The sequence below is a fragment of the Chionomys nivalis genome, chromosome 12, assembly GCF_950005125.1.
Source record: "Chionomys nivalis chromosome 12, mChiNiv1.1, whole genome shotgun sequence".
NCBI lineage: Eukaryota > Metazoa > Chordata > Mammalia > Rodentia > Cricetidae > Chionomys > Chionomys nivalis.
This window is the reverse complement of record NC_080097.1, coordinates 66,886,357-67,030,535: the sequence shown is the minus strand read 5'-3', so window position 1 is coordinate 67,030,535 and position 144,179 is coordinate 66,886,357. Positions and strand designations below refer to the sequence as shown.

The 144,179-nt window shown below is 44.0% G+C and overlaps 1 protein-coding gene across 6 annotated transcripts; it reads right to left on the bottom strand.

Annotated features, from left to right (window-relative positions):
* Window positions 1-31,436: 31,436 nt before the first annotated feature.
* Window positions 31,437-107,037, bottom strand: Fermt2 (FERM domain containing kindlin 2). Of its 6 annotated transcripts, XM_057786168.1 has the most exons (18): window positions 106,733-107,037; window positions 106,259-106,424; window positions 82,251-82,484; window positions 57,414-57,548; window positions 48,117-48,149; window positions 47,590-47,815; window positions 47,216-47,318; window positions 44,909-45,016; window positions 39,865-39,999; window positions 39,130-39,179; window positions 38,115-38,239; window positions 37,076-37,182; window positions 36,730-36,951; window positions 34,946-34,969; window positions 34,417-34,437; window positions 33,774-33,898; window positions 33,390-33,531; window positions 31,437-31,708 (listed from the first exon to the last, which is right to left on the bottom strand). In XM_057786168.1, the coding sequence occupies exons 2-18, from the start codon at window positions 106,413-106,415 to the stop codon at window positions 31,535-31,537; spliced, it is 2,121 nt and encodes a 706-aa protein (XP_057642151.1). In that variant the 5' UTR covers window positions 106,416-106,424; window positions 106,733-107,037; the 3' UTR covers window positions 31,437-31,534. The 6 variants fall into 6 exon arrangements, with proteins under 6 accessions (XP_057642151.1, XP_057642152.1, XP_057642153.1 ...); XM_057786169.1 differs by lacking the exon at window positions 34,946-34,969; XM_057786170.1 differs by lacking the exon at window positions 48,117-48,149.
* Window positions 107,038-144,179: the final 37,142 nt, after the last annotated feature.

The following is a 144,179-nucleotide window of genomic DNA, read 5'->3' as shown; positions in this document are numbered from 1 at the left end:
CAAGATGCTCGTTCCTTTGAAGAGTTCCCAGTTCCATTAGAAAGCAAATCATGACGAAATTGAGAGACACAGAAAAACTTAGACATATAAACTAAAACAAAGCAATTCCAAAAGGGATCATGGGGAAAAAATCATCACACATGTGAGACAAAGCTCTCCTAATAAGCTGTGTGTTCACGGCAACTAGACATCCACAGATCTCATGTGTGTACACAATTCCTTTTCTTTTTTTCAGGTCTCAGTAGATTCAGAGCATCACAACTGCAATTTTCCGTTGCTCTTCTCCACATTCCTAATTCAAGCATTCTTTCTCTGCCGTGAAGGCTGGAACAACGGTGGATATTTAAGTGGGGGAGGGGGTGGCTGATGAGGCTGGAGAGAGGTTCAGGGTTAAAAGTGCTGCTTGTTCTGACAGAGAACTTGAGCTTCCTTCCCAGCCCACAAGTCTGGCTGCTCACAGCTGCCTGTAGCTCCAGAACCAGGGATCTAACGCCCTCTTCTGTCCTCTGTGGGTACCTGTACGGATGGGATGTGAGTGTGCGTGAACACAGACACACACATTCCGTGGGTACCTGTATGTATGTGATGTGAGTGTGCGTGAACACAGACACACAAATCACAGGCTGCCGTTTTATCATCCCACCCACAGACCTCTGGATAAAGAATGTGTCCCCGTACTGGGTAAGGGTGACCCCTATGGCACTCGGCGCCTTAGTTCCTGGTGCTCTTAAAGGAGGCTGAAGAAAATAGCATTTATTCTAGAGTTAAATATGGAAAAAACCCCACTGAGAGTCACATGGGAGTCAAGAGTTCTTGTAGCTGCTATAACCAATTCATTTTAAAAACTTTGTCCATAGCCAGGAGGTGACGGAGCACACCTTTAATCCCAGCACTCAGAAGGCAGAGGCAGGTGAGTATCTCTGAGTTAGAGGCCAGTGGTCAACAGAGGGAACTCCAGTTGACCTACATAGTGAGACCCTGTCTCAAGGGGTGGGGGCCGGGAGTTTTACCCTTGGCTCTCTCTGTGTGTAGTATCAGTACTTGAGAAAAAGAGACAATACAAATTCCAGCCTAGCTTGTTTTTCTAGCAAGTTTCAGGCTAGCCTCAGCTACATAGTAAGACTTTGTATCAAAAACAAAACAAAAGATACAGTCCGCAAGAGCTGGGGACACAGCCTGGTGGTCAAGCCCTTGCCTGGCATGCAGAAAGCCCTAAATTCAATCCCAGTACCACACATATCCACACCAAGTTTATCTCACACGACAGCTCTATGAAAACCATGACATTTTTACCCAGGTAGTTCTTTGTGAATCTTAAATATATTGACTTGACAATTTGGTTTTAAAACTAAAAACATTATTTTTTATATTTATTTATTGTGTGTGTGTCACACAGTTATAAGTGGTTGGGAGACACCTGATCAAGAACTGAGCTTGGGTTGTCTGGAAGAGCAGTACATGCTCTTAACCCCCAAGCCATCTCTTCACCCCTGAAATATCTTCTATTATTAATGTTTTTTGACAGAGCCTCATGTATCCCAGGCAATCATCACATTTGTATGTAAGTGAAGATAGTTTTGACGTTCTGATTCTTCAGTCTCTGCCTCTCAGGTGCTGGAGTACAGGTGTGTGCCAGGTGCTTGGTTCACGTGATGCTGGGCCTTGAACCCAGGGTTTCATGCATACTAAGCAAGCACTCTAACAACTGAGCTACATAATTAGTTATAAAAATTTTAATAAGTAAAAAATATAGAGAAGTGTTTTTTGTTACCTCTAGATGGCGCTATGTGTTTCTTTTTCTTTTTTTTTTTTTTTAATACACAGCTTTTGACAATATTTGAAGTAAAAACTTAGGTTTAGGAGCTGGGCATGACAAAGGCAGTAAGTAGGAGAGAGAAATGAATCTATATTTTTTAGTCTCTGTCTCAAAAAGCCAACAGAGGAAAAATTATGGCTTGGAGACAAAATATTAATATCAATATATTATTTATTTGGCAAAAGTTGGTGATTCTATATTTATTTAAATAGCAATTTTATTATTTTTAGTTATGTGTGTGCCTGCGTGTGTGCGTGCGTGCGCGTGCACCTAAGAGCAGGTCCTTTCACATAGTATTGAAATCCTCTAGCTGCTGGAGTCGCAGGTGTGAACTGCCTGATGTGGGTGCTGGGAAATGAGCCCAGGTTCCTACAGGAACAGTGCATGAACGTAACCGCTGAACCGTCCTCTCAGCCCCAAGCAGCATCGTTCTATTGTTCTATTAGGTTTAAGAATTCATTTTATTGATTCATAAAATTTTCCTCAGAAAACTCTAAAGGAGAACATTTCTTTTGACTGAGGACATTATTTCCTGGACACCTAAATTACTTTATTAGAAACCCCGAATGCATAAAGAACACAAAGAGGATTTACTAAAGGGGAAATACAATGCAGGTAGTTGCATGAAAACACATGCAAGCTCACTAGCAATCAAACCGACACTAAAGTGAGGGGTATCCTTTTTAGGAATAGGTCTTGTAAAGCAGTCCCTCCCAAGGAAGCTAAAGCATTGGGAGAACTTGACTATATAGTAAGACCCTATCTCAAGACAGAGAGATCTTAAAATGGCCAGACTTTAACCTAACACTACAACTTCTAATAACCTCTCTGAAGGAAATAATCAGAAGTATGGACATACTTATACAGAAAGAAATGAATTATAGTGTTAGATATGATTATTGCATAAATTAGTGTATGGTTTTGCTACTTGACAGCCAAAGGGAAAATTCACCAAGAGGATATTGCATTTCTAAACATTTATGCACCAAACAATTTGTAAAAGAAACACTACTGAAGTCACACATTGACCCTCATACAGTGATAGTAGGGACTTCAGTGCCCCGCTCTCACCGACAGACAGGTCAGTCAGACAACAACTCAACAGAGGAATGCTGGGGCTAGCTGACATCATAAACCAGATAGACTTAACAGACATCTACAGAACATTCCGTCCAGACACAAAAGAGTACACCTTCTTCTCAGCACTTCATGGAGTTTTCTCCAAAATTGACCACATACTTGAACACAAAGCAAATCTCAACAGATACAAGAAAGTTGAAATAACACCCTACATTCTATCTGATCATCATGGATTAAAGCTGGCTATCAACAACAACAGAAGCAACAGGAACTTTACAAATTTGTGGAAACTGGACTACTAATCACTGAATGAAAGCTGGGTCAAGACAGAAATTAAGAAGGAAGTTCAAGAGAGAAGGTGGTGGCGCACGCCTTTAATCTCAGCACTCAGGAGGCAGAGACAGGAGGATCTCTGTGAATTTGAGCCAGTCTAGTCTACAGATCAAGTTCCAGGACAGCCAGAGCTAAACAGCTAAACCTGTCACAAAAAAAAAAAAAAAGAAGGAAGTTGAAAACTTCTTAGAATTGACTGAAAATGAAAGCACAATACCCAAACTTCTGGAACACAATGGTGATGGCAAATCACAGCAGTAAGTGCCCACACCAAAATCTCGGAGAGAGCTCATACTTGAAAGACCTAGAACAAGCCAAGAGGTGGTAGTGCACCCCTTTAATCCCAGCACTCGGAAGGCAGAGGCAGGCATATTTCTGAGTTCAAGACCAGCCTGGTCTACAGAACAAGCTCCAGGACAGCCAGGGCTGCACAGAGAAACCACATTGCAAAAACAAAAACAAAAACAAAAACAAGGAATAAACTGCAAGAATAATCAAACTTGGGGCTGACATCAATAAAATAGGAACAAACAAATAACAATACAAGGAATGAAACAAAGAATTGAATTTTTGAGAAAATCAATATGATAAACTCAGCTAAATTAACTAAAAGAGAAGATGCAAATTAATAAAATTAGAGATGAAAAGGGGATAGCACAACAGACATCAAGGGAATCCAGAGAATCCTAAAGACCTACTTTAAAAATCCATACTCCATCAAAAATGGAAAAAAAATTAGTTTTCTCCAACGGAGTCTCACTGTGTACACAAACCACAATTAAGGGCTGGCCTTGTACAAAACGAACCCAATAACTGGGTGTGGTGGCGCATGCCTTTAATGCCAGCACTAGGGAGACAGAGGCAGGTGGATCTCTGTGAGTTCGAGGGCAGCCTGGTTTACAGACTGAGTTCCAGGACAGCCAGGGCTGTTACACAGAGAAAATCTGGTGACAGATATGGGTCTATTCTCATTCTTCTACATGTTGATATCCAGTTATGCCAGCACCACTTGTTAAATATGCTTTCTTTTTCCCTTTTGATATTTTTTTCTTCTTTCTCAAAAATCAGGTGTTCGAGGATGTGTGGATTGATATCTGGGTCTTCTATTTGGTTCCATTGGTCCTCCCGTCTGTTCTTATGCCAGTACCAGGCTGTTTTCAGTACTGTAGCTCTGTAGTAGAATTTGAAGTCAGGGATTGTGATGCCTTCAGAAGTTCTTTTATTGTACAGGATTGTTTTGGCTGTCCTGGGTTTTTTGCTTTTCCTATGAAGTTGAGTACCGTTCTTTCAAAGTTTATTCTTATTTTATTTTTGAGACAGGGTCTCATTATTCAGCCTTGGCTGGCCTGGGGCTTGCTGTGTAGTTGAGGCTGGCCTTGAACTCAGAGATCTGCTTGCTTCTGCCTCCCAAGTGCTGGAACTAAACGTAAGAGCCACACCACGCGGCCAAAGTTTACTTTCAACAGTAGGCAAATGCGAATGATCACATTTAAACTTCTGTTATTGAGTCTCTGCCATCCATTTTCTTCTTCATATTTCTCTTCGTTTTATTTGATGGCTTTTGTTGACCCTCTTAAAATTTAGTTCACATTTTTGTTTTGTTTTTTGAAACACTGTAAGTGACCGAGGCAACTCTCAAATTTATGATCCTCCTGCCTCAGTCCTTTTAGTGCTGGGGTTACAGACATGTGCCACATATAGCTTTGAACTTTACTTTTCTGCACTATAATCCACACCAAGTTTTCTTTCTTTCTTTCTTTTTTTTTTTTCAAAACAGGTTTTTTTTGTGTAGTCCTTGCTGTCCTGGAACTAGCTCTTGTAGACAAGGCTGGCCTTGGATTCACAGAGATCTGCCCGCCTCTGCCGCTGAGCACTGGGATTAAAGGCATGTGCCACTACCATACCTGGCATCACATCAAGTTTTCTTTTTTCTTTTTGGTTTTTCGAGACAAGGTTTCATTGTCGTTTTAGAGCCTGGCCTGGAACTAGCTCTTGTAGACTAAAGGTGTGCGCCACCACCGCCCAGCTCACACCAAGTTTTCTAATTACTAGAAATCCATGAACTAAGTTGCTCCTCAATTCATCATAAAATTAATTATTGAAAATGTTCTCAGTCTAAGCAAAGTTACTTCAAGCGGTTGCAAGCAGAAATGTTAGCAGAAATCTGAAGCTCCTTCTTTAATCCAGGTCATCTCTTTAGTGGTGCGACTCATAAACACAGTCAGTGTCTGGGCTAATGTCTGGAGCTAGGCTGCAGTAGTCCATGCCTAGTCTTAGGGACGGTCAGAAGGACAGTTAGGAATTAACAGGGTGGCATTCCATCTGGCAATGATTCGTGTGTGGTGTTTGGTAAATGATTTATCCTGTTTCTTTGCCTATAAAATTAGGTTGGTATCCCAGATGGCCTGTGACTCACACTGTGTTGACGAGAGACTGGCATGCAGGTCTGCCAGTGCTGTGAAGCTCAGGGCTTTCTCTAGCGCAGTGTCTACAGGACGCTCTTCCTGGGCCTCTCATTTCCAACTTTTCTCCCAGAACTGTGCTTTAGAGGCCGGTGTTGACTTCTCTTTCCTTAGTGCTATGGTCTGGATGCTTGTGTCCTGGTGCCCAACGTGGGGCCCAGTCCACAGGTTTTGAGATTGGTCAACCAGTCTTGTGACACATTGGGCACTGACTCTCCCACCTGTGGCTCTAGCTGGCCCTCAGATACAGCAGGCTTGTCTCAAACTCACAGAGTTCTGCCTGTCTCTGCTGGTATAGGAGGTCCTTCTGTATTTGTGTTGCTTTCATTGGTTGAATAAAGAAACTACCTTAGCCTTTTGATAGGGAAGAGCTTAGGTAGGCTTAGAAAAGAGAACTGAATTCTGGGAGGAAGACAGCAGTGTGGCAGACGCCATGGTTCTCCTGCTCGAGATGGACACTGGTTAGAATCTTTTCCGGTAAGCCACAACCTCGTGGTGTTACACAGATTGGTAGAAATGGGTTAGATCAGGATGTAAGAGTTGTCCAAGAAGAGGCTAAATATAATGGGCCAGGCAGTAATTTAATTAATACAATTTCTGTGTGGTTATTTTGGGGGTTAAGCTAGCCGGGCAGTGGGCCACAGCCCATTCCTTCCTGCTACACTCTGCCTCCCAAGTGATGGGATTAAAGACATGTGCCACCATGGCTTGAACTCACAGAGATCTTCCTGCCTCTGCCCACATGGACAGCTGTATCCACATAAAGCCCGAGAGAGCTTGGGAAGTAATTCTAGACAGAAAAGAATAGGGTTAAGCACAGTTTATTGATAGTAGCATTTTCTCAGGTGGGCTCTGTTTGGTAGAAGCAAATGTGTCTCATTTAAGAGAGGTTTCCTGACTCAGCTTTAGCTACAAAAACTTTGCAGCCCTTTAAAAAGACTCTGCCACAAAACACTTAAATGGTGTTTATAAATAGCCTATAGCATGCTTCTTGGTGGCTGCACAGACCTTGAAACGCCATAGAGTTTTGACAATCAATATAACTCTGGCCAGTACCTCTACCATGAAGCTAGATTCTCAGAAAGCTAAGGAATGGGGTGGATCCAGCCATCAAAGACACGGCTTTAATCCTAGCCATATTGTTTAGCATATTAAAGACTCATGTGGTTAGAAAAAGAGAGATATACAATAAAAATAGATTCAGATGAAGAAAACTTCTAAATGGTTTACAGTATGTTTAAAAATATATGTAGGCTTGGGAGAGAAAAGAAAAAAGGATAAAGTCCTTCTAAAAAAAGAAAGAAAGAGAGTAGTTGGGTGTGGTGGCACACCCTTTAATCCTAACACTTGGGAGACAGAGGCAGTTCAAGTACAGCCTAGTCTACAGAGTGAGTTCTAGGATAGCCAAAGATATACAGAGAAACCCTGTGTCAAAAAACCAAAAATTAAAAATAAAACTAAAACTGGAGTTTAAAATAAAGCCATATAAAGATAGAAAATACAGAGATAATCTGGATACTGCATGTTATTGTGTTGTCTTTGAATTATTTGATGACTGAGGAAAGCACAGCAGCTGTTAAAAGAAGTTTGGTTACAAATGCTGCTGGATTAATACAACATATATATTTTGAGCCAGGCGATGGTGGTGCATGTCTTTAATCCCAGCACTCAGGAGGCAGAGGTAAGTGAATCTCTGTGAGTTTGAGAAAGAATTAATTGATTACATCTGGGAAACCTTGTTCCCCTACTCTTCAGGGAAACCTTATCCTTAACTTTCGCCTCCTCCTTGTTTCCCAGGCCAGCTCTTTCCGGACTCTTTTCGCCTGCCGTGCCCCACTGGCGAGGAGGTTTCCATGCTGGCATTTTAGGTGGTTCCGCGGTGATTTCCTGGGTGCCTCACACAGGCTTTGTCTTGGGAGTTAGCTTTTCCTTAAGGCCAAATAAAAGGTTAGCTCCTTTTCCCACAATGCTTCACTACTGTCCTGTTTACAGGTCCCCCAATGGTTACTTTTTTTCCATCCATTCAGCTCTGCTAAGGTGTTCAACTGTTTGGTTAAACACTAGTCATTGGTCATGGTGTTGCTCTGAAGGTATTTTTAAGACGTAGCATTTAATTCAGTAGACACTAAGTAAAGCTTTTATGACAGGTGGGCCCCATCCAGCGAAAGCCACGACTGGAGAACTGAGCGTCTCCACTGTGGAAGGAATCCCACTTAAAACTGCAGCAGGGCACAGAGGAAAGAGGGGGGGGGAGAGGGGAGGGGAGAGATTGAGAGGATGGAAGAGAAGAGAGAGGGGAGGGGAGAGAAAGAAGAGAGAAAAGAGAGAGATTGTGTAGGTTTTGGCTGCGCTGGAGAACTGGCTAATAAAATTATAGAAAACCTACCCTAAGGAGAGAGCCAAGAGAGTATAGTATGCTGAGCTCCCTGGATGGGACCTTCGAGGAAGCTACCATGTAGTTAAATCTGTTGTGAACAGATTGAGGTGTGATGAGACACACCTGTTATTCCCAGAGCTGCAGAAACGGAAGGCTGGCTGGTGCAGGCTAGCAGGCACCATTGTAATCTCCGGTCTCAAAAAAAAAAAAAAAAAAAACCTCAAACAACCTCCCTAGAAGCAAGCAGGTACACCCTGCCTCCTCCAAAAGCTAAGAACTTGGCAGCTACCACCACTTTCTCCAAACCAGAATAAATGTAGGTGTCGCTGATTTTAGCTTTGTATTTGGTTGTGACTTCAAGCTTATGTAAAAGCTGCAAGAAAGTCTCCTCATTTACTTTATTATCTTTTTCTTACTTGCACACGCTCTTCTTCCCTCTTTTCTGTTTCTTATCTTTCCTTCTTTCTCCATTTGTTTTTCTGTGCTTTGGATTAACCTATGGCTTCACAAATACTACTCCAAGTGGAGACATTTCCCACACCCTTCTCTTCCCGTGGGGCTAGAGAATTAGCTCAGTGGTAGAGAGTTGGTCTACCATATACAAGCCCCTGGGTTTGATTCCTAGCACTGCAACACACACACACACACACACACACACACACGCTTTCTGAACCATTTGAAAGTCAACAGCATGCACTATAACCATTTCTCTTCAGATGCCACAGACTGTATTTCTCGAGGACGGAACTTAACATTGAACAAACTCATCTATTCCAGGAGCCATGTTCAATGGAATCTATTAGTGTGATCTTTTCTCTTAAAGTGTTTTATTTGTCCTTAATAAAGGATTAAGTTGCCCTGCCTTTCTAACCTGGAAATGTCATCTACGATATGTACTGTGAGTTATAATGAAAATTTAAATATATGGCTTATTAAATTAAATATATGGCTTCAAGCTTGTTTTCACAAACCTTAGGCTTGTAGATAAACCAGCCTAAGCTGTAGTTTTCCTCCTAGGCCCCCTTTGTCCACTCACAGTCCTGGGCGGGACACGTGCTCTTGGGAGGCTTTGATTAGCCAGCTCTCTGGCCCATCCTTGTCCTCATAGGCTCTTGACCTGAGCGGTCCTCTTTGCCCTGGGAACAGTCGGGAGGCACCTCAGCCTCTTGTCTAAGTTTCTGTGACGAATGGCTTATTTCGAATTAGAGATGGTCTTGGGAATTAGAACCAGATCTGGTTCTCTCTCTCCCAATGACTCCATAACACAAACTCTAAGAGCAGGGGTTAACAAATAGTTAATGAGAGAGCCCTGAAGTCGCTGGCACAGGCTTTCCCAACATATGCTCTCTTAGGATTTATTTAATATATTTTGTAGAAAAATAATGCAATTAGGGTAGATTTAGCCCATATCAAAGCTCTGGCTTTGTTTATCTAGAAAGGGGAGCGTTTGATTAAATTACTCTTCATCTGAACATAACACGGGGTGGGGACGTCCCATTAGGGGTATAAGGATGAACCACTGAGCAGTTAACTGGGACCAAAGACTCACATGATGTCACAGGCCTATGCAAGGAGAAAGTGTCTTCATTTGGAAATACTTTGCTACGCCTGTCAGAGAGTCTGGTTAAAATGACTCGTCAGGTAATTCTTATTTGGGGTCTAAAAATGGAAGTCACGCAGTGAGCATGGTCCTTTCGGCTGACTCACGTGGCATGGGTTTCCCGCAGATGAGACTGGAGAAGGTTCACCACACTGCGGAAATTAAGGGGATTCCTGAACTAGCTTTGTCTGTGTAGTGTATATGAGTGTGTGTGTGGTGTATGAGTGTGTGTGAGTATGTAGAGTGTGTGGATGTGTGTGTGTGTGACTACATGTGAGCATATGGTATGTGTATGTGCGTGAGTGTGAGAGTATGTATGTATGTGTGCATATATGAGTGTGTCTGAGTGTGGAGTATGTGGGAAAGTGTGGTATATGCGTGTTTGAGTGTGAGGGTATATGTGAGAGAAAGAGAGCGTGTGTGTGGGTGTGATTGTTGGGGATCAATCAAAGGTTTTTCTTAGTCTGAGTTACTGAGTACACCCCCAGCCCGAGTTACTTAAAAGCATTTTTGGGAACAATGAAAAGAAGTTAGCTCTTTAAAAAAGGAGTGAGTTTAAGTTAAAAATCTGAAAGGGAAGGGCACACACGTTTAGTGTTTACTAATCAGAAATCTCCAGAAGCCAGTCCCCACTTTGTGGAAAAAAAGACTTGTTTATTAGAGGAGGTGTTAGGAAACTTGATCCATAAATGAATTGCCTCTTAGAAGCTGGATGTGGTGGTCCCTGTCCATTCAGCACTTGGGAAAGAAACACCAGCATGAGCTCAAGGCTAGCCTCGTCTGTGGAAGACCCTGTCTCAGAAAACAAAACAAAATGAGGAAAACGCCACTTGAAAACTGAAGACCAATCTTACCTTAGAAACCAACTAATAGGGGCCTAAGCAAAGTCAGGAAGTTACTAATAAAGTTTATGAAGACAAATGGCAGAGTTACCCGATCTAATCCAATACCGCCTTGTTCTGGAACCCCAGATGGCTTTGAGTCCATGGGAGGCCTGCTGACTAAGTGTGACCATCCCTGATGAACCCTAGGACTCCGTGTACTTGCCCTTAGCCACCGCACTGGAGGTCAGGTCTAACGCCCACATCAGGCCGTTCATTTCCACTGGTGAGAGCCAGTGGCACTTCCTCAGACACCCCCTTTCTCAGGGCCTGAAGGAAACAGTGTTTCCTTTTGCATGAGCTTGTAGAAAGTAGTCGAGTACCTAGAGAGGTCCTGGATTTTTCTTCCTTCCTTCTGCAAGTGGTTTTCTGCTTCTTAGTTTCCCTGGAATCCAGAAAGACTGTTCCTCACTTCCTCCCACGGAGGCGGCCTCGGCAGTGAGCCATCCAGACACATGTTCCAATTGCCGGGCGTTTTCTCTGCTAAGAACAGAAGGGTTGTATATAGCACCCACATCGTGTGTCATCGGCAACATCAGCAGCGTCCTCTAGTTTCCCAGAGCAGTCTAGACTACACCCGGTGCCATGTCCCCACGAACCAAGGCACAGTGTCCTGCAGGTGGGAGGGAATGAGGATGATTGATGTGTTTATTTCACAAGAGCAGCAGGGTTGTGAGTGTGTGCTGCTGTTCAAGACTGTATGGCCAAACCAGCACTACCAAGCTTCTTTTTTGTTTGTTTGTTTTTTTGTTTTTCGAGACAGGGTTTCTCTGTGTGTTGCTTTGGAGCCTGTCCTGGAACTAATTCTTGTAGACCAGGCTGGTCTCGAACTCACAGAGATCCGCCTGCCTCTGCCTCCTGAGTGCTGGGATTAAAGGCCTGTGCCACCACCGCCCGGCTTTATCACTAAGCTTCGGATCTATGTTGCTTTCCTAAGAGTTTCAGAGTTAGCTCTCATATTGAAGTCTTCAATCCACTTTGAGTTCATATTTTACACATGGTATAAGGTCAGAGCCCAGTTTCATTCTACTGCATGCAGATACCCAGTTTTCCAGCACTGCTGGTGGAGATTATCTTTCTTGGTGTTGAATGGTCGATGGGCATTGTTTTATTTTACCTTGAGAAAAGGAAACTTGGTGAGTTAGAATTTATACCTCACCTTCTAGATTGCCATTTGCATTTCAGTAGATTTGTAAAATCTATTTATTCATAACTTTTTTTTTCTCAAGGGACGAGAGTAATAGGTTTATCTGTCATAAAGGTCCTGCAAGGGGTCTGCCAGACTCAGGCGTGCCTCCCACACATGCCCGTGCTAGAAGTCTGTCCAGACTCGGGCGTGTCTCCCATGCGTGCCCGTGCTGGAAGTGTGTCCAGACTCGGGTGTGCCTCCCACGCATGCCTGTGCTGGAGGTGAGTTCAGACTCGGGCGTGCCTCCCACACATGCCTGTGCTGGAGGTTGTCCTGAGTGCTGGGGTGTCCAAGAAGCAGGACATTTAAGAGGTGGAGTCTGGCGAGGGGCTGCTGTCTTTAGGGCCTGCCTGAGAATGGACCAATCAACGTAGTCTCCATAGAGAAGGGTTACTTTCAGAGAATTCGCCTGGCTCCCTGGCAGCCTCTTTGGCATCTCTCACACCCACATCGTCTCTCTGTCACCTGGACTCCCATTATTGTGATGCCACCCACCATGAGGACCTCACCGTAGCCAAGCTCAGCCTCCAGAAGTGGGAGTTCAATAAACCTCTTTTTAAATAACACTGCCCAGCCTCAGCTGTTCTCTTTTTCTTCTTAGTTCAGTATTCTACAGTTGGAGGTCTTCCCTCGTGAGGCACACATTCCAGTGTAAATAGGAGGAATAAGAAGCATTAGTTCCACTGGGCAGTGGTGGCGCACGCCTTTAATCCCAGCACTTGGGAGGCAGAGGCAGGTGGATCTCTGTGAGTTCAAGGCCAGCCTGGTCTACAAAGTGAGTTCCAGAGACAGCCAGGGCTACTATACAGAGAACCCCTGTCTTGGAAAACCAACCAAGCAAAGCAAACAAAATCTTGCAGTACACACTTGCAGAAGCAGATGCATTCCTGGAACTCACTGGCCAGCCATGTCTGCATCTCTAGCTGGGTTCAAACTTGTTACATATGCAACAGTGGCCTTGAACTTCTGGGCCCCTTGCCTCCACCTTCCAAGCATGGAAGCCACCAGACTGGCTGTTGAGGTAAGTGCCCTGGACTGCTCTGCACCCCACTTTCTTTTTATTTCTCAGAAAGGCTCTCACCATTGTTGCCCAGGCTGATTCATCTGGACTCTGTGCCTTGGCCTCTGCCTCTGTCCTGCCCCCTTTTGTCTTTACCTTTATTGAGTTCCGGGGAGAAGTGAAAAGATGGGAAAAAATTCTGCTTTAGGGACAAGTCCATATTCCACGGAGGGCGGGCCAGGGTATGGGGCCACCCTGGTCATCCTGAGGCAGCAAGTCCCTCTGACAGACCCGGGAGAGAGGACCAAGGCCCAGAAGGGGAAGCAGGGGAGTCTAAAGATAGACTGTGCCCAGCTGTACCAGGGAGAGGCCCTAGGATAAGTGGGATATCCCGAGAAGTGCTGGGCCCGCCCTTTCATGGTTATTTTTAAGCTGCTCAGGCATCAGTACGTGCTTGTCTATGCTAAGAAACACTGGTGTTTGTATCATCTAAGCAGGAAACACGAAAGACCAAAGTGCCAAAAACCTCTAACTTTTCCCTCCTGTGACTCTCGCATCCACCTCTAACACACGTGTGCACAAGACAATCCTGTTTTAGGGAAAGGGTGGCATGATTTTATGAATAATCGCAGAGCAAAAAAAAAGTGAGGAGTTGACCTAGGCTTTTGCTGTGTGGCCTATACTTGGGGCTTACCTTGCAGTCCAGGCTGACTCACAACTTACAGATAGATCTTCTGGTGAAGCCTGCCCAGTTCTGTCACTACATGTCACTATATGTAAATAGCATATCTTTTTTTGTTTACTTGATTTAATGTCTCTCTACATAGCCTTGGTTCTTCTGGAATTCCTTGTGTAGACCAGGCTAGCCTAGAACTCACAGAGATCCACCTGCCTCTGTCTCCTATGTGCTGGGATTAAAGGCACGGACCACCACGTCCAGCTAAACAGCAGATATTTAAATTGTAGATGAGTTACCCATATTTGGGCAAATACTTCAATCGTCTGTTTGTAGCTTTCAAGAACGGGATGTCCTTGGAGTGCCAGAGGCCGGGGGTTTGGCTTGGAAACATCTCTACTACATAAAAGAAATAGGTGGTTTTAAATTTGGCTTTGGAGCCCATTATGGTGGAACGAACCAGCAGGCCCAGCCTTGAGAAGCAGAGACAGATAGATCAGGAGTTCAAAGCCATCCTCAGCTATGCAGGGAATTCCAGGCCAGTCTTGGCTGTGCGAGACTGCCTAAAACAATATTAACACCAAACACAAACACAAAAACCAAAGAGCTGTCTTTATCTCTGAGACTCCTTTTATTTATGTTATATTTGGAATTTGTGTGTGATTAATATCTCATTAATCATGAATTTGGCCATGAGGAGCTCGGCTAGTGTTATACGTCAGTCTCCTACCACGGAGGCCAAAGGACCGCCGCCGTTCTTATCTTCCTGCTGAGAGCTCTCTCTGTAGCGCGTAGCTAGCCATGCCTCTCTTGTTGGTCTCCATGCTGTTACAAAAGTTGACTTGAGACCCGGGTACAAGACGCCAGCCAGAGCTGCTCTAGCTAACCCTTGTTCTCTTACACATCACATGACTGTTTCTGAAACCATGAGAGGCTTCTTCTGTTATCATTAGGAAGCTGGGGTTTCCCCTTTCCACTATTGCTCATTCAGTAGCTACTCTTTTTATGTTGTTCAGTGCTTCATGAACTTAAATCCTGTAAAACTGTCCTCCTCTGCGGACTGTGCGACCCTCCTTTTGACAAGATGGTTTTGAGAACACCTTGATCTGGGGAGATGGCTCCACGGTTAAAAGCACTTGCCATAAAAGTATGAGGACCAGAGTTTGGGTACACAGAAATTCCTGTAAATGCGGGGTGGGCACAGAGGTCTGCATGTAATTCCAGCCTTGGAAAGTGGAGTCATGGTAGCAAGCTGACTGCCAAGGTCTGTTACAAGGAGGGGCTGCTTATTTGTCCTGGCTGCACGACTAGCTTAGCCCCGAAATAACCGCACAGAAGTTGTATTAATTAAAACACTGCTTGGCCCATTAGCTCTAGCCTCTTACTGGCTAACTCTCACATCTTGATTTAACCCATTTCTATTAATCTGTATATCGCCACGTGACAGTGGCTTACCAGGAGAGATTCGGTATGTCTGTCTCTGGCGGCTCCATGGCGTTCCTCCCTGACTCTGCTTTCTTCCTCCCAGAATTCAGTTCTGTCTACTCTGCCTACCTAAGTTCTGCCCTATTAAGCCAAGGCAGTTTTTTTATTCATTAACCAAAGAAAGCAACCATTGACAGAAGGACCTCCTCCACCAAAGGTCAGCCATACTGGTGATCTCCGTGTGTGATGGAGAGACCCTACCTCACTGACTAAGGTGGAAGGGCGATTGAGGAAGTTTTTTGATCTCAGCCTCGAACCTCCATAGTCACAGTTTATAAATACACACACATATCTGCGTCCCATCCACAGAACCTATGTAAAAGCTGCAGTGCGGAGGTGATACAAACCTTGAGGTAGGTGGATCTTTGTGAGTTCAAGACCAGCCTGGTCTACAAAGTGAGTTCCAGGGCTGCTATACAGAGAAACCCTGCCTTAAAAAACCAACCAAACAAACAAAACCAAACAAAGTCTTACAGTACACACTTGCAACCCCAGTGCTGGGGGAGGCAGAAGCAGATGCATTCCTGGAACTCACTGGCTACCCAGCCTGGCCTAAGCAGTGGGGTTCAGGCTACACAGAGGAGATCCTGTCTCACAAAGCAAGGTAGATGGCTCCACCATGCCTGAAGCTGACCTTTGACCTTCACACACTTGCACACATGTGTGCTCATAGCCACACACAGACCTGCATATACCCGCAACAAACAAATGGAATAATGGTGGAAGACTTTCATTTATGACTCACGATTTGCAGTGTAAGCTATGCTACCAAAACAGAGATTCATGAAGCAAACTTCTGTGGTTCAGATAGGTAGGATCCCATCTTAAAAAACTATGGTAGATATCAGGTGTGGTGGCACACACCTTCACCTTTAATCCCATAACTTGGAAGGCAGAGGCAAGTGGATCTCTGTGAGTTCAAGACCATCCCTAGTCTGTGTAGTGAGTTCCAAGATACTCAAGGCTATAAAGTGATATCTTGTCTCAAAATAAATAAGATAAAAATAAGATAAAAAAGTCTAGATTCTCTTTGAAGAAAGAAATCGAAGAAGATATCAGAAAATGGAAATATCTCCCATGTTCTTGGATAGGTAGGATTAACACTGTAAAAATGTCAATCTTATTAAAAAACAATCTACAGATTCAATGCAATCCCCCTCTAAATCCCAACACTATTCTTCACAGACCCCAAAAGAACAATTCTCAACCTCATACAGAAAAAAAATCCTGTACAATAAAGGAACTTCTAGAGGTATCACCATCCCTGACTTCAAACTCTACTATAGAGCTACAGTAATGAAAACAGCTTGGTATTGGCATAAAAACAGATAAGTGGACCAATGGAAACAAATCAATGACCCTGATATTAATCCACACACCTATGACAAAGAAGTTAAAATTATACAATGAAGAAAAGGAAGCATCTTCAACAAATGTTGCTGGCATAACTGACAGCTGACATGTAGAAGAATGCAAACAGACCCATATCTATTGCCATGCACAAAACTCAAGTTGAAATGGATCAAAGACTTCCATGTAGAACCAACCACACTGACCCTGACAGAAGAGGAAGTGGGAAGTATGGTTGACTGCATTGGCACAGGAAACTATAGTGATATTTTATTTATGTTTTGTAAATAAAGCTTGCCTGAAGACCAAAAGGTAAAACTATGCCGTAGAGGCCAGGCAGTGGTATCATACACCTTTAATTCCAGCACTCGGGAGTCACATGGCTTTAGTCCCAGAACTAGAGAGGAATATAAGGCAGAATGAGACAGAAACTCCCTTTCTTTTGGTCTGAGGATTTCTTGGAGGTAAGAACTCTCTAGTAGCTTGGCTGTTTTGCTTTTCTGATCTTCAGGTTGAACCCTAATCTGTCTCTGAGTTTTTATTACTCATGCTACAGAAGACCACTTCCTGTGAGTTCGAGACCAGCCTGGTCTACAAGAGCTAGTTCCAGGACAGGCTCCAAAACCACAGAGAAACCCTGTCTCGAACCCCCCCCCCCCAAAAAAAAAGGACCACTTCCTAAAGAAAACACAAGTAGCACAGACACTGAGAGCAACAATTAATAAATGGGACTCCTTGAAGCTAAGAAGTTTCTGTAATGCAAAGGACATGGTCAACAAGACAAAATGGCATCCTACAGAATGGGAAAAGATCTTCACCAACCCCACATCTGACAGTGGTCTGATCTCCAAAATATATAAAGAATTCAAGAAACTAGACACCAAAATACCAAATAATCCAATTAAAAAATAGGATATTGATCTAAACAGAGAATTATCAGCAGAAGAAACTCAAATGGTTAAAAGAAATTTAAGGAATTGCTGCTCAACATTCCTAGCCATCAGGGAAATGCAAATCAAACAACTCTGAGATTCCATCTTATACCTGTCAGAATGACTAGGAACAAAAACACCAATGATAGCTTACGCTGGAAAGGATGTGGAGTAAGGGGAACAGTCATCCATTGCTGGTGGGAGTGCAAACTTGTACAGCTGTTTTGGAAATCAGTATGGCGGTTTCTCAGAAAATTGGGAATCAATCTACCTCAAGACCTAGCAATACCACTTTTGGACATATGCCCAAAGGATGCTCAATCCTACCACAGGACATGTGCTCAACTATGTTCACAGCAGCATTATTCATAATAGTCAGAACCTGGAAACAACCTAGATGTCAACTAAAGCATGGATATAGAAAATGTGGTATGCCTGGTGGTGGTGGCATACACCTTTAATCCTAGCACTCAGGAGGCAAAGGCAAGTGGATCTCTGTGAGTTTGAGGCCAGCCTGGTCTACAGAGTGAGTTCCAGGATGGCTCCAAAGCCCTGTGTCAAATAAACAAACAAGAAAGGAAGGAAGGAAGGAAGGAAGGAAGAAAGAAAGAGAGAAAGAAAGAAAATGTAGTACATTTACACAATGGAGTATAACTCAGAGGTAAAAAAACAATGACTTCTTGAAATTTGCAGGCAAATGGACAGAAATGGAAAAAACCATGCTGAGTGAGTTAACCCAGACCCAGAAAGACAAATATGGTATCTACTCACTCATAACTGGATATTAGAAATAAACAAAAGATGGTCAGTCTACCGTCTACAACCTAAGAGACATACATATATGGATTCACCTAGGAAGGGGACATAGACATGATCTCCTGAAACCTTCATCTAATAACTGCTGGAAGCAGATGCAGAGATCCACAACTAAACACTGGACAGAGCTCCCGGAATCCAGTCAAAGAAAGAGAGGGGAGCAATAATATGAACAAAAGGGTCAAGACTATTACAGGGAAACCCACAAAAACAGCTGTCCTGAACTAGTGGAAGATCACTGACTCCAGGCTGACAACTGGGGAGCCTGCATAGGACCGATGTAGGTCCCCTGAATGCAGGTGGGACCAGGAGCAATCCCTAATGAATGATCTGGCTTTTTGGAGCCCATTTCCTATGAAGAGAAACCTTGCTCAGCCTAGACACAAGGGGGAGGGTCTTGGTCCTGCCTCAACATGGTGATGTGACAGAATTCGTTGACCCGCCTCCACCATGGGAGGCCTTACCCTCACTGAGGAGCAGGTGGGGATGGGATGAAGGGAAGATGTGGGGAACAGGAATGGGGAGAGAAGGGGAACTGGAATTAGTATGTAAAAAAATAGCCGGGCGGTGGTGGTGCACGCCTTTAATCCCAGCACTTGGGAGGCAGAGGCAGGCGGATCTTTGTGAGTTCGAGACCAGCCTGGTCTACAAGAGCTAGTTCCAGGACAGGCTCCAAAACCACAGAGAAACCCTGTCTCAAAAAACAAAACAACAACAAAAATAATAATAAAAAAAAATTTAAAAAATTCAATACTTACTAAAACAAACCAAATTCTATTATCTTTCAAAAAAAGATCCTTTTTTTTTATATGGACAACAGAAAGGTAAGTCAAAAGGAAAACAACAGTATTTTCAACAAATATCTATATGCCCACAAATTAAAACAAAAAACCCACCAGGGCCAGTTATTATAGCTCAGTGGGTACAATGTTTGCCTAAAACATGCAGCCTTGGGTTTGGTCCTCAGTACAGAATGTGCCACGTAGGGTGGGTGGTGCCTGTCTGTAATCCCAGAATTTAGGAGGTAAGGCAGGAGGATCAAAAGCTAAAGCTCTTTCTTGGCTACATTGAGAGCAGAGGACTCCAGCCTGGGCTAGATGAGCTAGCTCCTATGTTAAAAAACAACATCAATAAACACATCTCCAAACAGAACAACACATTTGACCAACTCCTTACGTCAATGCACAAAGATTAACTTAAAATTGGTGAGACTTTCACAGGGAAAGATACCTGTGTTGTCAGCAGCCCAGGATCCTCTCTCTTCAGGGAGATGCAAATTACAGTCACTTCACACTGTTAGGGTGGCTACAGTGGAAGACTGACAGCCTCACATGTAGGCACCCCAACAATGAGGAGACGTTTAATACAGTGCATCTGTGCCCCCCAACTGTTGGACCCCCTAGTAAGGGTGAGATCTCCGTCCATGATGTCACAAAGCCAGGAAGATAAAATGAAGTTAAACAACACAAGTTTATTCAAATGGTCAAGGAGTGGAGAATTAGGCAAGGCCCACACACCTTCTCCAGCTCTTTGAGGAAAGGTCAGTATAGATACAAGTAGAAGAAATGTGGAGGAGGACAGGCTGACGGAAGCAAACATAGGACCTTATTTCCTCAGACTGTGAGGACACCTGGAACTCCTTTTATGGTCTGGTGCTTCTTTCTTGTCCAGGCAGCTGGTAGTTACTGTGACTTAATATGGAAATTAGATTATAATGAGGTTAGAATTGATTTGGGGTCACTCTGACCTCATCTTACATCAGATTAGTTTTGGCTAAGCTACCTGAAGAGGAATTGTCCTCAATGATATGTAAGATTAGGGCAGGGTAGAAATCCAGTCAGTTCACCTAGGCAGAACAGTGTAATTGCACTTTCATTGGACCACCAGTTCCCAAATGACAGATAGACTTCTTAGTAAGGAATACTTGGCTTTAGCATAGGCTTATTCCCAAGTAGCTCTTATAATTTAAATTAACCTGTTTAGATTAATCTACATTCTGGCTCGTTACCTGTCCTTCATACTGTACATTCCACTTGCTCTGTGTCTAGCTGGTGAAAATCCCCACCTCTCAGACTCTTCCTCAAACTTCCTCTCTCTCCGGAAGTCCCGCCTATCCTCTCCTGCCTAGTTATTGGCCATTCAGTTCTTTATTAAGCCAATCAGAAGGTATCTAAGCAGACACTGTAAAACAGCGACATATTTTCACACAGTGTGATCAAATATTCTAAAACAGAACACCGGTAACACGTCCACTTTGGAAAAATGTTTAGGACTTTTACATAAAGTCAGACATGTATCTTCCAATTTACAACTTCCATTTCTAGGGGAAATGGAAACACATGGAGATATACGTACAGGGGGAGAGGAATGTGAGACAGAGGGGGCAAGAGAGTGAGAACAAGCTTGCACGAGAGGTTCCATTCCTAGCAGCCCATGTTGGAAGCATCCGCTGTGGGTATCAGTAGGACAAAACACAAATGATGGTACATTCAACAAGAGTGGACAAATCTATAAAACATGCTGAAAAGAGAAAAGAATGGACTCAGGGAATACTTGGTGAAAGAAGCCAGGGAGCAGAACTCACATAGTAGGAAGGTGAAGGCTGGGGGATGACCTCATGGTGGTTGCCTTGGGTATGAGGAAAAATGACTAGGAAGGGACATTTTGAGAGAAAATTTTAAAGTAAAAGTGAGAAATGAGTTGAGTAATTTCTTGAAGGTTAAATTCAAATGCCCAGCAAACATAAAAAAATGAATAAGAGAGTAAAATTACAGAATTCCTTTGGAAACACAAAATACTCCAAATAACCGAATTACTCTTGAGAAAAAAAGAACAAAAGTGGAGACATCAAATTACTGATTTCAAAATATACTACAGAACTGCAGCAAAGCCTCATGAAATCAGACAGAGACCAATGGATAGAAAGGAAAACCCAGACATGAGTGAGCCTAGGCATCTACAGCCAAGCTTTGTCCACAGAGGGGTCCACCAGGTGCATCTGAGCAGGACAGCATCTTCAAAACAATGTTGCTGGAAAACAAGACGTCCACACTCCCTCCTTCCTTCTGAGTGGGATAGTTAAAAAAGCTGTCTTCCAGTTCAGCCTAATGCTTGACCTACTCAATTGTAGAGACCTTCACCTGTTTGTTTTTAATTTGACTATGGAGGGCTGTTGGAGGGGGTCGCTTAGCCCCGAAATAATTACACAGAAACTGTATTAATTAAATCACTGCTTGGCCCATTAGCTCTAACTTCTTATTGGCTAACTCTTACATCTTAATTTAACCCATTGCTAGTGATCTATGCATTGCCATGTGGCTGTGGCTTACCCGCAAGATTCCAACCAGCGTCTGTCTCTGGCGGGGCTACAAGGCTTCTCTCAACTCCGTCCTTCTTTCTCCCAACATTCTCCGCCTAAGTTCTGTCCTGCTATATGTCCAAAGCAGTCCGTTACTAACCAGTGGTAATCAGAGCATACAGAGCGAGATCCCACACTAGAGAGCTTTGTTTCCATGGTTTCTGTTTGAGTCCCTTTCCAAACCACTATCTCTTTGCTAAGTCTCCCCGTCATACCCAGCATCTTCATCATTTCATCGAACTACTGGTATGTGTTTTTGTAGATTGTTGAGCTATTCTGTCATAGTTGATATTTACACAGATATTAGCTAAGAGCTGTCTACAGCTTTTAGGGGGAAGTCATCTTGGTAAGTCATTTTCTTTTTTTGGTTTTCGAGACAGGGTTTCTCTGTGTGTTGCTTTGGAGCCTGTCCTGGAACTAGTTCTTGTAGCCCAGGTTGGCCTCAAACTCATAGAGATCCTCCTGCCTCTGCCTCCTGAGTGCTGGGATTAAAGGCGTGTGCCAGCACTGCTGGGCTGGTAAGTCATTTTCTGATGTGCGTCTTGGAGCATCAGTTCATTAGGCAGCGCTGGCTTTGGAGTATAGTCTCTTACAGTTTTCCGGGCTGTATTATTAGTGATTTTGGACACAGCACAGATATAATGGGTTTTAGATAGACCTATTGCCTCTGTGGGCTGTTTCGGTGTGGGCTGCCTTAGCAGTCCAGGCAGACAGTGTGGGTGCTGGATACTCTTGCAAGGAGAATGGTGGCCTATGGTGATGAAGATGTTCTCAGGTGCTGCTTATGTTGTCCTGGTATTAATAGGGCCTCTGGTAGTACGGCTCTGGCACTGATGGGGAGCCAGCAGCACTTGGTCTCTGATGGGTTGGTAGTGCAGGCCCAAATGCTGCCAGGGCAGGGGGTGGGGGAGCTGGAGTTGCTTCCTTTTGGTACCTATGCACTCCTGACATAGACCAGATACCTGGATGGGGAAGGGGCAACCACAAGGGCAGGGCGGCAACAGGAACTGGTGTCCCTCGCTCCTGACTAGGAGCAGAACTATGACCAACACCTGGTAAAGCTCCTGGCGGTGGCCAACTTTGTCTTGGCTTTACCGTATCGTTCAGCTAGGAATGCGTGGTTGCGGAGCACAGGCTGGGCAAAGTTGCTTTCTGTGTCCTCTAGTTGTGCATGTCCAATGGTAGACACAGATTCGCTCAAAGCCTAAGTGTGCCGCTGTGAGCAGACCATCTGTGGAACAGTAATGTTCCCTCTGCTTCCTGTCAGCGATATGTGTAGAATCTGGGGGGCAGGGTGGATGATGCGGACCACAAGGACACCTGCTTTTAATCCCAGCACTGGGGCTGTGAGACATGCAGTTTCCACACTCTTATCCTAAGGGGCAAGTACCCAGATCTTTTGGTTCTCATAGAGTGTGTCCCCTACAAGGTAGCTTAGGTCTCAGTCTTTCTCCTGGGCAGCTGTCCCTTGAGCCAGGGCAGTGGAAGCTGCCCTGAGATCCACAGGTGGGAATATGCAGGGATTTCTGGCTGGAGCTTAGGTCAGAGCTCAGTTCTCAAAATGGTTTCTGGCTACAACACCTGCTGGGACAGTGGAGTTCACTGGGGGATGATGGGAGATCTCCCTAGAGGTCAGGCTGCACTGAGTTTACGGGGACTCTCCGGGCCCCTGGTCCCCTTCTGGCTCTAACCAGGTTCTGGTCTGTCATGCCTATTTGTGCTCATTTCGGAGTGCAGCTGTATACATCAGCCGCTTCCTCCTTGGGGGTCTGGAGATGTGTTAGACGCCTCTTTAAGCCATCTGTAATTTTAAAAAATATATTCTAAATGCCTTCGGGAAATCCTTTTGCTTAATTACGGACGGCTTTCTGGTGCTTGTGGAATGGGTGTGATACAGTCTTGTGGGAGCTTGGCTGGGAGGAAATTAGGAAAGCTTTTGGAGTGGGCTCCTCTTTGGGATGTTAACTTGAGAATAAATGCCTCCGTCCAGATGAAAGTGCTCCCCCCTTTTAATTTTTGTTTTTGAAACAGGGCTGTCTTGGAACTCACTCTGTACACCATGCTGAAATTAAAGGTATGTGCCACCACCATCCGCTGAGAATGCCTTTTTGCATAAAACGCATAACAGGATAACCCAGATCATCCCTGTTTTTGTCCCCCCTTGTTTGGTTTTAATTTGAACTTGTGTTTTTCTGTTGGAAGCACCTGCCTCCAAAGACCTCTGATCAGGCCATTATTTAAATTGGCTCAATTTCCTGACTTCAAAACAGTTAGTAGTGGGGAGGGAAGGCTAAGATTTTGAATCTAAAAATAACAGGGTAAAAAAATAAAACAGAAACAAAACCCTAGTTGGCTAACAAAAAACCATGTTTAAAGAAAGCTGTGTTTAAACTCAGGCCTGAAGGCAGTTTCTTCAGAGCCCTCCGGCCCTGGCTAGTTCTAGGACTGAACCCAGGGCCTTGCGATAGGTGCTCAGCAGACACACCACACCTCAGCCCAGTAAGTCACCGGCCGCTTTCTTAAAGCTAATCCTGCCCTTTCTTCGCTCCAGAAGTTTGTGCCGAGCCACTTTGCATGCCAGACTGTGTTAGACCCTGGGCGTGTGCGCCCCGAGGTCTGCTTCCTGCTTCCAGGGTGGATACTCCGAGTCAGCAGCAATGCCTTGTGGGACCCCTCGTGGTGGTTGTCTGTCAGGCAGGATGGTGGTGAGAGCTGCTTTCTTTCCTAGGGTTGGTTTTTTAGAATCTACAGGGAATGTGCCAGAAAGAGCCGGCTTTGAAGACTTGTTTACAACAGTGATCTTTCTCAGTCACTTCAGAAGTGTCCCTGAGCAAACAAGACTCCTCTTAGAGGAGCAGGGGGCCCAGTTGCTCCGGGTCCAAGGTCCCTGCACCCACCTCCTGTTGGGAACATTCCCACGATACACTGTCTCCCGTAGGGCTATGAACCCTTCCCCTCTGCCCTCCTGGAGGATGCGCTTGGGGTGTGATGTCCCTCATCCTCCACGAGGAACATCTTTGAAAAAATGCAAGCTGGCTTTCCCACGGGTCTCCCGCGGGAACCTTGCTTCTGAAACCTCCACTCTAGGATCCTGTATCTCAGCCATAAAAACTTTCCGGCTGCTTTCTCTTCGATGTTCCTCTGCTGCCTCTTAAAGCCACAGGCATTTAAATTGACTTCAGTTATAGCTGATTCTTACATGGACATATGATTGATTGGCTTTGTTTCTCCAGGATGATTTTTTTAAAAAATGAATCCACCCCCTGGAATTCTGGTTTTCCCATCTGTACTTCAGAAACAAGCTAAATTTAGCTGCATTTCAACCACTCAGACATCCCTCATTGCTCCCCGTATTTTTTCTTTTCTCCTCTCAAGCGTTCACTGAGGTTTTGAGGGCTATTTCATGAGATTCTCCTTTTCCTGGGGGGATGGGCTTTGGGTTTTCTCGTTTCCTGCCCTCTGGTCTTCACACCCTCCCTGCATGGCTTCCCTTGGGCTCTTGGTCACGCAGTTTTCCAAGGGCTGTGCCTTGTGAGCACTTATCGGCTCCATCGCAGCTGTAGTTGGTCATTACCTGCGCTGTGACGCTCTGCAGTCCTCAGTCTTACAGCCCTACAGGCTTCCAGTTTCTCCTCCTCCTGAGCACAAAGATTTGCCAAAAAAGCTCCTTGCTTCTAACCTACCCACTTTCATCAGGAGTGACATATTTGAGTCTGAATGCAGAGATCTTTGGGAGAATGAGCTGAGACCTCTGGGAACAAAATGAGCTGGCTGGCTCCTGCAGTGACCCGTGACCTTCTTTAGAGACAGCACCAATTAACTAGATACCTAACAGCTATTTTTGTTCCTCCCCCTAACCTACTACCACAGGCATGCCCTCAGGCTTTACTGGGACGCAGCTTCTCAGCTGGCTGCTCAACTATCAAAGAGCAGGGGCTCTAACCACACTTCATGGGTTTAGAAATCATTTTTGTTCAGAGATCAACAGGATTTGTTCTGCAGCAGTTCGTGGGGTTAGAGGAACGGCTGCTGGGTTCATGTTGTTTGCCTAAACAAACACCAAGCAGCCAGCGCTCAGAAGATCTCCATTCTAGCACTTCATCTTCAGTTCTGAAGATGAAAGGGGACGTCTGAGTTTCCTTTTTAGAGATTTTCACAGGGGGAATTTGGGGCATGTGAAAGAGGTCAGGCCCCATCCACCATACGGCAAGCATGGCAGGGAACTCAGTGCCATTTTCTAGGTTCGGGCAGAAGGTCCCCTTCTATGTAAGAGGCTTGAAGAGGTGTCAACAGTTTCAGTGATTGCTCAGTTATGGCTTAGGTGGCTTTGGCAGGTTTGTGCTGGTTCCCACAATCCTTTGGGAAAAAGGTCACTGTTTGCATGCCGAGGCAGACTGTGAGCTTCATCTCCCAGTGTTCGCTTGTCCTGTTGGCCTGTGACTTTCGGGGAGTCTTGGTGTAGCCTATGAATATGAGGTAAGGTCAACTGAACCTTGAGAAACTGAACTGATCCCAGGCTTACTAGCCAGCAGTCAGCTAGTCCACCGCTTAGAGATCCCAGGCTTACTAGTTAGCAGTCAGGTAGTTCACCCGTTAGAGATTCACTTGGCAGCAGAAGCCAGAACTCGGAAAACACATCCAGGAGCAGAGTGGCTGCTGCTGAGAGCCACCCACTCCCCCTGGCCTCTGGGGACTCAGGGCCACTCTGTTTTATATGGGACATCAGAGCTAAAACATCTTTCACTACAGTCTGGAGGCTGTCGAGATGGTGCGGTAGGGTGAAGCGCTCCTCACAGGAGCCTGAGAATCTTAGATTCCAGAATCCATGAGGGGTGGAAGCGGAGGACCTTCACATGCTGGACCCCTTCCTTCTCAATAATAAGGAAAAGTTAGAAGCACATTGTCTTCTACCATGACAAACATTTGCCACTTTTCAGTTGTTGCAAATTTTGAAATCCTGCAAGTTTAGAAACTGTTTTCTGCTGTAACTCTTTATTGTTGTTACATATCTGTTTCCAAGTCATTGCCGCTTTCTGTGTTTTCTTTCTTCTCAGGGTTAGGCACTGATCACAGGACTCTGCACGCTGGACAGGCACTCTACCACCGAGCTACATTGCCAGTTTGCTCTTTCTCTTTCCTTCCTTCATTTTTAGGGGGGAGGGTGGGATAGATAGGGTTCAGGAAGTGGGGAGAGACTCCTTGGTAGCCCAGATTGGCCTGAAATCCTGATCCCACTGTCTGTACATTCCAGGCACCAGAGTTACACAGCAACACACATTGCCCAGCCCTCTTCCGGCTTTTTGACACAGGTCTAATTTGCTCAGGTGGGCATTGTGATTCTCCTGCTGCCGCCTCTGGGTAGATGGGATTACAGACCTGTGCCATCACACAGCTGTGCCACGTCCTAAAGCACGGTTCCCGGTGGGCGTGAGGATGCATTTTGTTTCTCCAGATACATAATTCGTAATAATGGAGTCGGAGTCGAGATCCTCAGATGCGTGAGTGATTTTACCAGAGGACAACAGATGCTTCTGATGATGTTGAAATTTACAATTGCACCAATAATTATCTTTGTTATCCCAGCAATGCTTGACAGCACCAGACCCTAACTAAGTTACCAATATGACACACAAGAGACTACACTTGGTGGCACTGGGGATGGAGTTGAGGGCAGAGCGTGTGTTTAATACAGAAGACGCCTGGTTGGCTCAGTTCTCAACACTTCACAAAGTGCCCAATTCCCAGACTACTGTGAGGCTGGGCTTCCACTCCAGTGAAGTGAAGTCTTAGGGTTTTGTCCACTTCCTTTCGGATTGGTGTGAGTACAGACACGTGCTTTTAAGTTTCTAGTCTGGACACTCATCTTCAGTCAGTTATGTTACAATACCTTCTCCACATTTTATTTCTTGTTTTGAGACAAGGTTTTACTATGTAGTCCCAAGCTGGCTTCAAACTCATCATCTTGCTGCCTTGTCTTTCACTCAGTAGTTTGGAGCATCTCACAGATCGTGTACTGTGTGCTACCCCACGGGAGCTTATACCAATATTCCTTCCCTCAGACCACAAGAGCATTTCCTGTTTGAGCTTCAGTCCTGATCCACCCGGAACTGATTCAGGTAACTGCAGAATGAGACGAGGTGTGGTCCCTCTGGGGAATCTTCTGTGGCTCCTCTGCACATGGTTCCAAGTCTCCTGACTCGTGTTTCAGTCATCTCTGCCAACATCAAGCTTTTTGTTGTTGTTTGTGGGTTGTTTTTTTTTTTTTTTTTGAGTCAGGGTCTCACTGTGTAACCCTGGAACTCACTGTTGGACATCAGGCTGGCCTCTCCATGTTGGGGTGCTGGGGTCAAGTCTTGCAAAATGTGTGCCACCTTACCCAGAGCTTTCTGTGCTTTTTAACTTTTTAAAGTTAGGATACACCTTACTGAAACTGTGGGAGGGAGTCATGGTATTGTCCTACCTGTGCTTTATGACTTGTTCTCACTCCTGTCCCCTCTGCCGTCATTTCTCAGGAGCAGTTTAGGCTCTTGCATGTGTTCTGAGTGCTGAGTAGGATTCAGAGTGCATCTGTTCACCTCATGTTACTTGGAAGCCTGGAAACCTGGAGGTGAGAAGTCCATGCTCAACGTTTTCTTTTCATAGATTTGCCGGCAATTCCGACACGGCTCTAAGCTTGTTTGGTTCACTGTGCTGTCTGTAATCACAAATTTAATTAACATTGAACTTGGACCAGTTCCCGGAGCAGTAATATGAACAATGCCTGACCAGCGAAGCCACAGGAGACTATAATTAGATCTCATGAAATAATGGTCTCAAATTATTTTTAAGTGCTTGTAATTTTTAGTAATATTTAGGCCTAGGTACAAACAACACAAGGAACACTCAACTGGGAGTGATCCAGTAAGAGATGGGGCTCTTGACTTACATGTGCTCAGCCTGGGAAGCTTTACAGTTTAATTAAATAGAGCAGAGGAATCTGCACAGCGGGAAATAAGGTCACTAGATAAGCTTTTGACCTCTGTTTCCTGTTCTGGGTGGCTCTGCAATCCACTGAGAATTTCACTGCCCTTATCCGGATTTCCCATTTCCTGTTGGTTCTCTCTCCCTCCTTCCCCCACTTCTTGAGCTGCCAAAGCAAATCCTTTCTAACAGATAAAGACTCAGTTAATTTGCTGAACAGCTCAGTGCTCCTGGGAAGGGACAGCTTCCTGAATTGCTGTGTAAAGGGCATGAGCAGAATAAAAACCAGATCAGTTTCTCCTACACCAGCCTTTCAGGGCTATACCCATAAAGCAAGCCCTCAGCGCTGCGGCTACCTGGCTACAAAGAGAGGAGCTGGTACTGTGGCCACAAGTGTTTTGGACATGGTAAACACTTGAGCCAGTGTAGATGGTAGCTGTACAGGTCACGCTCTCTGGACAGGCAGTCCTGGTCTGTGATGACGTGACGCAAAGGGACGGATTTAGAAAGCTCTCGCAGACTGAGGATGTGCCCATGTTTCCAGTGACTTGGATACAGATATAGCACAGAGAAGTTGGAGAAAAATGCTTTACTACTGTGTTCACTATTGCTAGTGTCTACCCTAAAACACTGAACCGTGTCTTCGCTAAGGGTCGGAACCTAGGCTGGCCTCACACATCTTTACACTGCTAATTTACCCCCCTCCCACTTTTCCCTAGACAGGGTTTCTCTGTGTAGCCCTGGCAGTCCTGGAACTCAGAGATCCGCCCACCTCTGCCTTCAAGTGCCTGCACTTAGGGACAAAACGTGTGCTTCACCGCCACTGCCTTGCTTAGACCTTTTACTAAGACATAAACCACAACTAGACAACACAGAAAGAACTGGTCGGTCTTGTCTTTGCCTTTTGGATGTGTGACATTAAAGAGTCAAGAACTGCAAATGTCTTTCTTTCAAGATCACAAAACTGACAGCAGTCTAAATCCCAGCACTAGGAGGCAGAGGCAGGAGGATCTCTGTGAGTTCGAGGCCAGCTGGTCTACAAGAGCTAGCTCCAGGACAGGTTCCAAAGCTACAGAGAATCTCTCGAAAAAATAAAAACAACAACAACAACAAAAACCACAAAGCTGATATTATCATATCAGAAGCCTCTAGTAGGGCACTAGCATGTTCACTGAGAACAGGATTTGTTTGGAATTTGGATAGTCCCTGTTCCTGTGCCCTTGTGAACGTGAATCACAGGGAACAGAAACTCAAATGTAGGTTCCTGGGGGTTCCTAGTCAGTGTTCTTACAAAGTGCCTCTCTGGTTTGAGGCTGCCACCCACAGGTTTGCTTTCCCCATGACTAGACAGAGGGACAGGAGCCTGGGCTTGGCACCTATTAAGTACAGTGGGCAGCTCAGAGAAGGCAAAGTGCACACGTGACTCCAAGGCAACTTAGGGGTTATTTATGGGAGAAAAGGTAGAAAGGCAGACATAGATTCAGACGGGTGAGGGTAGGTGCAGGGCTGGGGGAAAGATGGTGAGGGGTAAAATGTCTAGGCAGCAGTTAGTTCTCAACCCGTGGGCTGCAACCCCTTTGGGGGTCAAATGATCCTTTCACAGGGTCTCCTGAGACCATCAGAAAACAGACATTTACATTACAATTCATAACAGTAACAAAACTGCAGTTATAAAGTAGCAATGGAAATAATTTTATGGTTGGAGGTCCCACAACATGAGGAACTATATTAAAGTGTCATGGAGAGATGGCTCAGTGGTTAAGAGCACCTGGCTGCTCTTCCAAGGGACCAGGTTTCAATTCCCAGCACCCACATGCCAGCTCAGAACTGTCCAGTTCCAGGGGATCTGACACCTTCACTCCAATGCACATAAAATAAAGCTAAATAAAATTAAAAATAAAATACAATAAAGTGTCTCAGTGTTAGGCAGGCTGAGAACCGCTGTAGCAGACAGTGTAGGCTTTGCTTCCTGCGCATAAGGATAAAAGCACCAGGATTAGAGTCAAGGGAAGGAACACAATCCAAAGTTTGAAGTCTAACTGAACAACGAAGCACGCACCTTGGAGAGAAAAGTTCTTCACCCAGGACACGGCCCAGCACCAGCAGCCGTTCTAACCACGCAAGATGTAGGTGGTGTTGAGAGATCAGAAGTACAAAAAGAAATGTTAAATAAAAGGTTTTGCTTTTATTTAAAATAAATTGCATTTATACAGTCTTTAAATCATGGATTATCGGAAAATACTGGTAGGTCCACCCCTCCCTGGCACCCTCTGGGCTCGTGAGCTAGGAGTTTTCTAGCTAGCACCAATGCAGACTGTAACAGCGCAGCGACCAGAACAGAGCCAGTGCAGGCGGTAGAGTTAAGGACACCACGGCAAGTCATGACCATCATGAAGGCATTCTTAATTTAGCAGATATTGAAACTGCATATTCATTATATACTTTAAGAGCATTTAATTAATGCGAGGATGCTACATTTAAGCCATTTCCTAGATGTGAATAGTTTTTTAAAAAAAAACTGTACAATTTTATAAAATTTGTGTTTGTACATTAGTTACACAAAATGCATACTTCATAGAACTTTCTTCATATCGGAACACAAAGGTCGCATATTTTAGCAGACAGTGAATATGCTGGTGAATACTAAGAGTGTTGTAATACAGTCTGGTGCAAAGTAAACACGAAACAACGTACGACATGCTTCTTCAAGAACAGATCAATAGCGCTTCCTTCAAGGTCAACGATGTCATTGAACACCAAGCATCTACTGCAGACCCGATTAGGAGAGGGGCTAACCAGCTACCAGAAGTAGGGTATTTGAAAAGAGGGCATCAAAGTAGACATACATTAAACACATGCATTACACATGGTAAATAGACTTCATGTAGGTCACACCCTGGGTAACCTGGTAGTGGATGGCTTGTTTCTCAGTTTGGCTACTGTCAGTCAGCAACAGCTGGTTCCCGATTCACCCACTGCTTCAGATTTCAATGTGTGGCCCTAGGGAACGTTCTGGATTCCACAGTTCACATACTGCATCATGGTAGCAGGTTAATAACCATGCTTGTTAGTGTACATATTAACCGGTCTGATAAGGCAAAGAGTTTTCATGATAAAATGATAAATTTCAGGCTTACTTTATTAAGCAGCATATAAGAAACAATAGCTTTAAAGTTAAATATTGTTATGGCTATGCAGTTTCTTTACACCGTTTCCTGTTCACACCCAACCACTGGTGAGCTTGTAGAACATCTCCTCATCTAAGCTCTCATTCTGGTCTTTGGCCCGCGTTGAGAGAAATATGTAACCACCAATGAACTCATGGACCACCTTGCAGTCTACTTCAGTACAGATGAAGGACAACCGGACCTCATCTGCAAACTCCACGGTGACCTGGGATAGAGACAAAGAACCGTCAGCATCCCCGGCGGCTTCTGTAAGGAAGCACTGTCAGTCCCCAGAGGATTAGCCAGGGACAGCAATGTCTGTGTGTCCAAACAATATGAACAGTACATCATCCCTTCCCCCATTCCTTGAGTTTGCAAGTTCTCAAGGGGTTTAAGCCATTAAGTTCCCAAGCAGTCTCTGGTAATGCAATTAATAAGAATGTCTCTCTTCATGTCCTGGGAGAAAATCTACTTCCTGTGTTTTATTTAACATTTGCTTTAGAATTTAACCTTTAGATATTCTGATCAAATATTTCAGAAAGATGGGTTTTCCTGATAGCAACTGATACAACAGATCCAATTGCCAAGCCAAACAGCCTACCAATAAGACTGTTTTTTTTGTTTGTTTGTTTGTTTTCTTTTTTCCCCCGAGACAGGGCTTCTCTGTGTAGCCTTGCCTGTCCTGGAACTCACTCTGTAGAGCAGAGATCCTCGGAGATCCTCCTGCCACTGCCTCCCAAGTGCTGGGATTAAAGGTGTGCACCACCACCACCGTGCCCAGTAAAACTGTTTTATATGATGTCCATGTAACAAAGAAAATGGGCCCCATCATGGCTACACAATGCTACAGGCAGTGGGCAGTAGAGTGCAAACAACTCTTTCAAAGCTGAGCCAGCCACTAAGTGAGCACTCGGACAGTGACCACACCGGAGGCTTCCAGATGGGAGTGGAGTCCAGGCCACCTGCCTGCTTTAGAAGCTGTGAGGGGGCTGCGAGAGGAGCAGAAATGTAAACATCCAGGCCTGGCCAGAGGCCTGGAATAGACTCTGACTGCTGCTATGGGAAGGGGCTTAGCTATTACAGAGAGAACATTATGAAATAGGTAAGTTTAAGTGAGAAATGAGTAACAAACATGGTCTATACTTTAATCCTAAAGATTATTTTTTTCTTTTTTTGGGTGCTAGGCAAGCACTCTCAGTACCCGAGCTATCCCTAGGCTGGTGCTCTCTCTCTTTCTCTCTTCCCAGTACCTGAGCTACCCTAGGCTCTCCTTCCTTCCTTCCTTCCTTCCTTCCTTCCTTCCTTCCTTCCTTCCTTCCTGCCTTCCTGCCTTCCTGCCTTCCTTCCTTCTTTCCTTCTCTCTCTCTGTCTCTCTCTTCCTCCCTCCCTCCTTTCATGTCTGGAGTTGTAGATGGTCGTGAACCTCCATGTGGGTGCTGGGAATTGAACCCAGGTCCTTCAGAAGAACAGGAAAGCGCTCTTAGCTGCTGAGCCACCTCCCCATCCTATTCGTCTGTAAGCAAATGCAGACTACCCTGCAGGGCCTCATTTGGATGAGGCTATAGCCTTGGAAGTTTGGCTACCTACCCAATGGTGGCCTTTCAAAGTGTGTTTGAAGGTTCTAGCATGGGAGCCCAGCTACTCTATACCCTTGGCAGAGAGGGAGGGCTGTCTTCTCCCACTAAGTATGAGAAGTGAAGGGGACACCAGAACTCACCAGCCAGACAAGCCAAACCAGCCCTAGCAGTTAATGGGGGTATCAAATATCACAGTCAAATGGCCTCACAGAACCCAGGGTTCAGAATTTATAAGGCTCCCCCTCTTTGTTTTTCTTAAGTGCTGTGGAACAAATCCAGACCCACTGAAGTACACACCCCTCAGCCATCCTCACACTTCTGCCAGCTCACCATTTTGATCTCCCAGTTGACATTCCACTGCTTCATGTTGCTGAACCGCCATGTTTTGATGGCATCTCCCGTGCTAGCATCCATCCGAATCAATCTGTTGTATGCAATTCCAATAAGTTCTTCTCTCTTGCCACCTTGAAATCTGTAATATTAAAGAAAACGCCCTCAGAATACGGGAGGGGCTCCAACCCTAACAGCTGAGCCCCTGCAGGTAAGGACAGAATTGCAGCACTGCGAGTTGTTAAGGGAAGGCCTAGACAATGCCGTGTTTTAAGTTTTGCTGTAGAAGAGGTTACTATGTCTAAGTAGCTTTGCCTTCAGTGTTTAAGATCTAAGCACACGAAGTAGACAAACAACAGCTGCAGACTACAGCAGCACACTGACCTTGCGATGAAGTGTGTGATGCCGAACTCAGGCAGAGACTGCCAAGCTTGAATGAATCTCATCTTGGCTTCAATCAGACTCATCTGGGCTACATTCTGATGGGCCTCCAAGATTCTTGCTGTTATCTAAACATGATTAAGTATTAAATAATTAGATATTATATCTTTTGTGATAGAAACAAGATAAAACATTTAATTATGTGCCCCATAAAATGATGTTGAATTAAAAATTATCTAAAGTTTTTTTTGTGATTTCAATAAAGTAACATTGTTAATTTCAGTTTTTATGTGTCACACAAGAAGCATTTAGGATTCTCATGTATGCCTGCCAGGACTGAGAAGTTCCAAGTGAACAGACACTGGCGAGCGATGACAAGATAACACGTTCAGATCTATATTCAGATGATGGTTGGCATTTAGCAACAAAATGCAACAGGGTTCCAGTCCAGAGACCTGAACATGAAGAAATAGTGGGTATCATCCATGTCCTACGGCATCAAACAGAACTGAAATAGTTTACCTACACTCACTTTAGGATGAATTCCCCCTTGGCAGGGTAAGGGGCCACAGTAGGATGGCTATGAGTTTGGCTTTATAATGTTTAATTTCTCTTTCTTTATAAATATCTCCAATTACCAACTTACCAAATCTCTTATATAGCCTGGCTGTAGATGGCAATGCGAAGAAAGAAAAAGGGAGCAGAAAGAAAAAAGGAAAAAAGAAAAGAAGAGGTAATCAGGAAACAGCAATGAAGCAAAGCAAAGGCCATGGAACCTGCAACCCAAAATTCTAGCAGAAAACCATGCAGAAAAAGACCACTCAGGTGAAACACAGTCAAGGCAGGAATGAGAATGGAAACCAGGAAGCAGCGATTACTGTGCATTCAGAACACAGAAGTGCACACTGCAGACAGTCACTCAGTTAAAGGTGGAAGCTCACAGAAGAAGGGGCAAAGCCCTTTCTCCCCTCATGTGCTGTTCTTATGGTGAGGGCAAAGCTAATTATTTTAGTGGCAAAATAAAAATGAATAATCCAAAGCCACGCCAGCTTCCTCAGCTCTAGGCAGAGGACACAGGGCATGCACAGCTTCTCAGAAGGACGCTAAGGCTACACATGAGGTGAGCGCCACACTGTTCCTTTATCTGCACAGAAAGGCAGCAGGCCCTCAATTACCATCTGCTTTTTGCATCCTTTTTCCTGGAAGGAGAAACACAAGTTTGCCAAACGGGCCCTGGGAGCTGTGGCCACACATGTATTGTTTTCAGATTGATATGAGAGGACAATTCTTTATTTACAGTAAAAAACTCATACTCACTCAAAATAACCCTGGAAAAGCTCAGCTAAAACATGCATAATTTGGGGGGAGATGCAGATTAAGTGTCAGAGGCTATGCTGATCTGTGCCTCAGCAGCATCCCCTCAGCCAGTCATTTGATCTCATGCCCGTGAGCACTGGTTGGGGTCAGGGCAGCCACGCAAAGGCCTGAACTTGAGGGGACAAGATCTGGGGTCGGAAAGGTCTGTGTATTTTATTTTACTCAGACCAAAGTCCCGGAAAGGTCCTTTTTTTTTTAAAAGATTTATTTATTTATTATGTATACAACATTCCTTCCGTGTATGCTTGCATACCAGAAGAGGGCACCAGATCTCATTATAGATGGCATTGGGCCACCATGTGGTTGCTGGGAATTGAACTCAGGACCTCTGGAAGAACAGTCAGTGCTCTTAACCTCTGAGCCATTTCTCCAGCCCCCGGAAAGTTCCTTAACCATTAGCCACACACCACCTTATTGACACTGACAAAACAGAGGATTTTAGGTCACATTTCTGTCCACAACACAAAAACAGAGAACTATCATCTGTGGACAACAGACACTGAAATAATAAAACCACTAAGGTTTGAAATCATTCGAAGGTAAATGAGTTCATCTGTAGAAACTAGTCTCTTGGCACACAGCTCTCTGGTGAGTAAGGGAAAGCCAGCACCTCCTCCCCTTCCATGAGGCTCCCCTAGGCGGCACTTCTGCCATCCCTCACGGCTCACTCCACAGCCCATGACTCCACAGCCTTAACTGCACACAGGCCACTCCTGATTAAAGTTCTGACCATTCCGTGGAAAGCAAAACTGTTTCAGATTCATTTAATAAAGTAATGTTTAAATTTAAGGAAGGTAATGTTCTATTTAACTTGAACTTTAATGTTTTAAAATGATCCCTTAAAGACAAAAACAAAACTCGATAAAAATGATTTATTTATTTTAGAGGTATTCTCTCTCCTCCATCCACTCTGAAGCCTTTTCCTTTTAAGGCCTGCTGTTCAGTGTAGAGAATCCTGGGGGCTCTCAAGTCAAATTCCCCTGCAAAGGACCTTGAGTAATGCACCAACATGCCATTCTCCTGGACAGCAAGCCTTTTATGGTATTAATCTCCAGGACAGGAATTCCAAAGAGAGTGGACAAGCGGGTGTTCTATTAGGGTTAAGACAGTGATGGAGATATAACACATTTGTCACACCTTTAACCCCAGCACTTGGGAGGCAGAGGCAGGCAGATCTCTGCTACACAGAGAAACCCTGTCTCAAAACACTCTCCTGCCCAATCCCTACAAATGGTTAATCTACCTCAGCAAACACAAGTATTAAAGATACTTTGGAGAAGTGCTGAGTGTGCTTTTTTGGTCACGTCTCGGCAGGGACCCAAAGAATCCGGCCTCTAAGAGCATTTCAATTCTTGAGAGTGCTCTCCTTGGACTGTGTAGAATAGACAGCTGCTGGTACTGCTTCCCAGTATCTATCCTATTAACGTCATAGAAGATTAACAACATTTTAAACAGACCCTCACCTCCTCCATTTCCTGTTTTATACGCTACCAAAGCTGGTAACTTTCATTTAGGAGGAGAACCAGTATTTAAAGCATGAGCACAATATTACAAAACTAGCTAATTAAGTAGAATGGAATACCTGTTTGTTCTTATACTTTTTTAGGTAGCGAGGGGACACCAGGCACTCGGGATTGATGTCAGTTGTGATCTGCTCTGGAATTAGCTGGGGATCTGGGTTAAGATGCTGCATCTTCAGGAAGGAGAGGATGTTCTGAACCTCTAAATTATAGGAACTGTCCGCCATGGTCTTGCCTTTGGAAGCTAATCTGCAGGCTGCCATCCAGTGTGCGTACTGTTTCTCCTGTGGAAACAAAGAGAGGGATGAAGCCACACAGTGCTCGGAACCTGGGTGTAGAATGTAGGGACAGCTGGCCAACCAACTCACAGGAGAGCCAGAGAAAAGTGACTTTAATCGGAAAACTTACATTATCACAACGAAGCCAAATTTCATTCATGCCCTCTGCAACTGGAATTAGGAGTTTTATGTTAAATTTTTGGCCCGAAATGTTTACATCTGGGGTAACTTCACATCCTGTAATAATAAATTAAATTATAAAAGTGCATAAAGGAAATCCTGAGCCAATAAAATAGCCTCATTTTGTGAGATCTTAACAGGGTGAATTCTGCCACAACACTTTAAGAACATTCTACCACTGAATGTCACTCCTGGTCCCCAGATGGAGAGGCCCCCACCACAGTGAATGAGGCTCTTGCTCTAGCCATAAGCCTGAATGAGTAACAGCGCTAGCTAGGGCTGGAGGAGGCGTGGCTGAGCAGTTCCGGATGCATAAGGGCAGAAGTTCAGTTCCTAACTTACAACTGTCTCTCATTACAGCTCCAGGGGATTTGATGCCCTCTTCTAGACTACTCAGGCACCTGTACATACAACACGCACACTTAAAAATGAGATACTTTTAAAAAATATTAAATAAAAAAGTAGAGCTAACAGCTGAGCCCTCGCTGAAGCATGGCCCAGGCTGCAGGCGCTCAATGAGGAGGCCCATGCCTCAAGTTCCAGCTCCCACTGCTCAGCTTTCAATCTGACAAGGCAAAAGGAAACTCAAGCTGGCTGTTAGGAGCCTGGCAGGAACATCCTGGACTTGCCTCAGGAGCTGGGGGAGAACAAAGTGAAGACAGAAGAGGAAAACAGGCTACAAGCCCCGCCTGTGATCAGGGTGAAGAGCAAGCAAGATGCCCGCGAGGAGGATGAGACAAGCACTGTGGACATGACAACCACAGGCTACAGATGAGGGAACCCTAACAACGTCGATGATCGTCATGTTTTCTGATCTTAAAGACCAGGAGAAAGACATCACAAATTTATTTGATGAGAGAGCTAAATGTCGTGTACTTCCACTTGGATCCAGCCAGAGATCAGAACAAATACCCACATGCAACTGAACACACAAACTGGAGAACCAAGAACACGGCAGAACCTCCACAGGTCACACGAGGCCCCCTTACCTCTGAGATTCATCTGATGAGCAGGTGTACCGCTGGACTCTTCTCGGCTCTTATAGCAGGAGATGGAAGTGTCTTTGAACGTGCACCAGTACTGCTTGTACCCTTTTAAAGTCAGCTTTTTAGGCCTAGATAACAAACAGAATTAAGACAATAACCACTTTGACGTGACTTCATCAGGGCTGTTTTAGCAGTTAAATTTCTCAGTGCTGAAAAACGCAAAGTCAGCTTTATAGGGCTGACATCATCTGACTTTGGCCAGCTTTCCCTGGTGTGCCCCCTTCTCAGTCTACTCCAGAAGATCGCAAACACCGAGAGGGTAGAGAGCCCCAGCCCGCACTTCACTCTTCAAGCTGTCCATCTGGAAAAACCCTGCAGATGCGGTGGTGCCCACAGCATCATGGCTGTGAAAATCTCTGCATATGTGTACTCAACATGACTGCAGTCAAAGGGTCAGTCATGACACAGACATGCCACTCCAGAGCCAAACACAGAAGGCGGCACAGTGAAAGTGTGGAAAAGGGAAAAGGTAGATACAGAGAAGTTCTGAAATCGTCCTTTTCTCAGAAGCGCTCTATTCTGTGAGCTACAGTATTTCCAGCCTCGCGAAGCACAGCAGGAAAGTGGAGAATCGGCAGCACAGCTGTCTCCCACCTACCCTACTGCCCAGCTCTCAGTTTGGAAGATTAAAAACATGAACACAAGGCAATGGAGTCTGGAGCTCTGAGCATTCCCCGGACACCACGTGCCACTTTTAATGCAGACCGTTGCCGTCAGCCACTATTACCAACTATGATACAATCAGCCCCGATGACTTTAAGATCAAATAAAGCAATGATTTTTGTGGTTTTAGTTTAGTGAACATGATTTTAACTTTAAGTGTATATCGAATTGGTAAATCTTACAGATTTATTTTATAAAAATTGACAATCGAATTACTGTAAATTTAAATGAGAACCTGATCATAAAACTAATAGTTCTTATTGATATTTGAAATCGATCCCACTTTTGTACTTACTTGAAAACTTTAATATAGTCAGCAAGTTCTGGAATTGAAGTAATGTCACCCTAGGTAAAGGATTAAAATAATATTTTTATTAATCTTTTAAATTTAATTTGGTATCTGATTTTAAAACTGCTTATTTAATATTCAAAATACAGTTGTTAAAGATATAAATGATATGATCATATTAGATGGTCTTATTACAAAGGCATTTTCAAATATTAAACAAAGCTATAAAAATTTGAACAACATGACATTTGCACAACTCCCAAGAATGTATTGCTATGTCTAAATATAGATGAAATGGTTTACAGCAACATATGGAAATATTATGAATCATAATGGAACCAAGAAAAATTTCTTTCATCAATAACTCCTTCCTCAGTTTTAAAAATAAGCAACATTTAGGTTATCATGAAGCTCATTTCTCTTCTTTCTGTTGTGTATCAAGTAAGCTAACTTACCACGGCTTGATGATGCTTCCCCAAAACAAGTTATTTAGAGAGGGCTTCAGAATGGGAAGCCCTAGAGGTCAGAGGCACTATTCCTCAGAAAAGGTTTCCTGGGGTGGAGAGTGAGGCCCTGGCATTGATCCTTCCACCACAAAAAACTTCTCTGAAAATCTATGACAAACTTCTGGAAAGAACTGAGCACTTTTCTCCACCTTCCAGATGCCATAGCTGGCCACGGAAAACCCACAAAAAGGTAAGCCTCAACTAAAGTCAAACATTAGCTAAAGAGCCACCTCACCAGAATTGTTGATGTTTTCCCGCCTTCCAAAGTGATCTCCAGATCAGAAAGGGCAGCATCAACTTCATCCACGTCTTTGTCACTGTTGTTCAGATGGTTTTCTGACGTCATGATTGACAGCTTATTGATATGATACTGAAACCACAACAGCATGTTGTTGAAATGACTGTTCAGTTGCAGAACTTTGAGATGAAATTACTACCTGGCTCTTTGGATACTGGATGCTTTTTTATCTGATTTGCAAAGATAAAGTGTCAGGGGAGGATGCTGGAGAGATGATGGCTCAGTAGCTGCTTACAGTGAATCCGGGTTTGATTTCTAGCAGCCACATGGCAGCTCGCAACCTTCTATAATTGCAGGTCCAGCCCAACACTTAAAATGTCCTGAAACTAGAAGGGTAAAAAGCAAGGGCCATGGCACTTGCGATCAGTGTGACAGACCTGAACAGAAAAAGTTATCCAAAACGAGTGCAGTCTCTGTGTACACACAAACGGATCGCTCCTGCCTCCCTTCGTATGGCGGGACGCACTTACAAAGCTGAGTTTTGGTTGTTTTCTTGTGGGGTAGCTGGCTTTCAATGCATTCTGTCCTGTGCCTTGAACAGATGCACATCCCAGGAAGCATCAGACCACGCATGAAGCTCCTATAGAGACGAACTCACTGGCTTGTCTCACATCACTGAGAAAATGAGCCCTCGCTGGCCTACAGTCCTAACCACCCGGAGCAAAGCATCACCATTCTAACTCCAGGGAAAAGTGGACAGTAGCTCCACTTCCCCGTTCTGTCTTCAATACTCCATAGTCAGTCATCGAAGAATAAGAAACCGTTCATATGTATGAACAGAGAGTGTGTAAGTACAACCAGACGGTCCTTCTATCTAGCGAGGAAACAGTCTTAGGCATAGAATCTTCTAAAATATAAAATAGCTGTTTTCAGGGCTGAAGAGATGGCTCAGAGGTTAAGAGCACTTCCAGGTACCGAGTTCAATTCCCAGCAACCACACAATGGCTCACGGCCATCTGTAATGAGATCTGGTGCCCTTTTCTGGCGTCCAAGCAAACATGCAGGTAGAACACTATACACAGTAAATAAAGATTTATTTTAAAAATAGCTATTTTAAAATACACTTGGTGACTCAGAATATTAAAAACCTATTAAGTTTTGCTATCAAGCCTGAGAGATTTTATGAGAGACCAACAGCATCTGGTGTAATTCTCATCAGCTGCTACTCAAGGCATAAGCGGCTCTGAACTTGTGAAGTATCCATTTACTTGATGTGTGGGAACACTCAATTGATGGACCCAAGGCCAACTACCAGTCCTGTATTCTAAGACTCGCAGCAAATAGTTACATCTTCCAATTGGGCAAACAGATCTTTGCAGTGACCAATAAGAACAAGGGAAGCAGAGAATGTCGGGCATATGAACTTGTGATAACCAATGAGAACACGGGAAGCAGAGACTGTTGGATGTATGAACTTGTGATAACCAGTAAGAACAAGGGAAGCAGAGACTGTCGGGCCATATGGCTCCAAGCTTTGCTCATGCTCAGAGGAAGCCTGTCCCTTTGGGAATGGAGACAGAGGAGTGGATGAGGAGGCGGTAGAAGAGAATCGGGGAATGGGAGAGAATGGGAAGAGAGGAGGGAGGGAAACTGTGGTTGGCATGTAAAATTAATGAAAAAATGTTAATAAAATAAAATAAATAAATAAAAGAAAAAAAGGATTGTGTGAAGAGCTGGTTAATATGTAGACTCCCCCTTTCCTCTCACCACCCCACTCCAGATCTGGACTCAGCAACTCTGTGGCTCAGCCTGAAATCCACATTTTTTAAAGCACTTTGGCTGATCCTGATACAAGAGACCCTGTTATTATCTTAATAACTTTACAGCTTTATTTTTTATCTAGTTTATACTAAATTATTTTCTTTCTTCTTGCTATAATAAGTCTAATTTACAGAGATCTGGATGCCCCAAAGACAGAGCAGTTCAATGTGTGGGTTGCAGGCTCCACCACACTTTGTTTTCAATGGCGAGGAGCAGAAGCATGAGTTCTATTCAGTGTGGTCACACTGGGAAGGACAAGAGTCCATCATCCATGCATGCATGCATGCATGCATGCATCCACCCACCCACCCACCCACCCACCCACCCACCTATCCATCATTCATCTATCCACTAAAATGGTCCAAGAGAGCTATGATTTGAGGCCCTTCAATTACTGTGAATACAATCTAAGTTTTGCTGGGGTATAGCCCAGTGGTACAAAGCTTGCTTAGCATGTGCAAGACTACGGGTTCATTTCCTAGCACAATACCTAAACAACAACAAAATGATAAAGAATATTGTTATAAAATTTAAACCTATGGTTTTTTACAGATGTATTTTACATGTCTTATTCTTTCTTTTGGCAAAATTTCTACCAGAAAACAATGAGTCTGTATTCAAAGTGTGAAAGGTATATTTAAAGAGTCACTCAGGTAAGAGCTTCCCAGTGAACTATGCCATATTTAATTCAGGAAATTCTCCAGACAGCTGGAAGGCCCTGAGAACTGTAAGTTTGTTTGTTTGTTTGTTTTTTTTTTTTTTTTGGTTTTTCGAGACAGGGTTTCTCTGTGGTTTTGGAGCCTGTCCTGGAACTAGCTCTTGTAGACCAGGCTGGTCTCGAACTCACAGAGATCCGCCTGCCTCTGCCTCCCAAGTGCTGGGATTAAAGGCGTGTTTGTTTGTTTTTTAAAGACAGGCTTTCTCTGTAGTTTTGGAGCTTGTCCTGGAACTAGTTCTTGTAGACCAGGCTGGTCTTGAACTCACAGAGATCCACCTGCCTCACCTCCAGAGTGCTGGTATTAAAGGTGTCCAGTGAACTTAAAGTTTTTTTTTTTTTTAATTGACTTTTTATTGAGTTCTACATTTTTCTCTGCCCCCCCCCCCAACCCTCTTCCAAGGTCCCTACGCTCCCAATTTACTCAGGAGATTTTGTCTTTTTTCTACTTCTCTAACTGTAAGATTCTAAACCAGCTGCTTAGTCAACTCTCTGGAATAGCTGATGAATTCGCCCACCCACCAGCAACCTTCCTGGTGACCCTGGGTTATAGCTGAACTTTCTGGTGCTTTGGTGCATTTGGAAGCTTGGCAGCATTTTTGTGTTCTGAGAAAAGTGAATCCTTATAGTTAGAGATTTTTTACTGAGGACCAGCTTTGCTTCTCCCACTTCTATTTAAAGACTATTAATTGCGCTGGACCTCAGGGAAGACTAGAGTCCTATCACAACCCAAGAATACTTGCCAAGCCCCACTCAGACATCCTGAAATCTGAAAGAGTCAAGCTGCTGACAATGGACCTCAGTGCTTATAAGAACGCTGGTTTGTCTAAAGCCACACTGGAGCGTGGATCAGTAATGGGAGTGGGGTAATTAATTTAATAAGTACCACTATAATTCTGAAGCATGTGTTATCCATGGCTCATATTTGGAGAAATACTGGCTTAAAGAAACATTAGCTTTCTACTTAATAATTAATATTGTAAAAACACTTATGTTTATCCTACTCTACTGCCAGTTTGCACTGTGCCTCATCATCAACTTAATAGTATTAGTATTTTATTTCCAAGAGAAAACTGACTTAACTTCAGGTTACTACAGGCTAGAAGGGAAATGACCATTTTTTCCCACAAGATAAAAGAAAGCTACCAAAAGTACCAATGATTCTTTTTTCTTCTTTTATTTTTCTTTTTTTTGTTTTCTTCAAGACAGGATTTCTCTGTAGCTTTGGAGCCTGTCCTGGAACTTGCTCTGTAGACCAGGCTGGTCTCGAACTTACAGAGATCTGCTTGCCTCTGCCTCCTGAGTACTGGGATTAAAGGTGTGTGCCACCACCGCCTGGCAATTCTTAAATATATATGTATATTAAGATTTATTTTATATATATATATTCTGCCTGTATGTATGCCTGAACACCAGAAGAAGGCACCAGATCTCATTATAGATGGTTGTGAGCTGTTATGTTGTTGCTGGGAATTGAACTTGGGACCTCTGGAAGAGCAATCAGAACACCTTAACCTCTGAGCCATCTCTCCAGTCTTGTTTCTTTTTTGTATGTTTGTTTATTTTTTGAGACAGGGTTTCTCTGTATAATAGTCCTGGAACTCACTTGGTAGACCAGGCTGGCCTCAAACTCACTGAGATCCACCTGCCTCTGCCTCCTAAGTGCTGGAATTGACGGTGTGTGCCACCACCACCCAACTGACTCTTAAATATTTTATTTATTTATTTACTTATTTAGTTTTTCAAGACAGGGTTTCTCTGTAGCTTTGGAGCCTGTCCTGGAACTAGCTCTTGTAGACCAGGTTGGCCTCAAACTCACAGAAATCCGCCTGCTTCTGCCTTCCGAGTGCTGGGATTAAAGGTATGCACCACCACTGCCTGGCTGATTCTTAAATATATTAAAACAAAATGAAACAAAAATAATCATTAGCTTGGCCTTGGTGGCGCACACGTTTAATTTCAGAACCAGGGAGGCATAACAGGTGGATCTCTGAGTTCGAGGCCAGCCTGGGCTACAGAGTGAGTTCCAGGACAGCCAAGGCTACACAGAGAAACCCTGTTTAGAAAAACCAAAAAAAGAAAAAAATAATAATCATGCTTGTTTCACTTTTGTAAATGTCCACTTCCGATGCTTACAAATTTCCATTAGTTAGTGTGTTTGCATGTCCATGCACGTGTGCACATGGAAGTGAGAGGACTATATTAAAACAAAAGGAGTCTCACTACGCAGCCCTAGCTGCCCTAGCCTCCCCAGGGCTGGGATTAAAGGTGTGTGCCAATATGCCCAGCCTCAGATGATTTTGGGAGTTGGTTCTCTCCTTCCACCAAGTAGGTCCTGAATACCAAACTTGGGTTACCATGCTTGGTAGCACACATCTGCTTGCTGGGCCATCTTGCCAGCCCCATGTGCCACTTCCTACACAGCAAAAACAACAGTATCAAATGCTAGGGTTACTACAGCACTCTCTTCTTCCCACTTAAGAACCAGTCGCTATGTCACATTACCTGCAAGGCTGCAAACATCATCATCTCCTCCTCGGTGCATTCAATCTCTTCCAGGAGAAGAGCCCACTTGGCCTGCTCATAAAGTTGATTGATTCTGATAGCATCGTACTGCAGAACGAGGGAAACGCGGGCTTTAATACACAGTATTCAATACCAGAAAGTTTTCAGTGTTAAATATTCACTTTTGAGGCTTGAGAGATGGCTCAGCAGTTAGGAGTGCATACTGTTCCTAGCACACATGTAGGATGGCTCATAATTGCCTGAATTCTAGATCCCAGGGGTTCTGATATGTCTGGTCTCTGTGGGCTCCTGCACTCAAACACACCTAAATTTTAAAATAATGTCTTTAAGTAGTCTCTTTTTAATAAGATTATTTCATGAGTGCTTTGCTCTTGTGTATGTGTATACACTACCTGCGTGCCTGGTGCCTGCTGGGTGCCCTGGAACTGGAGTTAATGCATGGTTGTGAGCTACCATGTAGGTGCTGGGACCCAGGTCCTCTGCAAGTGCTCTTAACCAGTAATCTATCTCTCTAGCACCCCTTCTCCACCTTTTGAGACAAGGGTCTCGCTGTGTAGCCTTGGTTGGCCTTAGCTTGCTGTCTAGACTAACTAACTAGTCTTGAATTCAGAGATCCTCTTGCCTCTGCCTCCTGGGTGTTGCCACTAAAAGCTTGCACTACAACTTTAACACCATAAATACTCATGTTTAAAGCATGACAAAAAGTGAGTATGTAATTTTTTTCAACTTTTTATTATCAAAATGGTTAATTCTTAAAAAAGAAGAGATCTATTATGTTAGATATGACTATAGATACATTAATTTTCTATTTAAAACGACAAACTATGACAAGAAAATTACTCAGGGATTTAGTTCAGTAAGCAGAAGGGATCGCCTAGCACGAGAAAGGATTAGACCCCTAGCACTGAGGAAAAAGGAGGTTCACGTAATGACTATGTGTCTGACTTGAAGGAGGGCGCGGTGGCTCATGACTGCTACGCGGAACTGGGAAAGCTAAAGCAGGAGGATCCTTGGTTTCTAGGCCAGCCCAGGCTGCACAGCAAGACACTGTCTCAAAAACAGAACAAACCCCACAAAACTGGGTACTAATGTACGCTTGTAATCCACACCCAGAGTCAGCCTGGGTTTCATACTAAGTTCCACAGCCTATGCAGAATGGCTGGATTCTGTCTCAAAAAGCAAACACCGGATAAAGAAAGGGAAGGAGAGGGGAAAAAGAAAAATCTAGTTGGAAAGAATTAAAACAAGGTACAAATACAGATTGATTTTAACATTATTATTCTGACTTGCTACAACAGAACTCAGTGAGTACAAATTAATTACTTTGGGAAATACCTCACAGAGAAACACACGAAGGGTAGACCCTTGGGAGGAGGAGCTATTTTAAATGTCCAAAACAGGAGGACAGAGACACTTTTGGAAAGTATGTGTATCCATATCATTAAACTGTCCATTTAATTATATTAGCAAAAAGAAACGCTCTCTTAAAAGGCTAACCAAACATTCCACTCACTCCCCAACCTACAACTAAAAGTAGATATGACTTGGCCTAAAAATAAAACTTTGATAGTTCTGTACACACAGTTTGCTGTACACATGTTATACACAGAATTGTGTGAGCACACAATGAAAGACAAGACACTAGATCAGTGGTTCTCTGTTGCAGGAGGTCCTTCCACTCCTCCAGCCAATAGCCGCTGAGATACCAGCCCATTGGGGCGTGGTCTCTTTCCCTTTAAAAAAGCGGCTACTTCCCTCCTCGCTCTCTTTACTTCCTGCTCCGGTTCCGGCGACTAGACTTCTTCCTAATTGCACAGAGGGCTGTTGTCTGGGACGGTGATCTGTAAGTTTTTTCCCCTTTAAATAAATACCACCCTATTAATCATAATTCCAAACTGGTGTGGGATTGTTTATGACTTACGCCTTCAGTTCTCAACCTGTAGGGCCTGCATAACTATAATTTTGCTGCTGTTATGAATTGTAATGTAAATACTGGTTTTCCAATGATTGCAGGCCACCCCTCTGAAAGGATTGTCCAAACCCCAAAGGGGTCAGGCCCTACAGGTTGAGAACCACTGATCTAGTGTCTTGTCTTTCATTATATGCTCACATCATTCGGTGAATAACATGTATACAGCAACCCTAAGAAAATACCAGATTTATTCAGAATACACACACTTTTGCCTAAGGTCTGGGTTTTGAATATTATTCAAAACTTGCTACAGTGTCTTAATATTCAAATGAGAATGGAAACAGGCAGAAAAGATTCCTTGTGATCCTTGATACCTTTGGATTCAAATCAAAAAAGCTGTAGTACTTGAATCGGAGTAGCAAGGCCTCATTTTCCTTCACATCCTGCTCCATTAGTGATCTCGAGGAATCAAGCCACCTGAACAAATGGAGAAGAGTGCTGAGCAAAGCAAACACAATTAACCAAACACCCCACCCCAACCAGGTACAGTCTTTGCTTGTATCTGTCCCCCTAAAACTTACCCATGGGTAGGCCTAGTGATGGATACTTTTTAAAATCCCAGCACTGGGGAGGCAGTGACAGGCAGATCTCTGTGAATTTTGGGTCAGCCTGATCTACAGATTGAGTGAGTTCCAGGACAGCCAGGGCTACATAGAGATACCCTGTCTCAAAAAAACCAAAAACTTACCCTTGGTTCGTTTTTGCTTTATCAAGAAGAGCTTGAGGCTTGAACATCTTTGCCAGTATTTCTGGTGATGTTACCGGCTGACTAACAGCAAGTATCCCGGGATTGCCTTCTGACAGAGCACTGTCACCAAACCAGGCAGAAGTTGGTGACAAGGGGCTTCCATCATGAGCGTCGTAAGTGGGCGTCATTGTTTTGCTGTAAAGTCCAGGGCTGGAGTATATGCCTCCTAGTAAGTGGGAAGAGACAGCTGTGAGGGGGACTCAGACTCAGCTCAGTGAGCACACACACTACGGCAGGAAGCACAATGAGCCACAAGCTTCAATCTGGAAGGAAAGCTTAGCACATTATTTGCCTGCCTCAAAACACAAAGTAACTGTGCTCGTATAACAGAACACACAGTACCAAAGCCGTGATGTGATTAAAGTGGTGGCGGTTCTGAGGAGAAAGCCGGCTGAGGGAACTAGGGGATGAGGCCATAGCTGAAGCGCACAGACCAACACCGTGTGTGTGATTGTGGTGAGGCTCACCTTTCAGAGGGCCAATGTAAAGAACATCGATGCCTATAGGAAAGGAAAGAAAGGAGTTCAGAAGGCAAAGGAAAGGCAACATCAGAAGACAAAGGAATGAAGAGGAAATGGGGAAGAGGGGAAACAGACTCGCCCCAGTTGTGGGTCATGAGTAGGCGCACTAAAATCTCAGGAGCTTCAACAGGAATACAGTATTTTGTCCAATGCAAAAATGAAGCTGTGCTTTAATCAGGGCAGGCCGTGATTTGGTTCATATACAGCTGAACTGGAGTCAGGTGTCACCTCATTTCTCTAAGGGCCCCTCAGTGTGACAGGGTGAGCCATACAGTACAGGCTACAAAAATGAAGCACTCTAGCTAATGATACAACACATGCTCTTTCACCTGAATAACACAAGTAAGGATATCAAAGACATGTCTCAATCTGTTATATTCTATCCGGTCCTGTCCTGTTTTTAGAGACAGGCTCTCACACTGTGGTCTAGGCTGGCCTCAAACTTAGGGCCATCGTCCTGACTCATTTTCTGTTGCTACACTGTTACTGGATGTGAAAAGAAGAGGGTTAATAATCCACCCTCCCCCAGTTATCTAACTGAAAAATAAGCTTAGGCATCCTCCTTCCTCCCACCCCTGTGCGAAGGCACTGAGACTGAAGGACTTTCACTGAATGTATCTTGTCAGCCATCCATATCTGACCCGCTATCCCTGAGTCCTGTGCTGTGTCCATGGCAATGCTGTGGGGCCAGAGAGGAGGCAGGAGCATAGTCAGTTCTGAGGCACTGTTCTCTAGGGGTCACTGGTAAACTTAAAATCAGGACCCCGTGGAAGGGTAGCAGTTCTCACCAAAGGCAGGAATCTCTTCTCCAGCTCATCTGCTAAGGAGTACAGACAAATACAGCATGGGAGAATATTAACTAATTGGCAGAAACTCCTTTACTTAAAAAACCTATTTGTTGAATAAATCTTTCACTAAGAATGTTGGAATACTGACTTTTTCCTACTATGATATACTAGAATTACTCAGAGCTGAGTAGTTAAAATTGATGACTCTCAAGTTTCCAATACAGAAAAGTATGTCAACAGAGCCCACTCTCCATCTACAGCCTGCATTTTACAGAGCACAGCTCCACTTGTCTACAGATACTACAGGGCAACAATTCATTTAGTGTCTCGACAAATCTATTTTCACCCTGGAGAACAAAACTGAGGGACAGAGGCTAAAGGACGCGTTCTCGGTCAAGAGCCAGCAAGCTGCCGGCCACATTGGACTAGCTGGTGTTGCCTGTTCACACACTGCCTTCATGCAATACAAGTCAAACCATTCCCAACCCACATGCATCTGACTACTGAGCGTCTCGGGGGCAATCGGAGCTTCTGTAAACAGTTCTGTGCTTATTTCCCAATGCTGGCTGCACCGCTGGGTCAGAGGACATGCATAGTTTAGATTCCATCAGGGCCAGCTCAAAGGCTAACCCTAACTTGTCTTCCTATGTGCCTGCTCTCATATCTATTTCAGGCAGAAATCAAACAGAGTGAGATGAAGAAACAGATTCAGTCAGCAACAGAATATGGAGAGATAACTTTCATAAAAAGGAAAATTGTCCAAAGAGCACTGTATCCTGGGCTACTCCACACAATTCACACATGGCTCTTGGGAGGGCTGCTGTTTTAGAACACAGTAAAATGACCACAAACAAAATGCTAACATGCAGGTGAGACTCTCGAACATAAAAACAATATCACTAAAGACCAAAATATAAAGAAGGCTCTCGAACATAAAAACAATATCACTAAAGACCAAAATATAAAGAAGAAGGTGCAGTCTGGACATGTAAAAAAAAGATCAACAGAAGAGCTACTGGCTAATACAAGAAATATCATTCTACCATCCCAGTGTTTAAATCATCTATCAAAGAAATGAGAAATAAAGTAACCCTGAGATACTACTAATTGTTAAAATGGTAAAAAAAAAAATGTATAAAGATTTACAATACTCAACACTGGGAAGATTGAATGAAAAGGGTATATATTCATATATACTACTGATGGCGATGTAACCACAGCAACTTTCTGCAGTCCATGCATGCGGTACAACAATACCACACAGGTAGAGAACAGATAAAGACAGCTTTTGCATACAGAAACTTTTGAGAGCATTTAAAAGGACTTGAACTCTCTGCTTTGCTGCAGAAAAAACATCAAAATATTGGTTATTGAAAAAAAAATCAAGACTGAGGTACAATATGCAGCATATATTAGTCTTTCTCTGGGAGTTTGAGGGCTATACAGTGAGACCCAAGCTAGCCATGGCTGTGAGGCCTCATCACAATTAGAAAAGAAAGAGAAGGAAGGAAAGGAGGAAAGGGTACTGTCAAGCTGTAGTCCAAACTGTTACAACACAGTTATCAAGAAACGGTTAATTCTTGGGGGCTGTGGAAATGGCTCAGTGTCTAGGAACATCTAGATGACCTGAGTTCAGTTCCCAGAACTCATAGCTGCCTGTAACATCAGCTCCAGGGGATCCAACACCTTCTTCTGGCTTCCATGGCCACCTACACACATGAGACACACATGCACACACAAATAAAAACTGGAAAAAAAAAAAAGAAATGGCTTAGAGGGAACAGCAAAAGAATAGTTTAAAAGGGATCGTCACATTTGGCTTGGCTTATTTTGTGCATTATTTGAGTTTATTATAATGAAATTATATTCAGTGTATGACTTCTGTAATAGAAAATATGAGGCTCATTAGAACATTTTACTGACAGAAGGAAACATATATAAATATATAATCCTACTTTAGTTGGGTAAAATAATTTGAAGAAATTTTCAACCTTTAATATTTGAATATTTATATCTACCCATCTATCTATATAATCTTTTCTTCTTCAAAGAATGAGGGGTTTTTTTTGTTAAGGTGCTAGAGAGATGGCTCAGTTGTTAAGAGTACTAACTACTCTTCATGAGGACCTGGGTTCAATTCCCAACACCCACACGGCAGCTCACAACTGTCTGTAACTACAGGGAACTCAATACCCACAGAAAAACACCAATGCATATAAAACTTTAAAAAATAAATATAAAACAAGAATAGGGGCCGGGTGGTCGTGGCGCACGCTTTTAATCCCAGCACTTGGGAGGCAGAGGCAGGCGGATCTCTGTGAGTTCGAGACCAGCCTGGTCTACAAGAGCTAGTTCCAGGACAGGAACCAAAGCTACAGAGAAACCCTGTCTCGAAAAACCAAAAAAAAAACAAAAAAACAAGAATAGGTTTAAAATATTTGATACTTAAAAAACTGCATCCTATGTTAATAATTTCCCTAATAAAGCAAAACAGAATATTGATCTAGACTTTTTTCCTTTCCTAGATGCTGTCCCCCAGTTTTTTGTTTTTGTTTTTTTATTTTAAAGAAAATGCTTTATTGTTTGTTGAGATGGGGTTTCTCTATGTAGCCCTGGCTGTCCTGAAATTTGCTCTGTAGACCAGGCTGGCCTCGAACTCACAGAGCTTCACTTGCCTCTGGTCCTGACTGCTGGGATTAAAGGTGTGCGCCACCACTGCCCAGCTCTCAAGAAAAGTTCCTAATAAGATAATTTCTACTTGTATAATAAATTCTGATGTTACATTTCTTTGAAAATCAATGACTATGCTGCAAAAAGTGAAAAACTGCTTTTAGTGTGTGTGGTAGCGAACAGCTGCTGATCCCAGCACTGGGGAGTTCACAGTAGGAGGACTGTAAAGAGTTTGAGGTCAGCTCTGGCAACAGTGAATTCATGACAAGCAGGGCAATGTAGCTGTTAGAATTTATAGTGTGTGTTGTCCAGGCAGCATGGACTCTGATGGATACAGGTTATATATATATAAATAAAAATGACCTATTTGCATTGATTATCGATAGCTACAGGTTAGCCATTACAAACCAACTACAGAGAATAGAGCCTGTGTGGCTTCGTAATGATTTTGTTTGCCATCCATTTCTCTACCAGAGTATCTTCTAAAAAGGGAATATCAATTTGAACTACCATGGTTTAATCAAGCCTAACACTCTGTGAGAATAGAGCTGTTTGGCATGGGCTCAGCCAGTTTTCTTACACCCTGTCACTATGAGCATAACTGAGGGTAGCAGGGAGAAGAGCCTAAGCAGTAAGCCACGACAACATTACCCAATGTTCCGACTCTACACAAACAGGGCTTTCTTCTCGTTCTCATACTCAGAGGCTACTTCTAGCCACTTCTGGATAACTGAAATGATTGTGGGCCTTAGAATTCCTATATACACTGGTGGTCACCATTGGTTTCTGGGCTATAAAGCTCACTGATAAGATCTTCCCAGTTTCTAATGTGGATGACCTCTAACTGCTCTGACTATTACAGAGTATACAGTATGGATTCCTTAAGGAATAAAAATGTATTTCTTTTCTTCAAAGTAATCAAAGTTTAAAAAAGAATCAGTAAATGCTAGATTCTGGCCTTTAGTTATTGAAACATTGCTAAAATTCAGGGTCTTTGTGTCCTCAGGAAGCGGGGCAGGGGCATGTGGCTAGACAGTCAGAGCTTAAGTATGTATTCCACAAACCTTGGCTCTCCCTTTCCTGGGTGTCTGATCCCAGGCAACAGACTCAGCCTGAATTTCTCATGCTACCTCTTAGTCAGAGTGAGGGGAGAGGCAAACATTCGCACTGCATGTCCTGTTTGGGGAAATAAGTTGCTCAGGGAACGTGGTCTTCAACAGCAGCAACCTTTCAACACAACTCTGGTTTTCCTCCTTAAAAAGTTTTCCTGAATGGACCACAGAGATGGCTCAGTGCGTGAGACCTCTTCCAGAGGACTGAGGTAGATCCCTAGCACACACATGGCGGCTCACAACTGCCCCTGACTCCAGTTCCAGAGGTTCTGACACCCTCTTTCTGGCCCCTGTGAGCCCCGCACACACATAGTAGGCAACAACATGCATGTAGGCCAAACACCCACACATACATACAATTAAATAAATAAATCCCAAAATGAAAAAAATTTTTTAAAGATCTCTTGTAGGCAGGTGGCAGTAGCACACACCTTTAATCCCAGCACTCAGGAAGCAGAGGCAGAAGGATCTCTGTGAGTTCGAGGCCAGCCTGGTCTACAAAGCGAGTTCCAGGACAGCCAGGATTGATATACAGAGAAATTCTGTCTTTAAAAACCAAAAAAAGGCCGGGCGGTGGTGGCGCACGCCTTTAATCCCAGTACTCGGGAGGCAGAGGCAGGCGGATCTCTGTGAGTTCGAGATCAGCCTGGTCTACAAGAGCTAGTTCCAGGACAGGCTCCAAAACCACAGAGAAACCCTGTCTCGAAAAAACCAACAACAAAAACCAAAAAAGTGTCTCTGGCAAAGCAGTCCAGTAGTGTCCTTAGCACACTTGGAGCTTTCTGGAAATTAAGCCTGAGGGAAGAACTAAAGAACGACACAGTCCAGAAATAAGCAGCAGCTGCAGAGCTGTAGTCAGAGCAGAAAGGAACTAGCTAGATGTCAGGCAGGGGAGAAGATCATGAGGTCTAAGCTAGAGTGAAACCCCCTCTTTCCCACCCATGCCCCAGGAAAAAACAACAACAAAACAAATGACCCTCTATACCCTGCAAACTATTCCAGCCAGTATACTTGTTGGAGTAAAGCTGAAAAATACAAATGCAGAAAGCACGGGGCCTGGGAGAGCTAAGTTTGTTCTGGGGCTATGACGAAAAACGAATAGCTAGAACAATTTTCTAGCTGGTGTGGTGGCGTAGGTCTGCAGACTGCAGGGGTGTGAGGGCCACCTCTGTTATCTGTGTGAGATCAGAATGGTCTACACAGCAAGGTCCACTCAACTGAAAAACAAAACCAACTTGCTGGATCAGGTGAGGACCAGTAACTACAAAAGACCATGAAGAAAGAGATGCAAAAAACCCAGATTTGGGCGACTGGAGAACTATCTATCTCAGTGCTAAGAATGCTCGCTGCTCTGTTCTTTCAAAGGACCAGGGTTCTGTCCAGCACCCATGTTGGGTGGCTCACAGTTTCAGATCTGCAGTGTTCTGGCATCTGTGGGCACTGCACACATGTGTCCCCAGCCCCACCTACATAAAAGGCTTCAGAACTCTGGCCAGCAGACACACACCACAGGCTTCCAGGCTTACATAAAAACGTGAAAAGGAGTACGCACGTGTTTATGCTCTGAAGACATTACCAGGCCTAAAAACCCTCCTTTTGGTTGGAAGAGATCTTCCCCTGCTATCTGTTAAGACTGGGTGATCTTTGAGGCCACATGTAGTCCACGCCTCACCTGAACGTCTATCCTGGCTCTACAATTCCTTCATAATTTGTTGCAGTGGCTGGCTGACAGAACTTGGAAAGTCTCTCACTACATCACTAACTCCTAACAACAGGAGCCCATGCAGGCTGGACGGGAGACACACTACAGCATCTGTGCCCTCTCTGGGAACTCTTCACACACTGGGGTAAGTTCACCAACCTGGAGGCTTAATTACAAAGGTACAATGGTTCCTAGTTATCACCAAGGGTTCCTGTGACTGTTCTCCAGAGACAAAAGGGAGGAAGTTTGGTTCCCAATGTGGCAGCATTAAGAAGTAGCAAGACCCTGAAGAGACAGCTTCGAGGATTGAGTTTCTAAGGTCACTGGAGCACCGCCTTCAGAAGGAAATGATATAATGCTGGTAGAATTCTGAGAAGTCTTTTCTGAGGGAGATGATTTAAAAGTCTAACCCCTGAGTCCTACTTTGGTATCTTTTCCTTCATGCATGGTAATGTATGTCATCAGACTCAAGATCTGTAAACGTGTTTGCACCACGTCCTTGAATCACCACCATGTTATCAGCTAAAGAAGTGTGTTTTATGAGCTACTAGCCACAGGTATTTCATAACTGTAACAATGCTCAACTCAGCCTCCAGCCCTTTTCCATCCCAGAAGAAGTCTGGGAGGTGTGGGTGGTACCAAGGCTTTAATCATCTAGTTGGATTCCCAGATAAGCAGTCCTATCCTGAGGGGCTTTTCAAGCGCTACCTCATTCGCATAGACTTGGGTCTATAGAAGGTGCTTGGGTGCTTGTTGTTGCCATAACCTCCTTCCTGGCTTTTATTACAAGAGTTTTATTTAGGACCTCAATCAGTAACACTGGAGGACCAAAATATCTTTTAAAAAATGACATCACAACTCTTTCACTATGTGTGAGCTACCACCCATTTCCTCCTCTAAAATAATTAGAAGTAAATTCAATAATCTTTCTAAAATATATTTTGCTCTGTAAATAATTCAGAAACTAATTCCTCTTTAATACACTAGTAACTTCATCGACTTGCCATCACACACCCTCCCATTATGGTCTTGAACTACTCTGGAGGCTTCTCCCCCAAGAACTGGCTCAGCTGAACTATCTAACTTTTGTACCTTGCTTTTACCAAGACGATCTTTGTTTCTGCCATTTCTTTACATTATAATTCTGATCTCTGGCACCTTTATAATCCAGGCACTAAGGAGGCAGATGCAGGCAGATCTTTGGGTTCAAAAAAAGCCTGGTCTATGTAGAAACCCTGTTTCAAATCTCAAACAATAGCAGGATGTGGTGGCACACGCCTTTAATCCCAGCACTTCAGAGGCAGAGGCAGGTGGATCTCTGTGAGTTTGAGGCCAGCCTGGTCTACAGAGCAAGTTCTATGACAGTCAGGGCAACACAGAGAAACCCTGTATCCAAACAAACAAACGACCCAACCAGACCAAAAAACAAAGAAGACCAAAAAACAAATAAACAACTCACAAACTAAATTTCTAACCCTATAAAACTGAATATTCCCTGAGTAATAATATTAGTCTCCGAATTCCTATCATGTTTTCTAATTCATTTAACACTTATGTATAACTTCTTTAAATATAAAAACTGTTTTTCAAACAAGCAACTTAAGAGCAGTAAGTGCAGCCAGGCTGTGGTGGGACATGCATTTAATCCCAGTACTCGGGAGGCAGAGGCAGGCGGATCTCTGTGAGTTTGAGGTCAGCCTGGACTACAGAGTGGCTTCTAGGACAGCTACACAGAAAAACTCTATCTTGGGAAAAAAGAAAAAAAAAAGAGCAGTAAGTACATTGAATTGTTTGTATTTCTCAAATTATAACCAATATATAAATATTACCAGGAAACATATTTTCCTAACTGTCTTGTGCCATAATCCCAACCTCCTTAAAATGTGGGTAGTTACATGTCTACCTCAACAGGCTGGGGGTAGGAAGCCAGTTTTTATAGGTAAAGTGCATTGTGGAGGTGCGGACAATGTGTGGTCTGCACCTCATAAACGCTGGCTTTATCATCACCACACCAGAATTTAAATGGCAGGAATGAATTACACCAGTAACCTGAGTTACAGCACCTGCAGCAGGGAGGGACCCGTTCTAGGAATGGGTGGTCAATGGAAATGTGGCTGCCATGATATTCAGACGTGTTCTTGTTCAGATGAAAGAACTATGCAACCTCTGTCTTCCAAGTGACACGTCACTGCCCACTTGCCTGATGTGTGCCATCTGCTGAGCAGGTGTTGGTAGACAACAGAAAAAGGGGGAGACTCCCTTTCTGCAGGGAATGCACAATTATTAGGGTAGATAACTCCGTACATTACACAGAAAGGTCTTAGCATAGGAGAACACCTAATCCAGCTTGGGGAAGGAAGCAGTAGGAACATGAGGCTGCTTCTCAAAGGAATGACTTTAAAGAAAAAGGCAGGGATGCCAAAGACCAGGACATGCAAACCACGGACAAGGTCTTCAGTAATTAAGACTTTAGAGATTAATGTGTCAACAAAAGAGGGATTTGTTTTTCACAGTCTATCTGTCAAAAAGCTTTCAATTTTTACAAACGAAAGAACTGAGTCTAGTCGGGTGGTGGTGGTGCCTTTAATCCCAGCACTCAGGAGGCAGAGGCAGGCAGTTCTCAGAGACTTCTAGGTCAGTCTGGTCTACAAAGCGAGTTCCAGGACAGACGAGGCTGTTACAGAGAAACCCTGTCTTGAAAAACCGAAAACAAAACAAAAACAAAGACCTAAGTCAGTCCAACTATGGAACTATCCTTTTCAGACCTGAGCAGAGAACTAGGTTCTTCTTCACTGAGTCCATTATTAACATATGATGGCCAGCACATGAGAGGACCTGAATGGCACTAATACGGCTGGGGAAAGCGGTTGAAGGGGGCTGGCCCACTTCTCCCAACCTGCATGACCCACGTACCCTTACCAACACACAATGCAGGCCCTCACGCCCTGCCTTTGTTTAGCCAGGGTCTCACCTGATCCAGGAGTGATAAGCGGTCCTTCCAACTCAAGCGCTTCATCTTCAGACTGGTCATCTAGCTTTTTCTTTTTCTTCTTTGTGGGATCTCTGGGTTTTTTTAAGAGAGAAAGTTCTTCAGGGTGTCTTATATCTGTTGAGAAATTGATTAAGTAAAAGAAGTCAGCACAGTAAGTTCAGTCTATTTTGAGATGTGAATTTGCCATTTCCTTCTGTGAATGCAGATGTCAGCATTCTGCCCACACTGACACCACACAAAAGAGTGACGGACGGCAGGCCAGAAATCCCCAAAAACTACAGTAAGAGAATGTTTGGCTAGCCCACACAAGGCGCTGGATTCCATTCCAGCACTGGAGAAAAAAAAAAGTCTACCCAAAGCACTAATTCATTATTAGCTAACAAGTATAGTGACCGCAGAGCAGACAGAGAATCCACTAGGGCACAGAAGGAAAACCCACTGGGAATGATGGTTCATGCCTTTAATCTTAGGAAGGTGGATGCAAGTGACTTCAAGGTCAGCCTGGTTTACAAGTCAGTCAGAACATGTCTAAAAAACACTTTCCAAAAGCCAGAAAGAAAATTCTAGAACTTTTCTTCATATACTCATTTTTATTTAAGAATTTATATTATTTGGCATCAACCATTCTCCATGTCATAAGGTACATGTGCTACACAAAGCATATGTAATAGATTACCTTAACAAACAGGTATTTTCTTTTAACTTCATATGAACGGGTATTTTGCCTGCATGTATGTTTGTGCACTGCCACTGTGTGGGTGCTGGGAACTGAACCCTAGTGGTCTGGAAGAACAGTCAGTGCTCTTAGCCTCTAAGCCATTTCTCCAGACTCAAACTGGTATTTCTTACACATTAGATACAGTATACGCCATGTTCCTGAACTGCAAGATTCAACACTATTTCTCACCCCAAATCAGTGGGACCTCAGTCAACTCCCCCTATGGTTGAGAAGAAGGTTGTGTATGTGTGTATGCACACGCCTGTGAGTACATGTGTGAAGACCAGCGGTCAGTCAACATCAGTTATCTTCCTCAATTGTTCTCTAACCTTTTCCAACATAGTTTTATTGATTATTGAGAATTTCACATTATGCACCCCAATCACACTCACTTCCCAGTCCTTCCAAGTCAGGCCACCCCACCTGCCCCTACCACACCCCCCCCCTCAAAAGTTCAATTTGTGTTGCGCATGCATTCCTAGCAGCCAGCCCCTTAAATAAACCGGGTCCTTCCCCATCTACACTCACGCCAGAAGCATCAACGGTGGAGAGGGACACTTCAGCATCCTTACCATGATTGTTACGAGTTCTCCTCCACGGCTTCCTGTCTAGACTATTACATTTTGTCACAGAAATGTTCTGTCCCTCTTTCTCAACTGTGAGTCTTCAGTCATCCAAACCACTGCAAAAGTAGCTTCTCTGCCTCTTACAGTCAGTGGGTGCATGGACCACGGCCATCCATGTGGTCTCTCAGCATGGTCTTAGGTGGCAGCATAGACCAAGGACATCACATGGCCTCTGGAGCAGCACAGGCCAAAGATGTTAACATGGCCTCTGGTGCTCTGCCTTAGTTTTAAAAGACAAGTATTCCACTGAACTTGGGGCTTACTGACTGGCTAGGCTGGGTAGCCAGTGAATCCTTGTGACCACCCAATCCAGGTCCCAGCACTGATGTTAAACGTGTGTGCCAGCTGGGCAGTGGTGGCGCATGCCTTTAATCCCAGCACTCAGGAGGCAGAGGCAGGCAGATCTCTGTGAGTTCGAGGCCAGCCTGGTCTACAGAGCAAGTGCCAGGACAGGTTCCAAAGCTACAGAGAAATCCTGTCTCGAAAAACCAACCAACCAACCAACCAACCAACCAACCAACCAACCAACCAACCAACCAACCAACAAACCAAACAACCAACCAACCAGCCAAAAAACCAAATTAATTCTTAATGAATTGTGGACCTATATCCAACAGTGGAACTAGAAGATCCAGGTTGCTTAGAAAGGGTAGTGGAGTTTGAAGGAGACAGTCCCCGAAAAGATTCCGTACTTGAACACTTGGGTCCCAGCTGGTGACGCTGTTGGCAGAGGCTGTGGAGCCTTGATGAAGGCCTCTATCACTCTGAGGTGGCACTTTGAGGGTTTATAGCTTTGACCTACTTCCAGTTTACCCTCTGCTTCATGTGAGTTAAGATGTTATCAGGCAGCTTCCAGCTCCTACCACCCACCAGGCCTGCTGCTTGCTGCCACACTTCCCTGCATGATGGACTCTTATCCCGCTGGAACTATAAGCCAAAATAAATACTTTCACCTGTAAGTTGCTTTTGGTCAGCAGAAAAGTAACGAATACAGATGCAAACCCTCCATCCCCACCTATAACCTGCCGTTGGGGCTGGAGAAATGGCTCAGCAGTTAAGAGCTCTTGCTGTTCTCTCAAAAGCCCCACATTTAGCCCCCAGTACTCATACTAGGTGGCTCACAATCACCTCTAACTCTGGTTCCTGGAGATCTGATGCTCTCTTCTGGCCTCTGCTGGCACTGGCATACATGTGATACACATACACACATGCAGGAAGATACACATGACATAAAAATTCATAAATCTTCCTTTGTAATTCTGGTTCCAGGAGAGCTAATACCCTCTTTTGGCCTCTGAGGGCACTGTATACATTTGGTACAAATGCATGCAAAACTGCATCTCCCGCCCTCTGAGGCCACTAAGACAAAGGTTAAATGTGAACCGTGACAGCTGACCCGGAACCTTGACGGCTCCTGGCTGACTGGGGAAAGGGTGTATAGAGAGCAGACACACCGTGCAAAGGGTGATTTCCCGCCAGTGACACAGTGAGACTTACTGCGCCACTCAGAAGGGTACAAAAATTACAGCTGCCAATTTATGGAATTTTCTTTTAGATAATAGAGAATTGGTTCTGACAACTGATAAATGGAATCTTGGGAAGTGAAACCACAGACAACGTGGGAGAATCACCTCATATGATGTTTTCTTCTAACTGTAAAAAAATATAGTCGTGATAAAAATTAAAAATAGAAAAAAGTATGATTTATGTTTTCTTTCCTTTTTCTTTTCTTTAAGATGAGATCTTGCTATGTACCCTGACTGTCCTAGAACTCACTATATGTAGCCAGGCTGGCCTTGAACACAGAGACCTTCCTGACTCTGCCCCCTTTAAAATCTTCTTATTGAAGCATAACTATACAGTATTCTCTGTAAATATAAAGACTATTTCTTCCAATACTGTGCCATTATAAAGAATAAATCTGTCAACACCCATTTTAATCTTTTCCGCACCACATTTCATCTGCAATTCATATTTGTGAATTACTGGATTACTACCAGAGCCCATGATGATTCTAGGGCAAAAGTGAGACAAGAAGGCATGTATCTTATTCTCTGTATGTAGCTGAGGATGACCTTCACTCCAGGTCTTCCTGCATCAGTTACCTTCCAAGGGCTGGATGATGGCAGGGATGACAGCTACTTGTTAACTTGACACAATTTAAAATTACTCTGGTTTCTCTTCAGATTGCATATTTTTTCCCCAGTCTCTTTAAAATTGCCTGCAAAGAGGGTCTCAATGAATGACTGTCTAGATCAGGTTGGCCTACAGATATGTCTGTGGGGGATTGTTATAATTGACAAGGAAAGACCCAGCCCACCACTGTGGGCAGCACCATCCTCTGGATTGGGTCCTGGAATGTCTTATCTGATAGGGACTTAGTACTTAGAATCTATAAAAACAAAACAAAAACTTAAAACAGTAAATGCCTCCCTTAAATCATCCAATCAGAATGGGCAAATTCCATAGAAGACATATAGAGAGGGCTGGAGAGGGGGCTCTGTGGTTAAGAGCACTGGCAGCTCTTCCAGAGGGCCTGGTTTGATTCCCAGCACTCACATGGCAGCTCACAACTGCCTGTAACTCCAGTTCCAAGGGATCCATAGCCTTCTTATGACTTAAATGGACATTGCACATATGGAGCACATGGACATACACAAAGACAAATCATACACATAAAATAAAAATGAAGATTAAAAAATTTTGAAGGAGAAATAGAGAACCAATAAATATTTTTTAAAAACATTTAACATAGTGGCCAAAGAAATGCAAACAAAAACTACATTGAAGCCTGGGCAGTGGAGGCCCATGCCTTTAATCCCAGCATTCGGGAGGCATAGGCAGGCAGATCTCTGTGAGTTCAAGGCCACCCTGGTATAAAGAGTTCCAGGACAGCTAAAGCTGTTACACAGAGAAACTCTGTCTTGAAAAACAAAAACTAATAATAATAATAAAGCTGGTTGGTGGTGGCTCACACCTTTAATCCTAGCATTCAACAGATAGAAACAGATAGATGACTATGAGTTCGAGGCCAGTGTGGTCTCTAGAGTGAGTTCTAGGACAGTCAAGGCTACACAGAGAAACCCTGTCTCAAAACACCAAATCAAACCAAACCAAACAAACAAAAAACCAAACCCTACAATGAAATCCAATCTCACCCAAGTGAGAATGGCTATCATCCAAAAACCAATGTGGGGCTAGAGATATAGCTAGCGATTAAAGAGTACTGGCTGCTCTTCCAGAGGACCCAGGTTCAATTCCCAGCACCCACATGGCAGCTCACAACTGTCTATATAAATCCAATCCTAGGGGATCTAATACCCTCTCTAGCTTCCTTAGGCACCAGACAGACATGGTGTCCACACGATGCAGGGAAACACTTACATCCACAAAATAAAAATAATTGAAAGAAGAGGACCCTATTATTACTGGTAAGTGTGAACCAGTACAGTCACTATGGAAATCTGTGTGGCGCTTTCTCTGAAAACTGAAAATAGAGTTACCAACCTGACCCAGCTGTAACAGACCTGGGTATATACTCACAGGGTCATCATGCCACAGGGATGCCTGGACATCTATTTATGTTTACTGCTACACTATTCATTACAGCTGAGATTTGGAACTAGCCTAGATAATCCCAGGTGAATGGATAAAGAAATTGTGATATATGAACACAACAGAATTCCATTCTGCTATAAAAAATAAAATAAAGGTCATTTTCAGGAAATTGAATAGAACTGTAGATAACCATGTTAAATGAAATAAGCCAACTGAAGACACGTATTTTGTGTTTTCTTTCATAATCAAAATCTACTTCATGTTCTGGCTTTGTGGGAGCTTAGCCAGTTTGGATGCTCACCTTCGTAGACCTGGATGGATGGGGGAGAACCTTGGACTTTCCACAGGGCAGGGAACCCTGACTGCTCTTCGGACTGGAGAGGGAGGAGAAGAGGAGTGAGGGGAGGGGGAGGGAAATGGGAGGCTGGGAGGAGGTGGAAATTTTTTTCAATTAAAAAAACTCTATATTTATATACATATATATGAATAATATATAAACAAATACATACAGATGTGTTGTGAACATGAAAGCAGAAGAGAAATATGTGGGAGAAAGAAGGAACTAAAAGAAAGTGGGAGAGAAAATAAGGTAACGGAGGAGGAAAAAATAAACACCGCATTTAGTAGAATCTAGATTTAGCAATATGGGTGCGCTCATACATGTGCGCGCGCGCGCGCGTGTGTGTGTGCGTGTGTGTGTGTGTGTGTGTGTAAAGTCATGAAAATAGAAGGAGATTATTTGGAGAAGAGAGACAAGAGTCGGCAATGGGGTGGAATGTGAGTAAAGTACACACGTAGGAAAATGTCATATGAAGTCCAGTATTTTGTACAACTAGCAATACCAATGAAAAGAATATAGCATATTTCAGCTACATAACTACAAAGAAAGGTTTTTTGTTGTTGTTGTTTTTTTGAGATAGGGTCTCCCTCACTATGTAGTCCTGGCTAGACTGGAACTATATGGACCAGGCTAGCCATGAGCCCATAGTGATCCTCCTGCCTCTGTCTCTGACTGCTGCGATTAAAGGTGAGCACCACCATGGCTGGCTCTTCATTCTTACAGTCTCAAGATGTAGCATTAACTCGTCCTTATATGTGGGTTTTGGATCTGATGTATCACTAGTCTGACTAGACACCCAAATGTATTTCAAAACAACTTTCTGATCTTTACTTACCTGATTACTACATGTGAACATGTGGTGTGTATATGTGTTCTCATATTGTGTGGTCATGCATGGTGTGTGCATATGCATGCGGAGGTCCTAGGCTTGTGTTGGGAATCTTCTTCCACCATTTTTCTACCTTATTTATTGAAGGAGAGTCTCTAGGTGGCTGGAGAGATGGCTCAGAGGAATAGAGCACTGGCTGCTCTTCCAGAGGTCCTGAGTTCAATTCCCAGCCACCACATGGTGGCTCACAACCATCTGTAATAAGATCTGGTGTCCTCTTCTGTACTGCAGGATACATGAAGGAAGAAACCTATATACATAATAAATAAAAATCTTTAAAAAAAAAAAAAAAGGAGAGTCTCTATATCATTAGCCTTCCCAGTCTCACATAGTTCATTCACAAGGCCGCCCAGAATGCAGAAGGGTTCTGTAGATCCAGAACTCTCGACCTCTTGCTGGTGCAGCAAGTGCTTTCCACTGCTTAGCTATGTTCACAGCCCCATATGCTTTTTAACATCTGAGACCTTATATGGTAGTCACTCTTGATCGTCACTAGTTGTGGTTTGAAAGAAAATGTCCCCCAAAGGAAGAGGCACTGTTAGGAGATGTGGCTTTGTTGGAGTAGGTGTGGCCTTCTCGGAGGAAGTGTGTCACTATGAGGGTGGGCTTTGAGGTCTCTTGCTTAGCTTTGCTCAGTGTCCCAGTCTATTTCTGGTTGACTTCTGATCAAGACGTCACCAGCACCATGTCTGTCTTCATGTTGCTACACTCCCTGTCATGATAATAGACTGAACCTCTGAAACTGTAAGCAACCCACCCCAACCCAATTAAATGTTTTATTTTATACGCCTTGCCATGGTCAAGGTGCCTCTTCATAGCAACAAACAGCAGTAAAACGCTCCTCTGTCTCTATGTCTGTGAATGAGGACATCTCTGGGGAGGACTAAGGAGGAACTAGCTGCCCAGAGGTGGATGGCACCATCCCACAGCCTGGGGCCTGAGTGGAATGAGAAAAATGAAGAAGAAAAGTCCACTACATAGGCACTCTTTGCCTCCTAGTGCTCAACATGTGATCCACTCTGCTCCATCATGGACGAAATCTCTAAAACTGAGCTTTCTTCCCTTTAAGCTGTTTCTCTTGGGTAAGTATCACAGTCACGGTGACATTAATACACATAAATACTTAGGAACTGCACAATTCTCAGGGCACCCTTGGATTTAAGTGTCATCGCTGCCATGTATGTCTGGAGAAGAGAAGAAAACTCCAAGCTGAGCTGAAGAGATGGTTCAGCAGTTAAGATCATACACTACTCTTGCAGAGGACCCAAGTTCAGTTCCCATATCCACATGAGGTAGCTCATATCACCCTTAACCCCACTTCCAGGGCAATCTGACACCTCTGGCCTCTGAAGGAACCTGTACTCATATGCTCATACCCTAAACAGATAAACAGTACACATAATTACAAACAATAACTCTTTTAAACAAGAAATTTGAAGCTTCTACCATACTTCAGTACTGGGGGCAGGTTGTTGGTGGTAGCAACCGCCCCCCCCCCCACGGTTGTTTCCCCTTAGAGAAATTACACTAGTTATTACTGGATGACAGAAAATGAGTCACGGCTGAGCTGTGACACATTTCCACCACCTCTCTGTGTCACTGTCCAGCTGGGCGAGGGGATCAAGCATGTCATCTCAAGGGTTTCTGGAATGTTTCTTAGGTCCTGAGAATTTCTGCACTGCACAATTCATACACTGATATTTTTGTTCCTAAGTCATTTCCTGTCCAGCTCATAAGCCAGCTATGAATGTAACTAAAACAACAGCAAAAAAATACTATTAACTAACTTTTCAGTCTGCCGTAAGCGGACACAAGGCTCTTTCTTGACCAGCTGGGTAATGCAAACTGTTTGCCTCGTCAAAGTAGTAAACCACACACTTGGGGACCTCGCTCTCCAGCAGTCTCAGGTACTCAGCACTCCCTGTAGCTCATTCTTAGAAAAGTTCTATAGGTAAGGCTTTTTTTTTTGTTTGTTCTTTGTTTTTTCAAGACAGGGTTTCTCTGTCTAGCCCTGGCTATCCTGGAACTCGCTCTGTAGACCAGGCTGTCCCAAACTCAAAGCTCCGCCTGCCTCTGCGTCCTGAGTGCTGGGATTAAAGACGTGTGCCACCACCAGGCTCTTATTCCTACTCCTAGAGTACCTAGAAGCTTAGAGGAGCTCATCTCATTTTTCTGGTGACTGACAGTCCCACACTTGATCTGTACCAGCCATCGGCTGCACACGAAACCTGACTATGCGATTTTCATTTTATTGTAATGATCTGGTACCCTCACACAAATATACATACATGTAGAGAAATACACATAAAATAAAAATAAATTATTAAAAGATAATCTAAATTAAGTAAGAGTGGGACTAGAGAACAATATAGCACTATAAGACATGAAATGTCAGACAAATATGCTATCTCACTGAATAATATTATTGTGTTCATGTATATCACATGTGTGTACATATACAAACACATAGAGAATTACAGGGGTCTAGGGATAAAAGAGCTAAGAAATGAGCATGCAGAAGGGTGTATAAGGGAAATAATTTTAGATTTTCTTTAAAGAAACTGTTTCTTGTGAGTTTCTGGTTAAATAAGTATAATATAATGTGTCTATGTGCTTGTTTTTACTTTTCCAAAGGGACACGTAAAGACACATCTGCCTGTAAAGAGTTTTCCAGGGGTGTGTGTGTGTGTGGTGGGGGGGAAGAGTCACAAGAGCCACAACGGCAGACAAGAATGTCAGAAAGTGAACATGATGGGACACACATAATCTCGGCACTCGAGAAGTTGAGGCAGCAGGCTATCTACAAGTTCAAAGCCAGCCTGGCCTTATCTTGAAGGCACAAAGCAAGGCCTTGTCTTGAAGACACAGAAATACAAACCAAACTTTAAGAAATGCCAGAAAACCTTTGGGAGAAAGAAGCCAGACAGAACAGCAGGAACTGTCTGACCAATGTGGAGAAGTGTCAGCAGATGAGACGTGTGAGGGCCATCGACTCACTGTGTGTGCCCAATGCCCAGGAGTGAGAAGGCACCAAACCCAGCACAGCAGGTGGAAAGTCTCCTGCTCCATTACTGCCTTTTAGGATCCATCAACAGAAACCTCTAAGAGCCCAGCACAACGTCCTTGAGCTGCTGACATTTGAAAAGTTTAGAGTGGGGACGCTGCTCCCTGAGGGATGATGACAAGCTAAGCTCTGCCCAGAGCTCCCATTAGTTGGTTAGGGTGTGTTATCACGATTAGGTCCCCCAGGCCTCCCTATTAGCAAGTTAGGGTGCGTCACCACTGAACTGTGAATGGGCATTTAAGAAAGGCTTCCAGGAGAGAAACTCTAGAAACATCCCTTAAAATTCTTACTCTTGGGCGCACGCCTTTAATCCCAGCATTCAGGGGGCTGAGGCAGGGGAATCTCTGTGAGTTCGAGGCCACCTTGGTCTACAAGAACTAGTTCCAGGGCAGCCTCCAAAGCTACAGAGAAACCCTGTCTTGGGAAGAAAAAAAAGTTCTTACTCCTGGCTCTATGTTCCAACAATGTGGACACTGCCATGAAGGTTATCAAGCAAGGAATCTTAGGGGAGATAATCCTGGTTTCTCTGGATGGGCCCAATATAACTGCAATATTCTTTACAGACAAAAGAGGCTGAAGAAAGAGGCACAAGAGAGATGAACTTGGAGAGGTCAGACAAACTTGTGGAAAACTGGTGGGAAAAATCATAGTCCTACAACAAACCATGAAAAACTCATTCTCCACCTGAAGGAGGCAATACAAACCCCAAGGACCTAGCAGAGGACCTGGGTGAGCCATGCTGCCGTGCCCAGGCTTTCAGCCTACAAGATGACAATTCTGTGTTGTTTTCAGTCGCTAAATTTATGGCACTTCTTTACAGTGGCAATGAAATTCTAACAGTTTCAAATATGAATGAATGTCAGAGCCATAGCTCAGTAGTAGAGCTCCTGTTAGCATGCACAAAACAAACAACATAGGATAAACATGGTACTGAGTACAAAATAAGATGAGCGTGGTGGTGGCACACATCTTTAATCCCAGCAGAGGCAGGCGAATCCCTGAGTTCAAGGCCAGCCTGGTCTACAACAACTAGCTCCAGGACGGACTCTAAAGCTACAGCAAAACTGTCTCGAAAAAAACAAACAACAACAACAACAAAAACTAAAATGCCCTCAATTAATAACGCTAATAAGAATGAGAGAAGGACATCGGTGAGAGGGACAGGACAACAAAGAACCAGAAATTAAGAGCTCAGATATCAACAATGGGGGAAGGGTGTCTACGTATCTTCACTGCTCCACTGAAGTACAACTACACTACAGGCCAACAACCTTAGATTTGTTGATCACCTATGCAATGAACACCCGGGGGGAAAACACAAACCACTGAAAATGAGAATGAGGTGCCACAGTGAAACCCTAATAGAAGAGATGTGGTCAGCAAGAGGGCCAAGCCGAGAACACTGCCCAACAGCACCAAAGACAAATGATGAGACAAAGGGAGAAGAATTAGTAAGGAAACAGTAACATTGCACACAAACAGGCCGGGGGCAGGAGGCTCCAGAACAGTAGATGGAAATAAATCTCCAACCAGGGACATTGCGATGGAACTTCAAAGTGGAGGGGGAAAGACGTTCAAGTTTCCAGAGAGAAAAAGCAGTCCAAAATGAGATGGAAATAAAAATTCACAGCGTTACCAAGACTTAATAAGAACATAGATCTCACCAGACAACTGAGCAGTGACTTCCAAACTCAGAGGGTAAAATAACTCTCAATTCAATAATTCTATTAAAAAGCAGAATGAAATCAGTTTCAAATTAACATTTTAAAATTATCCCATTCACTCTTTCCTTACTACATGGATGTTCTTATTTTTCCACCCTAGGGAACAAGAGGACAATGTAGGGATCAAATGTGACAAGACATTTCAACTCGTGTGCCTGCATGAGTTTATATGCACATGCCTACAGAGGCTAGCGGGTGACCAATCCCTGGAACTGGAATTACAGTCAGTTGTGAACCATCTAATAGGGATGCTGGAAACCAAACCCAGGTCCTCTACAAGAGCAGTAAGGTCCTCAATCCCTGTATTATCTCTCCAGCCCCTTAAGAAAATATTTTAAATGTTTCTGCTTACAGAGTGTGCCAAAAGGAACAAGAATGGGCAAAAAAAAAGAACATTTAAAGAGGCTGCTTGGAAAAACCCACGAGGAGACAGTGACAAATGGATCATTAGTGCAACGCAGATGACACGGGAAGACGCACACACATCTGGAGGCAAGATCAGTATTTATATGTAACGAGTCACCTTCTCATCCTGCAGCAAAATACTTCACGAAAGCAAGAAAGGAAGGGTTTGTTTGGGCTCATGGCTGGAGGACACAGTCCACCATGACAGAGAGGCCCGGCAGCAAGAGCATGAAGCAGCTAGTCACACTGCAGCCATGTTCACGAAGCCAGAGGAATGGACATTTTGTGCTGCCTGCCTCCACTGCCCCTTTATAATATTGAAAATAATATTTTCAAGCAAAATATATATTAGTCCGGGACCTCAGCCTATAGAAAGGGACTGTCCACATTTAGGGTGGGTTTTCCCACCTCAGTTAATCTAGACAATTCCTCACACGCATGCCTAGAGATCTGTTTCCACGGTGATTCTGAGGCCCATCAAGCTGAAGAGAGAAGCAGTGACAAGGGTGACCACCCTGTTCCTGGTATATATCTGGGTGGTTGATGGAGCCTTTTACTTTCAGGAGGGTGGGGTAAGAAGACCAATCTGGAAGAGAATGCCATGAGCATGGCCCAGAACATGCTCAATTTTAAATTTCAATGAAAGAAATGATTTTGCACCACTCGGGAGGCAGAGGCAGGCGGATCTCTGTGAGTTCGAGGCCAGCCTGGTCTACAAGAGCTAGTTCCAGGACAGGCTTCAAAAACCACAGAGAAACCCTGTCTCAAAAAACTAAAAATAAAATAAAATAAATAAATAAATAAAAAATTATTTTGCACCTAAAAATGCTTTAATGAACAACGATGGCTTTCTGAAAAATACACAAGGCTAAGAGAAAATCTGATAAATTAAGATGAAGGGTCCAATGAAGATGGAGTAGCAAGAACTTGGACTTACCTTCCTTTATTTAAACAATAATAAAGCAAAAACCAAGGGGATGGATATGGCTTTACCTGTACCAATTTACTAGCTAAACGCAGCTGGGGCTGGGAGGAGCAGAGGGAGAAGGGAGCCCTCTATTAGCAGAGAAGTCTCCGAAAGTCTCAGAGAAACTTCCTGTGTCTGTGAGCAGAAACCACTCAAGACTAGGAAACAGGAAATGACCCATGACTGAAACCATGCTGCCACCAGGAAGAGTGGAATAACTCCCAAAAGACAACACCTTAGCAGTTATGCTAAACTGGTCCCATAACTAATTAATGATGGCTCTGGATCTGCTCTAATAAAGCTAAAAACAAAATCTAAAGGACAAAAACAAAACAAAACAAAAAAATCCAAAAAATATCAACAACCGATTTCCTTACAATCTGGTGAACAGAAAAAAAGTTGGCACCACTTAAAGGAATTAGGGGGAAAATCCAGCTATCAACCACATTAAATTAATAAAGCCTCATACGCAAGCAAGTATTGTCTCATAAAGAGGCAGGGAAAATACAATCCATAACCATGAGTGAAGGAAAAGGAAGGAGAGGAGGCAGGAAGGAAAACCGAAATGACCCAGATGAACAAAGAAAAATCATAAAATCAAACTTGAGTGCTGAAAATGTACCTGCGTGGTAAGTACACTGGGCGGGATAACCAGTGAGTGAGCAGAGGAAAGAGCAAAGGACGCAGAGTCGTAAAGGGACATTATGGGAACAAAGCACACTTAGGCATCACTGACTGTGAACAGAAAGCATGTGGAAGAACTGCAGTCTTCTCGGAGACCACACTGACAAGACACTTAAAGACATCAATTCCTGGAGCAAGGCAATCGGGAATTCTTTGGCTATCATGTCTTTCAAAAACAAAGGCAAAAATAAAGATCTTTTTTAAAAAATATAAAAACAAGTGAAAATCTGCATGTGCCAGGTTCATTTTTGCTGCTCTGATAGAACAGCCCAACTCAAAACAACTTGTAGAAGAAAGGGTTTACTTGGGTAACTCTTCCAGGCAGGAACTCCAGACAACTGGTCCTGTTACACATACAAAGAGAAATCAATTCATCCATGCTGCCTGAGCTCAGCTTAGGGAATGATGCTGCCCACAATAGGCTGGGCCCTCCTACATCAATAAACAATCAAGACAATCTTCTACAGACCCACTGACCTCTGTGATATTGTTATCATTTACAAAATTTTTGCTCAAGAGCTACACAAATCCAGTTACAAAAAAAGTTAAAAAAAAATCAAAGGAAAAAACCCAATAATGTTCTCCGGAAGGAGATGATTTTTGTGTCTGTGTTCAGAGCCAGCCTGGAATAAGGTACAGGCTGACGGCTGGACACTCCTGCAAGCAATTACTATGAAGATGATAGGGAAAGAGCTAATAAGTCACAGGTGGAGAGAACTACAGTTACAAAGGACAACTAAAAAACCTTTAATAGAAAGCAAAGAAGGAAGCAGAAAGAGAAAATAGAGATCACAAACTGTTTTCCCCAAACATTAAAACTTTTCAATTTCAACAACACTTCACAGAAAGTTAGCCCCACACTGAGAAATGCTTTCAAAACATGCCCAATAAAGTTTCTGCATCCAGAATATGCAAAGAATGCTTGTAGTTCAACCAGACGGCCCACTTAGAAGAGAAGAGCAAAGAATTCAAACATACCTCACCTGGAGTTCCCTTTTTGTTGCTTTGATTATAATAGCAGAAAGAAGTAAGGCCAAGGAGGAAAGACATACTTCTGCTCAGTTTCTCTCCACCCAGTGGGGAAGCAAGCACAGTGGCAGAAGCCTGTGTGGGGTCTACTTGAATGGTTGTCAGGTTTGAAGGCAGAAAGGGCCCTGGAGTCAGTCTTGTTTCTAGTGACCTATTTCCATCAGCTAAAAGGTTCTACAATAGTACCACAAGCTGGGGAGCAACTTTCAAAACATGAGCTGTGGGAAACAGTTGAGATTCAAATCCTAACACGACCAAGGAGCTAGACACCAGCAACTAATCCCTGGATTCTCATCTACCAAAACGCTCAAATAAAACGTTTCAAAGACACAGGGCATTTTATCCACTGTCCTACTGCTGTGAAGAGGCACTATGACCAAGGCAACCACATGAAAGAAAGCACTGAATTGGAAGCTTGCTTAGTTTCAGAGATTTGGTCCATTATATCATGGCAGGAAGCATGGTGCCTACAAGCAGGAGCTAGAGCAATAGCTGAGAGCTACATCCTGATCTGTAAGCAGGAGTCTGGCATGAGCTTTTGAAACCTCAAAGCTCACCCCAGTGACACACTTCCTCCAATAAGACTACACCTTCTAATCCTTCAAATAGTGCTATTCCCAGGTGACCAAGCCTTCCAAATATGAGTCTATGGGGGTATTCTTATTCAACCGTCACACTCCACTTCCCAGCCCCTCCAGGCTTGTACCAATATCATAAAGTAAAAAGTTCATTTAACCCATTTTAAAAAGTCCCCAGTCTTTCACAGTTTCAACACTGTTTAAAAGTTCAAAGTCTGCTGGATGGTGGGAGCGCACACCTTATTCCCAGCAATCTCAGGAGGAAGATAGGCGGATCTCTGTGAGTTTGAGGCCAGCCTGGTCTACAGAACAAGTTCTAGGACAAGCTCCAAAGCTACAGAGAAACCCTGTCTAGAAAAACAAACAAACAACAACCAAAAAATCCACAGTTCAATGTCTCTTCTGGGATTCAAGACAACCTCTTTAACCATAATCCCCTATAAAATCAAAATAAAGAAGCGTATCAAGCCAAGCAGTGGTGGCGCACTAATCCCAGCACTCGGGAAGCAGAGGCAGATGGGTCTCTGAGACAAGGCCAACCTAGTCTACAGAGTGAGTTCCAGGACAGCCAGGGCTACAGAGAGAAACCCTGTCTTCAAAAACAAAAACAAAAAAGCATATTGCATACTTCTAATACAATAGTACATTCATCACCATTCCAAAAGGGAGGAAAGGAGCATACTGAGGAAATACTGGACCAAAGCCAAGTCCGGAGCCTGGGCAAACTCCAAATTCTGCAATTCCATGTCTGACGTCAAAGCTCTCTTCAGATCGCCAACTCCTCCTGTTCAATTTGTTGACTGCAACACACTTCTCTCTCTTGGGATGGTTCCAGACCTCCTCTGCAGCTTTCCTTGGCACATATCTCACAATTCCAGTATATCCGACATCTTGGGGTCTCCAGAGAAATCCAGGCTTTCCCTTCACAGCTTAAGTAATGGTCTCCATAGGCCTCCATGCAGACACACCCGAACACACACCTGGCCTTGGTGACTTTCCTTGGCCACAGGAGACTCTACAACCCTTTTGTTGTATCCTTGACTCCGAAGACAGAACCATTTGGCTGAAGCTGCCAAATTCTGCTGCTTGGTGGGGGCTGAAATCTGGCACCCTGTGCTTTGTTGTGTGAGGTTTCCCTCCTAGTGCAGGCTTCCTCTAACTCCTTTTCCCGGGTGGAAAGCTTAGCTGGCGGGGTCTTGCCATGAGGTCACCACTCCCTTTATTCCATTTAGCATCAGGTTTTTCTTTAAACTTTTTATCTCTGAGCACTGGATTTAGCTCCAGTGCTTCTTGAAGCCCCCCCAAACTTACATTTTGCATTTTTCCTTGCTCAGTTTACTCCTTTTCATTTTCAATCTTCGTAAGAGTGAACACTAATAACCACATGGCAGTCTATACTAGGCTGTCTTACAATCTCCTCTGCCAAAACCATTAATCCAAAACTCTTCAATTTTGCCTCACGCAGATTTTAAGGACAAGTTAAAAAAAAAACAGTCACATTCTTCACCAAAATATCCTAAGAACAGTTTCTAGGCCACTCTCCCTCTGACACTTGAGCTGAGCTGATACTACTATCCTTGCTCTTACTAGGATGGCCCAGTAAGCCCCACTTGAAGTATTCAACTATTTTTTAGTCCAAAGGCCCAAAGTGTTCCATATTCCTCCAATAAAGAGCATGGTCAGGTCTGTCACACCAATATGCCAGTCCCTGGCACCAAGTTCTGTCTTAGTCACTGTGCTACTGCTGTAAAGAAATACCACAGCCAAGACCATTCTTATGAAAGAATGCATTTACCTGGGGGCTTGCTTACAGTTTCAGAGTGTGGTTCATTATCATCATGGTAGGCCTCCTGGTAGCATAGAGACAGGCACAGGAACAATAGCTGAGAGCTACATCATGATCCCTAAGCAGAGAGAGTGCCAGGGCACATGTTTCTGAAACCTCAATGATACTCTTCCCCCAACAAGACCATACCTATCTCAACAATGCCACACCTACTTCCACAAGGCCACACTTCCTAATCCTTTCAAATAGTGCTACTACCTGGTGACTAAGCATTCAAATATATGAGCCCATGGAGAAGCATTCTTATTTAAACACAGGGCAAGTAGAATCCTCAAGTACTGCTGGTCAGAATGCAAAATAGTATGTCCAATTTGCAAATAGAGCTGGAAAATTTCATTCTTAAATTTTATGTTTTATGACCTGGAATTCCTATAAGAACTACAAGTGGGTGGTCTTTGTATCTTTATTTAAAATTCTTTTTAAAAGCATTTTATTTATTTTCATTTTGTGTGCATTGTGTTTTGCCTGTATGTGTGTCTGTGTGAGAGTGTCAGATCCCCTGGAACTGGAGTTACAGACATCTATAAACTGCCATGTGGGCGCTGGAAATTGAACCTGGGTCCTCTGGAAGGGCAGTCAGTGCTCTCAACCATCGAGACATCTCTTCACCCCTATTAAAAGTCTTATTCCATTTTATTTATTTTGCATGTGTACATGTATATGTGTGGACGTGTGTATGGGGGTCAGAGGACAACTTGCAGGGATTTGTTTTCTCCTTGTGCAGTAAGGGTCCCAGAAATTGAACTCAGGTTTCAGATTAGGTGGCAAGTACCTTCACCTGCTGAGCCATCTCACAGAGTGCCGTCACACTGGTGGTGCATTCCTACTTTTCTGCTGCTGTGATAAAACACCACAACCAAAAGCAACTAACAGAAGTGGCTTAAGTTCCAAAGTGGTTAAGAGTCTATAAAGATGAGAAACCATGCCAACAGGCAGCAGGCATAGGAAGCTACGAAATCACATCTTTTACCACAAACACACAACAGATAGGGTGAACTGGAAATAGGGTGAGGTTACATAATCTCAAAGCCCCATTTCCAGTGACATACTTCTACCAGTAAGCCTATGTGACCCAAAACTTCCCAAACAGCGCCACCAACTGGGGACCAGATGTGCAAATACCACATCCTGTGAGGAACATTTCCCATCCAAACCACCACAGGTAAATAAAGGGCAGAAAGCATTATGCTAAGTGGGAAAAGCCAGAGAAGGCTGCATACTGTATGGCTAAGTGACAAGTGAGAAAAGGCAGTCTTTGTAGTGACAGAAAACAGATCAGTGGTTGGTGGGGTCAGAACAGCAAAGGGGACTGAAGAAACGATAGGATGATGAAACCTGCCCTAGCACCCTGCTGTAAACTGGTCAAAATGTACTCAATATTACCTGAAAGATTATATACCTCAATTAAACTGGCTAGATAGTTAAGTGAGTGGCTAGAGAGATTGCTCAGCTGCTAAAACCACTGGCTGCTTTTCCAGAGGACATGGGTTGGGTTCCCGGCAGCCACATGGCAACTCATAACCATCTATCCAGGGGATCTGATACTTTATTCTGATACCCATGGACACCAGGTACACACACAGTACACAAACATACATACACCCACACGCAAAATAAATCTTAAAAATTAAGTGAAACTACAGCACTGGGGAGGCAGAGGCAGGTAGATCTCTGAGTTCGAGGCCAGCTTGGTCTACAAAGCAAGTTCTAGGACTGGCAGAACTGTTACACAGAGAAACCCTGTCTGGGAGTGGGGGAGGACAGAGGAAGGAGGAAAGTAAGTTAATTAAATAAAATGAAAGAGAGTTTTCACATAGTCACTTTAATAAAAATATCATTTCGTCCTTATGTTTTGCTCAGTTTGGCTCATTATGGGTTTAAGAGGAGCATGTCACAGACCTGCTTATGGGTGAATCCACAGATCATTTCTTAATCCTCTTCTCTGCTTGTCTCTAATATAAGGAAACGGTAAACATGACTATCTTTCTGTGTTTCTTCGGTCTCTTGTAGCTGAGAAGGGGCACGTGGTCCATGTGGGCAATGAGATGTGAGGGAAGATTCTGGCGTGTTTCCGCTTCACTCATCAGGACAGCTGGGAAGAAAGCTCAACAGATCCTACCCTGAAGGGGGCCTGTCCTGGGAAAGGAACCTCAGGAGAGAAAATGCCTCCATCAGACTGGTCTGTATGCAAGTCTGTGGGGCACTTTCTTGATTGACTGATGTGGGCAGGCCAAGTCCTCTGTGGGTAATGCTGACTCTGGGCTGGTGGTGCCCTGTAGTTGTGTACGAAAGCAGGCTGGGTGAACCATAAGAAGGAAGCCAGCATCCTCTATGGCTTTTGCATCAGTTCTGGCTTCCTTGAGAGATGGGGCGTGACATGAGGGCTGAGTGAAATAGCCTTTTCCCCAGGTTGCTTTTGGCCATGGTGTTTAATCACAGCAACAGAAACCCTAACTAACTCAGGGCCTCCAAGCAGGAGGCCAAGTCCACATCTGAAGGGTGGAAGGGCCTTGTCCTTGGAGACAGGTTAACTAATCACTTGAATTTCCTCATGTAACTTCTCAGGATGTGAAAATGGAAACCTTACTTAAAACACAGTTCAGCTTGGACTTCTAGTACTTATAGCTGAAATAAACTTAAAAAGAACAAAAAATTTTAAGAAAAATATTTTGAAAATAAAGTAACAAAAAAGGAAACATAAAGTAACAAGAATGAGAGAAATAATTTGAGAATAAAGTAACAAGAAGCACTAAATAATTTGTAGACTAAAGAAACAAACTCTTCCCAGGTATAAGGAGCTGGAGAGATGGCTCAGCAGTTAAGAGCACTGACTGCTGTTCTAGAGGACCTGGGTTCAATTCCCAGCACCCCCATGGCAACTCAGAATTGCAATTCCAGTTCCAGGGGATCCGATATCCTCACACAGACAGGCAGGCAAAGCAGCAATGTTCATAAAACAAAAATAAATTATTTTAAAAAGAAACAAGCATAGAGTATAGAACAACCATCTGCCTGATTCTTTCCAGGAGACCCTCCAACCTGCTCCACTGTCATTGTATAAGTGTGTCTACCAAATACAGGTACTTCCCTGGGGGCAGGGCAGAAGGGAAAATGGGAGTGGGTTGGCATGTGCCTAATGACATCACTAGTGGGCAGACCTGAACTCCACCGTTAACGCACTGTGAGCACTGAACACTGTCAGACTGGGGCGCACGTTCATGAAGTCGGCACACAGTGTACAGGTTAGATAAAGAACTCAACATTCTCTGCCAACGATGTGTGTTTAAAAAAGGAAGAGGTAAGCCAGTCAGCATCATTTAATCATTACAAGAAATTTTTGTATGAGTTAAATTACAGAAGAAATCTTTTTACCAGTTTTGAAAACAAACTGTCCAGTAAGATAAGACGACTTCCCACTCGGTCTGGGGTCGGTCTGTGCCGCTGACCTTTCAGGAGCCGTGTCCTTCACAGTCCTCCGGGCTCTGGTGCTGACTACACTGGTAATACTGGCCGTATCATTTTTCTTTCTTTTGATCCTACTTCTCTTACAGAAATCAAGAGCCAGAAGAATGAACCCAGAAGAGTTCAACTAATGAAACCACAGTGACCAGCACTTAAGTGAATTCATTTAATTTGAGGAAAATTACTTGGCTTGAATATTAAATGACTAACAGGAGAAAATGATTCCCAGGAGTAGTTACGAAGTGACTTCAGTGTTTGGTGTCCAGTGTGGAAAGATGAACAGAGTGTCTCCAAGTAAGTTAGCTCAGGATGGGCCAGCTCTTCCACATAAGGCCAACAGAGTATCCACCCCATGCAGATCCATTCAACTCTGCCGTGTAATCCAAAGGCAGCCAGACAGCAGCTAAGCAAGGCAGCCTGGCTGCACTCCAAAACAAGTTTACTTATAGACAGGGGTATTCAGATCCCTATACTTTCCATGTATCTCAAGTATTTAGCTTTTAAAACCATTAAAACATACAAAACCTAATCACAATTCACTCATAAATGATACAAATGTAGACAGGCAGTTTTTGCCACTGGATTTAACAACTGTGAAACGAATAAGCACACTTTCCTTTCCAATCCATACACCAATGTTTTATAGTATTTATACTTTCAAACAAGAACAATCTTCAATTACTGCTTATTAGATAAGGTAAACATGGAGTTATTGAATTACTTAAAGGCAAACAGCTGCCTTAGTTATTTCTAGAACCAACCCTTAACTCCAGAGTGATTTAATTATATCTTTAAGTCCTAGCTTCTTCTGGGCTCCTCCATCCAGCGGATGCTATGGCTTGAGTATGGGATGTCCTCCACACTCATTCTCTAGCTGGAAGTGCTAAAAACACAGGTTGTGGAGCCTTTGGGACTAGGGCCAGGCTGGCATCTCTTGTCTCATCCCAGAACTCTAATGTAGTAAGAAGGCCGCTAGTTAGTTCCTGGCGGCTTAGCCCCGAAATAATCACACAGAAACTGTATTAATTAAATCACTGCTTGGCCCATTAGCTCTAGCTAACTCTTACATCTTAATTTAACCCATCTCCATTCATCTGTGTATTGCCATGTAGCTGTGTCTTACTGGGTAAAGTTCCCAGCGTATGTCTTTGGTGGGGCTACATGGCTTCTCTCTGACTCTGCCCTTCTTTCCCCCAGCATTCAGTGTAGTCCTCCCCACCCTGCTAGGCTATAGGCTCAAAGCAGTTCTTTATTCAGTAAGGGTAATCACAGCATAGAGAGGGATATCCCACATCACTCTAAAGATAAGAAATTCTAGAACACGGGGCCAGCAAGTCAGATGTACACAGGTATTAGCAGGAATCAAGACTGTAAAGCAAAGACAAATATGCACACTGCTGTTTTCAGGAAGGTAGAGAAAAGAAGTACAGAAACTTAATACCACCTACACTCACCGTCATTCACAACAAGAGAAAACGGAAGGAAGGAAGGAAGGAAGGAAGGAAGGAAGGAAGGAAGGAAGGAAGGAAGGAAGGAAGAAAGGAAGGAAGGAAGGAAGGGAGGGACGGACGCCTAAGACATTTACAGGGTAAGATGTAGTGATAGCACATGTTGATAAACAGGGAACATGAGCGAGGTAGGAAGTGTTCTAAAGTTAATCAGGGAACGTAGGACCTTTGTTCTACATATGACACCGACTTCCGCGACCTCCATTTAATTACATTTTATGTGTTTTCATGAATTAAGGTATTAGGAATAAAATATAGGTGAAAAGTTCCTAAACACAACAAAATGTAAGCTCATTGTAAACTATCAGAAACAATTTAACAATATTGTCACTGCTGTCACTCAGCACAACTAAAAGTCTAACTCATCACAGTAAGACAAGTGAGGGACAAGAGTAATTTATATAAAAAGTAAAGATATAAGTTAAGATTTAAGATAGAACTCAGCAGCGACCGACGAGGAAAAAAACTAGGCCTAGAAATGGCTCAGTGGGTACAGCATGGAGAAGCTGCTAAACTCAAGTCTAAGTCAGGCATGTTGGTACACACTCATAATCCTAGCATTTAGAAATGTCCTAAAGAAAGAAACAAAATTAAACACCAACCCTATTCTGAAACACAAAGATTTGCTGGAGTTTAGCCTCAGCGATGACCATTCAGATAAGATATAAAAAACACTAAGCATAGAAATGAAAGATCTGGTCTAGAAATGGCTCAGAACAAAGGCAGAGGACTTGCTAGAAGGTTGGAACCAGATCTGGAAGGTTGTCCTTTGACCTCTGCGTGTACATCATCATGACATTTACTCCACTGTCACACACAAGCAATAAATAAATAAATTAATTTTTTGAGCCACGTGTACACAATTTTATTTATTTATTTATTTATTTATTTATTTATTTATTTATTTATTTATTTTTGTTTTTCGAGACAGGGTTTCTCTGTGGAGCCTGTCCTGGAACTAGCTCTTGTAGACCAGGCTGGTCTCGAACTCACAGAGATCCACCTGCCTCTGCCTCCCAAGTGCTGGGATTAAAGGAACAATTTTAAACACAGTAACAAAAGAGCAAACTAGCTCACATGTGCCTTGTGAAGGAAGTTAGGAGAATGACATTCAAGAATTTTACCTCTACTACCGTGACTTAAAAATGATGATCAAGGGGGCTGGAGAGAAGGCTCAGAGGTTGAGAGCACTGGCTGCTCTTCCAGAGGGCCCAGGTACAATTCCCAGCACGCACATGGCAGCTCACAGCTGTCTTACCTTCAGTTTCAGGGCTTTGGCAGCCTCATACAGACATATATGCAGGCAAACACCAATGAATATAAAATAAAAACAAATTATTTTTAAAAAATGATAATCAATAATTTTAAATAACCTAAATAATGGGAATTAGGTAATTGTTATATAATTCTTTTGTACTTTTCTGTGTTTTCATTTGTATTATTGCATTAAACATAAATGAGTAATCTCAGAAGCATTAGGTAAAAACAGAGCTATTGATCTGCCTATATCTCCCCCTCTGAAACCCTAAATTCCTCGAAATGACAGCAAAAACTGGGTAGTGGTGGCGCACACCTTTAATCCCAGCACTCAGGAGGCAGAGGCAGGAGGATCTCTGTGAATTCGAGGCCAGCCTTATCTATACAGTGAGTTCCAGTACAGGCTCCAAAGCCACAGAGAAACCTTGTCTCAACACCCCTCTCCCCACCAAAAAAAAAAAAAAAAGAAAAAAAGAAAAAAAAAGAGCCAGGAGTGGTGGTGCATGCCTGCAAGCCTTATCCCAGCACTCAGGAGGCAGGTGGATTTAAGCCAGCCTGTTCCAGGACAGCCAGCAAAACACAGAGAAACTTTGTTTCAAAAAACAAACAAAACGATTCTTAAAAGGCCTAAAATAGATAAGTAGATACTGACTTGATCAAAAGACCCTCTATCACAACCACAAACAAGAAATGGAGAATCCGTGCCACAAACGGAGAAACTCAGGAGCAAGAAGCTCTGTACTGAGGAGCAGCAGATCCAGCCCAGACTTGCTTGCAGGTGCCTGAGACAACATAGGAGCATCTGCTGAGGAATTAAAGAGGTCTGGGCATTCTGAAGCTATCCCAACTAAAAACTTGTCAACATGCTAAACAGAAACAAAACCTCATTGCAGTATGTGCTCTAAGAGAGAGTAAAAAGCCTGAATTGTTCACTAGCAGGGAACTGATACTAGTGCAATTGCACAATTATTATAAAAAAGCAAATTGTATTTTAAAAAATACATATAATGGGGCCAAGGAGATGGCTTAGTGGGTAAGCCCACTTGCTGTGCAAGCATGAGGACATGAGTTAGAATCCCCAGCACCCATCTAGACAGCTGGCAGAGACTGCAGTCTCCGTGCTAGGGAGGGCAGACAGAGAGGACTGGTTACTGGGGCCTGCTGGCTGCTAGCCTAGCTCTAGGTTTGAGAGGCACTGTTAAAGAAATAGGGCAGAAAAAGTAGGACAACCAGCATCTTCTGATCATCTTTACACCTGTGAAGACTTCCAAACCTGCATGTGTACATGCCACACGCCACACGTAAACACATCACACAGAAAATAGCCTGAACACGGGAACGTGTAACAAATCAAACTGTAGACCAGAGTCACTTTCGGGAAGGGGCCATTTACTGTGTGTCTGCAGTCTTGATTCTTCTCTAACAGCATGTTCATGAATTACTAGTGTCACCTAAAAATGCAACATATACTAGAGCCAGAGTTCTGGTTCTAGTCAGAACTAAAAGCTGGAGAATCATCAAATATATCTAAGAATTATGTGCTAGCAGGAGTGACGAAAATTCACATTTTCTCTGATGGTTAAATGCTTCCTGTCATACATCATAACCAGGTCAGCCAAAGTGGAAAGCAATTCACATCTTGTTTCTGAAAGCCTAGGGTATTCACACCGTGAGGAAGAATCCTCACAGTTTCCTTGGGAGCGGGCAGGCCTTCGTCAAAGGAAGTGACACCACCTCTGAATTACTAAACTCAAAGTGACTTACATGAAGGAAACACCAGAGAGCCACAGCCCTCTGAAAACAATGCCTGCTCCCTTCCCCTCCCCAGCAGACAACGCTGTTGGGGCTGAGGGTGCAGTGCAGGGGAAAAGCATACACTGAGGCCCAAGGTTCAATCCTCACACTGTCAAAGAACAAAAGTTATCAGAAAAAAACTTTTATATAGTAAGAAACATGATATGATTCTAATCAGGGGAAAAATCTAATTTTTCCTGTTCCTTCTTAACCCAATACTTCTTTATCTAAAATTAACATTAAAAACTATATAAATGATAATTTCAAATACAGATGCATACAGAGTTTATCTCAACCCCCACCCCAAGGGTAAGCTCACGGCTGTGTCGGTCAAGCGTGCCCCACACTCTAGGGAGGCGGAACTTACTGAAAGTCTTGCAGATGTCCGACACAGCTTTGAAGACTCGGTCCGAGAAATTCACTTTCACCTTCACGTATTTCATGTTGGGAAGCTGTAGCCGGAGCAGCTTGTGCTGGGGTGTGAACTCAAGTTTGGCGTCTGCCTGGATGCCATACTTATCCAAGGTCCAATGCGTCTTAAGCAGCCAAGTTCTCTTCTTTTCCCACCAGAGAGCATGGTCAGACCAATCCTTTTTTACATCTATAAACAGCAAACAGTAAACAAACAAAAAAAGCTTTAAAAAAAAATCAAAGACTAGCTGGAGAGAAATTAAAGACAGAAAACAAAACCTGGGTACTTTAAGAAAAACAATAGATACTAGAAAACTAAACTGGGTACTTAAGAAAAACAAGAGACTGTTAGTGACAGGCACAAAAAGTACAAATGGCAGAGAAAACACTTTCTTTGCTCTCAAAACCCAGTGTACACCAAGCCAATCGGACAGACCTGGACTGTGGAGACAAAGAGTCCTGGGGCTGAAATAGGAAAGATTGATAAAAACTGAGTGGTGAATTTGGAATTCAGCTTCGAGGAACGGGTAACAGAATTCCTACAATATACACGAAAAGAGTTCATTTCTGAATCAACACACATGTGAAGGTGGGGCTGGAGAGGCAGCACTTGATGTTCTTACACATGGGCTCCAGGGGAATCTGATGCCTCTGGTTTCTGTGGGTACCAGCACTCATGTGTACATACACCCCCATATAGCTAAAATAAAATAAAAGTCTTAAGAAGAAAAAATAAAAATAATGTGTTAAGGGCTGGAGAAATGGCTCAGTGGTTGAGAACACTGGTTGCTCTTCCAAGAGACCCAGGTTCAATTCCCAGCACCCACATGGCAGCTCACAGCTGTCTAACTCTAGTTCCAGGAGATTTGACACCATCATACAAACATATATGCAGGCAAAACACCAATGTACATGAATAAAAATAAATAAATAAATGTGTTAATACAATAAGGGTAGGAACATGGACAGGGAATCAAAGTGAATAAAGGTGACACTCTAGGTGAAGAAAGCGTGGAAAGAACTCCAAAACAAATGTGAACAGCCTGCAGCCTAAACATGCTTCCCCAAAACATCCTGAGGAAGGTCACTCAGAACTGTCAGTTTCTATTGCTGTGACAGAATAAACATCAGGACCAAAATTGGCTTAGGGAAGAAAGGGTTTATTCCGGCTTACAACTCTCAGGTCACACTCCATCACTGAGGGAGGTCAAGGCAGGAACCATAAAGCAGAGCCCATGGAGGAGGGCTGCTGACTGGCCTGCTCCCCATGGCTGGCTTACCCTGCACAAGGGTGGCACTGCCCACAGTGAGCTGGCCTTCCTACATCAACTGTCAATCAAGAAAATACCTTACAACAGGCTAATCAGATGAAGATATTTTCTGAATCAAGATTCCCTATTCCCAGGTATGTCTGGGTTTGTGACAAGTTGACAAGAACCAACCAGGACAATAATCACACAGCCTGGGAGCACGAGAGATGGCTCAGTGTTTAAGAGTACCGATTGCTCTTTCAGAGGACAGGGGTTCAATTCCCAGCACCCACATGGCAGCTAATAACTGTTTGTAACTCTGAGATCTGACACTCTCACACAAAGATAAATTCAGGCAAAATACCAATGTACGTAAAATAATAATAATAATAATAATGATAATAATAATAATAAAAAGCATACGGCCCAAGTTTTTTCTTTGAACATATATATTTCAGTACAGAAAGCATTAATATCTACAAACTGCTTTAGCAGCTTTAGAAACCAAACACACAGGCTGGAGAGATGGCTCAGTTGTTAAGGGCACTGATCACTCTTCCAGAGGACCTGAGTTCAATTCCCAGCAACCACATGGTGGCTCACAATCATCTGTAATAAGATCTGGTGCCCTCTACTGGCATGCAAGCATACATGCAGGCAGAAGTACTATCTAAAGAAAAGTCTTTCCGGACCAACTGTATATTAAGATTACTGTGTGGCAAAAAAAAAAAAAAGAAAAAAAAAGAGAGACATGACTTTAAAAAGCAAGAAAACAAACAAACAAGTGTTCTAGAGGAAGAAAGGGCCAAACCAAAGAGAACTCAGCACCACCAACCTCAAAGAAACTGATACGAACAGTTTTACAAATAATGGCTGAGACACTCGGAGAAGCTCTTGCTAGCAACCAGCAGGACTGACATAAAAGGGAGGACACAGTGCCGTGGCCCAGCTCCCAACTCCCTGCTAAGGATCCAGCCATACTTTATAGCAGTTGAGACAGTCTCTTTTATATGACAGTTGATTAATGGTATCTTATTCAAAGCAAAGATGATTCTCCAAGTTATTTCCCCATCAAACTATCAATCACATTATTTATTTTCTTGTTTTTATATCCTAACCAAAGTTTCCTCTCCCTTCCCTCTTTTTCAGTGTCTCCTCCTTGTCAATTGAATTTAATAAAAAAGGTTTTTTTTCAATATTTGTTTCGCACCGGGATAGTCCAGTCAATCACGGCACTGGGAGCTCACCTGCAAACACATGTGGAACTGTGGTCTTGCAGCAGCCCTGTTATACATGTTGGGTTCACGTCTTATTTTCCAGCACAAAATCTGACAACTTTTGGAAGTACCAAGTTCTGAACTAGCTTAGAGCAGACAGGTTTTTTTATATATAAAGAGTTCTGGTCACGCATGCTTCTTTTCTCTTTAGGAACAGAGATTATGCTAATCAGGGGAAGCTGAGCTGAGCCACTTTATCTGTAGTTAGATAGACAATCCTTCCTCCCCACACCTCTACCCAGGCACTTCTGTAAAGATGCCTGTGAAACATCATTTAGGAAATGAAGTCAGGTATTCCCAGCAAGCAAAAGAAAGAAGGGAAGGCTGGTAATAACAATCATCCTGAGGCTGAAGTAATGAACCATTAAGGGCACTTGCTGCTTTTTTGCAGAGGACCTGACTTTGAGTCCCAGCACCCACAGGACAGCTCACAGAGATCTGTAACTCCAATTCCAGGGGATCTACTGCCCTCTTCTGGCCTCCTTGTGTACCAGGAATGCCCATGGTGTACACACATACACATGCAGGCAAACATCCAATCACATAAAATAAACAAATCTTTTTGAAAAAGTCAGAGTCAAGCAGTAGTAGTGCATGCATGTTTTTAATCCTAACATGCTGGAGACAGAGGCAGGTATTGGATCTTGGTGAGTTGAGTTCAAGGACAGCCTGATCTACAAGGAAAAACCCTGTATCCAAACTCTCAAAATAAATTAACTATTAATTAATTTTAAAAAGGCACTCTAATTCAAAAAATCCAGAAGATTTGGGTTCCTCCAGAGGTGATTTACTTATGGAATAGGGGAGCACCCCATTGCAGGAGGAGGAGTGAAGCAGTTGCCAGGGGAAGAAAAAAACGGCCAGTGAGTTGGTTGACTAGCCAGTGTGGACAACTGCAGTCCATTCCTTCTGAGAACTAACCCAGGCTTGGTATTTCTCCACTTGCTGGTTAAACATTGTTCTGGGGTCATTCAATGCCCAGAGCTTCCTGGCTACCTCTCTAGTGGCCTAGGGCCGTGCACTCCACAGGCACACAGCAAGTCCAGAAATCTCTCTGCTTTAGCAAAAGAAGTTGCCGGCATGTCAGGAATCTGTCCACACAGCTGACAGTGAACTGGGAGTGGGGGTAGCTCCTCAGCACCTGCTACCAGTCTGAAATAAATGCTGAGTGATATGAAGTGCAGCTGCCTGACAGGGTAGCAAGGCAGGAGCGGTGCTTTCAGCTATAACAAAGGACAAACTCAAACAATGTCAAATGTGGTCCGGAGGAAGCGCGTAAGAGCGAGCGTGGCCTGAGGAGGAGCAATGTGAAATAGAAGCTACACATACATTTAGACTGAGAGGCGACTTGCTCCAGACCACAAAAGTTACGAGTGGTCAGAAAGTACACTTTTGAAGTAAGAAACACCCCACTTAAGATGTAAAGCTAAAGGTGGTGAACTATGGATGGCTGAGGGACCAAATGCACCGACTACTGGCTCTTTTGTGTCCCCAGGAGCTAAGAATGGGTTCCAGTGTCCATAAGCACAGGGCCACACTCACCTGTTCAGATACAATGACAGCATCTGCCTTCAACATCAATGTCATACTGACAGACAAGCTGTCTGGACTGTCTGTGAGCTCTCCACATAAGCAGTGTTAAACTTCATCAGATAAGAATACACTGAAATCTCATCTGCTCCCTCCCCATGGACTATACCCTGAAACCGAGAGTTAGAATAAAGCTAGCCTCCTTTAAAAAAAAAAAAAAAGAAAGAAACCCACTTCCAGAAAACCCTCAACTCTCCATCAGCTGGTCTTCAGACTGGGTCCAGGGCACAAACACTCTCTGATGCCCATTTTCCTTGTTTCCCCGTTTCCCATCAGACACACAGCGCATCATTACAAAGGTCTGAGAGAGGCACAGCTCACACTGGAACATGGAAATGCAACAGGCCTGTTTATAGATCACAAGTTGACTGCTGTTCTTCCCTTCGAAGCCTGCTGACCTGGCTCGTCCATGAGGGAGCAGCCTGCCAGCACCCAGCAAGGATAAACATAGACAAGGACAATAAGTAACACAAGAACGGGAACTCCTGTGTGGGTGCTATTCACCCACCTTACGATAGACACTCTCACCTATGGCACGGCAGGCGGGACTGATGTGCTTTACCCACAAGAAAAGGACCTAAACTGGGCGGTGGTGGCGCACGCCGTTAATCCCAGCACTGTGGAGGCAGAGGCAGGCGGATCTCTGTGAGTTCAAGGTCAGCCTGGTCTACAAGAGCTAGTTCCAGGACAGGCTCCAAAGCTACAGAGAAACCCTGTCTTGAAACGCCCCTCCCCCAAAAAGAAAGAAAAGGACCTGATCTTAGGGGAGGGGAGGGCATATGTAGCGCAGCTAATCTCAGTCCTGTGGGGGGAGAAACGGACATATGGCTGTAGCTCCCTGGCTAGCCAGTCTTGTTAGTCAGTGAACTTCCAGTTCAGTGAGAAACTATCCAGAAAAACAAGGTGAAGAGTGATGGAGGTCAAGAGTGGTGGTGCACACATTTAATTCTGGGACTTGGGAGGCAGAGGCAGGCAATCTACACAGAGAATTCCATTCCAGAGTAGCTAGGGCTACATAGAGAGACTTTCTTAGTTTGGGTTACTATTGCTATGATGAAACACCATAACCAAAATCAAGCTGGGGAGTAAAGGGCTTATTTGGCTTACACTTCCACATCCACAGTCCATCACCAAAGGAACTCAGGATAGGAACTAAAAAAAGATGGGATCCTGAAGGCAGGAGCTGATGCAGAGGCCATGGAGGGTGCTGATTACTGGCTTGTTTCCCATGGCTTTGCTCAGTCTGCTTTCTTACAGAACCCAGGGCCCTCCTCTATCAATCACCAATTAAAGAAAATGTTCTAGATAGAGGCTTGCCTGCAGCCTGAAATTATGGAGGCACTTTCTCAATCGAGGCTCCCTCCTCTCTGATGACTATAGCTTGTGTCAAATTGACATAAAACTATCCAGAACAGAAATTTGTTTCAAAGAAAAAAAAAAGTTGATAGAAGACACTTTACATTGTATCTGGGCATGCATGCAGCATCCAGCATGAGGGCACATGTGCACATGCACACACACAGTGGCATCAACTTCTGGTACATATATGTATGCATGCACGTGTACACGTGTGTATGTGTGCACGAGCACACACAGACACACACACCAAAAAGAAAAATGGTGTTGGGAGGTGGATAGAAGGGGAATTGTATAGCCTGGAGCATATATTGAAACAGTAGACACTCTGGTATTATAGGAGTGTGCACTACAGCATCTGTGGAGCTCCAGAGACAACTTACAAAATCAAGGATGCACCTTTCTGTGGATTCCCATGATCACAGAGCCATCCCCAGCACCTCCAGGCACTCTTAAGGACAACAGGCTACCAGCCTAGTCTACAGTATTCATCACCATTGCTACAGAATATCAACCAACATCCGTCAAACAATACATTAACAAGCATCTCTTAACCTGTGTGCCAAAAAGCACTGTTCCAATGCTAGAGAAGGTGGTGCTGGATGAAACAAAGCTGTGGCACCTGAAGGAGACTGATGACCAGACGTCAGCAGGCACAGACTTCTGGCAGCCAGAGCCTTGTTTGCTATAGAAAGTTGTCCAGGTTTTACTGTGCGCATGAGATAAGTGATTTAGTGACTTTCAGTCTGGTTAGTATCGTAATTGTCTAAGTAGCATTTTTAAAAAATTGCTTATAAGTCTAAGCAATTTTTAAAAATACTGATGCCTAGACCCATTTGCGAATCAGAGTTATTCTGTCTGTGGGCCGAGGTCTATATTTGTTTTGGGTTTTGGTTGGGGGTGTGGAAATAAAGGTGAGTATCTCCTACCACCAACCTTATTATCAACTATGTCAAAATAGGTCTGGAACTGGTTTTAAGCAGGGGGACGTGTGCTTCATAATAATAGACTATAATAGTGTTCACTGAGAGGGTGCAAAGTGAACAGGAGCCCAGAAACGAACTGAATGCTGATGGCTGGGTGAGGGCACAGCGACAGGTGACAGGAAAGGGATGGCAGGCCCAAGGAGTCCTTTAGTTTGGGTTTTCAGAAGAAAAGTCACTACACGTTACTGTAGCTGAGTGGACGGCCGTGCAGCGGTCTCCATGGAGCATCCCACAACTGGCGCCCTATGGCAGCAGACAATCCCATCCGCTCTATCCATGAAGACAAAACAAGGTTTCACATCCAGGAGAGCCTGAGAATGACACACTAACTGACAAGCACCGTCACAGACAAGAGCCAATGCAAGTCAGAAGCGTGAGTCAGGGAGAAGGAGGTTTACCTTGCTGACAGGCTTCTCACTGAGAAAGGGGGACTCACAAAACAGGTTTCTAGGAAAGACAAATCTTTTTAAAGACTGCGCTCAGTATGTCTCCAGATAGAAGAAAGAAGGTTTATGTAAGTTGTAAAGGTCTATGGAAGTGATTTAAGGTGTGTAAAAAGCTGAGATTTAAAGATTATACATATGGCATTAAGTCTTCAAAATTCCAAGTTTTAACATTAATTAGTGGAGTTTGATAGCCACAGGCTCAAAAGTTTACATTTTCTTGGGTTGTTTTCTAAATAGACTTAAAAGTGTTTCTCGTGCTGAAAACACCCATCTGCTCTCTCTACTGCCAGCCCTCAGGATGGACGTGCTTCCACCAGAGGGCCATCTTTTGGGTCCTCCAAGCTCTTCCCCTTTGTCTTCTTCCCTGCTGAGAAATTCTTATTACAAATGAATGTTTATGTTTCTACTACGTTGGTAACTTTTCAGGCTTTGTTTTGCTATGGCTCAAAATTGTGAGCCTATTCCAGCTGTTAACTGCTTATTCTACAAAGAGGATTTCAGTGCAGATTAAAGATCATGCTAAGACTTTCTATCCATATAAATACATATGTCAAAAGACAACATCCAGGAATCAACTACAGAGCCTACCAGTAAGCCCAAACCATGATGAAAACCAGTGTGAACCAGTCCGGCCAATGAGATTTGCACCTTGTTTCTTCACACTTGGTCCAGATGCTTCTGATGGAATTTCCATGTCTCCTGCCATTAGCTGACTCCCCTCCCCCTCCCCACCTTTGACCAGCATTCCAGCCTTTCTGGGCCCTCTCCAGCTGTGAAACAGAGATTATCCTTTATCGGCAACAAAAGGCTGAAATATCAGGTCTAAAGTAAACTCTAATTCCCCAAAGCCCACGTCCTTGTGAGTAGGGACTGAGAGAGCCTGGTCACTAGTACTGACTTTGATATGTTGATAGGCATCAAAGGTACATGTCAATGAAGAGTCATACATGTCCCTTCTGCCAGAGGTAAGGGAAGTGACTCCTTCTGGGTGACGGGAACCTGTTTCATAAGTTCCTGAGGAATGCTGGCCTTTATCTAGCCACCTTCCTCCATCTCAAGTATCCGGTTCCCTCATGTCCACCTCCCCCTCCCCCTTCTCCCGTCCTCTTTCCCTTTCACCCTCTGTTATTCCCCCTACCCCCATGCTCCCAATTGTCAGGCAATCTTGTCTATTTTCCCTTTCTAGGTGTATCTATGTATGTTTTTCTTAGGGTTCACCTTGTTACTTAGATTCTCTAGGATCATGAACCATAGGCTTAATGTCCTTTGCTTTACAGCTAGTATCCACTTATAAGTGAGTACATACCATGTTCATCTTTCTGGTTCTGGGTTACCTCACTCAGTATGGTTTTTTCTAGTTCCATCCATTTGCATGCAAATTTCAAGATGTTATTATTTTTTAATGCTGAGTAGTACTCCAATGTGTAAATGTGCCACATTTTCTTTTTCTTTTCTTTTCTTTTTTTTTTTTTTTTTTTTTTTTTTTTTTTTTTTGGTTTTTCGAGACAGGGTTTCTCTGTGGCTTTGGAGCCTGTCCTGGAACTAGCTCTGTAGACCAGGGTGGTCTTGAACTCACAGAGATCCGCCTGCCTCTGCCTCCCGAGTGGCCGAGTGCTGGGATTAAAGGCGTGCGCCACCATCGCCCGGCGTGCCACATTGCGTGCCACATTTTCTTTATCCATTCTTCGTTTTAGGGGCACCTAGAGGATGCCTGAACTGGCTTTGCCCTGTAGTCAGACTGACAAATATCTTAAATCTCACAATAGAACCTTCATCTAACAACTGATGGAAACAGAGGCAGAGACCCACAGTGGAACAATGGGTTCTGCTCCCAAAGTCCAGCTGAAGAGTGGAGGAGTGAGAATATGAGCAAAATGGTCAAGACCATGATGGGTTCACCCACTGAAACAGTCTTACCTGAGCTAATGGGAGCTCACCAAGTCCAGCTGGACAGGGAAGAAACCAACATAGGACCAAACTAGACCCTCTGAATGTGGGTGACAGTTGCATGGCTGGGGCAGACTGGGGCCACTGGCAGTGGCACCAGAATTTATCCCTACTGCTTGTAGTGGCTTTTAGGGAACCTATTCTCTTTGGATGGCTACCTTGTTCAGCCTAGACATAGTGGGGAGGAAACTGGACCTTCTCCAAAGCAATGTGCCTTACCCTCTCTGAGAAACGGATGGGGAGTTGGGGGATAGGTGGTAGGAATGGGAGGAGGGGAAGGGAGGGAACTGGGATTGGTATGTAAAATGAAAAAAGACCATTTGTTTTCTTTTTTAAAAAAGAAAAATAAATTTAAAAAAAGAGTCAGAGGTGGTAGATGACTCCAAGGAAACGGACACAGTAGAGCTGATGTACACATGAGCTCTCAGAGATGGTGGCAGCACTGCACAGGTTCAAATGGGTCCCCGCACTGAGACAGGGTAGCCAACAACATACCCTCACACAGAGCTAGGTACAGCTACTTCTGTCTTTAATATCAGAAATTAGGCTTCATGGGTATGCATTTAGTAATATATATTTATATAGTATATGTAATATTAAAAATAAGTAGGTATATTCCAGGTCACTCCTTTCCCTTATGATGGCTCACCAGTAACTATATTCTTGAAAGAACTCTAAATAAATTCCTAGAGTAATCTTGTTCTAGAAGGAAAAATATTCGGAACAAAATTCAACAGCATCTATCTCTAGAACTTAAGTTCTTATAATATAGTTCTATGAATGTACCAAAAACAGTATGAAAAATTAAAAAAAATGATGTCTTAAAAACAAATACAAAAACTTTAACTCATGGACTTTGCTGAAACTTCATCTAGCACACAGTGCTGCTATTTAACAATTAAAATGAAAAGAATTACCACTGAAATATGCAAATACTAGATAATACTGACCCCGATCTATATCCACCTCACCTGGCAAAAAGTAGACTATGTGCACTGTGCAATACACATATTAACCTGTCATTCTTATTTGAAACCTGATCGCTCTCTTGATGCTCCTCTCCGGTATTTTTTTTTCTGTCCAAGTATGACAGAGGGTAGGTACTTCAGCAGCTGCTATCTCTCCCTTACTCTCCCTTCTTACACTGCCTACTTCACAGGCCTCAACATTCCTAGCTCCACCCCCAAACACTGGAGATCACAGCCTCTTGGAGGCAGAAGGGTCACAGATTTAAGGCATGCCTGCACAGCTTAGTGACAACCTGCTAAAATAAACCATTTCTACAGAACTGAAGCTCAGTGGAGGTGTGCTTGCTTAGCAGCGAGAGGTCCTGGGCTCTCTCCAGTAGTCAGGGAAGGGCAAGGGGGAGCAGGATCAGCAAGTACTTCTGAGATCATCTTTTATATACATGCACGTTTTGCTTTGTGGGACACGGGGACATCTTCACCCTGTTACACTGTCTTCTCTTTATGTCAGTATGTTCTGTCTTCACCAGGTCCCACTGGCTGCACCCGAGTCCCCTAGGTGCCCAGGATGAGCTCCCTCTGCAGTAGCTCCAGTTGTGCTGGGATTGAACCTCACGTCCAATGCCTCCCTATCGCTACTCCTTGTACTTTTATCTTCATTAATCAATTTCCTGTTTCAGTTATCCATTCTTATAAAATATCATAGAAGCTTATCACCTGGAGACAAGAGGCAACACAAGCACACATTATGTTGTCTCTGAGTGAACAGCCAATCACAGAGAACATGAAGAAGTGTCAAGACTGACATCACTCAGTTATCAAGACTAAAGACCCAGTGGTACAAACTGTATGCCATGTAACAGTCACAGTTCAAGTAGAAGTTAGGAAAATGTGAGCTGTGTTGTTGGGCAACCGGCGCAATTTAAGTCACAGTAACAAAGTGTGCACTGATGGCAAAGCGAAATCTACATCATACCTTTAAAAAGTTAACTTACTGACAGAAACATGAAGTTTCAAAGTTTACACACCACTCAAACTGACAACACATTTCAGCTAAAGCCTGGCATCCAATTAGAGCTAAAGACATTATTAGTTTACACTAAGGCTTGGGGTTAACTGATGGGGACTGTGTCCGGTGACAGGAAATACTCTGAAACTGCTATGGAACGAGGATTTGGATCCCTTCACACTACATGTGGAAACCCTGCTCCCCAAGGTGACAGCATCTGGAAACAGGGCTTCAGGGAAGAAATCAGGGCAGAGGGCAGCTCTGCTGGTGGCACTGGTAACCCCAGAAGTCAGGACCAAGCTGGGAGCCCCTCCCTCCAAGAGGAAAGAGATTAGGCTGGCTGGGACTTCTCAGTCACTGGAACTGTGAGGACTAAATCTTGCTAAAGACACACAATTCTGGATATTTATTATGATAAATGAACAGAAAAATAAACTTCTAATAAATAAGCACCGACTAATTATTATTTCTTCTACATAACTAACAAAAATTTGGAATTCACTCTTCAAAACAAAAGTTAGGAATGTACTTGTGACACATACTTGTAACCCTGGCACTTCAAATTACAAGTTGGAGGCCAGCGGCCTTGGTTGTCACAGTCTGTCGTTTCGCCCCTCCCCTCCCCCTGCCCCATGCTTCCCAAACTTAACACAAACTAGAGTTACGGACCCACAATTGAGAAAATGTCTCCATTAGACTGACCTGTGGGTAAGTATGTGGAGCATTTTTTTAATTACTGATTATTGTGGGAGGGCACTGCCTATGGTGGTTGGTGTCACCCCTGGGCACCTGTGCTATAAAAAAGTAGACTGAAATACCAGCACTTGGGAGGCAGAAGCAGGTGGATCTCTGTGAGTTCAAGGCCAGCCTCATAGTGAGTTCCAGGATGGGCAAGGCTACATAGTGAGACACAGGCGAAGAAAGGGAGGGAGGGAGGGAGGGAGGGAGGGAGGGAGGGAGGGAGGGATATATTCTCTGGGGCTGGAGTGATTGCTAAGTAGTTAAGAGCACTAGCTTAATTCTCAGCACCCATATGGCAGCACAACTGTCTGTAACTCCAGCTCCAGGAGCTCCAGTGCCCTCATACATGCAGGCAAAATACCAATGCACAGAAGAAAAAACAAGGTAAACCGAGTAAGCCACGGGCCTCTGCTTCAGCTCCTAACTTCCCTCACTTTCCCTCAGTGATAGAATGTGATGTACGTTCAAATAAACCCTTTCTTTCTCAGGCTGTTTTTGGTCATGGGGCTTTATCATGCAACAAAAACTTTTATAACTAAAACACCAACTTGGCTGGGTGGTGGTGGCGCACACCTTTAATCCCAGCACTGGGAGGTAGAGGCAGGCAGATCTCTACGAGTTCGAGGCCAGCCTGGTCTACAAGAGCTAGTTCCAGGACAGGCTCCAAAGCTGCAGAAAAACTCTGTCTCGAAAAAACAAACAAACAAGCAAAAACAAATAAAACACCAGCTTGGGCAATATAGTGAATTCTGAGCTAGTCCTATATACGGCAAAACCCTATCTGAAAGCAAATAAAGCCAACCAACAAAAACCAAGACACAAATAATTTTTTGAAGTATAAAACCAAAATTATGCCCATTGATTTCCATTTATCTAATTTCTCTATTTCTACTTATTACTATATATTAGCTCAAAGTGGTTGATAAGTTTCTCAGATCAAATTAAACCATGCAACTACAGAGTACACAGAGTAGACACTACACAATTATCACTTTCAAAGTGTGGGTAACTTTCTTCCCAAAATTGAAGGCTTAGTGCTAATTTGTTCAACCTGGCTTAGTTCCTAGAAGCCAGGGCTCTGACTACATGCAAAGTAAATACCCTACAAATTTTCAGAGTGTGCCACTAGAGTATATATACTAGATAATAGTCAACTCACACAAGAATTAATGACATTTGTCCTTTTAAAAGTGGTCAAAGGCATTAACTATCTCAAACGGTTATTTAGTAAGAATACGTTACATAGCTTTGACATTTTAAACCTCTCTCAGAAGAAAATAGTAACAGGTTCTAAGACATTCAGATCTGAGCTTCCAGGCTATGGTCCTCTAGAAATCCTTTCCTATAATCTGGCCAGGGTCTCCAGTACCATTCCTCTATTCCACTCGCACTGATTTTGCGACATTTTAGTAATTACAATGCAAAGGCCATCTTTCCCCATGACTGAAAGTGGAATGATGGCACAAAGTGAGTTAATTTCACTAAGGCGTGTGCTGCCGCCACCCCACTTAAGCTAAATTCTTTTTTTTTTTTTTTTTTGGTTTTTCGAGACAGGGTTTCTCTGTGGTTTTGGAGCCTGTCCTGGAACTAGCTCTGTAGACCAGGCTGGTCTCGAACTCACAGAGATCCGCCTGCCTCTGCCTCCCGAGTGCTGGGATTAAAGGCGTGCGCCATTAAGCTAAATTCTTAACTGCTAGCAAAAAAGAAGAGACAAGTCTAAGTAGAATACTAAATTTACATAAATACTCTTATGCCAACACAGTACATATTTGAAGCATAAAATTTACTGCTTGTAAATCATACTTAATTCTTCATAATATTACTACTAATAATACAAGGTAGTACAGTAAAGCTCAATATAGTTCTAATATGACAGAGAATAAATGAGTACTAGTTGGTTTAACTTCATAAAAGACTAAATCTTTAATGTTACAACATACGATGATTTCCCTAGTTCAGCTCGAGGGACAGCTGTACAAACCACTTCTCATCGTCAGCACAGATGTTCTAACACTCCACACGTGTCTGCTGATGTAGTCGGCACACTCTACTACCAGCGTCACACAGCTAGTCTATGGCAGTCAGGATCCTGGCACAGGTGGCTTCCAGAGCAACAGAATTTAGCACCACACTGCCTAAAGTTTTTTAAAACTGATACAGCAATCACTTGCCTTTTTCAAGTTATTTTTAATTTTAAGGCTTATAATTTTTTAATTCAGAAACCCTGTCTCGAAAATAAAAAAAAAAAAAAATTTAAGTCAGAACCCCCAAATTACATTAAGGAACATTACACCAGAAGGCACTTACCCAATAAAGGCACTACAATCAATAACCCCAGCACCTTATTGGCGTTTTACTAATAACCCTGGGTGTTCTATTATGAAAAAGATATGGATGCTTCAAAACATCAACCTTTAAAAAACCTGGTATATTTTTAAATTACAACATAATATAAGATACAGAGCTGAGAGAAGATGATAAATTTAGAGATGGTCCTGCTTGTGTTTTCAGATGGGTAACCTAGCAAACTTTGAGGTCATCCTGGGATTGTCCTCATGTACCTAGACAGAAGACAATTCTCAATGCTAAATCCGCCACAGGGTGTGGCCCTAACATCTGTAAACCCAACACTCAAAGAGCCAAGGTGGGAGGATTTCCATGAATCCAAAGTCAACCTGGGCTACATAGTGAGCGCCAGTTCCAGGTCAACCTGGGTGACATAGTGAGCGCCAAGCACCAACACCAGGCCAACCTGGGCTACATAGTGAGCGCCAAGCGCCAACACCAGGCCAACCTGGGCTACATAGTGAGCGCCAAGCGCCAACACCAGGCCAACCTGGGCTATATAGTGAGCACCAACGTCAAGCCAATCTGGGAGATGAGTGAAACACTGATGTAAAATAGTCTCACGTAAGGAGGCTGCAGAGATGGCTCAGAGTTTAAAAGCAACAGTTGCTCTTCCAGAGGTACAGGGTTTGATTTTCAGCATCCAGATGGTAGCTCTTGCAGAGGACTCAAGAGCCATTCCCAGTACCCATGCCAAGTGGCCCACAACTGCCTACAAGCCAGACATCCTCTGCAGGCGCCTGTCTCTAACCATCTCCTACATAACACACACACACACACCTCACACACACTACAGTACACATCCATTCCACAATAAAAACTATTGGCATGTTCAAATTCAAAGGGCCCAAACTGTATCAAAAAACCAGGTTCAATGAGATACATCAGTATGTTCCATTTACAGGGCTCCCCAGAAAAGGCAACCCAGCAATGGTTTAAGGACCTCAGATTGGGGAGTAGGCTGACTATGGAGGAATACCTATTTCTATTTACTGATTATGGTAGCTGAACATGACTATGAATTTGTTAAACACAGAACATTACATTCAAGGACTATTTTTGCTTTATGTAAATTATACCCGACAAAGCTTGCATGTTAAGAAACATGGTAGGGCTAGAAATGTAACTTAGTTGGTAAAGTGATTGTCTCCCACGCAGAAGACCTGCATCTGATCGCTAGTACTACATTAGCTGGGTACCCAGACTTGGAAGGAAGTAGGAACGAATGTCCAAGGTCATCCTCAGCTACCCAAGAGCTCTAGGCCACTCTGCTGCAGGAGACACTATCAAGAACAAACAAAACCAGCAGGAGTATGAAAAAGTGCTGGTATGCAGTGATTACAGTCTAACACAGTAACTCTGATAACAAACTATGTGTTTCAAGATGAATTACAATCTAAGAAGGAAATGCTGGAGAGATGGCTCAGCAGCTGATCAGGGTTCAGTTCCCAACCATCCCTAACTCCAGCTCCAGGAGATCCAGGCATGCACATGGTGCACACACAAAGCTAAAACACTTATATGCAATAAATTTAAAAAAACTTAAAAAGATAAAAGGAGCCGGGCGATGGTGGCGCACGCCTTTAATCCCAGCACTCGGGAGGCAGAGGCAGGCGGATCTCTGGGAGTTCAAGGCCAGCCTGGTCTACAAGAGCTAGTTCCGGGACAGGCACCAAAGCTACAGAGAAACCCTGTCTCGAAAACCCAAAAAAAAAAAAAAAAAAGATAAAAGGATTATTTAAAAACAACTTGCAGACGATTTACTTCAGGTAAGGCATTAATATACTTGGATATTAATATTTTCATAATATTATTAAATAAAAATCCTGTATCCATGACTGAAGGTCTGGCCCAGGGGCAGAGTGGTTGCTTAGTTAGCATCTGTGAGGCCTTGGTTTTGAGTCTCAGCATCAAAATAAACAAGGAATCTGAATACATTAGCTTTTTTCCTCAAAGTACTTTCATGAGTTCTGAATAGGCTGTTTTCATGTGCCAAGAAATAATTTTACTTCATTCCTTTATTATAAATGAATATAAAGCACCACTCTTATAAAACAGATTAAGTAGGGAATTAATTTACCGCTGCCTATAAATTTTTCAAATCCCTGAAATACCATCATCCACTTATTGTTCAATTACATTTTCAGAAATCTTGGGAAAATGGTGGTTAAATAGCTCTTTGTTACATTACAGAGGCAGGTGTGTTTCAAAGTGCAGGGAAGAGCAGAATGGTAGTTATTTTTCTTGTAGCTTAGGAGATGAGAACACACAGTAATCCCAAACTAAACTTCTTTTGAGGTATTTTACAACGTACTTTAGATACCCTTCCTCCACCAACAGCATATACCCAGAGAATTTCAATGCGGACAAAATATACTCACTGTATTTTTATAATAGTAGTAGCTTTTATAAAGTACTTCAATGTTTAATAACCTAGTTAAGTCTCAACAAAATCTATGAGAATTTGTCTTTTCAATTTTCTATTACATCTATTCTTGAGCATGTACATGTATGTATGCTCCCTAAGTGTGTATGTGTGTGTGTGTGTAGGTCAGAGAACAGCTTTTAAAAGCCAGTTTTCTCCTACCATCTAAGTCCCGAGAACTAAACTCAGATCAGCGGGCTAGGCAGCAGGTCTTTACCTGCTGAGGTGTGTCACTGGCCCTGTTTACTTTTTTGAGACAGGGTCTCGTGGAGCCCAAACTGGCTTGCAGCTCTTTATGTAGCCAACTCTGGACTGCATCTCCTGGGCTTACAGGCATGGACCACCATGCCTGGTTTAAGAACTTTGGTTTTTCCATTTTAAAGAAGTCAAGACCCACACAGAAGGTTGGATTGGTTACTCACAGATCACACAAATCGGGAAGTGGCAAGGTCAGATGTTGAAATCAGATCTTCTGGCAAACAGACAGCACATTCTTTTCCTACTGATCTGTGCATTGATTAGCATCTAAAACAATCTGAGGACAGCTGGTATTCGGGGTAATCGATAGCCAATGATGTCTGCGAATTTTATTAACACTGCCGGGCGCAGGGTGCCACTCATGATAACCCCTACAGTTGGGAATTCAAGGCAAAGCGATCATTTAAACCCAGGAATTGCAGGTCAGGCTGAGCATAAATAAGGAGAACCCATCACAAAAAGAATATTAAGATTAAAACCTCCCCAACTGCCTAATAATAATCTGAGACTTAAACTGAATGTAAAGACACAGTCTGTGAAAGGGAACTTACAAAAATACCGAGTCCCACATGAAGCCTTTGCTCTGGAAGGTAAAGAGGTGTCTTAACACAGGCCGACGTCCAGAAACACTGTTCTTCTATGTGCATCTCAACTGCACATGCTCTTTCAACTCTGCACTTCGTCATTTGGTGTATTAAAGAATAAGAGGCCAATTTGGCTACAATCAATGCTACTGGAACAAGTAAAATCCTGAATGTATTTGAATATGGATTTATAACAGATGACAGTCTTAAATCAATATTATATTTCCTGAATTTGATAAAATGTACTCTAATGAATTAAGAGCGAAGCCTTCATTTTTAAACAGCATGTGCTTGAGTATTTAAAAGACCAGAGGCTATAAGGGCAACAACGGGCTCCACCAGCCCTAGAGCTGTGTTTTCCAGCAATGAAATCAAATGACAAGGGGACAGAGCTGAAGATCTAAAGTCCTCACTGAGCCCTTGAAGTTTTTTTCTTTTTTTTTTTTTTTGGTTTTTCGAGACAGGGTTTCTCTGTGGCTTTGGAGCCTGTCCTGGAACTAGCTCTGTAGACCAGGCTGGTCTCGAACTCACAGAGATCCACCTGTCTCTGCCTCCCGAGTGCTGGGATTAAAGGCGTGCGCCACCATCGCCCGGCTTCCCTTGAAGTTTTTTAAAGATGAGCCAAAGACTAAAGTCAAAAGTTGCATTGTTTTCTTTTAAGTGACAAAGACTTTTCTAACAAGGTCTTTTGTAAATAACTGAAGAAAACCAAGTCCAGCCTTTGCCCCTACCTGGACTCTAATAGACTGTTTAACTTTGTAGAAAACTGGGGCATAAACCACGGCAGAGGGAAAGAAAACCTCGGTGAAGGCACCACCTTTAATCCCAGCACTTGGGAAGGCAAAGGCTGGGTCGACCTAGATCCTGTACTTATTTATTTTTTTTTTTTTTTAAGGAAACAAATACCACGGAATACACCCAACAAAATAGCTCATACTTTATTGAGGTTTGTACAGAGTATAATAAAATTTATACTGTCCTCTATTCTTAAGGAGCTTAAAATTAAAAAAAAAATTCTTAATATCTTGTTTTGGGGTACATGCATGCCACAGTACAAGTGCGAAATTCAAAGGACAATTTGTAGGAGTCAGTTATCACCTGAGTTCCAGAAAGTGACCTCAGGCTGTAGCTGTCACACTTGGCAGCAGGCAGGTCCTTTACCTACTGTGAATCATTTCTCTTGCCCAAAGAACTTGCAAGTTTTCAAAGAAACATAAAATCCAATACTGAATTCCTACGGATCAGTCATGGTACAGAAACACTGAGTATAGGGGCTATCAGAGATATATCTAGGGTTCAGTTTACTTTATTGATATCCCAACTGCTCCTCCCACCCATCCAAAGACTTAAAACATGCCTTAGATCTGGGCGGTGGTAGTGCACGCCTTTACTGCCAGCACTTGTGGAGGCAGAGGCAGGCAGATCTCTGTGAGTTCTAGGTCATCCTGGTCTACAAGAGCTAGTTCCAGGACAGGCTCCAAAAGCTACAGAGAAACCCTGTCTCGGAAAATGAAAACAAACAACAACAACAACAACCACGCCTTAGAACCATAACTGGGCTGCCACGTCTGCATTATGCAGACATTAACATTTCCTGCTTCAAAGGGAAAATGGGACTTTCCAGCATGGACACCATTCTACAGAGTAAGCTTTCCTTCCTCAGGGAGCCATATGCATGAGGATGGGAAGAGAGCGGTCCAGGCATGTGGTCTCTCTCCCTGTGGACACCCCCAACCTCTCACTTTAGTAGAAAGTACTTTTATAGTAAAGTCCCTAAGGTGAGCTAGCACTTTCATCTGGAACTCAACAAAACTTACTTTTAGAGTTTCTGGAGAAAAACTAGCTATTTGCATTTCTGGGAGGTGCAATAAATGCACACTTAGAAATCACTTTGAAGCTGGGCGGTGGGGGTTCATACCTTTAATCCCAGCACTCAGGAGGCAGAGGCGGCGCACACCTTTAATCCCAACATTTAGGAGGCACAGACAGGTGGATCTCTGTGAGTTCGAGGCCAGCCTGGTCTACAAGAGTTAGTTCCAGGACAGGCTCTAAAGCTACAGAGAAACCCTGTAAAAAATAAGGTTTTGTAAAAACAAAACAAAACAAAATAAAAAAAAAAAAAGAAAAAGAAATCACTTTGAGTAATTCATAAATAACTTTACTAATGACTTTATTTTAGATCATGCAAGCTAATTTCACAACTTAATTGGATAATGGGACTCTCCCTACACCCCTCTTTTTGAGACCAAGTCCTAACCTTAGCTGGCTTGGAAATCACTGTGTAGACCAGGCTGGATTCAAACTCAGAGATCTACCCACTTGCCTCTGCCTCCCAAGTGCTGGGATTAAGGGCGTGCGACAGACAACCAGGCCCAGCAATCTTCAAAATTTTTGCAATCTTCAAAATTTTTTTAAGTCAACTCCATTCATTTCTTCTTTGTTATACCTGAATCCTGAAACTTGAGTTTTTGATTTATATCTGATGTGACTTAACTTCAGACTCAGAAGAAATTAGTCTTGTAAGTCAGTTCCTTCTTTCCAGCTCACAAGCTGGCTGTTGGGCCATCCATCCAGTAGCTCCACAATATTATAAAACTCCTTACTCACCACTGAAAAAGCACTTTTAGAATCATCTAAAAAGATTGTTGTTGTTTTTGTTTTTCAAGACAGGTTTTCCCTGTGTAACCCTGGCTGTCCTGGAATTCGCTTTGTAGACCAGGCTGGCTTCAAACTCACTGAAATACTCCTGTCTCTTCTTCCGAAGTTCTAGGACCAAAGGCATGTGCCAGCCACCACTGCCTGGCTCTAAAAAGACTTTTGTAAAGTAACCCTAATATTCAGTGAACAAAAACTCAGGCAACCGTTAGCTCAGAGTACCCGGAAAAAAAGGAAGACACCAACCCAGTTAAGCATCCCTTCGGTCCTCAGAACCCAGCTGACGGGATTGCTGACTCCCACAGGTCTGGGTTTGTCACTGTTTTCCAGGGATCTCCAGAGGAATCCCATCCAATTAAGCCTCCTTTCAGAATTTATTTTTAGATATAATTATTAAATTGTATCCTCTTTTATCTTATTTTCATAATCCTTATTTTTGATAATTGTTTTTTCTTAAAAAAAAAAAAAAAAAGAGCCAGGCATGGTAGTACACGCCTTTAATCCCAGCACAGGCGAGGAAAAGGTAGGCAAAGCTTGAGAGTTTGAGGTCAGCCTGGTCTACAGAGTAAGTTCCAAGACAACCAGGGCTACACAGAGAAACCCTGTCTCAAAAAAAGCAAACCAAAACAAAAAACCCCACCCTATACATGCCAGTCTCTTGAAAAAAACAAAACAAAAGAAAAAAAAAAACCCATACTATACATGACAGTCACAGCAGCGTTTACATGGATCCTAGTACTTTGGTGGCTAAATTCAAGGTCAGCCGTGGTTGGCTACACAGTGATTACATGAGATGCTGCTTCAAAACAAACCAACATTCGCTCAACACATGTCATATACCTGCATGAAAATGTCCTCATACAACACAGTACAATTTATAACATACACAATGAAAAGGATTTAAACTATGCACATCTAAAATGCTAATTTTAATAACAACTGTAGTAATAGTTAAAGCATTCATTATGGCTTTTTAAAGGGATGAAGAAAACAATTTTTCACATACACTGAGGTGTACAATGTGACAGCATCATGATAAAAGTCTTTTTTTATTTTTGGTTTTTCGAGACAGGGTTTCTCTGTGGTTTTGGTGCCTGTCCTGGAACTAGCTCTGTAGACCAGGCTGGCCTCGAACTCACAGAGATCCGCCTGCCTCTGCCTCCCAAGTGCTGGGATTAAAGGCGTGCGCCACCACCGCCCGGCTCATGATAAAAGTCATAAGTCCCTACAGCCCACATCCTATCACAGCATACTCCTTGTTTTCTCTTAAATGTCTAAAGCAGAATGACAAATGTCCTCTATACTAAGATGTGAGAGACTTTTCAGATATTTGAATTAAAGAGTCAGGTTTCAATAACATTCTCTGAAATGCAAATGTTCTTTTTTTATTAATATTAACAATATGAGCTTTACTGGCCAAACACATAATCGGTGATTAAAAAAACAGAAATCTCCTGATGTGTCTGAAACTGCCACCCTAGATGAATGAAAAGATATAAAAAGAGCCCTAGTTTTATTGAATGCAAATGTTCTTTAAGAAACACTGAAACCCAATACAAAGGTATCACTAAGGGAGCATCATTTACCCTTTTGTCTCGGTCTGTTCTCAGAGGAACACTGTAGCTGCACAATAAAACCTACTGTATGGTTGCTCCCTTTTTTGTACACATGCATTCTTGAGGACCCAATAACAGCCAAGTACCCTCTTCCCAGAGTTCCCACACTGAGCGCATCAAATGGAGGGTTCATCCTGGGATCTATTGACTCCAGGGAATAAGGGGTACCGTGAATACCGTATGGGGGAGATAGCTTTGAATCATAAAACCTTTGGTAATCATATACTCTCCAATGAGCATGAAAAGACTATCAGATAGGCAGTGCAAGCCTGAAGATACAGGTTAAGGCTACCTGCAGTATATTGCCATTAACTAGTCCATGGCCACATAGTCTGCTTTTGCTGCAGGCCCAGTACTGCAGTGCAATCTGAAGACACCAAATGCTGTCCCCTCTCATCGCTACAATGACCTCCATCTCTTATCTAGACTCTGTAGGCTGCTTTGATCTACTCAGCCACTGAGTCTGCCCATTAATACCTCAGTGATAACAATGCAGGACTTCAGATGGCAGCCCATTCCCACTTTAAGACAAACCTGATAAGCCACAAATTCTTTTCTAATTTGCCTGGCCCGATTTGTGGACACTTTAAATTGGCCCTACTCTATGTACCTTTCAAAAGTTTGCTGAAAAATATCTCCTATTTGGAACTTGAAACACAGAGGAATCAGTCCTGGTTCAGCTGAAGAAAGGAAAAAAGTTTCCAGCTGCTGCTCCTTTTAGGTTTTTCTCTATGTAATTAATCGTCGTCAGCATTATTTATTAAGATTATAGTTACTCAAAAATAACCTCAATCCTGTCTACAAACAGCGCATCTCCTACAATTCTATTTATAATTGTGATATCATAACAGTCAAAGTGATGTAAATATAGTAGAAATCATTATTTATTCATTAAAGCCTGTTTTTTTTTTTTGAGAACTTCAACTCATCTAAGTCACCTTTAACAGATCCTTTATTGCATGATTTTTAAAAATCACAATGTAGAGCTGGGCTCTGAGCATGGGTAGGGAACCCTTTTAATCTCAAAACTCAGAGGCCAGCCTGGTCTACACTGCAAGTTCCAGGCCAGTCTGAGCTACATAGTGAGACTCTGTCTCCAATAACAAGAACAAAAATTAACTAAATTTAAAAGTACAATGTATTAATAAGGTCTGTCTGTCACACATAAGGAAACCTGATAGAAATGACTGCTTCCTTGTCAAAATGTAACCATATTGGATAGTTTTCATCCTCAAGTGGAGCTGGGCAAAAAATGTTAGGAAATATTTTGCCAACAGTGATTGATTTACTTGAATCAAATAAAAACTGTAAGCTGACAGTTACTTGGTTAAACCAGCAAAATCGAATTCTCAAAAGGCTCCTTGGGGGCTCTTTCTTGGGCTGTCCCTAGAGTCAAACAATGGACTTTGTAGAGGAGAAGGCCCCCCTGCAATGAGTTCTTCTTTGGTCCTTCAATAATTAAATTCCCTGCAGGGGCATAACACAGGTTCACCTAAATGAACTCGGTCTAACTTCCGAAAGTGTATCAGACTATTTCATTTAAGTTTATATGGTAAAAATACAGCCCCCTCCCCCTTGATAAATACATTTCCTGAGAAACGAATATCCCTTACATTTCCAGGATGACCCGAAGCATGAATGCTGATTAAAACTAACCAAGCCTGCCTAAAATGCCACTACACAACAACTTAGCACAACTTCATTAGACACAGCAGCAAGCACCACAGCCCAGGAAGGCAGTCCTTTGATAAAAGCTCTCCTGATAAAATCACCCATCTTATCTAGTCAGTTGATTTGGCCCGGTGAAAATGGTCTGACTGGTCACGAAATGCGTAGGGCCAAGTTTTCTCAAATATCCTGTGTGGTCGCCCTTCCAAGCCGAGTCAGAATCAATCGACTATTATGTGTACTAAAATTCTGTCAACCTCAAATTAGTTTAATAAAGTCTTATTTTTTAAAAACGAAGTTCTTTCACGGGCTTAATATAAAACTAAATGCTCGAAATAGCTTACTTCCAACTCAATATAGATATCAAGTTTGTCAAGCACTGCCCCACCCCTCGCAAGAACGGATGAGTGGAACATTTCAGGACACTCCATCACGTAGTCCGGCTACAGAAACTTCATGACCGACGCAATTCGCACAGTCTCCCCCTAAGCACCGTTATCAAGCCAGGTTCAAGGAGGGTAGGACGTGGTGACACAGCCTAATATCACAGTCGCAGCTTTCACCTGCATACTCTCCTCATAGCTTTCAACAAGTCGTCCCGGGAATCCGCAGTTAAGTACGTGGTAGGCTCGAATCACTATTTTACGCAGACTCGAAATAACAAAACAGGACGCAAAGCGGAGCAGGTCTATGCGCCCTAATACTAACAAATTTCGCATTTTAAGCACAGCACACGCCGGGTGCTAGGAACTCCCAATTCCACCCCTCCCCCCGCCGCCTTTCCTCCCCACCCCCTCCTCCCGTGCTGGGAAGTCTTTATTGGAGGCATCTGGGGTGCAACTCACCGAGTTTCTCCACCAACTTCAGCATCACCCCTCCGATGTGCACCTCTCCGGTCACTCTCAGGGTGACATCACGGTTCAAGTCCGTGACATGGACGCTCAGTTCCCACGTTCCGTCCGCGTAGCAGCCATCTGGCATCCTTATCCCGTCCAGAGCCATGGCTCCTTCCTGCGAGCGCGGAGGAAATGGCTCTCGTCAGCGTCACTCCCCCAAAGGAAGACAAACCCCACTGACTCCGCTGCGCCGGCCGCGGCGAGGGAGAAGGCGGAGGAGCCGCGTCTACGCGCGCACACCCGAAGGCATCGGGGCGCGGGCGAGGCAGCACCCAAAGTCCCCGGCCTCCGCCCGCAGCGCCCGCCTAGCGGACTCGGACGCCTTCACCTGCCGCCGCTGCGCCCGGGCCCGCCCGTCCGCGCCCCGGCCCGGGTGACCGCGCCGCGCCCTCCGCGCCCCGCTTCTCCCGCCGCGCCCCTCACCGTGCTCCTCTCGCCCGGCACCCGCGGCAACAGACGAGGCCGGCGGCGCCCGCGTCGCTGCTCTGAGGGAAGCGAAGCCTCCCGCCGCCGCTAATGGAGTCCCGGCCCCAGCCGCGGCCCCCGCCCCACCCCCTCTCCCCGCCCCGGCCCCCGCCCCGCAGCACCGCCCGCAGCCGGCCGGCCTCCGCCCCCTCCTCTCTGTTCTCCGCCGGCCGCGCTCCCGCGGGGGCGGCGCGCGCTCTGGCGGGGCCGGGACGGCGCGCGCCTCGGGGGAGCGCCGCGGGGGGAGGCGGCGGCCTCAATCTCGGCCCTTCTGAGCGCTGCCCTTTTATGGAAATGAAGGACCAGGCACAGGGATGGAATCCAACATCCGGGCTCTCGGGCTGCGGAGCTGGGGAGGGGGGCAGGGGCGCGCGCGGGGCCCAGGCGGCGCCTGCAGCGGGGTCTGGGCTGCGTGCGTGAGAAGCTGCCGCGGGAAGTTCCCAGGCCCGGGACGTGTGCGGGGTCATCGCGCCGTGGAGCTGGGGAGAGGAGTTGGGGTGCAGAAACTTTACGATGTCTGTCTTGAACATCCCATCCCACAAAAGCAGGAGAAAGGCCAGAGGGGCGAATGAGTCACAAAAGTTGCCTGGCAAGCAGGGTCCCGCCAGTCCTCGGCTCCGCTGGACCCCCGGGCGTGGGCGAGCATTCCTACCCCTCGGACCCAAGTGCCCGCCAGATGCCAGAGCCGGCCCCTGCGCTCCCGCGGGAAAAGCGGGAAAACATCCCCTCCGGCAGCGGTTTGCCCGAGACCGCGTCTCTACCCTCGCCAACTGTTTGCGCGCACTTGCGACTTTTCATCCTCAACTTAGAATATTCAGTGGTTTGGGTCCACGCACATTGTCTTCCTCACCCTCTGCCATACCTCGAAGAGATCTAAGGAGCTTTGAACCGGTGCTCACAAAGGGAAGACCTTTACCTGTTGAAGACTGAGTGAAGATGGAGAGGCCCACTCCCACCTTCCCCACTAACTGTTGCAGCAAGCCAGGGAAATTGCAAATCCAGGGCTCAAAATTATTTAGGTCAGGAAGACTCAGATAAGACACACTGTAAAAAAAAAAAAAAAAAAAAGAGAGAGAGAGAGAGAGAGCGTGGTTTTAAGTCTCTTGGACTTCTCGAAGTGCCTCAGGCACTTCAAAGGGGAATCTACTGGGCAGATAACCCTTTGTTCATCGACAATACCTCCAGAAAGGGGTGGGCACCCCTAAGGGAGTGAAAGTGGGGAAACTTAGTCAGATGCCAGAGGTTTGGGGGTGGAAACAAGGGAAACCACCCTCCTTACATCTAGCTGTGCATCATGGAGGAACTGGTGCCTCTCGCCAGGCTTGCCACTCTTGTTCCAGCTACCATGCAAGGAGTTGACTTGGAATCAGGGTTCAGGCGGGAGAAGTGTGATGAAAGCATAGTGTTGGGAAAAACAGGAGAATAATTTTAATGATGTGGAGAATTACTTGCTAGAGTAAAAAAATCTGTACAAGCCAGGAATGGTGGCACAGCACTCTAGAGGGACAGGCAGGTGAATCTCTAAATTCATGGCCAGTCTGGTCTGTCTAGTGAGTTCCAAGACAGCCAGGGCTATTACAGAAATTCTTCCTCAAAACAAACTACAAACAAAAAATCTGTAGAAAACTGTATGTACATGAAGCTGTAAAATAAAAAACTCACTTATTTTTATTCTATATTTATTTATTTGTTTGTTTGTTTGTTTTTGTTTTTCGAGACAGGGTTTCTCTGTGGCTTTGGAGCCTGTCCTGGAACTAGCTCTTGTAGACCAGGCTGGTCTCGAACTCACAGAGATCCGCCTGCCTCTGCCTCCCGAGTGCTGGGATTAAAGGCGTGCGCCACCATTGCCCGGCTAAAAACTCACTTATTTTAAAATAGATTTTAGAAAAAGACTAGAAGGAAATCCCACAAATGTTAATTTGTGTTGGAGTTATGAGGAGTTTTGTTTGGTTTGGTTTTAGTCTTTCTACCAACTCAAAACCTGCCACATCATGGACTTGTCTGTCACCGCTAAGAACTGCATTCAGTGTCATATCCTCTGTGGGATGGACAGAGTGGCTAGGGCAGTTACTAGATTCTAGGGCAGAATTTTCAGATTTTTTTCCTTGTGTGTGAATTTTAGCAACTTCAAATAAGAGTTATGTTTTGTGTACATTTACAGATAGATGAGTCAAAGGATATAGAAAACCTACTGGTACCAATATCAGAGAATATAGCCTATAGAGAAACCTCATATTAAGGAATCCTATGTGAACATTTCATAAGTCTGTTTGTTTCCTCACCTTATCACCAAAAGATCTGTGGCCTGGGCTGGAGAGATGACTCAGCAATTAAGAGCACTCTCTGCTCTTCCAGGGGATCGAGGTCCAGTTCTCAGCATCCACCTCACAACTGTCTGTAACTCCAGAGTCCAGCACTCACGCAGACATACATGCAGGCAAAGCACCAATGGAATGCAATGTAAAGGACGAATACTCTAGATGCCAGTGGACGTTAGAAGTGGTGCAAAAGAAAAAGAAGATGCGTATGGGTTAGAGGCTTAGAAGGTTCGGGCAGAAAATTAAAATGGAATCAGGAACGAGGCCCAGATTTATTCCTAATGACCTGTGTGTGTTCCGGTAAGCCTGGAGTGACTAGTTTCTCTAACATGTCTTTAGAACCAAAAATATCCTTGTCCTTTCTGAATATTCCTTTTCCTCAAACTTGCTGAAGCCAAGTGAGGTGGTTCATTGCCCTCTAATGCCTCAGCTTCCACATTCTAACTATTTCCCAGTAAGCTATTTTCTGAACAACCTTCACTATAGAATGTGCCACTTGGACGGACGACCATGTTTCCTAAACCTACCTCAGTAAGTGTTCCCTACAATTAGTGATGGGGGGAATATTGTAAATAACTGCCCCATTTAAATTATAGTTTTGAAAGAGACTTTATGCTACCTTAAAAAGCCAAACTGTTTGAATGGTATAAAGCACCGGGAGGCAGAGACCCTTGGTCAAATACATTTGGAAGAAGAATTAGGGTGGGTGCAGCCCGTTCTTTCAGGCCTTCACTTTGAGTATTTCAAGCTGTTGCTGCTTTGAAGATTAAAGAGGAGCCAAAACTCAAACCTTTGAAGCTAGGACATTCCCCTTCTAGTTCATCAAGTGAGGTCTTCAAGTGCGTTTCTTAAATATTTCCTTCTACCTAATGTTTTCTAACATATTTAAATGTAGTCTGTTATCTGAACACCCCCCCTCCCAAGTCTCTAAGACAATGCAATACTTGTGGTACTTACATCATGCTGAAAAGTAGCCGAGAACTCCAGTGTTTGGAAGAACAGCTCAGGCTTTGAAAGCAGCAATATCCAAATAAGGTACCAAGCACTGGACTTAGATTTAGACCAAATGATACCTCGCAGATCTGTCCTCGGATGCAGCCCTGGACTTGGTAATCCTCAGGTTGACTTCGGCTTTTTATCTGGACCTTCCCGGTGGTGTACTTTCAAAGTTATTTGAGTATTGATACAAAACATAATGATGGGGTTGAAAGGAGGGGGTTTCAAGCATGAACATATAAGATGGGGCTTGAAATTTAATTGGAAACATAATGGATTATTCCTTTCGAATACCAGGTAAGCAGATTGCCAGGGATGAGAAGCTACCAAGGAGACAGAAACCAGGGAATGCAGGGTAGGAAGGAAGGTTACACAGCCACTGTTTTCATCTAAGCGGTTAGGCCTTGTGGAGGGGGATCAGAGGTGGGGGAGGGGAACGTGAAAAAACCGGTAAGCTATGAAGCAATGAAAAATGTGTGAGCAAAAGCATAGTTCTGGTTCCCACAGCAACCGAAGGAGACCTCTGAGATAACAACGCAACCTCTGCTCCACAGGAAAAGAAATATGTATTCCTTGCATTTGCTATTCTCAGTTCAGTTTATTTTATTTGTTTATTATTTATTTCTAGAAAATCATGTGGGGTTTTACCTTCTCTTGCTCTCTCTCTCTGATTCAGTTTGAGTGTTTGAGCATCAGGATAGGTTATGAACTTTGTAAAAATAAATACCCGAGGTTCATATGTGCTCATAATAGCGTGGTCGTAGTTGTGTGGTTAGCAGTGTGGGGCACTGAAACAAGCAGGCAGGTGTGGAGCGCAGCACACCCTCTTCAGGCAGCAGGCTTGTACCGAAAACGCCAGAAAGATTATCCACCCAGGAGCAAAGTTAGACCCACGCCTCACACTATACACAAAAAAGGGGGCTGAAATGGATTGTAGACTTGAAATTTAAGTTCTAAAACTACAGCATTCTTAGAGGAAACCCAACACTAGCCCTCCAAAGCCGTGGGTAAGGCAGTGGCTTGTTGGGTTAGACATAAAAACATAACACAAAGGAAATTAGGTGAATTTGGATTCATCACAATATGAGAGGCAGGTTCATGTAAGTCTGTGTCAGAATACTGGTTTAGCATGTGCTCCAACATAGGTTCAGCACCAGCACCCACATGGCAGCTCACAAGTGTCTGCAGCTCTGGTTCCAGGGAATCTAACGCCCTCTTCTGGCCTTTGTGGCATCAGGCACACACACGGTGCCCATGTGCAGGCAAAACACCCACCACACATATAAAATATTCTTTGTTGTTGTTTTTTTGAAACAGGGTTTCTCTGTGTAACAGACCTGGCTGACTGTCCTGGAACTCGTTTTGTAGACCAGGCTGAGCTAGAACTCAGAGAGGTTCACTTGCCTCTGCCTCCTGATTAAAGGTGTGTGCCACTGCTGCACAGCCATAAAATAATTTTTTAAAATATAGGGAACAAACTCTACAAAATAAGAAAAATATTTGAAAATAATCTCTAAGAAATTTGTATTTAGAATATAAAAAAGCCTGTTATAATTTGAGATAAATAGATTTGTTATTATTATTATTACCATTATTATTGTTTTCTTCTTTAGACAAGGTCTCACCATGTAGCCTTGGCTGGTCTGGAGCTCTCTATATAGGCCAGGCTTGCCTTGAACTCACAGAGATCCACCGGCTTCTGCCTACTGAGTGTTGGAATTAAAGGCATGTACCTCCATGCCTGGAAAGAGATAAATAAATTTGGTGGGCAAAGGATATTAATAGACAGGAGATGAATGACCATAAATATCTAAGGCGATGCTTAGTGTCATTCATCATCAGGGAAATGCAAACCAAAGCTATAGGGAGTTAACACTTCATACCTACTACAATAGCTACAATTTAAAAATGTGGTGTGGGCCTGGAAAGATAGCTCAGCGGTTAAGAGTACTGACTGCTCTTCCAGAGAACACAGGTTCAATTCCCAGCACCCACATGGCAGCTCACAACTGTCTGTAACTCCAGTTGCAGAGTACCACACACTCTGATACAGACATGCATGCAAGCAAAACACCAATGCACAGAAATAAAAAAATTTAAAAAATAGTATGGTGGTTTGAATAGCAATGGCCCCCATAGACTCATGTGTTTGAATGCTTGGCCCATAAGGAGTGGCACTATTAGGAGGTGTGATCTTGCTGGAGTAGACATGGCCTTGTTGGAGGAAGTGTGTAACTGTGGAGGCAGGTTTTGAGGTCTCATATGCTCAAGCTACACCCCATGTGGGACACAAGTCTCTTCTTCTGTCTATTGATCAAGATGTAGAACTCTCAGCTCCTTCTCCAGTACGTCTGCCTGCGTGGCCACCATGTTCCCACCGTAATGATAATGGACTAAACCTTTTTTTTTCTCTTTTTTTAAAAATATTTATTTATTAATTATGTATACAATATTCTGTCTGTGTGCATGTCTGCAGGCCAGAAGAGGGCACCAGACCTCCTTACAGATGGTTGTGAGCCACCATGTGGTTGCCGGGAATTGAACTCAGGACCTTTGGAAGAGCAAGCAGTGCTCTTAACTACTGAGCCATCTCTCCAGCCCCTGGACTAAACCTTTGAAACTATGCCAGGCCTGATGAAATGTTTTCCTTTATAAGAGTTGCCGTGGTAATGGTGTCTCATCACAGCAATAAAGACAGACGACAGTAGGAGGTGTGGTCTAGGGTCTGGAGAAACCATAGTGTCTTCGTTTGTTTACTTGTCTGACAATTGTTACTTATTCTTTGACAATGTGTATACAACATTCTTTCATTATCTTCACCTCCATCTTCTTCTCTTGCCTCCCCCAGCTCCCTCTGAAATTCCCCCTTTCCAACACATTCCTCCTCCTACTCTCAAGTTTTTTTAAAACCTAAACCTATTGAATTTAATTAGGGTTGCTTGTGTACGCATGAATATGGGATTGTTTATTGGATCATAGGCAATTTACCAGTAGCTACACCCTGGAGAAAAATTAATCTCTCTCCTTAGCAGTCTTTACCTGCCAATGGTTCCTCAGCTCGGGGTAGGGCCTAATGTTCTTTCCTCCAACGGATGATGGGATATTGAAGGCTCCATCTTACGCAGTTCTTTGCAGGTAACCACAGCTACTGGGATTCCGTGAAAGCAATAGACGAATCGCGTCCGGAAGAGTGTTTCAAAGCTTTCCACTCCACCCTCTGATTTCTATAGAAACTGCAGTTTGCATAGATTGCCGAAAAGAATGCACAGTGGCCAGTTGCTTTGTAACAACTTGGCAGTTCCTTTAAAAAGCTAAACACAGGTTTATTGTGAGATACCCACCAAATTCCTAAGTTGAAACCTTACCTCCAAAGTAATAGTACTAAAATACGGCACGTCTGATTAGACCACAAGTTCTAATTAGACTTTAATTAGCTCATTATCTCTTATACATGGACATAGCTAGAATACACCGTTTATGAAACAAAGGGGTTCTGACCAGACACAAATGGACTTCTTAGCATCCAAAACTTGAAAGATAATTTTTTTTTATTTTTAAGCTGCCTCTTTATAGTATTTTGTAGTCCAAATAGGCGAAGACAGCATATAAGCCTGAAAGTCTATTCCTGGGTATATAGCAAACATGTTTACTACATAGAAAGTTGCAGTCCCCATCTGAGAGTGAGTAGCTCATTGTCAGAGTGCTTGCCTTTGCCTTTCCTAAGCTCACACTGTGAAACAAAACAAAACAAAATTCCTGAAAACCCTAAAAACCAGCCGGGCGGTGGTGGCGCACGCCTTTAATCCCAGCACTCTGGAGGCAGAGGCAGGCAGACCTTTGTGAGTTCAAAGCCAGCCTGGTATAGAGAGTGAATTCTAGAATATCTAGGCCAACACAGAGAAACCCTGTATCGAAAAAAAAAAAAAACAGAAATAATAAAATAAACCTCTAAAATCCTTGTATGTGAATATTCATAATGTTTAAAAGATAAAAATAATATGAATGTCTTTCAAGTAATAAAATATGGTATATCCATACAATGGAATACTTTTAGTGTTTTTATTAGCATACATTAATTATATATGAGAATGGGTTGTGTTGTGACATTTTCATACATGTACACAACATATTTCGATCATATTCACAGACATGTTACTGTGTTACTCTCTCTTGTCCCTTCTACTCCTGTCAATCTTTCCTCTTCCCACTCCCCACCTCTCTTTTCATGTTTTCATGTCTGCGTGACCTAAGAGTTTGGAGGGTAATTTACAGGAGCATGGGTGAGGGTTTGTTTACAGAACTGTGGGCAACTCACCAGCGACTACTCCACAGAAGAAACTCTCTCTCTGTCTCTGTCTGCCTGTCTCTCTCTCTCCTATCTACCCATTAGCTTGTATTATAATTCTTCAGGAATGGGTAGAGCCCATGAATGCTGCCCTCTTCCATGAAGGGATATTGCTGCAAAGGAATACGGTGCAGTCCTGGGGTGGGGGGGGGGGAGACACAACAAACAAACAAAAGAACTTTGTCTGCCATGTTTAAGGTCTTGGCTTTGATTCCTGCAACGGTTTAAATTTGAGATGTCTCCAGTGGGCTCACATGTTTGAATACTTGATTCCTGATGGTAGCGTTGTTTGGGGAAGGTTGTGGGAGTTGAGGGATATAGTGCCTGGCTGGTTGATGTAAGCCTCTGGGGTGGACCTCCAAACACACAGCCCTACCTGTCTCCATCATGCTCTCCGCTCTCTGGTCCACAGACACGCGAGGAGTCCCAGTTGGTTCAAACACCGTTCCGTTCCCTGCTGCAGGAGCCGCACAGAGCCTTCCCGGCGCTCTCCAACTCTGAGTCACTGTATCCTTCCTGGGGCTGGAGAGATGGCTCAGCAGTTAAGAGCATAGGCTGGCCCTCCAGAGGACCCCAGTTTTTTTGTTTGTTTTATTTTGGTTTTTCGAAACTGGGTTTCTCTGTGCAGCTTTAGTGCCTGACCTGGAACTAGTTCATGTAGACCAGGCTGACCTCGAACTCACAAAGATCCGCCTGCCTCTGCCTCCTGAGTGCTGGGATTAAAGGTGTGCATCACCACCGCCTGGCAAGGACCAAGGTTTAATTCCTAGTGCCTACAACAATCTTTAACTCCAGTTCCAGAGGATCCAATGCCCTCTTCTGACCCCCTCCAGCACCAGGTACATGTGTGGTGCACAGACACACAAGCAGGCAAAACACCTGCTGTAGAACAATTCTTTTATATTTTTTATATAACATTATAAATATGTGTTACTCTCACTGGCTAATAAAAAGCTGATTGGCTAATGGTCAGGCAAAAGTATAGGCAGAGTGATCAAACGGAGGAGAAAGAAGGATGGAGTCAGAGAGTAGAGGAGATTCGGAGAAACAAGATAAATGTGCTATGATAATAAAGTACTGCCATGTGGCAGAGTGTTAGTTTACAATGTAGGAGCTAGTTAGTAATAAGCCTTAACTATTGGCCAAGCTTTTATAAAATACTAAGCCTTTGTGTGGTAATATGGAAGTGGTTCCCATGACAGAAAAACTCCACCTACAAACACCCATTCACATAAAATTAAAAAAATAATAACAATAAAAGATTTTGAAAATGAATCCTTCCTACCTGAGTTGTTTCTGCCAGGCTCTTTGGTCTCAGTGACATAAAAGTAACTCATGGTCCTGGCTGTTACACACACGCACACACACGCACACACACACACACACACACACAGAACACTGATGCATACTAAGTTGGAATCATGCCAAATGAATGAAGTCAGATACCCACAAAAGATGATTCCTTGATTCCATTTGCATGAAGTATCCAGAACAGGGACAGAGCACAGAGGGAGAATTCTCAGTGACTATCAGAATTAGACTGGGGTGTACAGAGAGAGAAGGATGCACTGGTGGGCACAGTTCTTTATTTACTTAAGTTTATTTTTAGGGCTTTTTTTTTTCTTTAGACAGGCTCTTTCTTTGTAGACCTGGTTGTACTGGAACTCACTATCTAAACCAAGCTGGCCTTGAACTCTCCATAATCCTTTGCCTCCTGAGGGCTGGAACTAAAGATGTGTGTCACTACACCTGACTGCAGTTCATATTTAATGACTGAAAGTTAATTGTGAGGTCTGCACACTTTTGTGATTATGCTATGTCCTACTGAATTGTACTCTTCAAAAGAGTAAAATTTAGAACTTGAGTTATCTCTTACTAAAGCTATTGTTTTCAAAATGAGGAAGGAGGAAAAAAAACCCTGAAAGGCTAAATTGTGAGGCCCGGGCACAATCTGAGTGAGGGCAGTGACAGCGAGACCTGGAATGAAGGCCAGTCCGCGACAGATGATCTTTTGGAGACCTGAAGCACTCACTTCACAGAGCTAGGTCTGTCCTGGGGAGGAGTGGGCCCCAGTATAGCAGAGGGAGCAGTGAACCAGGAGGAGGCTGGAAGAGAAGCCTGGTGAATTCTGGAGGAGAATTAGTGGAGTAAAGTCATCTGACTATGGAGGACAGAAAACTAAGCTCTTAGGTAGAGACCCAGAGCTATTTGAAGGTCAATGCATGTCTCAAAATCATGAAAGCAACGCTGAAATAAAATCGACCTAGTAAGAGCATGCACGAGGGATGGAAAAAGGTAGGTACTGGAATCCAAAGCTGATTACATCTGTTCGTAGCTTAGGTGTGGGAAGGGGCAACAAAACAAAACTGAAAATGTATCTTTGACTTTGGCTGCTAAGTGGCACGGCAGGTGAATGGTGAATGCAGAGGATTTAAGAAGAATTGTTGCTAAGGCCCGTCCCCAGTAGTTGAAGCATTTCCAATGACCTAAGGCGCTGTGTTACGCCATTTGAAATGTTCCTCCCAATAACCCGATTGCTTTTCCTTGTACTGAGGATTGAACGCAGGGCTTTGAACATACTAGACAAGCACTTTACCACTGAGTTACATCCCCAGCTCTCATTTAGTTGTGGCTGTTGTTTTGTAACTTAGAGTCAGAATCCCACTAAATTGCTCAGGCTGGCCTTGAACTTGCTCTGTAGCCCTGGTAGGACTGGAGCTCATGATTTTCCTAGTAGCTAGGATGAGAAGACCATTCCCATACCCACTGTGTGAGACTGCGCTTCTCTCTTGCTCTCTTTTTCTCTTACACACACACACACACACACACACACACACACACACAGTTTATAACCATTAAGGTTATAAGACCAGATAGGTTACCCGGTTACACAACTCATGCAGAACCACACAGCTAGCATAGCAGGTGGCTTTAGGTCTACATACAGATGGTGGGAAGAGCGATGGAGTCCCGGGGGGGGGGGGGAGAGATACTGAGGGAAGACTTCAAGGTGCTGGGGAAACCTGAAAAGATTTTGTTAAAAAGGGTGGGGGGAGTGTGCTCAAGCAATGACCCAGCAAGTAAGAGCTGTTCTTGAAGAGAACTTGGGCTCGATTCTCAACACTTTAGACCTCCGCAGGCACGAGGCACATGTTTGGTGTGTGTTTATACACGCGAGCAACACACACACACAAAATCATATATATATATATGAGATGTTGAACTTGGGGGTGAAAGTTTTATATCCAGTGGGAAAATCTACAGGGCAATCAGAAAACTATGCCTGGCGATCGTGAGAGAGATCGGCTGACACAGGAATTCATTAAGGTAGAGGTGAACCTTGACGGTCGGCCCAACCTTCCCACATGACACTGCTCCATAAGGACAGTTTGAGTACAAGAGTCATCCAAGGTGACTGAGGACAGAGAAGAAAGGACACAAAGGGTAGGGGAAATGAGGTCAGTCTAATGCCAGGCATGGGGGTGGGCAGAAGCAGAAAGCATCCATTTCAAGAAAGACAAGGTCATCAGCAGTATCAATTGATGCTACAAGGCTTGGAAGAAGTGGTACACTGTACAAGACAACTCTAGAGATGAAGGGAAAGTTTTTTTTTTTTTTTTTTTTTTTTTTTGAGACAGGGTTTTTTAGTGTAACAGGCTGGCCCGAAACTCGCTTTGTAGACCAGGGCTGGCCTCGAACTCACAGAGATCAAAAGGAGATTTGTTTGGAAAAGTTGAGCAAGAAATAAATGGGGATTTGTGGGGAGAGTGGGAATAAAGATTCTTTTTCAAAACAAATGAAGCCTGGGTGTGAGACAAGGGAGGTCCTGGCAAGCCAGAGGTTAACACAAACCTTTACCAGTCAGACAGGGTGGCCTGAGGGCCCCGAGCAATTTATACCGGTGGAAAGGTGCTGCCGGACAGAGCAAACCAGAGTCTGAACATATTGGAACGGATACTGTGGAAACTGGCCAATGAGGGTGGGGCTGCTTGGGTTATTGTGTGGCTCTGGTGGACTCCCTCCAGGAGGTCAGAGCTGGGCGGGGACGTAAGAGGGGAAGGATGTGATTGAAAGATTATTTCAGTACAACTAGGACAGAGGCCCCTAAAAGAAAGCCAGCAGTGACCTCACACATGCAAATGTGCCTGGCCTACGGAAGCTGGCCTGGGGACAGTGAGGAGGGCTCTATTTGTGAATGATTAGGAGCTTAGGGATCTGCCTTCCCACCACAGGAACTCCACCTCAGTCCCGCAACGCTTGTTAATTGCTGTGCTAGGCTCCTCCCTGATTTCCAGTGCTATTCATTGTCTAGTCGTTTTCTCCTATTTGGAGTGGCAGGGCCAACCTTCCATTCTGAGAAAATGTTCTCTAGCCTTGTCCTTTGTATCACAGCAAACACATACACCCTTTGTTGGTTCTGAGGCAGGATTTTCAGGGCCACTGAGAGCCAAGCCAGAAAGTCACCTCGATTCCAATATGCCCTGAGGCCAATTTACAAGGACAAAAGTATTTTGTTTTGTTTTTATCTGCTAGGTCAAAAGGAGGTGCTCTCAGGTGACAGAGAATGACCCAGCAGCTGAACAGCGCCATCTGGTGCCCGGGAGGTGTCACTTCGCCGCTTCTCTCCTTTTTTTTTTTATTAATTAATTTATTTATTAAAGATTTCTGCCTCCTCCCCACCACCGCCTCCCGTTTCCCTCCCCCTCCCCCATCAAGTCCCCCTCCCTCGTCAGCCCTAAGAGCAATCAGGGTTCCCTGCCCTGTGGGAAGTCCAAGGACCACCCACCTCCATCCAGGTCTAGTAAGGTGAGCATCCAAACTGCCTAGGCTCCCACAAAGCCAGTACGTGCAGTAGGATCAGGATTCTGACTGCACTTCTCTCCTTTTTTTTTTTTTTTTTTTTTTTTTTTTTTTTTTTTGGTTTTTTGAGACAGGGTTTCTCTGTGGTTTTGGAGCCTGTCCTGGAACTAGCTCTTGTAGACCAGGCTGGTCTCGAACTCACAAAGATCCGCCTGCCTCTGCCTCCCAAGTGCTGGGATTAAAGGCGTGCGCCACCACCGCCCGGCATGCACTTCTCTCCTTTGAACTAAACAAAACATTAAGGTTTATACTAACTGTAACACAGTTCTAGGGCATCCGACGCTTTCTTCTGGCCTCTGTGGGTATCAGGTATGCACGTGGTGCACAGACATACACGCAGAAAAAAACACCCATACACAAAAAATTAAAATAAAAAACAACCCAACAAATATTAGCCAGAGCTGGGGTATAGTGACACTAGACTTGAACCCCAGCACTTGGGAGGCAGAGAAAGGCAGATCTCTATGAGTTTAAGGCCAGCCAGGGCTATTTCTCAACATTTTTTTTTTCAGTCAGGAACTGGTGAGATGACTCAGTCTGATGACCTGAGTTCCATGTACAGAATCCACAAGATGGACCTGATTACCACAAGTTGTTCCCTGGCCTCCATGTGCTTGCCATGGTATGTGTGCACACCCCCCATACATATATATGATAAAAAAGCAGATAAGATGGAAGTTCTCATGTTACATGGATTTCATCATAATAATGATTGGGAACCGATGAGCTTCTGCTGAGACGTGATCCTCTTCAAGACTCCCCGCCACCACATGACTGGCATTTTCTGCTTCAGAGCCTCGCCATTGCTACGCAGCAGGCTCCATTATCTGTACCTCAGAAGCAGAGAGCCGGTAGTGGTGGCGCACGCCGGTAGGATTTGCTGAAGGAGGCAGAGGCAGGAGGATCACGAGTTCGAGGCCAGCCTGGGCTACACATTTTTTCCTTTAATCCCAGCACTTGGGAGGCAGAGGCAGGCGGATCTCTGTGAGTTCGAGACCAGCCTGGTCTACAGAGCTAGTTCCAGGACAGGCTCCAAAGCCACAGAGAAACCCTGTCTCGAAAAAACCAAAACCAAAAAAAAAAAAAAAAAAAAAAAAAAAAAAAGAAGCAGAGAGAAAAGTACGTCTTATCAGATGCGTGCTTCTAGTACCATTCACAGATAACGGTCCCTTAAGCTTGAAACCCTCTGAGCCCCGTGCTTGAATGCTATGTCTCTACTTTCTCAATTCTTTCAAAAATATTTATATTACATTTTATCCCCCCCTCCCGCCCCTGTGTGTGTATGCACATGTCCTCTGTACTTTAGTCGAGAAGGACAATTGGAACTTGGTTCTCTCGTTCACCTATGTGAGACCCAGGGATGGAACTGGGGTTGCCAGGTTTGGCAAAAAGTGCCTTTACCTGCTGGGCCATGTCAAGGGCTCTCCACTTCAATTCTAGGTTACTTTTTACTTTAAGTCCCAAATTGGCTCAGAAGAAACCAAAATGTATCATCTTTGATCTGAAGTTTGCTCTTGAACGAAAGGAAATGGAGAAGCAGTAAGCAGAAGAAAGGCTCAGTCTGTTCTCTGTTCTCCTGAGGCAGGATAGAAATTCTCCTTTCCAGGCGACAACACTGCGCTGGAAACAGAAGAATGTGCAAACACGTTTTATTCGTTCTGTCTGGGTTGGAAGTGTCACCCCAGCCCCTGGCAGTCATCCTTGGGGCGCCAATGTAGCGCCAATGGCGCAAAAAGCTCCATCGCAAGACCCCTCCCCCTGGGAGTTGGCTTGGGCCGACTCCACCTCTGGGAAAGCCCACCAAACACTGACCCCTCCCCAGGGAGGGTCAGGCTTGTGCTGGAAAAAGGAACACGTGATCTCGGGGTTTGTGTGTGGACTCCCTCCTCCCTGTCTCCCCGCCCCACCATGCTTCCGTGCCACCTGGGAGCGCTGCATTCGTTAAATGTGGGCATCTTTGATTTGGTCTAATCTGGTCTAATTGGAGTTATTTTGCATCGGCGGAGCGGCTCATCTTAAGGATTTTCCCTAACACATTCACCTTCTCTCCACCATTTCTGACACTTGGAAGCCTAAAATTGTTCTCCTTTGTCATTCCATTTCTTTATTCTTTCTTTTCTTTCTTTCTTTTAAGTTTTTCAAGACAGGTTTTTCTGTGTAGCTCTGGCTGTTCTGGAACTCTACCTCTTCCTCGTGAGTCCTGGGGTTAAAGATATATATATATATATATATATATATATATATATATATATATATATATATACCACTGCCAGGCATTATTTCTTTTTCCACTTGGCAGTGCTGGGGACTGATCTCCAGTGTTGTGAATAGTAGCAAGTGTTCTGCCACTGAGATTTACTCTCAGCTCTGTAATTTATTGTTGTTTACTTTCTTTTATATGTGTTAGTGCTTTGCCTACATGTATGTGTACCATGTGTGTGACTGGTGCCCATGAAAGCCAGAATAGGGCATGGGATCCCCCATGACTAGAGTTATAGGTAGTTATGAGACACTTCAAAGGCACTAGAATTCAAATGTGGGTCCTCCAGAAGATCAGCTAGAGCTCTTAACTGCTGGACCATCCCTGAAGCATTAGTTTAAACAATCTTAATAAAAACCAGGAGTCAGAGATCACGGTAAAAACCTGGAAGGTCAGAGAACCAGAGAAGAAGCCAGAAGATAATAGGGCTGGAGAGATGGCTCAGTGGTTAAGAGCATTGCCTGCTCTTCCAAAGGTCCTGAGTTCAATTTCTGGCAACCACATGGTGGCTCACAACCATCTGTAATGAGGTCTGGTGCCCTCTTCTGGCCTGCAGACATACACACAGATAGAATATTGTATACATAATAAATAAATATTTAAAAAAAAAAAAGAAGCCAGAAGATGCTTCCTTCCCCTCTTATCTGTTATAATTTAAGTAAAATGCTGAGGTTCTCTGAGGGAAGCAGCATCAGAAATGCTGCAGGTCCCTGAGTAGTGGCAGTGGGCAGTGGGTCCCGAGACCATGGTGGGCCACAAAGGCAGCCAGTTCCAGGCAGGGAACTGCATGGCAGGTGAGAGACCAAGAGGGATAGGCACACCATGCAGAATGAGGTTGGATATTTATTTAGTGGGTTATGGAAGGGAAAGGGGGAGGGAGGGAGAAGGGGGACGAGGAAACAGAGAGAGGGGGGAGGGGAGGAGCAGCCATCTCTTTGGGAGAGAGATGGAAAGGGAGAGGCTCAGGCTGCAGGCAGGAAGGAAGATCTGCCTGCCTCTGCAGTGGAGGGGGGAGGGAGTGGGTGTGGCTTGTCTCTTAAAGGGACAGGAAGACCATTACCTTCCCATCTCTTTTTTATAATAAAAAGGTGGGAGGTTAGGCACAACAGGTTAAGGGAATTGGGATGACAGATTCTCAAGACTGCTTCCTGCTTATTTGTGGGTATTGTCTTGGAGGGGGGGTACCTGAGAAAGTTGGGTGCTGGTTACATCCTGGTGTAGCTGGTCTCTTTGCTCCTATCCGGTGTCTATGGTGTGGAACTGTTTGGTGTCTCTTACACCTGTTTAAGGTATTGGCAGAACAGAGGACAAAGTTAAGTTTAGGAAAACAAATTTAGGACCAGGGAATTGAGAGGGATGTATCTGACCTGTTTAATTCAGCTCTCTGGAACTTACAAGAATTTTTTTTTTTTGGATTTGTGAAAACATAAGTTCATATCAGAATGACAGAGTGACAGATATTTTTTGCACAATGAAAAGTATTTTTAAGACTATGGAAGGCAGCATGAGGGAGAAATTTGATTAACTTGTATTTGTCCTCACACCTTTATAACTTGCAAGTACACACCTTAATAACTTGTATTTTTTATTTTACTGAAATTTGTTTGGGGAGGCTGTCCTTTTAAACTGATAAAACCTCTCAGCTGTCAAACTGCACCATAGATCTTTGAGAAGGACAAAATTTCACTTGAGTTATTGATTAAAAAACGACAGAGAACTTACTTGGTTGGCACCTAGAGCTACTCCTCAGGGTCCTCCAGGGTTGCTGAAGGTCGTATTTGCCTTTTGCTGTTTAGCACAGGGCCTGTCAGACTCCAGAAGATCCTGTGGGCTAAGAAGTCTATAGGAAGACAGGCCTACCTTGACCTGAGCAGCTAGACTGTCGATTCCTATGATTCGATCCACTGTCTGGTAATCTTCAGTTTAGATGAAAGGCAGTTTTGTCCAGTGGTCAGAGCTTGGCAGTTGAAGCAAATCGCAGATGGACGTTGTTCTGTGCCCATTTGTCTTCTGTCTTCTCTGGAGGAAATAGAATGCTGCTGCCAGGAGTCAACCTGTCTCTTTTTGTTATGAAAATTCTTTTATCAATTAAATATTTAATGCCATATTCCCCATATCTCTGAGCAGTTGAGGGCTGTTTATCAGATATAACTATAGTATAAAATCTGCTTGGAGAGCTGGGTCTGAGCTTGACTGTACTGGCTTTCAACTTAACAGGTAAGATTTACACTTGTAAAAAGACAGAAAGAAAAAACTGCTTGTAATAGAAGGTTAATGGCAGAACTGACAATAGTAATATATTTTAAATCAGGGTTGGGTTAAATATACTGTATTTTTGTAGGAGACTTAAAAGTACATACCAATTTAAAACATGAAACTTAATTGCTTTGTAGTCTAGAATGAGATACAATAAACAGACAATTATAACATTTAACAGTAAACATAGGTGCCCCCACACACAGCGTGAACAGGAATTGGGTGAAGAGAACACTCTTGGTGGGCCCTACCAAAGGCATGCCACTGCACAAAACACACAGGTAACACCAGGGAACCAGGCAGGGAATACCTCAGTAAAGATGGTGGAACTTGGTTACCTGACTTGGCTTTCAGTTAAGATGGTGGTAAAGTTACCTGACCTCAGTTAAGATGGTGGTAAGGTCACCTGACCTCAGTTAAAATGGCAGCAGTCACATGTTGTATGGAAGGGAGACCTAAAGGCATGATCTGCCCTGTTGCCGAGCCGGCAGCAGGGAGCAAAGTCTGGAATTGAAAACAGCTGCCTCGTGGATCCGACCAATCTTATCGGCAGCAGGGACAGTTTGAGGAAAAGCAGAGCTGGCGGGACACCAGCGGAGCATAGTTTGCGGGTTTATACCACAGCTGAAAATGTGAAATCCCACGAGAAACACCATAGGGCCTATAGAAGGGTGTCCTCTCTCTACAGTGGGGTGTTGAAGTCTGACTGGACTGACTCCGATCCAGGCGACTCAGAAGCCAGAGAGACTAAAGGCCGCTGTGAATGGTCTCTCACAGCTGGGACCACTTATGGGTGGTCCAAAAGAAAGGAAAAGAAAGGAGAAAGAAAAATCCAAGGGACCCTGGGCCCCCAAATCGAATGCACCACACAGTGTGTGCAGTGCTAGCACTGGAGGACCAACCCTGGGTCGTCTGGTCACGTTTTTAGCTATGGAAAGTAACCAGAGGTGACAGGGATGAATGTCAGCAAAGGGCTGATCCATAGCCGAGAAGGCTGTGGTTGGAGGCTGGAAGGAGAAAACTCACCACTGAAGCTGCTGATGTGTGTAGAGGTAGGCGTTCAGGCAAATAGAACGCAGAGCTGTTGTAAAGAAACCTGGTTCCCCAGCCCAGGGTTCCATGTGTCCTCAGTCAGCCTGCCCGCAGGCGGGAGGGAACTTGGAGAGCCTTGCCGAGTCACAAACACCAAATGTTATGGTTTAAGTAAAATGGCACTGTTTCCCCGAGGGGTGCAGTGGCAGAAACGCTGCAGGTCCCTGAGTGACGGCAGTGGGCACCAGGCAGGAGACCACGGCCAGCCACGAAGGCAGCTGGGTCCCAGGCTAGGAGCCTCCAAGTGGCCTGTGAGAGACCTCAGCAGAGCAGCAAGTCCCACGAGGAGCTGCATCCACTGCGGGTGAGAGACAGATGGATAGGTACGCCATGCAGAGTGAGGTTGGATATTTAGTTAGTGGGTTATGGAAGGGAAAGGGGGAAGGGGAAAAGGGAGAAGAGCAGAGAGAGAGGCAGAGAGGAGAGAGAGAGAGAGAGAGAGAGAGAGAGAGAGAGAGAGAGAGAGAGAGAGAGAGATAGGAAGGGGAGGGGGGAGAGGAGAGGAGCCATGGTAGCAGCTACCTCTTTGGGAGAGAGAAGCAAAGAAAAGGCTCCAGGCTGCAGGTAGGAAGGAAGATATGCCTGCCTCAGTGGTGGAGGGGGAAGGGAGTGGGCGGGGCTTGTCTCTTAAAAGGACAGTATAGACCATTACATCATCCCTCAGTCAGAAAGGCATGTACCACCACTGCGCAGCTTCTATGGTTAACTAGTGGCTAGCTCTGCCCTCTGATCTCCAGGCAAGTTTTATTTGTCAGAACACAAACTATCACACAACACATCCCTTCAGCCCTTATTGTTTTTGTTGTTAGTTTTTTTTTTTTTTCAGAAAAGGTCTGGCTATATAGCCCCAGACTGGTCTCTAACTCACAGTCTTCCCACCTCTGTCTTTTGAATGACATGATCTCTCCCTAACCTCCCCCAAGTGCATACAGGCTGGGATTACAAGTATGTGCTACCACCTGGCTCTAACTTCTTCTTTTTGCTTGACAATGCTGTGTTAGCCAGAGCGCTGGACCTCTGCTTTGAGTTGTTTTATACAAGGCTTCTCCTGTGTGATGCTCATGAAATCTGTTAATAATCCTGCTTTTTGCTTCCTGATCATCTTTATTATTTGTGTCTCGGCTAAGAGCTACAAGGGGTTATAAGAGAACTATTTTGCCTCTGACAACTGTTTTGATCATCTAGCTCAGACTGTTTTAACATCCCAATGACCTCCATGTCAGTAGGCAAATGATTTTCCTCAGCCTTCTTCAGTCGTTCTTAGACATTTGTCTTTTCTCTCTTCTGGAACTCTCATTCCTCTGGGAACCTGGACAGTGCCATGTTCTCATTTTGCTGCCCTCCTCACAGGCTCTCCTGTGGCCGACTATAGCTCAGCCTGCTATGGCACGGGACCCTTTTTCGTCGTTTTCTCCTTTTTTCACAAATTCTCTCTCTGACTTCTCTAGTTTTGAGATGCCCATGCTGATGAGCCCCAAGTCTCTTGCCTAGACCTGGTCTTGGGGCTCTAGAATCGTGGGACCACGTGAAACATTGCAGAGCACTACGGTTGGGGCGAGACTCCCGACTTTCTCTCCGATGTCTGCGTCATTCATATCTTCAAACGGTGCCCTACACTCACTTGTGCAATTTAGAAAGGAGGGGCCACGCTTACTCTTCTACTTCCGTTTACCGCCCTTTCTCCAGTGACTAATTTGACACCAAACTCCTCCAGTCTGCCTCTGGAGGAGACCCCGATTGATCCTCCTCTTCCCATCTCCGCCATCCCCCTAGGGTCTAAACTATGGCGCTCTCACTGGGACTGTGTATTGAGTAGCGTCCTGTGCGCTCACTCTAATAACTCACATGTGCTGCCTTCTATCAGACTTCAAATGAAAGCCAGAGCTGAAGAGGACTCACGTGACCAGGCCTGAACTGACCTCCTGACCTCTTGTTCTCTGTGTCCTCTCCCACAGCATTCTTGTTTTTCTGTCTTGCCACACACCATTCCCCCTGCCTGCCGGCTTCCCTGGATCCTTTGTGGCTCTGTGTGTCTCAGCTCGGAAAGGCTCTCCTGACAGCACACACTTCCTTTCTGATCGCCTTTTATTTCCCCATCTGCTTCTGCTGCCTTAGAAGGCACACACAACAAAAGATGCAAGTATCATACAATTGCATATTTGCTCGCTCATCTCCGCGCCACTCGGGTTCCCTTTGACTGCAGAGCGTGCGCTCTTTAAGGGGAGGAATCTCCTGGCCCCATCCAACAGGCACCATTCTTGCCTTGTTCATAGCCACACCCCAGTCGAGTGCCTGGCACATGGCTAGTGCTCAATAAATATTTCCTGCATGAATAAAAGATGGGAAGAGAGTAAGTAAAGAAACCCGCTCTATGCCTTGCCTTGCTATGCTTCCAAGAAACTTAAACTCTCTTGGAAGGCCATTAGAACCAGGACATACACGTGACAAACAAATATTGATGGTTTCTCCACATGAATATTCAATAGCGTGGTGCTTCTGATGGTTGTGCTGTAAACAAGCCTATCTGTGAACACAGATACTGCCCCCATCTCCCCATACACTGTGCTGCAATCCCTCACATTGCCCTTCAATAATCTACCTCGGCCCCTACCAACCCAGCCTTATTGTTCCCCCTCGCATGACCTGTGTGCCTCGCTGAAACTGAAGCCTTCAGGGAGCAACCCTTTGCCTTCTCTACCACCTCTCTTTCAAGCCCCTTGGCAGGGATGCAGCAAAGAGGAGCCCACATCGTCATCAAAGGCGCACGCACCTGTCACTGTGTCCTGCTCCTTCTTAGTTTCTATTCATGAATTCTGGACTGTTCCTCAGATTCTCCCAGTAACCTAGAGAAGCCTCGCAGCATTTAAAACTCCCAAATCTTCCCTCTTATGCTGGGTGGAGGAAAGGTCAGGACGCCCCGCCCCTTCCCATTTCCCTGGCAGCTGTCCTTCAGAGTCAAATTTCTCAAAGAAATTTCAGGCCAGGCACTGCCTACGCACTCTACTTATCATTGTTTCAGAGTTATCGAATCAGTTTTGTTCCTTACTCCACAGACAGAGCTCGTGAGGGGATCATGAATTGCTCAAGAGCCATTTTAATTGATATTTAAAAAAAGAAAAAAAAAAAAAGGAGGAAAGGCGGCACAGGTTTGAGCTTGTGAAGCAACGTTTACGGCAGGCCATTGTTTGGACTGACCAAGCCAGAATGGGGCTGCCGGAACCGGTGCCATACAATCAACTTGAGAAGGACCAGCTTTCTCAAAGCAGGCACTAACAGCAGTAATCACCCGATATGAGCTGGCATGAAAATTCCCTGTGAGCTAACCTAACCCCATAACCCCTAACTGTGGGGCTGGGCATTGGGTTCAAGCATCAGCAATGATAATAATTAAATACTAGTGATAATAATTGTTGAAGTATAACATTAAAAGTTTTTAAATGCTGCTAGAAAAAAAAGATTAGATCTTTGTGATGTCCTTTTTGTTTTGTTTGTTTTGTTTTTCGAGACAGGGTTTCTCTGTAGCTTTGGAGCCTGTCCTGGAACTCACTCTGTAGACCAGGCTGCAAACTCACATAGATCTGCCTGCCTCTGCCTCCCAAGTGCTGGGTTTAAAGGCATGTGCCACCACTGCCCAGCGTCAATGTGATGTCTATTTTTGGTTGTTAATTTGACTTCATCTGCAATGAACAGCACTCTAGAAATGGAGGGCATGTCTGTGAGAGATACTCTGCTTGGTTTGAAGTGGGTGAATCCACTTCGAGTCTGGACCTTTGGGGTAGGAAGACACACCTTTCCCCCGGCCTCCCCTTCTGCTGGAAGCCTATATGGACATGGAAGAAGGAAAATTTGCTCTTTATTTGCTTGTTCTCGCCTGTCTAGCATGTCCATTCCTCGGCAGGCATGACCCTACTTCCTCAGCATTCCAGTGTCTTCTGCAGACCAACCGAGACAGCCAGCCTCGCCGGCTGAACAACTTCTGGATTCTTGGACTTTCCAGGCATAGCCAACCACAGTCTAAGTCATTCTAATAAACCCCCATGTGTATAGATGGAGATTTATTCTGTAAGTTTTTCACTCTAGAGAACCCCGACTAATACAATCTTTAAGCACTTTTTCCGAGTGGTGTCATAGTTCTTTAATAGGCTTCAAATGAGTAAGAGTTATGGGAATGAGCGAATAAAAGACGCTAAGGATTGTGTTCCTCGTACATATCTTGGTGCACTCTTGTCTCCGTGGCAAAGGGGTCCAGTTTCCTGACAGCTAACAGAAGCACAGACTTCCTCCTGCAGCTGCTGGGCCTCGGTTGCCATTATTTCAAGCAGTCCTGATGCCAACAGCACATTTTGGGGTGGCATATTCTGTCCCCCAGAATTCAGACTTATTATAGCAGCAGTGAGCCCCAAGCAAACAGCCAGCAAGTTAAATAATATTAAAGTTTAATGAATGTCGTCCTGTAATCTCCCCCACTGCCCCTCAATAGTCAGCCTTGGCCCCTGCCCAGCCAGCGTCATTGCTCTGTCTGCAATTCGCTCCCATACTCTCCGTGAAGATTTATTGCCAGTGTCAGCATCCACCTCACGGTTGCTTTTCCTGGAAGATGTCAAGGGGAATTTTCAACGTACATTTTTCTGCATCTTTTGGTAACTTTTGGTACCGAAAACCAGTTTCCCCTCACAGCAGTCCTGTTGGCGCCAGCATCGCTGTGTTCCCCGGGTCTCAAGCACAGACTCTAGACGCACCCCTCAGTCCTGTCAGAGGCCAGGCCGCACACGGCACAATCTGCACCTCTTTTCAGTTCACCTCTAAAGCCTGTTCGTTTCTGGCTTTCTTCTACATTCTTATCAAACCCACCCACCTCTCTTCCTCTACCAGCCTTTGATTTGCCAAGGAAGCTTGATGGGTCCCCACACTTGCCATTGTGCTTTCTGGTGCCCTTAGTACTGTAGCCCAATGAACAGGTAAATAATGAATTTCAAGTCTTTCAGGAAAAGATCAGAACTTAGCATGTGTCCCAACACCCCCTTCCCTTAGCTGACTCTACCAGCTACATCCTGCTCTCAGCTCCCCCCTTCTTCAAACATCCTCTAGCTCCTCTAAGCAGACCCCTTCCTCCCTCAGGACCCCAGGGGTTTTCACTGTCTGAAATCTTTCTCTTCTAACCCTTTCTATTTAACCCTCCGTTTCCTCCTCCTTCCTTAGGCTTATTTATTAGTTTATGTGTGAGTATTCTGCATTTATCTATCTGTGTGCACTATGTATGTTCCAGGTGCCCATTGAAGCCAGGAGAGGTCTTAGATCCCCTGGAACTGGAGTTACAGATGGTTTTGAACTGTCATACGGGTTCTGGGCACCAAAACAGGTCCCCCTGAAGAGCGGAAAGTGCTCTTAACCTCTGAGCCATCGCTCCAGTTCCATGCAGAATTATCTTTTAAAATATCTCCTCTCCAATCCAAATATTTGCCTTATTAATTTAATCATAGAAAAGTTTCAAATCAGGGCTCAGGATGTAGAGGCAGGAGGATTGCTACAAGTTCAAGGCTGGCCTGTCTAAAAAGGCGACTCCAGGCCAGCAGGGCTATATAGATCCTGTCTTTTAAAAATAAAGTCTTTCTCTGAAAAAGAATATATGTTCTATGTGTGTATATATGTATATATGTGCTGTGTGTATATGTATACACGTGCTGTGTATGTATATATATGTATATATGTGCTGTGTGTATATGTATACATGTGCTATGTGCGTATATGTATATATACATGTGCTGTGTGTATATGTATACATGTGCGGTGTATTTATGTATACATGTGCTGTGTATGTATATATGTATATATGTGCTGTGTGTATATATATGCTGTGTGTATATGTATACATGTGCTATGTGTGTATATATATGTATATGTGTGCTGAGTGTATATGTATATATGTGCTGTGTGTATATGTATACATGTGCTGTGTATGTATATATGTATACATGTGCTATGTGTGTATATATATGTATATGTGTGCTGAGTGTATATGTATATATGTGCTGTGTTTATATGTATACAAGTGCTGTGTGTATATGTATATATGTGCTGTGTATGTATATATATGTATACATGTGCTGTGTATGTATATATATATGTATACATGTGCTGTGTGTATATGTATACATGTGCTGTGGGACAATGGTGTTGTACCCTGTAAAGGCTTGTCAGTTGTATTGATTTAATAAAAGGCTGATTGACCAGTAGCCAGGCAGGAGATATAGATGGGGCAACAAGAACAGGAGAATTCTGGGAAGAGGAAAGGCTGAACCTGCAGTCCAAACCCAGATGCAGAGGAAGCAAGATGAGAATGTCTCGCTGATAAAAGGTACCAAGCCACATGGCTGACACAGACAAGAATTATGGGTTAATATAGAATGTAAGAGTTAATAAGAAGCCTGAGCTAATAGACCAGTTTATAATTAATGTAGATTTCTGTGTGTTTCTTTGGGACTGAACAGCTGTTGGGCCGGGCAGGACAGAAACCTCTGACAACATGTGTGTATTTGTGGTTATACCTGTATGAATTGATGTGCACCACGTGAATGCAGGAGCCAGCAGGAGTTGGATCTCCTGGACGTGGAGTCACACATGGTTGAGAGCCACCAGGTGAGTGCTGGAACCAAACCCCCAGGTCCTTTACAGAGCACTCACTGAGCACCCCAAACCTCTGAGCCATCTCTCTAGCCACTTATTCCTTTTTTAATTTTCAAATACATCTCAGGGTTTTTTTTTTTTTGTTGTTGTTTGTTTTTTTGTTTTTGTTTTTTGTGACAGGGTTCTCTGCATAGCTCTGACTGCCCTAGAACTTACTCTGTAGACCAGGCTGGCCTCGAACTCACAGAAATCTGCCTGCCTCTGCCTCCCTGAGTGCTGGGATTAAAGGACTGGGTCACTACTGGTGACATTTTTATTTTAAAACCCTAATATTCCTTTATGTCCATCCTCAAAGCACTAGGAGTACCTTTGTTCAGTCTGCTCACCCCTGAAGGAAGTGATTCTGAGAAGTAACAGGTGCTGTGTGTGTCTGAGAGGAACCGGAAGGAAGCTCAGTCAGGGAGCTGAGCTTTCTGGGGCTCTAGTTCAACACAATAAGAACACAGCCCAGAGTGTGCTCGGAACCTCTCGGAACCTGGCTCTTCAGGAGTTTCTGCTGTGTGGGTTTTGCTTCTTGGCAAAATCTTTAAAATAAATAATAGAAAAGCCCCAAAAGGTTTTTCAGCCTCTCTTCCCCAAACCAGAACAGAATCATTTCCTACATTAGGCCCAGCTAATGTTTTATCTGATTTAATTTTTAATATTTTGGATAGTGACTCTTGCGATTTTCCCGAGGAGGCCATTTCATAATTCAATATTTCTCTTCCAGATAGGGAGTGTTTCCAGTAATCAACCCAAATGTTTAAATTTATTTTGTTCTCTCAGAGATGAAGTGCTTCCTCTCTGTGAAAGGTAGAATCTTCCAAATATGGTATTAGAATACAATAGCTCCCCAAGGGGTAACCTATTTCCTTAGCCTGCTCAAAGAAATTAATATCCCCAACCAACCATTCTGCAAACCTATAATTTTCTCTAGTCTCTTATTATCTTCATGAACTTATTATTTACTTAAAAAAGAAAGATGGCCATGAACAGAAAGATGGTTTAGCAGGTAAAGATGACTGCTCCCTCTGAATTTAAAAAAATAAAAACAAAAACCAAAAACAAAACAAAGCAAAACAAAACAAAACAAAAAAACAAGAAAAAGGAAAAGTTACACTAAAAAAGTTGCCTAATTTTTTTGTAGTGGATTGGGACACACAAATGTGAAAGCATGAAAGAAAGCTAAAAGGGGGAGGAAAGCATGTGGGGGTGCAGAGCTGGGGGTGCACAGTGGCCCCGCTCATTCACGTGACCCTTGAGGTTGCCGAGGGAGCTGGGTAAGCATTGCTAGGGCCACAGCTTTAGCAATAGACTCTAGAAAACACAGATGGAGTCATGTGCACAGGAAACAAGATGGCGTCAAGGGCATAGGACATGGCTGAAGGACGGAAATCAAGGGCACATTAGAGGACCTGTACTAGGCACACGTGTCAAAGCCGGGTGATATAACTGACAGGGACCATAAGAAATGTGGGAATAGCACAAAACACCCCAACTTTCAGCATAAAGAGCTGGGTGTGTGGGAAGATCCGTTAGTGGTATCAGGGCCTATACTAGATTTTGAGAAAGAAATGACTTGAATACAGTTTTGACATATCGGACCCTGGGGTGGTGACTTCAAAATACCCAGATCTCCCTGGGTTAAGATGGCAGAGGCTTATTCGCCTAACTGCTGAGTCAACCAACCTTTCTGAGTTCTAACTCAAAAGGCCTAACTTTTTCCTTCCCACCTTTCAGTAACGTCTTAAAACACTGGCCCACATCCTAAGTACCCTTGCTCTGACGCTTGAGGCTGAGACATTCTCACTGACCTCCTGTCTCATGCAGCTGCTCACTGACCTTCACTGTCCACCTGCCAGCCCTCCTTAGATCCCTCACTGATAGGCACAGGTCTCGGGTCTCGTCTTCACCTTGTAGCTGTTGTAGGAGCTGCGGGCTGCATTTCCAGCACCCAGTCGCCTGCATGGTTAGCTTTACCAGAAATAATTACACGGAAACTGTATTCTTTTAAACACTGCCTGGCCCATTAGTTATAACCTCTTATTGGCTAGCTCTTACATATTGTTCTAACCCATTTTTAATATCTGTGTAGCCCCACCAGGTGTGGCTTACCAGGAAAGATCTTAACCTGCGTCTGTGTCGGGTGGGAGAATCATGGCGACTGCCTGACTTGGCTTCTTTCTCCCAGCATTCTGGTCTGTTTACTCCGCCTACCTAATTTTCTGTCCTATTAAAGGGCCAAGGCAGTCTCTTTATTTAACCAATGAAATTAACACAAAACAGAAGACCCTCCCCCATCATGTAGCCATTCCTTCCTCTCAGCAGCGTGCCTGCCGCATTGTTAGTTTTTTCTCAAACCAACATAAAATGACCCTCAAGTTTCAGAAGAAAAGGAGGCATCGTCTTTGAGGTCTGGAGTTTGAGGGCATAGAAGAGACAACTGTGCACTTGTGAGTCACACACGCACGCGTATACACAACCATATGATAAAGACATAGTAACTTGCAAGATATTAATATCAGCTACATGAGTAAAAGGCAAGAAAGTTTGAGATCACCCCGGGCAGAATGACCAGCTGCGTAAAGAGCCCTGGGGCTCTGCACCAAGTAAAGGTCAGATTAGGGGCTCCAGTCATGAAACGGATCAAGGAACAGGGAGATGTGGGGAGAGATGGAGAAAACAGAAACACACGCAGTCCGAGGAGCAAGGTTTCAGTGTGTGCGGGCCTGACGATTCCACAAACTGGTCGGCACCATTCATTCTGCTTCTTAGCCTGTTTAATCCAGTCCTCAGGGGCTGCCCTAAGTTCTGCTTGTTCTCTGTGTTAGTGAATTCTGGGTGCACTACCAAAGCACCTTCTACTGAATGATTTTTAAGTACAGGAGTTTATTACTCACGCTTTGGGAAGCTGGAACTCCAGACCAATGTGCCAGCAGAACTGGTCCCTTTTCTCACAGATGTGACAGCGACCTGGCAAGGTGGCTTCACTTGCAAGGCTCTAGAAGGCTGTAGGAAGATGGAGCTCTTATGGTGTCTGCGCTTCCTAAGGGCACTTTCGACACCGTGATACTGTGATGGAGCTTTCATGGTGTGAACGCTTCCCAAGGGCACTTTCGACACCGTCATACAGTGATGGAGCTCTCGTGGCATCAGCGCTTCCTAAGGGCACATTTGACACTGTCATACTGTGGATGAAATCTCAACACAGAGGTCAAAACTGTATCTGGAATGTCTGGGATAAGACATTATGAAAATATTTGTTCCTCCCCCTCATTCCTCCCTCCTTTCCTTCCTCTCCCTTCTTCCTGTCCCCCCTCTCCCCTCTCTTCCTTTTCCTCCACCTCTACCCCCTTTCTTTAGATTTTGGGATATTTGCTTACAAGTTGAGCACCCCCCCTCACTCCTAGTAAGATCTAGAATATTTGGTTTGGGACTGAAATTGAAGGTTTCAGAATACTTTCTGTTCCATATTTTTAGATTGGGGACGCTAAGCCTGTGTGAATGGAGTCTGTACAGACATCCAGGCCACAGCATTACCTGTGCTGGAAAATATTTTGCTTCATACCGCGTGTTCTCAGTGCTCTCATGGACGCCAAATTTAGGTAAAGGTCCTGGTGTTTATTTAGCACAGCCTCCCCCTCGGTTGGAAAGAGGTCCTAGTGAGCTTTTCTGTCTCTATGATAAAACATTAACCGAAACAGCCTGCGGAGGAAGGTTTATTTTAGTTAACAGGTTAGTCTATCATTGAGAGTAGCCAGGGCAGGAACTTGGGCAGGAACCTGGAGGCAGCAGCCGAAGATGAACGCTGCTGACTGCCTTGTTCTCCATGGCTTTCTCAGCTTGCTTTCTTTCATGGTGCAGGACTACTTACCTGGGGGTGGCACCGCCCAAAGTGGGCTGGGCCTTCCCACTTAGATTTTCATTAAAAAAATAAATAAATTGATGACCTACAGTGTAAGCAGAAGCTGCTCTTGCATTTCCTGGCTGCCCAAACCCAAATAGTCACACAAAATCTATATTAATTACAACACTGTTTGGTCAATGACTCAGGTATATTCCTAGCTAGCTCTTACATCTTAACCCATTTATATTAATCTGTGTATCACCACAAGGCTGTGACCTACTGGTAAAGTTCCAGCATCTGTCTCCTTCGGCAGCTACATGGTGTCTCCCTGACTCTGCCCACTCTCTCTCTTTATTTCTTCCAGTCTGGCTATATTCTGCCCTGCCATAGGCCAAATCAGCTTCTTTATTAACCAATGGTAATAAAACATATTCACAGCATACAGAGGGGAATCGTATATGGCTACAGCATTTGTTCTCAACCTGTGGGTCACGACATATCAGATACTTACATTTCAATTCATAACAGTGGCAAGATTACAGCTATGCCGTAGTAATGAAATAAACAAAAGGTGTCACAGCATCAGGAAGTTTGAGAACCACAGCCTTACAGACATGTCTCACAGGCTAATCTGATGGAGGCAACTTTTCAAACTAGGTTCCTGCTTCCCAGCAGACTCTAGTTTGTGATAGGTTGACAAGTCAGCACAGGGAGGAGCTGAGGCTTCCAGGGGGAGCTGAGGCTTCCAGGAGGAGCTGAGGCTTCCAGGGGGAGCTGAGGCTTCCAGGAGGAGCTGAGGCTTCTTCCAGGGGGCACTGAGGCTTCCAGGCAGAGCTGAGGCTTCTTCCAGGGGGAGCTGAGGCTTCTTCCAGGTGGAGCTGAGGCTTCCAGGGGGAGCTGCTCTGGTAAATAATAGGCAGCAAACGAACGAGCTGTACCAATCTAACTGCATGCTAACGGTGGAGGAGAACAATTTGGGAATGTCTTGTTTTGCCTTTGGTAGCTTGCATCATGTGTGGTGATTAGGTCATGTTATGCTTTAATTACCGCCCTGATTGGTAATAACAGTCCATGACTTGACAGGCAGAGGGAGCCAACTGGGGGTAGGCCTTGGTCATGAGTACCGGTGATGGAAGTGAGAGGGCAAATGGGTGTCAGGGAAGCCAATCACCCTTTCTTAGTATGTCCGGGTAATGTGTTCCAGGAATAGGAATAAGAATTGGTCCAGCCTGCTCCGTCTCCTTAGCTACTTCCTTTGTTGTTCAAAGTCTCACATAGCCAGGTTGGCCTCACAGTTGCTGTGTAGCAGAGAATGACCTTGAATTCTGGATCCTCCTGCCTCCCTCTCCTAAGGGTTGGGATTTCAGGTGTGAGCCACCACCCCTCATTTATGTGGTGCTAGGGATGGATCCGGGGCCTTGTATGAGCTAGGACTGCACTCACTGACTGAGCCACATCTGCCATTTCTTGCTCCTTTTTTAAAAGGTCTTTTGTTTGTTGAGATAGGGTCCTGTTAGGTAGCCCAGGCTGCCTCAGAATTCTTGATCCTCCTGCCTCTACCTCCCTGGGATTACAGGGATTGAAAGATCAGCACCAATATTCTTATTGTATTTGCTTCCGGCTATTAAAGCTGGAATTATAAAAACAAGATGTCTAATCAGCTGCAGAGATCCTGAAAGCCGGGACTTAGTTTTGTTCACAGTGCCTGGCGCCAGGTGTTCAGCTTCTTAGGGACACGTCCAGTGGATGAGTGGCTGCACTCTACAATCTCCATCCGGTCCATAAGCAGGGGAAGATGCTGTCCTCTGAAAAGGACCGCCGAAATTACCCTCCCAGTCAGGACACGAAAGTGCAATCAAACAAAGAGCCTGTAAAGGCCTGTTGGCCCCTCCCCCTCCCTCCTGTTTGCCAGATACACACTAAATGCCAGTGAGAAGGCGAGGCTCAGGCTGGAGAGCTCCTGCCGCACCAGCTGCTCTGGGGGCCCAGGAAGTGCTTCCTCCTCACAGATCCGAGGACCAACGAAGCACTTGATGCCCAATGTGCTTCATCATTGTCCCAGGTGAGGAAGCTGTCCTGCTGGGCTGCTCCCAGTCTGCCTCTGAGGAGGAGTCCCCATCAGTCTGAAGGAAGGACATGTGCATTCCTGGGCTTGCAGAAATACCTGGAAGAGCAGCGCTATGAGTCAGCAAGCACATAGAGCACCAGGCAGGACTCCGGCATCAAGGCTCCCTGTCTGACTTTTCTAATCTTCTCTGAGCAGATGCAGAAGCCTTCACCCAGGAAAAGGGATGATAAATAAAACATTTACTAAAAACCTATCTCAAACTCCCATTTTATCTCATACTATAGTTTAAGACAAGAGGAACATAGTGCAGGCCGATACATTGGCAGGATTAAGTTCTAAGAGAAATCAGTGCCAACCACGTGATAAACACTTCAAAGTTCAAGCACAGAGGCGTCTATCAGAAGCACCTTCACTGAGGGAGCACTTTTACCCAGGGAGCACCTTCCCTCAGAAGCACCTTCCCCCAGGGAGCACCTTCCCTCAGGGAGCACGTTTCTTCATGAATGTTCTCACCGGGAACATCTTTGTGGGACAGTTCTAAGCACTTACGATACAACGATACAACCCTAAGCAAAGTAACTAAAATCCTTATGCATGTAGACTAAGTCTTCCCTGGAAGCTTACCTCTAGAGCAGCGGTTCTCAGCTTTCCTAACACTGCGACCCTTTACTATAATTCTTCAAGTTGTGGTGACCCCAACCATAAAGTTATTTTTGTTGCTACTTCATAACTGTAATTTTGCTACTGTTATGAATCGTAATGTAAATAGCTGTGTTTTTTAATGGTTTTTGGTGACCCCTGTGAAAGGGTCACTCAACCCCCCCCCCCAAGATGACCAAAGGTTGAAAACCACTGCTCTAGAGAGAGAGAGAAAATACATCATAAGAAACATTAGATAAAGGTAAGTATGGAGAAGGAAAAAAGAAGGTGGATGCAGGGGGTACTGTAAAACTTGGGATGGAGGATTATGATTCAGACAGAGTGTAATAGATTAAATAAAATGCTGCGGATCCCCGAGTGGATGCAGTGGCAGAAACGCTGCAGGTCTCCAAGCAGCGGCAGTGGGCCATGTGGTGGCAGGCAGTGAACAACAGGTCTCAAGAGCAGTCAGGCCCAGGCAGGGACGGCAGTTCCCCAAGTGGCTGCAGCAGGCCACAAGGAGAGACAGACAGATGGGCATGCCATGAAACCACGCCACAGGTCTCTGAAGGAGGCTGGTCCTGGGCAGGGAGCCACACAGTGGCCGGCAAGAGACAGAGACATGGATAGGCACGCCATGCAGAGTGAAAGAGTGAAGTTGTATATTTATTTAGTGGGTTATGGAAGGGGAGGGGGAGAGAGAGAGAGAGAGAGAGAGAGAGAGAGAGAGAGAGAGAGAGGAGAGATCTTCCTGCCTCAGCAGACAGGGGAGGGAGTGGGCATGACTTCTCTCTTAAAGAGACAGGACAGACCATTACATTTCCAACTCTTCCTTCCTGCTTGCAGCCTGAGTTCCTTCCTTTTCCATTTCTAACACACTGTCTCTCAAGAAACTGGTAGAGGTGTCCAGTAAAGTCTCTCAATTGCTCATTCTAGTGTTTATTTATATTTGTAATACAACTTAATTCAGATTTTATTCTTTTCTGAACAAGAATGGAAAATGATGGTTTAAGGAAAACTGCACACATAAAGGTATGTGTAAAAGTCTGTGGGGGTCCTATCAGTATATAAATGAAGCTTCTCCTTACTAAGCAGGATGAGTATCACACACTGATACAAGTCTTTTTAATCTTTATGAAAGGCAGGGTAACATACAGAACTGTCTTCATTCTGATCTTTACCTGGAAAGCCACAGTTTATAGTAGACATCATTAAATCTGTACAGAATACAAATTGAGTAGAAACCTAACTATTTAAAACATGCTTTAACATATTTGATTATTCAGTTACTCTGCAGCCAACACTACTTCTACCTATTAAAGATGTTGTTCAATACAGTAACATAAAGTTTACTCAAGACAATTGAGATTAAGTAACATTACAAGTCACAAAGTTTTTAAGTGACAACTTATAGCTATGATTCCATACATGAGATGAGTAAACCAATGTCTGCTTTACAAATAAAATATAAAATTCCTGTCATGAATACTTAATAGTATATAGGAATGTAATGGTCTGTCCTGTCTCTTTAAGACAAGCCATGCCCACTCCTTCCCTGTCCTCTGAGGCAGGCAGATCTTCCTTCCTACTTGCAGCCTGAGTTCCTTCCTTTTCTATCTCCCTCTATCCCCACTTCTCCCCTTCTCTCTCTCTCTTCTCTCTGCTCTTCTCTCCTTCTCCCCCTTCCCTTCCATAACCCACTAAATAAATATCCAGCCTCACTCTGCATGGTGTGCCTATCCACATCTCTGTCTCTCACCGGCCACTGTGTGGTTCCCTGGCCAGGACCAGCCGCCTTTGGAAATCTGAGGTGTGGGAACTGCACCATCCCTGCCTGGGACTGGCTGCTCTGGGGCCTGTGGCCTGTCCCTGCTTGAGGACCTGCGGCGTGGTCTCATGACCTGCTGCCCACTGCAGTGTTTCTGCAGGGGATCCTGCCGCATTTTACTTTTACCATTACCTAGAGTGGTTAAGAAAGCTCCGTGAGAAGGTAAGAAAGAGAGACATGCAGATATTTGAAAAGAGCATTTCTGTACCAGGTTTTGGTCCATCAGCCAGCTCCCAAATCATGTCATGGAGACTTAATATTAGTTTTGAATGCTTGGCCTAGCATAGGCTTATCTCTGGCTTGTTCTTTTAACTCAAATTAACCTGTTTTTCTTTATCTATCCTTTGCCTTGGGCCCTTTTGCTTTTCTTTCCATCTGTACATCTTCTCTCACTGCTTCTTGTGTGTATGGACTGGTGGCTGCCCTGTTGGCCCCAGCCATCTTCTCGTTCTCTCTTCTCGTTCCGTTCCTATTTATTTTCTCTCTGTGACAGTCCTGCCTATCCATTTCCTGCCCAGCTATTGGCCATTCAGCTCTTTATTAGACCAATCAGGTGCCTTAGGCAGGCAGGGTGAAACAAATGCAACACATCTTTACATAATTAAACACATCCTTACATCATTAAACAAATATGGCATAAACCAATGAAACGCATTTCGCACAGTTAAAATAATATTCCACAGCACATGTTAGACAGTAAAATGGTACATGCAAATGCCCTAAGGGTTGAACACATTTGGTGTTTTGCATAGATCCTGAAGCTGAGTGGACAGGAGTTGAGGTCAGAGGTGAGGTAAGGGCCTGATGGTGACAATTATCTGGTTGGGACACTGGCTGTGGCCTGCTCAGTACTGGCTAGCTCTTTATATCTGGATGAAGACACACACATTCAATACACACACACACACACACACACACACACACACATTCAATACCCCCCTCCTCACACACAGGCAGAAAGAGGGAAAGGGGGAGGGAAGGAGAGAGAGAGAGAGAGAGAGAGAGAGAGAGAGAGAGAGAGAGAGAGAGAGAGGTATACCTACCTGCTAAGGCCTTAATGTGTATCAGACATACACTTCTCCAGCACGGGATTCACTAGAGCTAGAAGCTCACTAAACCAACCTGTATTCAACTATTGGTTACTGGAAGCTGCTCTTCCATGTTCCATCCTTCCATTTGGAAATTGGTAGAACCATAATTTTTTGGTTTTGCTTGAGCTTCTGCCCCCACATAAGTGGTACTGGGTCTGCCTCTTGTGTTAATCCTAAAATTCACCAGAAAAACCAGTTCCATCATTTTTCGCTGAATTTAAGCAAGCTTTGATTAAAAATATTAAATACTGACCAAGATGTAAAATGGCCAGGACCATCACTTGGAAACTTTCCAGGTAAAGGGCGCTGAGACACATGTTAGCAGAGCTTATATGGGCAAAACCCATAGGTCACCTTACTTTCCCATGTGGTTTTGTTGTTAGTTTCCAAGAATTCCAACTCCCAGAATCCCAGGAGGTTACCTACCTGGTCCTTGGGCAGGTGTCATGTCTTAGGAACTACAATTCCCAGAATCCCAGGAAGTTACCTGCTCTTTGACTTCCAGTCTAACATTTGAAAGAGGCTCGTGGGTCACAGAACACGAAGAAGCACACGTGGGAATGGCAGTGCCATTACCATCACAAACGTTCATTCACTTTGGAGTTTCTAAACTAATGGTAAAGTGGGAAGAAGTCACATGAGGGATTCAGAGAGCCTTCTGGAAGGCTATAAAACACATAAAACGCAAGTACTAGAAATTGAAAACGGGTCGGAGAGGCTGAAGCTCAAATCAGCCCTTTTCTTCCCTTTCTTCTCTTCCCCTTCCTTTTCCTCCCTCCTCTCCTTCTTGCCTTTCTTCCCTCTCTTCCTCCTCACTGAGCATGCTCAGTTAGGTCCACCTCTTAGGGGATGAAGTCTAATCTTTTTATTGCAGATCCTTTGTGTCTTACAGGTTCTGTTTTGAGTCTGGTCCCTGGCCAGGCTGCAAAACTTCATGAAGAATCTTCCATCTGCATTTGAATGTGTTCTTGCAAATTCTTTTTTTTTTTTTAAAGGTTTATTTATTAAGCATACAATGTACTGCTGGCAAGGAAGGCACCAGGTCTCATTACAGATGGTTGTGAGCTACCATGTGGTTGCTGGGAATCGAATTCGGGACCTCTGGAAGAGCAGCTAGTGCCCTTACCCTCTGAGCCATCTCTCCAGCCCCCTTGCAAATTCTTTAGTTCCAGTGTGTTAAAACGGCCCCATCCAGCCTGTTGCTCTGTCCTCTGGCAAAGGTAGCATGTGCCATGCCTGAGAGCTCTCCTTACTAGGCACCCTGCCAACCAAGCTTCCTGGAAGGGGACAGCTGGGTGGAATTTCCCCTTGGGTCAGACGGAACAGCAACCACCCCAGCAGCAGACACATACAAGATAAACTCAAAGGATCCCACGCACTTTCTTCTTGGTAGGAGACCTCAGTTTGTTTTGTTTTGTTGTTGGTGTTTGGGGGGTAGTATTTTGAAACAAGGTCTCCTGCAGGCCAGGCTGGCCTTGAAATTATTGTATGGCTCAGTTTGGCCTTGAACTCTGGATCCTCCTATCTTCACCTTCCAAGGGCTGAGATTACACTTCCAGTTTAACTCAGAACATCCTTAGTATTCTGGTGACCAAGAGTACTCTGCTGAGCCCATGCCCCTTTTGCAAACTATGCTGCATTAGCATTTAGGTAAATTAAAATAATTCTTGATGCTCAGGAGAACCAGAATGCTTGAGTGTCTTCCCTGTGGGGAGCTCCAGATGCCTGCCCAAATGACCTTGGTGAACCCTGCAGCATTTACACTTATGCTGCCTGCTCAGTTGAAATGAAATCATACTTTGCTATATCAGCCAATATTCTTATGGATTCATGCCCAGAAATGAACTCATAAAGTTGAATAATTCTTTTAGGCCACTGATCAACAGTCGAACATTAATTTATCCTTTATCAAATGCTACGTGGTGGTTGGCTTAGAGATTAAAACTTTTTTGAAATTAAGTATTGAAACCCAGAAGTTAAAAGAAGTATATGTTGAATCATATAATAACACCATAGGAAGCTAAATGGACATCACTAAAGAATTATTTTTAAAACATTAAAAACCTCGTATGACTTTCAATAATTTTGATTGCATATATTATGTTATATCCCCTTGCTGGGATATTATGTGGCTGTACAAAGGAATGAGAAAGCAACAGGAAAGAACTTGAGCAGCTGAGAAAAGATTTCTAAAATGTCTTAATAAAAAAGCAAAGTTCAGAACAATATTCTGTGCATCGACAGAGAAGGAAGAAGAGGGAGAATGTTATTTGCAGTTGTTCACACATCCACTAATTCTGGAAGTAGGGCTATTGAAAAAGCAGAAAACAGTGGGGACCACGGAATGTGGGAATTGGGAAAGCTGGAGATGAATTCGGTGCTGGTGTTGTCATGTTTTTATACACGTCAGTTTTAACCCAAGAGAATGCACTGCCTTTTTAAAAATCTAAATTAAAAAAGCTTACCTGTATCTGAGAGCCAGGTCCAAATCAGACCTTCAAGGCACCTTTGCACCCAGAATTACCTCCTTTAGTCAGAAATATTTATTGCAAGCCCTGTTAGGTGCAGCAGTCAGTAGGCATGGTTATCATTGTTGACACTACAGGGAAGACGTATAATGAGCTAAGCAAATGGACCATGGTCAGTCTGCCCAGATGGTTCTTCCCCTAAGCTCTTCAAATGACCAGCTCCATCTCACCATGCTCATCAGTGCCAGTTATAGCCTCTCTAGACATGTCTTTTGACCATTCCATGTAAAAGCCATTTGTAGCAAGTCTTTCTCTGTCCTGCCTTTCAGTTCCCAAATAACCACACAGAGACTCATTATGAAAGCTTGGCCAATAGCTTAGGCTTTTTTTCCTAACTAGTTCTTATAACAACCCATTTCTATCCATCTATGGTCTAGCACATAGCATCACCCCTCTTTCATCTTGTACCTCCTATTCCTTCACATTTCTTGACTTCTTCCTTCTTCATCTCAGTGTCCTCTCTGCCCTGAAAATCCTGCCTAGCTATTGGCTGTTGAACTTTTTATTAAACTAATCTGAGTGACACATCTTCCGAGTGTACAAAAAGATTATTCCACAACAGCCATGGGCAGTTATGCTACTTGTCAACTCTTTTTTATAGCATGCACTGTTAT

What these genes read in the sequence shown, in the direction of transcription:
- Fermt2 (XM_057786168.1), bottom strand. Translation starts at nt 106,415, where the DNA reads ATGGCTCTGGACGGGATAAGGATGCCAGATGGCTGCTACGCGGACGGA. An exon ending in AAAGCAAAAACGAACCAAGG is followed by an intron (nt 47,319 to 47,589) that starts GTAAGTTTTTGG and finishes CCATTTGTTCAG; the next exon opens with GTGGCTTGATTCCTCGAGAT. An exon ending in TCAACTGGGAGATCAAAATG is followed by an intron (nt 31,709 to 33,389) that starts GTGAGCTGGCAG and finishes TCTCTATCCCAG; the next exon opens with GTCACCGTGGAGTTTGCAGA.